Source organism: Dipodomys merriami, unplaced genomic scaffold, assembly GCF_024711535.1.
Source record: "Dipodomys merriami isolate MVZ:Mamm:240054 unplaced genomic scaffold, mDipMer1.0.p SCAF_5, whole genome shotgun sequence".
Taxonomy (NCBI): Eukaryota; Metazoa; Chordata; class Mammalia; order Rodentia; family Heteromyidae; genus Dipodomys; species Dipodomys merriami.
The window spans coordinates 74403598-74512956 of NW_027206068.1; the positions used below are offsets into that span (position 1 = coordinate 74403598).

The window sequence follows — 109359 nt, forward strand, 5'->3', positions numbered from 1 at the left end:
TCCTGGGGCCTGAGCTCTGTCCCTGAGCCTCTCTGTGCTCAAGGCTAGCACTCTACCACTGGAGTCTCATTGGTTTTTAAAAACTAGTTCCTTCATTCCAAATGGGATAAAAATCCCAATTTTGTGTTAGACTTCCATGGTAAGGCTGGGTACTCCTCTTCCTGTGTCTGTTTTGGGTTTTTTTTTTTTTTTTTTGGTCATGAGGCCTGAACTCTGGGCTTGGGCGCTGTCCCTGAGCTCTTCAGCTCAAGGCTAGCGCTCTACCACGCGAGTCATAGCTCCACTTCCGGCCTTTTCTGCTTATGTGGTGCTGAGGAATTGAACCCAGGGCCTCATGCATGCAGGGCAAGCACTCTACCACTGAGCCACCTTCCCAGCCCCTCTTCCTATGTCTGAACTTCTTAGAGAACAAAAAAAAATTTAGCAGCTGCCAGAGGCTTCTCGCTCAGTAGCAAGGAGTAAAAGTCCCCCCAGAGACTCACAGAGGAGGACCTCTGATGTCATCAGATACATATTTTGCTATTCTTCTGAGCATTTGGTAGAAACTTCTGGCCCTGTTCTCTTTGGGGTTTTTGGAGCAAAGGAGCATTTACTTTCCACACAGGTTGTATACACAAGCCATTTTGGGTTTTGACAAATTTCAGGTTCCTACAAACAAGATAAGTCAGGTGAGATGGGTGAGGATGGGTGGGTCGGGGAGTGCGCTCCGTCTTAACATGGACTCATCACACAAATTATACAGTATTAAAGGCTTGCAGCTAAGCCTCTGGAGTCAGACCTGGATTCTAACATCATCATGGGCAGTATGACACCTGTATTATTTAACCATCTTGAACCATATTTTCTTTTTTTTTGTCAGTCATGGGGCTTGAACTCAGGGCTTGGGTGCTGTCCCTGAGCCTCTTTGTGCTCAAGGATGGCACTCCACCACTTGAGCCACAGCTCCACTTCAGGTTTTTCAGTGGTTAATTGGAGATAAGAGTCTCACGGGGACATTTCTGCTTGGACTGGCTTCAAACCCCACAATCCTCGGATCTCATCCTCCTTAATAGCTAGGATTACAGGTGGGAGCCACCAGCACCTGGCCATATTTTCTTTATAAAACAAGGATAAACAATATCCATGTCCCCGAGGTGCTGGGGCCTGAGACCAGTTCAAGGGTTTTAGTGCAGAGCCACAGCACAAAGGAATGATTTGATAGGAACAAGCTGAGAGGAAGTCAAAGCCAGGCTGAACTGGAGGTGGCAGGTGTCCACAGTTAAGGCTGCTCACTTGAGGTGCAGGGTTGCTCACCTCCATATTTTGCTCCTAGTTAATCTTTCATCTCCCCCCTACCCCCATGTAGCTCCCTGTACCCATACATTTCTGGCTACAACCCCATTTAGCTCTGATTTTTTTTAAATTTAATTTTATTTTATTTGTGAACATACTGTACAGAGGAGTTACAATTACATGGGCAGGATAATGCGTACATTTCTTACCAAGCATTGCAGCCTCCTCCTTTGTTTACCCTTCACATCCCTTCCCAGCCTCCCCCCTCCCCCCCAATCCCAATCCTTCTCCACCCCCCCACCCCCCGCACCGACGGTGTAAAGCTTGTTTTGGACATGACAACTTGTACTTCTCATTGTTGCAACAGGTCCACCTGTATCCTTAAACAACTGGTTTTTCCCCATCTCCTCCACAAGCTATACTGACATCAAATATAGTGAAAGCAGGGGTTATACTGTGGGGGAGGGCTCTGATTTTTTTTAAACCCGTATTATGTGATTGGAAATCTTGCCCAGCACCTCGTTCTGTATTAGGCCCAAAAGGTTTCTAGCCAATTCTTGAGGCTATGAGCTCATCTTCAGTCAGCTGAAGTGAGTAGTAAAAGTCTTATTTATGGCTTCTGCTCCTGTGAATCTGGTAAACTCATTTAGGAAAGGCCAGCAGTGACGTAGTATGGAATTTTGGTGCGGCCACAGTAGAGAACATTTCTAACCTCCATCAAGGTTCCTTCAAACACTTCTCTTAAAGTACTATCACTGGCCAAAACAGATTGTTTTTTGCACAAAGGAGATCTGGTTGCTGGCAGATCAAGGCAGTCAAGGGAGGATGCTATTTAACTCTTTCTGACCCTTTAATATCTTGTTAAATGAGCATTGGCTGCAATCGTAAACACACACAACTTCATTAAATTGCCTTCCATCACCCTTAAACTATTAAAGCAGAACAATACAACCTCATTAGAACAGTCTCAAAAGCAGTGTCCTGTAAAGTTATCCAAGATAACTTTTGAATTTCAAATAAAGGATTTGACAAAACTTCACTGAACTATGTAGCTTTGTGTTTGTTCATAAGCAAAGCCGGTGTTTGCTATTAAATCTAGACATTGGCATAGAGGTTAAGCTGCCCAGGAGCAGACAGCATGTTTTTGTTTTTTTTTGTCAGTTGTGGGGCTTGAACTCTGGGCCTGGGCGCTGTCCCTGCACTCTTCAGCTCAAGGTCAGCACTCTACCTCTTGAGCCACAGCACCACTTCAGGTTTTCTAGTGGTTTATTGGAGATCAGAGTCTCACAGACTTTTCTGCCTGGGCTGGCTTTGAACCATGATCCTCAGATCTCAGCCTCCTGAGTAGGATTACAAGCATGAGCCACCCGCACCCAGCTTAGCATGTTTGTTCTTTATGGTGTTAGCATGTGGATGCCAAAAAAATTGTCTTATGAGAAAGCCAGCAGAGTAAGAGTTAAAAACTGAATTCTAGTCCTAGCTTAACATTTTCTACTTGATAAGGGGCAAATTAACTTATGAAGATCAAACTTTCCTAATGCTTGAAGATTGAACAAGATGGTAAATTTTGGTTTCTTCCAACTGTATAGAATTTTAAGTTTTACTTCTGTAAGTTTTGAATACTGAAGTATCTTATGTGTAGCTTTGGGTGCTTTTGTAAGGATGAAGAATCTAGTAAGGAAAATGGTCCTGGAAAGGAAATCTGGAGGCCAGACCTTTAGTCTTGCTTTCAGTTTCCTCTTTTGTCATGTGAAGATAATTCCTAGTTCCCAAATATTTTGGGGAAAATGAGGGAAGATTAAAAAGTACTTTGAAACATTTGGGTTAAGAAGAAAGTACAGGAGAATTGTCGATGAGTTAGACATCTTGGATGATGCTGATGCTTCATTGATTCAGAAGAGAAACAACTGTGCATGCAGACTGAAAACAAAGCTTCATGTAGAATATACCTGATTGACCCATATAATGTGGGTCCCCCAACAACTTTCATGAGAAAATCAGTTTTAAGCTAAGTGCTGGTATCTAGAATCCTCAGAGCTACTGAGGAGGCTGAGATCTGGAGGATTGTTTGAAGCCAGATCAGACAAATGTCTGCTAGACTCCATTTCTAAAACAGCAAAAACCCAGGCTAGAGTCCTGGCTCAAGTGGTATAGCACATATGAAACCCTGAATTTATTTGGGCTGGGAAGGTGGCTCAGTGGTAGAGCGCTTGCCTTGCATGCCTGAGGCCCTGGGTTTGATTCCTCAACACCACATAAGCAAAAAGAAAAAAGCCAGAAGTGGTGCTGTGGCTCAAGTGGTAGAGCACTAGCTTTGAGCTGAAGAGCTGAGGGACAGCGCCCAGGCCCAGAGTTCAGGCCCCACGACCGGACCCAAAAAAAAGAAAAAAGAAACCCTGAATTCAAACCTTTATACCAGAAAAAACAACAACAAAAAAAAACATTTTGTGTCCTTTGAAAAAAATTGGAAAAATGGCAAGCATGTTACTAGAGAGACTGGATTAAACATGCAGAGTTCAAAATTAAGGATGTTTGACAATATCAATTTTTGGTCTTGAGCTTTTCAGCTCAAGGTTAGTGCTCTAGCCACAGCACCACTTGCGGCTTTTTCTGCTTATGTGGTGCTAAGGAATGGAACCCAGGACCTCATGCATGCAAGGCAAGCACTCTACCACTGAGCTACCATCCCAGCCCCGGGTTTATAATTTTTTTAAAGTTCAAGTATCAATTCAGTAAGTAAACAGGATAAAAATGAACAAAAAATAATGAAACTGTCATATTTATGTTATTGAAACCAAGATGCTGGCAGGCCTGGACCAGCACAGATGAGAATGATGGTCTGTGCCCATGTTGGAGGCCATCTTCACGGGCACCGTCTAAGAACAGTTTGTTGAAGAAAAAAGGAGACTGGTGATTCCATTGCCAACCTGAATTTAACAATCACTTTAATATGGTTTTTAAACTGCTCTTTTTTTTTTTTTTTTTTTGGTCGGTGATGGGGCTTGAGCTCTGGGCCTGGGCGCTGTCCCTCAGCTCTTCAGCTCAAGGCGAGCGCTCTACCACTTGAGCTACAGCGCCACTTCCGGTTTTCTGGTGGTTTATTGGAGATAGGAGTCTCACGGTCTCTCCTGCCCGGGCTGGCTTTGAACCGCGATCCTCAGATCTCAGCTTCCTGAGTAGCTAGGATGACAGGTGTGAGCCACCAGCGCCCGGCTAAAACTGCTCATTTTTGCATTGTCCAAAAACACTGTTTTGGCATGAACACTAGACTGCACTTAAAAGTTGGATTGACCAATGAGTAGCTACAGAGACCATCCTATGATTACCGCCTCCACTCAAAAGGTTTCTAGGTCTCAGGTGCCTGTTGGAACTGTCTAGTAGCACTTACCTCTTTACTGGACTAAACGGAGTAGCTAGAGCTGAAGAAAGCCTGGTCATTGGCTCCAGCCTTGGTCCCAGCTTCTTAGGAGGCTGAGACCAGCAGGAAAGTTTTGTGAGATTCTCCTCTCCAGTCGACCACCAAAAAGCTAGACGTGCAGCTGTGACTCAAGTGGAAAAGCACCAGCCTGAGTGGAAAAGCAACGGGACAGCGCCCAGGCCCTGAGTTCAAGCACACACGCACATTCACGCGCACACACAGGAAGTTAGATACCGCGTTCCCTGTGTTCGGGTCATTACACGGACTCAGTGCCCACTCAGTGTCCGGCATTGTTCTCATCTCATTTAACGTCGTGACACGGGAGTGGACTTGGCGTTACTCGTCTGCGTGGTTGCGGGGGGGGGGGGGGGATGGCCTTGAACCGGTGATCCGGAGTCACCCCTCCATCCCTCCCTAAGCAGGAGGGCAGTGAACCCCTGGGAGGGGCGGGCCCCGTGTTCTCCAGGACACATCTGCAGGGTGAACGCCAGCCGAGGGCAGGGGACCCGAGGCCAGGCCAGGCCGGCCCGGGGCGGGCTGGGGCCGCGGCGAGCCCCGCGCGCGCCCCGGCGGGCGGGAGCGCCGAGGCCATTGGCTGGCGCGCGGCGGCGGAGGGCGGGAGCGCCGCCGACGGGGACTGTTCGCTCCTACGGGCTGTAGATGGAGCTGTCCGGCCCCGGCGAGGGGGAAGGCGCCCGGAGAACGTTCTTCCTCTCCCAGGCCGGCCCGAGCGGGGAAGCCGCGCTCCCAGGATGCAGTTTGTGTCAACACGGCCGCAGCCTCAGCAGCTGGGCATCCAGGGCCTGGGGCTGGACGGCGGCAGCTGGAGCTGGGCCCAGGCGCTGCCCCCCGACGAGGTCTGCCACCAGGAGCCGGCGCTGCGCGGGGAAATGGCCGAGGGAATGCCGCCCATGCAGGTGGGTGCAGCCCCCGCCGGCGCCATGGCCGCGGCGGCCGCCGCGGGGGGCGGGGCGGGGCCGCCCGGGGCCTGGGGACCCGGCCGCGCCCGGGGCGCCGTCGTGCGGGCGGCCGCGCCGGCCCCGGGCCCGAGCTCCGGGCCCAGCCCTGGCCCTGGGCGGGCGCGTGGAGCGGGGCCCCGACGCAGGCCCCGGGGCGGGCGGCAGGCCCCGCCGTGCGATCGCCCCGGGCCCGGTGCCCGCCAGGCTCTGACGCCGCCGCGAGCCCTTCCCGGAGCCGGGCCGGGGCTCCGCTGTGCGCCGGGCGGGCCGTGGGATGTGTGTGCGCGCGCGCGTGCGGGGTTGGGTAGCAGCAGGCCCGGCCTGGAGAAAGATTAGCACATCCATGTTTACACTGGAGCTACTTTGACACAAAGATTTTTTTTTTTACAACATTTCATTGGCGTCCTCCTGCAAGCCCACCGACGGAGGCCGTCCGCTCTGCCCCGGGGGGTGATCGGGGAAGGGACCCCCGGGAAGAGGGACTTGGTCATCTTGGGTTGCCAAACTTGGCTGCAGATGGAATTGCCTGATCAGCTTCTAAAACAACTGACGACGCCCAAGACGCGTCCCAGAGTCGTTACCTTGCAGTCCAGCCATCCTAGGGTAGCTGGAGAACCAGTGTCTCAGCTCTGGGCATACAGCCCAGGGAAGGGAGAGGCCTGAACACTTCCTCAGAGGGGAGTCTTAGAGCTGCCCCCTCCCCCCACCTGATTCTCTGGATTGTTCCAAATCAGCCAGGAGGGCTGTGAGCATTGTTTTTCAGGTTTTGATCTTCGAACCTGGGAAACCAAAGTGGCCCTTGACTTCCTAAACTTGGGTCAGCCCTATCCCCTTCTCTGAGCCTGGGCCCCGTTGTGGCCTCTATGAGAGCTCAGATGGCTCCACGGACATAGAGCTGCACCTTACCCAGCAGGGACTGGCTTTCCCAGGCACCTGCTCGCCTTTCTCGTTTCAGGCCAGGGATTCTTAGGACTGTGATGTAGTCCTCTGGCTGTCTCAGCTTCTCTGAGTTTGAGAAAATAGCTGTGTGATGTCCAAGGTCTGTCCCCAGACGGACTCCACTTTACCCAGGCTGAGGGTTTCTGCAGCAGCAGCATAAACAAAAAGGGACACTTCCTCCTGTCCTGTCTGGTAGGAAGTTCAGTTATCAGCCTGTGTTACTGTTCTGCCAGCCCTGGATGCTGGCACACTATGTCTCTCATCCCCAGATCACCAACAAACCATGGCAACTCCTCATTCTCCTCTGTTGGCCATAGGGCTCAGGGCTCAGCTACCAACTTGCACCTACCTGGACTCACCTTCTGGATAGGAGGTGGGCACAGGAAGATAAAGGGGAGGCCCCATGCCCTGAGATATCACTTCTTAGGAAGTAGGAAGGGACCCCAAGCTTTAAGTCTCGGCCCTTATGGAAGTGAAAGGTGTCCCTTCCTTCTCTCTAATGAGTGACTTTTTAGTAAATCCATTTTTGAAATTTTGCTTTGTTATTGTAAAGGTAATGTACAGAGGGATTACAATTACATGAGTCAGGTAATGAGTACATTTCCTTTCATACAATATCTTCTCTTTACTCATTCTCTCAGTCCCTCCCTCCCAGTAAATCCATTTGTATTTTGCAAAATAGTTCCAAAAAGATAGGGTTTTTTGTTTTGTTTTGTTTTGTTTCTAAAGGGGGGCTGGGAATGTGGCTTAGTGTCAGAGTGCTTGCCTAGCATGCGTGAAGCCCTGGGCTCGATTCCTCAGTACTACATAAACAGAAAAAGCTGGAAGTGGCACTGTGGCTCAAGAGGTAGAGTGCTAGCCTTGAACAAAAGAAGCTCAGGGATAGTGCCCAGGGCCTGAGTTCAAGCCTCAAGTCTGGCAAAAAAAACCAAAAAACAAAATAGCTGGGCACTGGTGGCTCGTGCCTATAAATCTAGCTACTCAAGAGGCTGAGATCTGAGATCACAGTTTGAAGCCAGGAAGCTCATCTCCAATTAACCAGCAAAAAGCTGGAAATGGAGCTGTGGTTTGTATGGTAGAGAACCAGCCTTGAGTGAAAAAGCTAAGGGACAGAGCCTAGGCCCTAAGTTCAAGCCCCAGCTATTCTCTCTCTCTCTCTCTCTCTCTCTCTCTCTCTCTCTCTCTCTCGCTCTCGCTCTCGCTCTCGCTCTCGCTCTCTCCCTCCTTCCATCCCTCCCTCTTTCCCTCCTTCTCTCTCCCTCTCCCTACTCTCTCTTCCCCTCCCTCTTTCTCCCTCTCTCTTCTTCTCTCTCCCTGTCTCTCCCTCTCCTTTACTCTCACTCTCTCAGTCAGTCTCTCTCTCTCTTCACACACACACACACACACACACACACACACACACACACACACACACACACACACTCATGCATACAATTTTCCTTGGAGTTAAAAAAAAAAAAAAAGCTGCTGAAGCTGGGCCCTGGTGCCTCACACTTGTAACCCTAGCAACTCGGGAAGCTGAGATCTGCGAATCACAGCTTAAAGCCAGCCCAGGCAGGAAAGTCCATGAGAGTCGGAATTCCAATTAACTACCCAAAAAAAAAGGCAGAAGGAGAGCTGTGGCTCAAGTGATAGAATGCTAGACTTGAACAAAAAAAAAAAAGCTCAGGGATAATGTCCAGACTCTGGAGATCAAGCCCAAGACTGGTGCGCGCGCGTGTGCGCGCACGCACGCACGCACGCACGCACGCGCACACACACACACACACACACACACACTACTGATCTGCCCCTTTAGCTTCGGTGTTTTGATCACTTCCTTGGTTTGCAAAATATCTGTTAGTTGTGGCACCTGGGTGGTGCTCTAGGATGGTCAGCTACTTTTACTATCCCTGAATGGCATCATTTTTCAGGCAGGAATGATTAACCTGCTGAGAGATTGTTGGGAAGATTATCCTGGGACAACTTACACAAAAATTCTTACCTTGAAACAAAAAACTTGAGGCAAAGTTTATTGTTAAGTCTAGTCAATGAAGAAAGCAGTTGTTCTAAGGCAGAATAAAAGTCTGTGACATTTTAGATGAGGGTCAAGGTAGGTCCAACAGCCTGACTCCCCAGGGCAGGAAATGGGAGAGTGGTTAGTTGGACAGATGGGTTGGCCGCTCTAGTTATCGCGAGGGGCATTAATGAGCACCATAGGTAAAGGCAAGGGCTTGGCAGGAGGAGAGTGTGACCTTTAATTATTCTTTACACATACGTGTGTATGTATATGAGTATGTGTGGGTATGTGTGTTATGTCCTAGGGCTTGAACGCAGGACCTCATGTTTGCTTGGCCTTCTTGCTCACAGTCAGCTTTTGCCAGGTAATTGGAGATAAGAGTCTTGAGGAGTTGTCTGCCCAGGCTGTCTTTGAATCATGAGCCTCAGATCTCAGTTTCTTGAGTAGCTGGGATTGTAGGTGTCAGCCACCTGCACCTGAATCCCTTCCATACATTCTTTTTTAAAAATGTTATTTTAATTGTGAAAATACTGTACCGAGGGCTTACAATCACATGACCTTACATGCATGCTTATCCCTGCCTGCCTCTGTTTCCTCTTCACGCAGGCTCAAGAATGGGACATGGATGCTCGGCGACCTATGCCTTTTCAGTTCCCACCCTTCCCGGATAGGGCTCCCGTCTTCCCTGACCGCATGATGCGGGAGCCCCAGTTACCCACAGCAGAGATCTCGCTCTGGACTGTGGTCGCCGCCATTCAGGCTGTGGAGAGGAAGGTGGACGCCCAGGCCAGCCAGCTGCTAAACCTGGAGGGACGCACGGGGACTGCCGAGAAGAAGCTGGCTGACTGCGAGAAGACCGCCGTGGAGTTCGGGAACCACATGGAGAGCAAGTGGGCCGTGCTGGGGACCCTGCTGCAGGAGTACGGGCTGCTGCAGCGGCGTCTAGAGAACCTGGAGAACCTGCTGCGGAACAGGAACTTCTGGGTCCTGCGGCTGCCCCCGGGCACCAAGGGCGAAGCCCCCAAGGTATGACAGTCCAGGGGCAGGGAGAGGTTAGGAACTGCATAGGTGAACAAGTGATTTCACCTTGTCAAGCCTGGCAGACTTCACTGATTCACTCTTTTACCAGGGGGTAAAAGAGACAAAATCGATGGGTTAAGTTTCAAAAGCAGGAGGAGAGATGAAGGTATATTTTTGTCAGGAGGGAAAGGGTGAGGTAGGAGCTTGCCAACATCCTCCTGAGATCAGAGAGAACCAGGAGTTTCAGGAAGGCCAGCGAAAGGTCTTGGGAGAGTGACATCTGCCACAAGCTTCCCAGGAAACATACCGAAGTGTCGGCAGGAAGCAGCCGTGGGCCAGGCAGTGTGAATTTAAGACAGATGTGACCAGAATTTTGTTGTTTGTTTTCTAACAACAATAAACAAAAGAGGGGGCATATTGGTCTTTCCCAGGCTGGAGCTTTGCCCAGCTCTGGCGGTCTACATTCTAGTTCTGATTCTAGAGATAGATGGGAAACACACAGGTGTGCAGATCACACCTGCACAGGACATCCTGGCAGTTTTGTACACCTGACTTGAGGAATGGGTCAGTCATGTCCTGGCCTGGGCCTTGCACTTAGGGCCTGCTCCTTAGCATTTTCACTCTACCACTGGGACCCATAGGTCCACTTCCAGCTCTTTGGTGGTTCATTGGAGATAAGAATCTCTTGGGCTTTCCTGCTCAGACTGGTTTGAACCACCATCCTCAAATCCCAGCCTCCTGACTAGCTAGGATTAGAGGCCTGAGCCATCCTGTCTGGTCTTACCGTCAGAGTTTTGTGCACCTGGTGTAATGGCAGATGTTGGTAGTTGTTGTAAAGCTTCTGATTGCCAATCAGGCTATGGGGCAAGATCTGTTTATCTGTTTATCTGCTGGCTCTTTCCAGTCTGTTCAGTACAGGCCAGCTCTGCCCTGGACATACACAAGGACTAATGGACAAGGACTAAGAGATAGGGAGAGTCAAGGGACTAGATTTCAGTGTGAGAGTGAGAAGCTAGTTCAGTGAGGATGTGAGAAGTGTAGGAAGGAAGACTGTGGTCACGGAGGAACCTCAGTGGTAAATCAGGGAAGCGAAACTATTTTGAACAATTTGATCCAAGCAGAAAGCCTGCTGGTAACAGAATGGATGTAGACCAACTCCTCGTAGCACATCAATACCTGCACCAAGTGACTGATGCCAGGCCATGACTCACGCCAGGGAGACACTTCCTCATAAAGACGGCCCGGCTGCGTCTCATCTGCCTTTGGATTTTATATGTAACAACAATGTCACTATGTACACACCAGTATCCAGACCTGAAATACAAGTTTTCTCACAGGCTTTTACTATACTCGGCTCTGTGATTCCCACTGTGAAAAACATTGCTCTTAGAAACCCAAGAAGGCAGATGGGAGGAGAGTTCTGGATTAATGTGGCCTAGGGTTCTGAGTTTGGGATGTGGGGATCAAAGGCCAGACTCTAGGCTGGGTTGATGCCCAGGAACCACAGATAAAGGAGGTAAGGAACAGCAGGAGATACGAGACTAAAATTCTTTTTTTTTTTTTGGTGGGTTGTGGGGCTTGAACTCTGGGCCTGGGTGCTGTCTCTCAGCTCTTCAGCTCAAGGCGAGCGCTCTACTACTTGAGCTACAGTGCCACTTCCAGTTTTTTAGTGGTTTTATTGGAGTTAGGAGTCTCACGGTCTTTCCTGCCCAGTATGGCTTTGAACCGTGATCCTCAGATCTCAGCCTCCTGAGTAGCTTGGATTACAGGCGTGAGCTGGCTTGAGACTAAAATTCTTGTTGGCCCAGGTCCCGGTGACTTTTGTGGACATAGCTGTCTACTTCTCTGAAGATGAGTGGAAGAACTTGGACGAGTGGCAGAAGGAGCTTTACAATAACCTTGTTAAGGAAAACTACAAAACCCTGATGTCCCTGGGTAAGAATCCCTTCATATAACTGCTGTCATAGTCATATAGAAGTGTGCAGGGAGAGGTGGGAAGGTGGATAGTGGAGAGCTCTCCCAGCGCCCTTGATCAGAATTTACTGGTCAAATTCACACAGTCCTTCTCTCCCTTCCCATCTTGCTTTTAGATGCCGAGGGCCCCGTGCCCAAGCCAGATGCTCCAGCCCAGGTGGAGCCCAGAGAAGAGCCTTGTGTGTGGGAGCAACGGCATCCTGAAGAGAGAGAAGTCCCAGTGGATGCAGATACAGGTAATGGCAGCTGAAGATAGGGCCAGGTCCCCGAAGGGCTGGGAGGAGAGCTAGTGCCCCATATACCATGCAAGGAGACACTATTGCCTGTACAGTCAACAAGGAAGGAGTGTGTCTTGAATTGCTTCCAGGGGCCAGCTCTGCTGTGATGGAGATTTGATAATCACTTGGCCTAAAACTGCAGTGTGATTATTAGTCTTCTGCTTTGTTAAAGCAATATAGTACTAGACTCACTGTTAAGCCCAATGGAGAGATCTGAACCTAGATGTATAAATCAGAACAGTTTCTTCTGAGACATCCGGTTGCCATGAGCAGCTACTTCCCAGTCCTCTTCTCCCCAACCTCTGGCAAATATGAGTCTGCTTTCTGTCTTTGGATTTGCTTGTGGTGGGTGTTTCCTTTCACTCATTCCTTCCTCCCTTCATCTGGCATTGCAGATGTTTGGTTCGGCAGCTACGGTTACCATACCAGTATGAAGCTTCCCACCCTTCATGCACTATAACCTCAACAGTATCACTGAGGAACGCTACCTTTATTTAATAAATGAAACAGGCAGATTGAAACCCCAAGAGGCAAAGTGACTCAGGTACTAAGTTGGTAGCAGAGTTGAAACCAGACCATCTTCAAGTTCCTCACCCAATGTTTTGTTCTGTTGCCTGAGCTATCTCCTGCCAGGAGCTAGTACAGAGAATACCAGAAAAAGAAAAGACCAAGAGGCTAAGATCTGAGGATCGCGGTTCAAAGCCAGCCCGGGCAGGAAAGTCCGTGAAACTCTTGTCTACAATAAACCACCAGGAAACTGGAAGTGGCGCTGTAGCTCAAGTGGTAGAGCACTAGTTTTGAGCTGAAGAGCTGAGGGACAGCGCCCAGGCCCAGAGTTCAAGCCCCACAAACAAAAAAAAAAAAAGAAAGAAAGAAAAAGAAAAGGCCATTTGACACGTCTCAGGATTTATTGTTGACTTTTAGGCTTACAGATGTTGTGTGCTTGATCAGGACTACCGTGCCTCTTTGCATGGTCATCTGCTTCATAGTCATATATGCATACATATGTGTTTTCTACTTGGGTAAAATAAAAAGGACAAATCACATTTTTTGTTGCTGGTAGTGGTGGTCATGAGGCTTGAACTCTAAGAGGGCCTGGGCGCTGTCCCTCAGCTCTTCAGCTCAAGACCAGTGCTCTACCACTTGCGGTTTTCTGGCAGTTAATTGGAGATAAGGGTCTCACGGAACTTTCCTGCCCAGGCTGGCTTTGCTCTTCAGATCTCAGCCTCCTGAGTAAGGATTACAGGGGTGAGCCACTGGTGCCTGGCAGGACAAATCTACAACGTCAAACATGTACATGTGGCTGAGTCCAGTTACAGAGTGCTATTTCAGTCTCTCTCTGGCCTTTCTCAAACTTCATTTTGTTGCCTTCTTTTCTTGGATGTTGGTTTTCTGCTCTTGGAGACTTCTGCTCTTCACGATCCTTCAGGGCTCCAACAGGAACCAGAGATCCCTGTCCTCACCCTACCTGCCCAGCAAATGCTGGCAGCCATGCCCCTGACCCCAGAACTTCCTGCTGACCAGCATCCAGAAAAAAAGTCTCTGTGTCCCCAGGAGCTGAGCCCCTGGTACCTGCACAGGACTTGCCCTCCCAGGTGAAGCGGGAGGAAGCTCTGTGTGTGCGGAGCCAGCGGAACCTGGAAGAAAGAGCTATCCCCACGGAATCCATCACTGGTGAGTGAGCCAAATAGCCATCTGCCCCAGGAGGGGAAAAGAGGGTAGTAAGTGTGGTCTGTGGCTCGGGAGGGTGTCCATCGCATGTACCAGGATAGAGAGCAATGCTTCCAGTGGCAGGGCTGCAGGTGCGTGGCTGTTTTGGATTTTTGTGGTTTGTTTTGTGCCAGCTTGAATTCAAGGCCTGGGCGCTGTCCCTCAGCTTCTTTTACCACTGGAGATATAGCACCACTCTGTCTTTTTTGGTAGGTTATTGGAGATGAGAATCTCAAAGGGGCTGGGAATGTGCCTAGGATGCATGAGGTCCTGGATTTGATTCCTTGGTTCCACATAATAAATAAACAAATAAAATAAATTAAAAAAACAAACAAACAGCCTCACAGACTTTGCTGCCCAGGCTAACTTTTAATCCTTATTCTCAGATCTCAGCCTCTTGAGTAGCTAGGGTTCCAGGTGTGAGCCACTGGTACCTAGCTGGAATTTTTCCTTTGAGTTGCTCCACATGTCTGCCCATCTCTGCCCACCCTCCCCCACCCCTCTTTGTGTTGCTACTAGGGCTTGAAATCAGGGCCTGGTGCTGTCCCATTGCTTTTTCCATCAAGACTGGTCCACAGCTCCGCTTCTGGCTTTTTGTTGGTTAATTGGAGATTAAAAAAAAAAAGTCTCAAGGACTTTTCCTGCCCAGTCTGGCTTGTAACTTCAATCCTCAGATCACACATACTAAGTAGCTTGGATTATAGACATGATCCACTGGTGCCCAGTGGTAAATTAGGTTTAACAGACTGCTGAAGAAAGATGTTTTATCTTAGAGAAGTCCTGTTCAAATGTTAATGCTACACAGCTTCCTGGAAGGGTTGTTTTCCTGCGAAAGTCCTTTATGAGGATCTTTTTTTTCAATTAATGTCTCAGCACTCCCATTAATGTCTCAGCACTCCAATGAGGATTTCATTCTGGGAGATTAAGTTCCTGAAGCACAGGGAAATTTTGTGTCGTGTGTATGTGCCTGTGTGTGTGTCTGTGTGTACACCGATACTGGAATTTGAACTTAAGGCCTGAGCGCCATCCCTTAGCTTTTTTGCTAAAAGTTGGTACTCTGACACTTGGGCCATAGCTCTACATGTAGCTTTTTGGTGATAAATTGGAGATAAGAATCGCATAGACTATCCTGCCAAGGCTGGCTTTAAACTGTGATCCTCAGGTCTTATCCTCCTGTGTAGCTAGGTAACAGGAGTGAGCCACTAGCACTGGACTCACTCTGTGCTCTAAAATCATTGTTAATTTACTACCTTTAACATCCATTGATCTATAGCCAGAGTGCCATTTGTTGTGGCTAGAGTGACTTGGACCTTTCGTTAATTATAATAAGTTAGTTCTACTTATGCCTGATTTTTAAAGGAAACAGAATTGAATAAAATCAGAGATTTGGTGTTGGGAATATGGCTCAATGGTAGAGTGCTTGCCTAGCATGCATGAAGCCCTAGGTTCCTCAGTGCCACATAAACAGAAAAAGCTGGAAGTAGAGCTGTGGTTCAAGTGGTAAAGCGCTAGCCTTGAGCAAAAGAAGCTCAGGGACAGCGCCCAGGCTCTGAGTGCAAGGCCCAGGACTGGCAAAAAAAAGGGATTTGCTCAAAACACATGCTAGCAATGATTACAAAATGATTACAAAATCTTCTGAAGCTTTTGCTGCTTTTGTTTCCACAAGTAGACTCCCCCATCTCTGCCCAGGACCTCTTGTCTCGGATTAAGCAGGAGGAGCAGCAGTGTGTATGGGACCAGCAGGATTTGGCAGAGAGAGATATTCCCACGGACCCCAATTCAGGTAAGAAAGTTATCAGATCAGGGCTGGGAAGGTGGCTCAGTGGTAGAGTGCTTGCCTTGCATGCATGAGGCCCTGGGTTCGATTCTTCAGCACCACATAAGCAGAAAAAGCCGGAAGTGGCGCTGTGGCTCAAGTGGTAGAGGGCTAACCTTGAGCTGAAGAACTGAGGAACAGTGCCCAGGCCCAGAGTTCAGGCCCACAACCGACCCCCCCCCCTTCAAAAAAAAGAAAGTTATCAGATCAACATCTCTAGGTTATAGGAATCATTACCTCCATCATTTATTGTGTCAATGGACACTAAAATTACCTTAACATTGATGATTTTGTTTTTGTGGGTTTTTTTTTTTTTTTTTTTTTTTAGCAATCAAAACAAATAGCCTTCAAAAAGCTATGTATATTTTGGGGGGGAAGTCATTTCTATTTTCTGGACTTTCTTTTGAGTGGGTGTTAGTTCGATGTCTCTCCAAAGATTTCTGGGGAGCTTCAGACATTCTGGAAAGCTCAGTGGCTCAGGCTGTGTATGGGTTCATAGGTATTTGCAGAGCTAAGTCCGTGTCATCCTTCTAGAAGTTCTGATACTAAAGTTCATCCCTATCCATGCCAGATAGAGAAAGTGAGCAGCAGAGTCTAGGAGTCCTTGTAGTTTGTTACCTTGACAAGGGAGGGATTGATGGGCTGGGCAGACATGGAAGCACAGAGCTCTGGCTGCTGCTTCTGTATGGCTGAGTTTGGAGTCAAGCCAGTCAGCCATGGCACTGTGGGCTCATTTCTGCAGGCCTGTCCTGGCTCCATGGTCCCACTGGGGCTCAGTGGACAGTGAGAAGACCTAGATTCTAGTCTGGTTCTGTCATTTCTAAGGCTTTGGCATGACCTTTCCCTTCTCCGGCCACTTCAAAATGTAGCATGGGAACCCATGTAGGCTGAGTGCTGATGGCTCGCACCTATAATCCTAGCCACTCAAGAGGCTGAGATCTGAAGACTGATATTCAAAGTCAGCCCAGAAGGAATGTGAGAGTCTTACCTCCAATTAACCATCAAACAGCTGGAAGTAGAGATGTGGCTCAAGAGGAAGAGTGCCAGAGTGAAAGGCTGAGAGTACACGTCCTGTGTTCAAGTCCCAGTACAAGAGTGCACATACACATACACAAAAGGGAGCGCAAGGAGTTCCATAAATATAAATGTGCTCATGAGTTGAGCCTTTGCATGCAATGTTTTTGGGTGTTTGTTTTATTTTTGTGCTGGCACTAGGGCTTAAACTCAGGGCCTGGGTGCTATCCCTGAGCTCTTTGGCTCAAGGCTAGTGCTCTACCTCTTGGGCCACAACTCCTCTTCCAGCATTTTGTGGTTAATTGGAAATAAAAGTCTCACAAACTTTTCCTGCCCAGGATGGCTGCAAACCACGATCCTCAGATCTTAGCTCTTGAGTAGCTAGCATTACTGGAATACTTTTTTAGCCTTCAGTGGGATGCTGGGCAGGAAATGACCAAATCTAAGACCACCTTCTTTCCTGCCGACAGAATCTCTGATCTCAGCACATGACATTTTGTCCTGGATCAAGCAGGAGGAGCAGCCGTACCCATGGGGCCCACGCGATTCAATGGAAGGAGAACTCGGACTAGACTCTGGCCCTAGTGAGTACTTTACACCCCTGCGGTGGACCCTGGGGTGTTGTGTGCAGTGCAATGAGGGTTGCCCGCTTCAGCCTCCTGAGGTGTAGGGAGGTCCAGTGGGTGGCAGCCTCTGCATCTGGAGGACCTGTCCTGACAGAGTAGGCCAAGGCGGGCCCTTGTTTGAAGCAGTCCCCCTAGGTGTTAATTGTTGACATGGTAAGTCTTGGTCAGACACCAACGACTCTGAGGTATGGGGTGGGAACATGCAGATGTGGTCAGAAAAGTAGTCTCCACTTAGGCCCTGGGCCTAGGTGAGAGCAGAGGAGAGAGAGAGGCAAGTCCTAAGAAGGGTGGCTACAAACTACCCTCTTCCCAGTTCCTCCAGCTGCCCCTAAGAAGGCCTAAGAAGATGCCTGGATTTAGAGAGCACTTCTTGGATGAGGCTGGTGGTCACTGTCCTGACATTGTGCAGAGCCTTGACTCCTCCCAGCTGTCTCCCAAGGCATGGGAGCTGGACCACCTAGATACCAGAGAAAGATGCATTGCTGAAACAGAAGCCGCTGCCTGGGGAGGCAGATTATGGAGAGCCAGGGGAACCTTGTCAGGGACCCGGCACCCTCAGACTGGGTGAGACTCGGGCCATCCCAGCTGCGCGGCTAGGGGGTCTCCTCTTGCAGGTGACTTCTGGCTAGCAGAAAGCTCCCGGAGCACTTTCTTTCTTTCTTTCTTTCTTTTTTTTTTTTGTCGGTCATGGGGCTTGAACTCTGGGCCTAGGCGATGTCCCTGTGCTCTTCAGCTCAAGGCAAGCGCTCTAACCTTGAGCCACAGCACCACTTCCAGTTTTCTAGTGGTTTATTGGAGATAAAGAGTCTCACGGATGCTCCTGCCCGTGCTGGCTTTGAACCGCGATCCTCAGATCTCAGCCTCCTGCGTAGCTAGGATTACAGGCGTGAGCCACCAGCGCCCGGCCCAGAGCACTTTCCTGTCTGACCGCTTCTAGTCCCGGCTTGACAGGACAGGCCGGACTACCGTATAGAGAACCTGTGGTCATGTGATCAATCTGACCAGGCCCCTCACTTTTAGCGAAACTGAGGCCCAGAGGGACTACCTATGACCAGGTCCCATTAGAGAGATCGCCATCAACATGTCGGTTTTCTGGTCTTTCCCCCCCTCCCTCCCAAGGTGACAGCCTGTTGATGGTGAAGAACGCAGCCCCTGCCCCTCCGCAGCCCCACCAGCAGAGCCTGCCCCCGCTGCCCGTGCCCGAGCACCCCGGCGGCCCGGGCAGCCGCGGGTTGCTGGACGATGGCGGCTTCCCCGCGCTCCCCGGGGAGCGCGGCGGCGGTGGGGGCAGCAGCAGCAGCGCGGCCGAGGCCCCGGCGGGCGGGGAGGGCGGCGGCGGCGGCGGGGGTGGGGGCGGCGCAGGGGGCAGCGGGGGCGGCCCCGGCGGGGGCAGCGGCCCGGGCGCCGGAGGGGGCTGCGGCAGCTGCTGCCCCAGCGGCCTGCGGCGGAGCCTGCTGGGGCACGGGGCGCGCAGCAAGCCCTACTCGTGCCCGGAGTGCGGCAAGAGCTTCGGCGTGCGCAAGAGCCTCATCATCCACCACCGCAGCCACACCAAGGAGCGGCCGTACGAGTGCGCCGAGTGCGAGAAGAGCTTCAACTGCCACTCGGGCCTCATCCGCCACCAGATGACGCACCGCGGCGAGCGGCCCTACAAGTGCTCGGAGTGCGAGAAGACCTACAGCCGCAAGGAGCACCTGCAGAACCACCAGCGGCTGCACACGGGCGAGCGGCCCTTCCAGTGCGCGCTCTGCGGCAAGAGCTTCATCCGCAAGCAGAACCTGCTCAAGCACCAGCGCATCCACACCGGCGAGCGGCCCTACGCCTGCGGCGAGTGCGGCAAGAGCTTCCGCTACAAGGAGTCGCTCAAGGACCACCTGCGGGTGCACGGCGGGGGCGGCGGGGGCGGCGGCGGGGGCCCCGGCCTGGGCGCCCCCAGGCCTCTCCAGGCCCCGCCCGAGAGGGACTAGGGCTGGGCTGGGGGGGAGGGGAGGGCTGGACTGGGGAGATCGGGGAGGGGGGCACCTTTTGGGGGACCTGCCATCCCGCCCTCCATCCTGTCCTCTGCGCACCTCCCCGCCCTCTCTGCACGTCCTGCTGGAAATCGGGCACGGGAATTGCACTCCAGACTGGGTCGCCCGAGGGTCGGATGACAAGGGGGCACAGCCTGAGTTGGACAGCTAGCCCGTCTCCGAAGGGGGACGGAATGGCCGGGGACGGTGCCGGAGGGACAGCGAGGAGGCCGGAGTCACTGGACGCGGCCCTCGGGGACCCCCCACGGTGTGCCCGCCGGCCGCAGACTCGGATGGGGGCCCTGCCTAGGGGGTGGTGGTGCGGGGGGGCCTCAGAACCCTTCTGAAAGAAGGGGACCCCACCCCGCGGGGCGGAGGCGCCCCCGGAAGAGGAAGCGGAGGCGAGCCGCGGCGCGCACCAAGGGTGCCATCACTGCCTCGCGCTCCCACGGCGCTTTATACTTTTGTAAAGTGTTTTCTATCCGTTATCTATCTTCACTCTTAGCCTATCCCTCCCAGAGAGGTGGGGTAGGATCTGCCCGGCGTGGTGACTGAGGAAAGGGAGACACAGGTGTGATCGTGTCCCCCAAGATCGGACGAGAAACAGGGGCGTGGCGGAGCCGCTCCCGGGCGCGGGCGCAGCGCAGTGTCCCGGCCACACACACACTGCCTACCTCCTTGGCCTGAGAGACCACCCTCGCCTGGCCTTCCCGGTCTCTCTCCTCCCCGTCCTCCCCTTGGATGTCCTCTGTGCCCCCCCTGCCCCCCTTTCAGAAGCCACAGGGGCCACCGCCTGGCGTTGGGATTGGGGAATGAATGGGCTACAGCCTGGTGCTTGGGCTGGCGCCGCCCGCTCCCCCACACTCCACTCCCCCCTTCTGCCCTTCCCACCAGTCCCTCCGTTGCGTGCAGCAATAGATTCTCACTGCACAGCAGAGCCCGCCCGGGCCTGGGTCAGGACTCGTCCCGACGTCGCGCCCTGTCGGCCGGGCTGAGGGTGAGGACCAGGCCTCTGCTGCCAGAGCGGCCGCCAAGGAATCAGTCAGCCCCGGTGGGCCGGGCGAGTGGGTGCTAAAGCCCGCCCTCGCCCTCTCCCCCGCCCTCGGGCCTCCCAACTGGTGCTATCTGTCACCCGGACGCGCGGACCCAGCCCCGCTCCCCGCCCCGCGGCCGCCCGCGGGGGACGCGCCCGCAGGACCCTCTCGTGCTGGAGCATCGCTCCATGGCTCCCACGGCCTCCATTTCCGCATTTTGCATGGCCAGGCACCGGGGTGGGGGTGGCATGCCCCACGACCCTTGTTTGTGTCCCCCCAAAAAAGCTTTTCTTGCGTCTCCTATGGATCCCGCTTCTCTCCCGGCTGGGGAGCACCCCGCCTCTGCGCTCGCCCGCCCGCTGCGCCTGCTCTCCTCAGACCCCCCCCCTTTTTTTTTTGCCGTGCAAAGGGAATTCTTGAAATTAAATAAAAGATAACCAGATTGCCGACTGCATGTGCGCCACGCTGGAGGCTTCTCCAATGTGGCTTCCTACAGTAAAGCCTCAACTCACTGGGATTCCCCCCCCCTTTTCTTCATTTGGCTCTTTGAAGGGGTTCAGTCTTAGGAAGGCGAGTCAGACACGGTTTGGTGGAGTGGAAGGGGCCTCTGGCCATGAGGATGGTTGCAAGGAGACTGCACCTTCTCCAAAGCATAGGCAATCTAAATGGTGAAAAGCAAGATCCACATTGTTTTAGCTGTTGGAAGTGTGAGGAAGAGGGAGAAATAACTATTGGGAGTGAAGATTTAAGCCTGGAGCTCATGCTTGTAATCCTAGCTACTCAGGAGGCTGAGATCTGAGGATCGCGGTTCAAAACCAACCAGAGCAGGAGATAGATCTTCAATTACCCACCAAAAAGCTGGAGGGAAGGTGTGTTCCAAGTAGGAAAAGCTATGGGATAGCACCCAGGCCCCGAGTTCAAACCCTACTACTGGGAGAGGGGGGAGGGAGGAAGGAATAGGGGTTCAAAATACTTGAGCACTGTAGCTGGAGTCTAACCCTTTTATTTTACTTTCAGGAAGCTGATTCCCAAAGAGGTTTAGCTAGTGAGAGCCAAGACTACCATTCCCTGGAGCCTTGTCTAGTGGGTCCCACCTTACCAAGTGCCCTCAGCTACACTATGTATGATCCTCCTGCCTCTGCCTCCCTCCCAAGTGATGGGATTACAGGCAAGCTCTACCATACCTGCTCAGAAAAAAGTGTTGATTTTTGTTTTGTTTTTAAAGTGGCTGTTTTACAAATGGTTGCATGGAGTAAAAAAAAAAAAAAATAGTGCAAAAAGAAAAAAAAAAGACGTACAAGAGTAAAACTTGTTTCCTCCTAGACTCTCAGTACCCGCTGCTCAGAGCTTCTGTGTGTAGTTTGCCAAATGATTTGCTTCCTCAGCTCATTGTATCCTTTCTGGACTTTCTGACCCTAGCATCCTACAGAGTTCCAACAGAGGAGTCTGATCACTTCCCTTTTCTACAACTGCCACCAGGCTACTAGATACAGGCAGAGGCCTCAAAAGATGCTGCTCGGGGGCTGGGAAGGTGGCTCAGTGGTAGAGCGCTTGCCTTGCATGCCTGAGGCCCTGGGTTCCATTCCTCAGCACCACATAAGCAAAAAGAAAAAAGCCAGAAGTGGCACTGTGACTCAAGTGGTAGAGCACTAGCCTTGAGCTGAAGAGCTGAGGGACAGTGCCCAGGCCCGGAGTTCAGGCCCCACGACTGGACCCAAAAAAAAAAAAAAAAAAAAAAGATGCTGCTCTTCAGAAGTGCAGGGAAAGGTTCAGGGAAGTGGAAGAGGATTTCAACTCAGTCCTTGAGTTCCTTACTTAATTTGTGAGGAGGCAGAATTCCTAGAGGATGAGATGGGAAAAGGGTGGGGTCTAGAATCATTTTTCATATTTCATAAACATTTAGTGAGTAAACAAGTATAAGACTCAGTCCTTGTCCTCTTCAGGCCTGAAATCTAATAGGAGAGAAAGGTATTTATGAGAACAAATCCATTAGAAAGGTTATGTGTATCTAAGGATTGCCACAATAACATTAGACAGAAAGCTGAGGAGCCACGTTCAAAGAATCAATCCAGGAGGCTGGGGATGTGGCTCAGTGGTAGAGTGCTTGCCTAGCATGCTTGAAGCCCTGGGTTCGATTCCTCAGTACTGCATACAAAGAAAAAGCTAGAAGCGGCACTGTGGCTCAAGTGGTAGAATGCTAGCTTTGAGCAAAAGAATCTCAGGGACAGTGCCCAGGCCCTGAATTCAGGCATCAGGATTAGCCAAAAGAAAAGAAAAGATGGGCTCAAAGTCATCCTGGAGAGAAGAATCTTTGAGACTTACCTTCAGTTAACTAACAAAATGCTAGGAGTGGAGGTATGGCTTGAGCAAAAAACAAAACAAAAAACCTAGTGAGTGCAAGGTCCTGAGTTCAAATCCTAATACTGGCACACAGAAAAAGAAATCAAGTTTTTCAAGAAGTGGCTGTCAACATTTGAAATCCAATGGGGAAGGGAAAGGATAAATGCAAACTGACATTTAGGTTGGTGAATTCATTGTAGCATTAGACTTGGATCTTGGAAATGCCAAAGCAAAGCAGAAACAAGAAACTTCCTGTTTGTGAATACTTAACTATATCCCACTAACGCATCAACAGAAGCACTTACCATAAATTATTTATTCTAGTTCTGTCAACACCCCTACAATGAAGGTTTCATGTCTCAGTGGGAAGGTAGCAGCACTAAGATAGCAAAAGACGCATCACTGCATGAAGGAGCCGGACTAGAAGAGTACTAATAATCATGAGCACTCCTTGAGATCTTACTCTGTGACATCCTAAATTTGACTTGAATTCACTCATTTAATCCACACAAATCAATGAGATTAACCATTATTATCATCTAATAATGATGGGATGGCAGTAGCAAGAACTTAATGCCTCAGCTGGGTGCCAGCAGCATACTTATAATCCTAGCTATTCAGAAGGTTGAATCTCAGGATGGCCGTTTGAAGCCAGCCCAAGCAGGAAAGTCCATGAGACTCCCTAATTATCCACCCCAAAACCAGAAATGGAGCTGGGGCTCAAGTGGTAGAGTGCCAACCTTGAGCAAAAAAGCTAAGGGACAGCACCCAGGCCCTGAGTTCAAGCCCAAGTACCACAACAACAAAAGTTAAAGCCTCCCTTAAGTACACATTTAGCAGGCAGCATTGCTGGCCCAGGCCCCCGATGGTGCCACATTCTGACTTTCTAGCCTACACCATCTCTGCAAAGCCTTCAGTGCTTGGTGCTGCCGCCCTGGCAGGCTTCAATTTTTTGTTCTTTTGGTCAATTGTGGGGCTTGAACTCTGGGCTTGGGCGCTGTCCCTGAGCTCTTCAGCTCAAGGTGAGTACTCTACCACTTGAGCCACAGCGCCACTTCCAAGGTAGGAAATGTGATCTAACCCCTCTTCCAGAGGTCAGGCACAGCCTTCAGGGATGCTGAATCATGCTGACTCTAAAGAGCCCAATGTGTAAGCCAGAGTGTCAATTTAACAATTTTGGGATAAACTTGACAGTCATATCAGACTAACGTACATGTTTTCTCTCCAAAGCTACATGGAAGCCTGCTCAGAAATGCAATAAAGGAATCAGATCTCTGACAGAATTGTTTAGCAGCCTTGATATTTAGCAGTGTCTTGATATGTCTTTTTCCATAATCATGATCCTTCCCTCCCTCCCTCCCTCCCTCCTTCCTTCCTTCCTTCCTTCCTTCCTTCCTTCCTTCCTTCCTTCCTTCCATCTTTTGCCAGTCCTGGGGCTTGAACTCAAGGCCTGGACATTTTGTTGTTGTTGTTGTTGGTCATGGGGCTTGAACTCTGGGCCTGGGCACTGTCCCTCAGCTCTTCAGCTCAAGGTGAGCACTGTACCACTTGAGTCACAGTGCCACTTCAGGTTTTCTGGTAGTTCATTGGAGGTAAGAGTCTCACGGACTTTCCTGCCCGGGCTGGCTTTGAACTGCAATCCTCAGATCTCAGCCTTCTGCATAGCTAGGATTACAGGTACGAGCCACTGGCACCCAGTGAAGCCATGCTTTTCAAATCAGAACTCAGAACAGAATCTAACAGCACCAGGACTGGATTAATTATTTGCAATCAATGATACTTTGGATTTTCCAAGGCATGTAATTATCATAAATAATAGGTAACTTGGATTGGCCCTGGCCTTTGACATAACAACATTCGTACTGAAAGTATGTTTCTAATTTCCAAAAAGCCAAACAAGAGGCAAGCGTTGGGAAGAAAACCACTTCCCATTTGGAAGACTCTTTTCTCAAAGGAGGTTACATGTTTTTTCTTTAGCGCAAAGTCAGAGTTTTATATATTGTTGAATCCCTGATAGCATTTATCAACAGAGAAGACACAAGAAAGGTCCCTGGGTCTGCCTGTCACTCAGAAAGCGCGCTTGACTTTGAGAACTGAGCACTCAGATTGCCCCAGACTCCAACTTGGAATTCCAAGCTGCTGTTCACCCTCCCGCCGCACGGGGGCGCGAGGCAAATACCGCGTGACGAGACTTGGGAGCGGCGGCCGCTCTTGCCCGGGGGCTGAAGGTTGGGGGGGGGGCAAGGACCGCTCCCAGAATGCACTTTGTATCAACACGGCGGCGACGGCGGCTTTCCTCCGGGTCCGGCGATCTAGCGGACCGGCGCGAGACTCGCGGGCCGGCGGGAGGAAGCGGGCGTTGAGAGGCGGCTGGAGCCATGGCGGAGTCGGCGCCTGCCCGGGTAAGCCGGGGACTCGCGCGGCCTGGAGGACGGCCGCGCCGCGGGCCGGGGCGGGGCTCCGCGCGGGGACCGGCCGGGCGTCCGGGCTCAGCTGACGCGGGCGCTCGCCGGGCGCCGGCTCCAGAAACTTCCGTGAGGCTCGCTCCGAGTGTTGTCCCTGCGTCCGTGCGCGTTCTCCCTCGCGCCTCGGAGACCGCAGCGGCCGGCTGGGAAGCCCGCGGCCCGTCCCCGTCGTGCCGGGCCCCTCGGGCCCCCGCGGCCTCCCCGCGGCGGCGACCTCAGCCTCCCGCGTGGCCCGCGGCGCCGGCGCCCCCGGCGTCCCTCCGGGTGTTGTGTGGTTGTGTTTTCATTTGCTTGCTCTTGTGGGGTTTGAATGCGAGGGCCTGGCACTTGCTGTGTAGTAGGTGCTCTACCACCGGAACCGCGCCTCTCGTCATCCTGTACTTTTTAGTTTTTCAGAGAGTCAGGTTTCTTCCCCCCACTGGCCCGAGTCTGTGGTCTCATCCGCCTGCTCCTCCTCCTACATAGAGAGGATCACGGATGCCTGCCACCCTGCCTATGTCATTGGTTGAGATGGGGTTCTTGCGTACTCTGGGCTGGGCTGAGGGTCACCCTCCTCCCGATATCCGTCTGTTTACTAGCTGGGATGGCAGGCATGGGTCACCGGTGCCCGGCCAGGAAAACATCATCATTGTTATTATTGTTATCATTAGTCGGTCGTGGGGCTTGAAATCTGAGCTTGGGCGCTGCTCCTGACCTCTGCTGCTCAAGGCCAGCGCTCTACCACTTGAACCACAGCGCCACTTCCGGTTTTCTGGTGGGTTTTTATTGGAGATGAGAGTCTCACGGACTCTCCTGCCCGGGCTGGGTTTGAACCGTGAACCTCAGATCTCGCCCTCGGCCTCCTGAGTGGCTGGGATGACAGGCGTGAGCCACCGGCGCCTGGTTGAGAACATTTTTGTTAAAAAAAAATAAATTCATCCCACCCCTTGACAAAGACTCCACTGAACACTTCATAGCAGAACATTCCGTTTTGTGTGTTTCCTCAGCCCTTCCACTCTCTCTGTATCTTCATTCTCAGTTCCTAGGCACTCGCAGGTGGGTTCTATATTGCCAGGCTTTTCTCACGAAGGCCATGTGTCATCAGTCATGCAAACCCAACAAATAAATGCATCTGACATGCTGAAAGCCCAAAGCAGTGGGGGAGGAGGACAGGGAGGGGGACAGAGTGGAGGGCATTTCACCCCCCAGATTGTGCAGATTTCCCTCCTTTACTAAGGGTGAAAGGTCTAGAACAGGAGGCGAAGGGAGTAGTTGCATGAATAAACGGAACTTGTGTACTGCTTTGTGGCCGTTTCCATTTACCTGTGATTATGTTCTTTTTCTGTTATCCTTTTTAAAATTGTTATTATAAAGGTGATATACAGAGGGGTTACAGTTACATAAGCTAGGTAATGGGTACATTTCTTTTGGAGAAGGTGACCTTTTCCCTTGCTTTCCCAGTTTTTCCTTCTGATCCCCACCCACAAGTTGTATCATTCATTTTCAGCATAGTACCTAGTGAGTTCCATTGCTGTATTTATTCTCCCTTTGTCCCTCCATTTCTGTGCCCTCCCCTTACCCTTCTAAAGACAGATAAACTAACAAACAAGACAGAAAGAAAAGGAAGCATAGCCAGGCCCTGGTGGCTCATGCTTGTAATTCTAGCTACTCAGGAGGCTGAGATCTGAGAATTGGGGTTCAAAGCCAGCCTGGGCAGGAAAGTCTGTGAGACTCTCATCTCCAATAAAAAGCACCGGAAAACCGGAAGTGACGATTAGCACAAGTGGTAGAACACTAGCTTTGAGCCCAAAGAGGCTCAGGGACAGCACCCAGACCCTGAATTCAAGCCCAGGACCAGCAAAAAAGGAAAGAAAGAAAACAAAACAGCAACAAAGAAAAAGCCTCTTGTTTCCATTTCCATCCGATAAATATTTTATATGATCAGAAGCACATGGACATTGATTGCCCCTTTATGATCCTTCCCTAAGAGTGTCCTCCTTTGGTCTCACTGTGTGTGAATGTCTAAAGCCTTATATAATTTACCATGTTCCAATGTACATTAGATCTAGCTTCTGCATATGAGAGAAAACATGAACATTTGTCTCTCTGAGCTCAACATGATTTGCTGTAGGTCCATCCATTTCTCTGCAAATGACATACTATTGATTATGATTTGAAAACTTTTACTAGGAAATTCTTCTAATCATTTCCCAGATAGCTTTTGGATATTTGAGGGGAGGCTTATCACTGGAGACTTATCCACAGGCTTTTTCCCATGGAGAGCACTGCCTGGATTTGGTCATGTTTATTTGGTGGCAGCTCATTTTGGCTACAGGTGGTTTATCTGCTGGGGAAAGGATTCCAACATGAATTGGGGTGGAAAGAAGTGACAGAGATAGCTGGCCAGCGGAAAACGATGACCAGGCAGCAGCTGTCATTAAGACAATTTCTCCCCAAAGCAGTGTTTTAATGCCAGGCTGGCAGGTCATTGTAATCTGAGTAGACTCCAGAAGCGAAGGGCTGCCACTCATCTCTGCTATTGTGATCCTGCTCTTGGGCATTTCTCACAGAAGTTAGTGGGGTATAAGGTGGAAGTCAGGTGTGCCAGGCCAGTGGTTTCTCCCAAGTCATAACTTTTGGAGAAGGATAAGTAATCATCCAGCAAGTTAACACCTAACTATTGCTAGATCTATCACTCAGGCACCTTAGACTAGGAGACCATGTCCTGAGGCTTCTGACTTCTTCATTCAGTTGTGGACAATCTTGTGTCATAAACATTTCATGTCTGGTTCAGGTCTCAGCAGGCTGTTGTCCTTCTCTAAGCTGATGCTGCTCTCTTTTCCAGATCAGGGTACTGTATACTATTAAGTCCTGGCAGAGGTCCAACCAGAATCTAGATGCTTTCAGATCAGGATAGTTAAGAGCAGCTTGGTTCCTCCCAGCATGCCAGCAGTGTGCTAATAGTCTGAGAACTTTTCTCAACCTTATATAAGGGGGAGGTTTTAACTGAAATGAACATTGAAAAGAATCTTTGGAAATACAGATGTTGTATTTCTTCTTGTAGTTTTCATGGATTCTAAGTTTCTCAAGGTGGACTGATTAATAGTGTTCCTCAGTTCTCCTGCCTTTATCCTGCATGATGAGCAGAGAGTATGTGATCTCCAAGTTGGTTTTTTTTTTTTTTTTTTTTTTTTGGGGGGGTCCAGTCATGGGGCCTGAACTCTGGGCCTGGGCGCTGTCCCTCAGCTCTAGGCTAGCGCTCTACCACTTGAGCCACAGCGCTACTTCCGGCTTTTTTTTTCCTTTTGCTTATGTGGTGCTGAGGAATCGAACCCAGGGCCTCTGGCATGCAAGGCATGCGCTCTACCACCGAGCTACCTTCCCAGCCCCTCCAAGTTGGTTTTTAATGCTGTCTTTTTTCTTTTTTTTTTTTTATGGTTCAGAAACATGGAGAATTATATGAGGTTTTTGTGGGGAAAGAAAATATTTTAGTGGCCGGGCACTGGTGGCTCACGCCTATAATCCTAGCTACTCAAGAGGCTGAGAGCTGAGGATTGAGGTTAGAAGCAAGCCTGGGCAGAAAATTCCCTAGGAGACTCTTACCTCCAATTAACTATTAAAAAACCAGAAGTGGCACACTGCGGCTCAGTGGTAGAGTGCTAGCCTTGAACACAAAGAGGCTCAGGGACAGCTCCCAGGCCCTGTGTTCAAGACCCACAACCAACCAAAAAAAAAAATCCTGTGGTGAAAATTCATCATGAGAAGATGTACTGTATTTCTGGAGACTTTATGTCCAATTAACCAGCAAAAAACCACTACCACCAACAACAAGTGTCAGAGTAGAAAAAGCCTCTCCTTGAGGCCCTGGTTCAAGCCCCAGTACTGATATCCTCCTGAAAAAAAAGAAGAAAGAAAAAAGATGGACAATGACCTGAGAAGATAAGTGATATGGAACTAGAGAACATCTAACCTTCATCTAGTTTGAAACCCAGAAGGCCATCACTTCCCCTCCGGCCCCCATGGGCCAGCTTCTCAAGAGCAACAGTGGGAGCCTGACAGCCGTCACAACAATGCCGTTCATAAACTGAAGGAAAATCAGTGTGACTCCAGAGTTCTGTGCCAAACAAAAGCATCTCATTGACTAAAACAGTAATTAAATTTCCAAAGGAGGATAAAATTACACAATTATATTGATGTAGAAGTTAGGAAAAGGTCAGGTACTGGCAGCTCACACCTGTAATCCTAGTTATTCAGGAATCAGAGCAGAGGATTAAGATTCAAAGCCAGCCCAGGCTAAAAAGAAGTATGCAAAACTCCATCTCCAATTAACTTGCATAAAGTTGAGCTGGGGAGTGGCTCAAGTGGTTGGTAGAGCCAAGGGACAGCAGTCAAGGGAGAACAAGCAAGCCAAGAGAGAGTTAATGTTGCCCCAGAAGCAGCAAAGTAAAATTTAAAGAAAAAGAAGATGGCATTGATGAGTAGCATTTGGGTATTTAATCTGCTGTGTAAACTATGCTACCCACAGTTTTGAGGATAATTGCTAAAAGACTAGAAATTATTGTGCAGCTTAAAAATTTAAAAAGAGAAGAAAAATACCATTTAATTTAATACAAAAATAATCATTTGGAAGTGGCACGGTGGCTCAAGTTGTAGAATGCTAGCCTTGAGCACAAAGAGGCTCAGGGAAAGTACCCAAACCCTGAGTTCAAGCCTCCCCACTGACAAAAAAAAAAAAAAATCAACGAAAATAATCATTTTATCTGGGCACCAGTGGCTTATGCCTGTAATCGTAGCTACTTAGGAGGCTGAGATATGAGTTCAAAGCCAGCCTGGGCAGGAACATCTGTGAGCCTCATCTCCAATTAACCACCAGAAGGCCGAAAATGGCACTGTGGCTCATGTGGGAAAGTGCTTGCCTTGAACTGAAGAGCTCAGGGACAGTGCCCAGGCCCAGAGTTCAAGACCCATGACTGACAAAAAAAAAGAAAGATAAAGAAAATAATCATTTAATGGGAGATATGAAAGAAGATCAAAAGGAAGATGAGGTAAATAGCACAAAAAGTAAAAGTAAATTAACAACTACAATAAATATAAATGGCCTAAATATTGTAGCTAAATGACAAAACCTGTCAGGATGGGAACATTTCCTACTGTAACTTTTTTTTTTCTTTTTTGTCTGTCATGGGGCTTGAGCTCTGGGCTTGGGCTCTGTCCCTGAGCTCTTCAGCTCAAGGCGAGTGCTCTACTGTTTGAGCCACAGCTCCACTTCTGGTTTTCTGGTGGTTCATTGGCGATAAGAGTCTCACAGACCTTTCCGCCTGGGTTGGCTTTGAACCGAAATCCTCATATCTCAGCCTCCTGAGTAGCTAAGATTATAGCCATGAGCCACTGATGCCCAGCTTCCTACTGTAATTTTTTTTTTGGGGGGGGGGTCCGGTCGTGGGGCCTGAACTCTGGACCTGTGTGCTGTCCCTTAGCTCTTCAGCTCAAGGCTAGCGCTCTACCACTTGAGCCATAGTGCCACTTCCGGCTTTTTCTTTTTGCTTATGTGGTGCTGAGGAATCAAACCCAGGGCCTCAGACATGCAAGGCAAGCACTCTACCACTGAGCCACCTTCCCAGCCCATCCTACTGTAATTTTTTTTTAATTTTTTTATTGTAAAGATACCATACAGAGGGTTACAGTTACATGAGTGAGGCAATGAGTACACTTCCTCTTGAACATTGTTACCCCCTCCATTGTTTTCCCCCTACCATCCCCTCCCTCCCTCCCTTCCCCAAGGTTCTTTTTTTTTTATTGTGATTAAGTGATTACTTAATTTCCGGAAATTCACAGTATTGTGGAATAATGATGCTCATTTAAAGTCACAAGTTCATTCTAACTTTCCTGGAGCAAATTGTCTATCACAGTCTGTAATATATAACGGTGCTCACATGTTATTACCATATATGTGATCAGCAGCATGGGGATATTTGGTAGTGGTTCAACCAGATGAGTGGGAGTTCTTTGTTTCTTAAGTCCTGTTAGTTTTGTCATATCACCTAACATTTTGGATTTATCATCCACTTATCAGGGAGACCATGTACTGTTTGTCTCTTCGTTCTTGGCTTACCTCGCTCAACATGATTCCTTCTAGCTCCATCCATTTCCCTGCAAATGCCATTATTTTGTCATTTCTAATGGCTGCATAATATTCCATTGTGTATAGATACCACAATTTTTGGATCCATTCATCTGTGGTGGGACATCTGGGTTGTTTCCATATCCTAGCTATTGCGAACAGTGCTGCAATAAACATGGAGGTGCATGTGTCCTTGTATATTGGTTCCTGTTGTTCAGGGTAGATGCCTAGAAGTGGTATGACTGGGTCGTAAGGGAGGTCAATCTTTAGCTTTCTAAGGACCCTCCAGACTGCTTTCCAAAGTGGTTGTATGAGTGTACATTCCCACCAGCAGTGTAATAGCATTCCTCGTTCTCCACATCCCCTCCAGCATTTGTCGTTGGCTGATTTGTGGATGTGGGACATTCTGACTGGGGTAAGGTGGTATCTCAGGGTTGTCTTTATTTGCATTTCCTTCACCACCAGGGATGATGAACATTTCCTCATGTATTTCTTTCCTACTGTAATTTTTAAAAGATAAAATTAAAAGGTCGCTCTGTGGAAATGGCTAAATATAAAAAGAATTTGAATACAGTATCCAGTGTAATAATTAAAATACAGTTGATATATGTATATTATTGTTAGAGATAGAAAGTGGCCTACATTTATAATAATTTTAAGAAACACTCCATGTTCTATCTTGATATGACATCTCTATCAAGTTCTTTTTCTTTGTGTGTGTGTACCTCTGTAGAGTAAACCCAGGGTTTTGTGGAGGCTAGACAAATGCTCTATTACTTGAGCCACTTCACATCACCTTCCTTTACATTTTGTTTTTCAGATATGGTCTGGCCTTCAGGATCCATCTGCCTCTACCTTTTACCTCTACCTCCTATCTCTGCTTCCACAATAGCTGAAATTATAGGCATGTACCACCATGCCTGGCTGACATCTCTAAAATTATATACACCTAATAATGTAGCCTCAAAATCTTATTTTTAAAAAAATTGACAGAACTACAAGGAAAACATCATCATTAGTGAAGAGTCTAACCCACCCTCAATATTTTTATCTAACAAGATTAAAAATTCTGGGCGCTGGTGGCTTACACTTGTAATCCTTGCTACTCAGGAGGCTGAGATCTGAGGATCATGGTTCAAAGCCAGCCCAAGCAACAAAGTCTATGAGACTTTTATCTCCAGTTAACTACCAGAAAACCAGAAGTGGAGCTGAGCCTCAAAAGTGGTAGAGCCACTAGCCTTGAGCAAAAGAGGTCAGGGACACTGCCCAGACTTTGAATTCAAGCCCTGCAACCAACAACAATAAAGGATAAAAAATTAAAAAGAGAGCCGGGCACTGGTGGCTCATGCCTGTAATCCTAGCTACTCAAGAGGCTGAGATCTGAGGATCACGGTTCAAAGCCAGCCCGGGCAGGAAAGTTCGTGAGACTCTTATCTCCAATAAACAACTAGAAAACCGTAAGTGGTGCTGTGGCTCAAGCGGTAGAGTGCTTGCCTTGAGATGAAGAGCACGTGGACAGCACCCAGGCCCAGAGTTCAAGCCTCATGACCAACAAAAAAAAATTAAACAGAAAGGGTTGGAGGTGTGGCTCAGGTGGTAGAGCACCAGCCAATGAGTGAAAGTGTCAGATACTGAGTGTGAGTCCCAGTCATGGACCAAAAAATAAAAGTACATTATAAGCCGGGCACTGGTGGCTCATACCTGTAATCTAGCTACTCAGGATGCTGAGATCTGAGGATTACAGTTCAAAGACAAGCCAGGGCAGGAAAGTCCTTGAGACTCTCATAATCCCATTAACTCCTAGACAACTGGAAGTGGAGCTGTGTCTCAAAGTGATAGAATGCTAGCTTTAATCAAAAGAGCTCAGGGACAGTGCCAGCCTGGAGTTTAAGCCCCCAAAACAAAAAAATATAGTACATCCAATAGGACTTTTCAAGATAAGGAAAAATTTGAAATCTGACTATTCAGTGCTATAGACCTTAGGTACATGGAACTATTGAATATTTGAAATGTGGCTAGTATGACCAAGCAGCAGTTTTAAACTTTATTTCATTTGAATTACATTAAGTTTAAAAAGTCAGACCAATGCCAATTAGCACAAATATAGGAGATATGGTTAATATATTTTCCCATATATCTACCTGTAATACCATATGTAGAGATAAAATAAACTCAGAAACACAAGGCCAAAAAAAGAGGCCCATCCCCTCTGGTTTACAAGTGCTTGTGCACAAGTCTGAGGATTAGTCTGGATTAAAAATATGGTTGTCCACAAGTCTGTGGGTTGGTGTTGGTTGTGGTTTGGGACCTTTGGTGGGGCTGTTGAGTTTTGGGATTTTCAAGTGACTGCAGCAGTACTTGTTGGCCTGGGACTTGTGGCACTGGACAGAGTGGAGCAAAGGCAAGGTTTGTCCATACAAAACTTCCTCTAACTGCAGGTTGCTGTGCAAAATGGATGTTGTCTTAAGTCACCAAGTTTCACAGCAGAAGACTAGAATGTGTAACTAGGGAATTTGCTAATGTATTGAAAGATAATACAAACACCTTAAAATGTAGAAGCACACTGTACACTATGTATATGGATTGAAACATGTTATCATAAAGATAATTATCAAATTTATCTGTGGAATTTGATTCATTCCCAACAAAATCGCTAACAATATTTTTCTGAAATTAGACAAGTTAATAAAGTATTACTAGACCAAAATAAATAAATGAAAGTATAGTACAGGCTGGGCACTGGTGGCTCATATCTGACATTCTAGCTACTCAGGAGACAGATCTGAGGATCACAGTTCAAAGACATCCAGGGCAAGAAAGTCCTTGAGACTCTTATCTCCAATTAACTACCAAAAGTTGGAAGTGGAGCTGTGGTTCAAGTGGTAAAGTGCTAACCTTGAGCAAAAAAACAACTCAGGGGCAGAGTCCAGGCCATGAGTTTAAGCCTCAGGACTTACACAAGAAAAAAAAATATATATATATCTGAGTTGAATGTTACCAAATTAAATTGAAGTATCACTTTAGACTGTCAGTTGTTTTGTCTTTGAGTCTAATTGTAGTTTTCTTTTTTTTTTTGCCGGTCATGGGGCCTGAACTCTGGGTCTGGGCACTGTCCCTCAGCTCTTCAGCTCAAGGCTAGCGCTCTACCACTGGAGCCACAGCGCCACTTCCAGCTTTTTCTGTTTATGTGGTGCTGAGGAATCGAACCCAGGGCCTCATGCTTGCAAGGCATGCACTCTACCGCTGAGCTAACTTCCCAGCCCCTAATTGTAGTTTTCTTAATAGGTACTGTATCTTGTACTTACTTAATGGTAATGGCATTTGGGACCATAATGGCACATGTATTGTCAAAAAATTGTGATATTCCAGGGCTGGGAAGGTGGCTTAGTGGTAGAGTACTTGCCTTGCATGCATGAGGCTGTGGGTTCGATTCCTCAGCACCACATAAGCAAAAAGAAGCCGGAAATGGCTCAAGTGGTAGAGCGTGAGCCTTGTGCTGAAGAGCTGAGGGACAGTGCCCAGGCTCAGAGTTCAGGCCCCATGACTGGACCCCCCCAAAACAAACAAACAAACAAAAATTGTGATATTCCTTCGATAGCAGTTTTTAAAAGTTAAGCTACTGGGCTGGGAAGGTGGCTCAGTGGTAGAGTGCTTGCCTTGCATGCATGAGGCCCTGGATTCAATTCCTCAGCACCACATACACAGAAAAAGCCAGGAGTGGCGCTGTGGCTCAGGCGGTAGGGCACTAGCCTTGAGCTGAAGCGCTGAGGGACAGCGCCCAGGCCTAGAGTTCAGGCCCACAACTGACAAAAAATTAAATAAATAATAAAAGTTAAGCTACTGTAGTAAATTACTGGACATTCTCAATACTTGAATATGTGCACAGGGAAAAATATAAACGTTGCACTTTATAAAGCACTGTATTATAAGTGGAAAATGCAATGTCTTAAATATATTTAAAATTGGCAAAAAAAATTGTCATATTCAAAGGCAGGATTATGTCTGAATGTCCAGAAGTTAAATTTTAGTTTTAGTTTTAAGTTTTTGTCGGTTGTGAGGCTTGAACTCAGGGCCTGGGCACTGTCCCTAAGTGCTTTTGCTCTAGGCTAGCACTTGGCCTTTTTTGCCACATTGCTAATTTGGGCTTACATTTCGGAGTAGTTTGTTGGAGAGTCTCACAGTCTTTCCTGCCAGGCTGGCTTTAATGAACTGTGATCCTCAGGTCTCAGCTTCCTGAGTAACTAAGATTACAGACATGAATCACTAGCACCTGATTTATAATAGTGTTTTTAGTTGTTATTATAAAGATGATGTACATATGGGTTATAGTGACGTAAGTCGGGTAATGAATACTTTTTTTTTTTTGCCAGTCCTGGGGCTTGGGCCTGGGCACTGTCCCTGAGCTTCTTTTGCTCAAGGCTAGCATTCTACCACTTGAGCCACAGTGCCACTTCCAGCTTTTTCTGTTTATGTGGCACTGAGGAATGGAACCCAAGGCTTCATGCATATTGGGCAAGTACTCTACCACTAAGCCAATTCCCTGCCCATGAGTATATCTTTTTGGATATTGTTGCCTCTTCCCTCACTCCCAGTTTTCCCTCCAGTCCCCACCCACAAATTGTATATTTCATTTTCAACATAGTGTCTAGTGAGTACCACTGCTGCATTTGTTCACCCTTTTTTTCTCCATTTCTGTGCCCATCCTTACCCTTCCAAAGACAGGTAAACAAACGGATAAGACAAAAAAAAATAAGCAAAAGTATTTTTTTTCTATTTCTTGGGTTTCACTGTGCTAAATATTATTTTATATGATCGGGGTACATAGGCATTGTGTCTTTGTATTCCTCCCCTAAGAGTGTCCTCCTTTGGTCTCACTGTGTGTGAATGCCTAGAGTCCTGTATAATTTATCATGTCCCAGTTAGATCTATTGACCTAACTCCTTATACATTTATCATCATTATCATCGTCATCACCATCATAATCATCATTTTGATTGTGGGGCGTGAACTCAGGGCCTGGGCACTGTCCCTTATCTCTGTGGCTCAAAGTAGCACTCTACCACTTTGAGCCACAGCTCCACTTCAGGTTTCTGAGTAGCTAATTGGAGATAAGAGTCTCATAGGCACGTTTATGCCTGGTCTGGCTTTGAACCGAGAACCACAGACCTCAGCCTCCCGAGTAGCTAGGATTACAGCCACCAGTGCCCAGCTCCTTGTACAATTAATATATGCTAGAATAATTAAAATGGAGGGCAAAGCGCTTGCCTAGCAAGTGCAATGTCCTGGGTTCGATCCCCAATACAAAAAAAAAAAAAAAAAAAAGCATGCTTTTATGTCATCTGCAGGGCAATAGATGGACCTAGAGCAAATCATGTTAGGTGAGTTATGCTGAACCAAAAACCAGTGGTGCATGTTTTCTCACATGCAGAAGCTAGACCTAGAATGGGGACATGAGCCACTAACACCCAGTGTTTAATGATTTTTGACAAATGAGTCAATATCATTACCAAGCCTGAGTGTTTTCAACATCAAGAAAGTTCCCTGGAACTCCTTTGTAGTCAGTCCTTCTCTTCCTGTCCCTCCTCTTTGCCAGCCACTGATCTCTGTCCAGATAGTTAGTCCTTTTCCTGAATGTCATCCTAATGGAATATAGTAGCATGTAGCCTTTTGTGTCTGGCTTCTTTAACCCAGCATATTGTTTACATGTGGCTGCAGCTTGATCGGTTTTTGGTTTTTTGGTTGTTTTTTTTTTTGGGTCCGGTCGTGGGGCCTGAACTCTGGGCCTGGGTGCTGTCCCTCAGCTCTTCAGCTCAAGGCTAGCGCTCTATCACTTGAGCCACAGCCCCACTTCTGGGTTTTTTCTTTTTGCTTATGTGGTGCTGAGGAATCGAATCCAGGGCCTCATGCATGCAAGGCAAGCACTCTACCTCTGAGCTACCTTCCCAGCCCCAGCTTGATCGTTTTTATTGCTGAGTAGTGCCTTGTAAAGCACTAGTGTCCAAGAGCTGCTGTAGCTCAGTATTATACCACACTGGCTTGAACAACAGAAATTTGTCATCTGATATAGAGGCTAGAAGTCTGAAGCGAGTATCTACAGGGTTGGTCCTTGTGAGGTTCATACCTTTGCTGACTTTTGGAGACCCCATATAAAGATACTGCAAGTTTCTGAGTTAGAGCCCTCAATAATGGTCTCATAACTTGATTACCTTTGGAATGGACCCTGTTTCTACACTTAGCTATGGGAATTAAGGCCACAGAATGTCATTGTCAGCAAGTCACAATTCAATGTATAATCTATGTGGATGATAACAATTTGTTTGATGGACATTTGAATTGTTCTCATCATTCTAAATAATACAAAGATAAAATTTGGTTTAATCATTTTTTCCAGCCTATTATCATGTGGAAGAGAAGGAGTTATTCCTCTGCTTAAATTGGTACCTTCTAACTTGTCCATAAAAAGTGCTAGCAAGACACGGAATGGAAAGGAGAGACTCAAAAAAAACAAAACAAAGCAAAACAAAACCAAAAAACCACCAAAGCAAAGCAAATGTGATGAAATGAGTTTATCTAATGTAATATTTTCTCTTGATTCACTTATATTTAGCATTTCCTATAATGGGGATGGGGCATGTAAATTTTGTCTTGTGTGTTGCATAATGAACTACTGGAATAGGTCAAGACTAATTAAATGTTGGGTTCTGTATCACTCAGTCTAAGCTTGTCCCTCCTTTGTCTAGACCACTCCCTCTAGCTGCTGTGATGATTTCCTCAGTGTCTTGGTCATTGTTCTGCAGACCTTGTGAGAGAAGCAGTCCTAGGGCTTTAGGACTGAAGTGAATGTGAGGTGAGATGTTTGTGAGGTAGCTTCAGAGACATGGCCTGCTGGCTCAACTGCACAGAATTTCCTCTTGTCAGGAACAGATCAGAAATATGGGGAATACAAAGAAAATGTCAGGCCGGGCACTGGTAGCTGACACCTGTAATCCTAGCTACTCAGGCTGAGATCTGAGGATCATGGTTCAAAGACAGCCCAGGCGGGAAAGTCCGTGAGACAATAAACCACCAGAAAACCAGAAGTGATGCTGTGGCTCAAGTCATAGAGTACTTTTCCTTGAGCTACAGACCTGAGCGACAGTGCCTAGGCCCAGAGTTCAAGCCCCACAACTGACAGAAAAGAAAAAAAAAGTCAGTAGACTTTCAATTGTTTTAGTAAAGGTTAATTAAGCATTTAGTATGTGTTGTTTACTATGTACCAGCGAAGAGGAGTGATTTAATTGTGTGTTTTTTTTTTTTTAATCAACTTTTTCCTACTTGTTCTTTTAGACTCAACAATAACATCTACTTTGCCTCCATGCCCTGCCAGAGGTCATGGCTGATCATATAAACCTTAATGAAAAGGTCTCAGTGGTCTCCTACATAGAAAAAACTTCTTAACAGGACTTAACTCACTCCTCTACAACAATTAAAATGAACAGCTGGGCTGGGAAGGTGGCTCAGCGGTAGAGCGCTTGCCTTGCATGCCTGAGGCCCTGGGTTCGATTCCTCAGCACCACATAAGCAAAAAGAAAAAAGCCGAAAGTGCCGCTGTGGCTCAAGTGGTAGAGTGCTAGCCTTGAGCTGAAGAGCTGAGGGATAGCGCCCAGGCCCAGAGTTCAGGCCCCACGACCGCCCCCCCCCCCAAAAGAAAAATGAACAGCTGGGTGCCTGTGGCTCATAAACCTGTCATCCTAGCTACTCAGGAGACTGAGATCTGAGAATCATGGTTCAAAGCCAATCCCATGCAGGAAAGTCTGTGAGACTCTTATCTCCAATAAACCACCAGAAAAGTGAAAGTGGGGTTGTGGCTCAAGTGTAGAGTGCTAGCCTTGAGCTGATATGCTGAGGGACAGTGCCAAAGCAAAAAAAAGACATTGCCCAAGGCTGGGAATCTGGCTTAACAATAGAGTGTTTACCTAGCATACAGAAGCCCTGGGTTTGATTCCTCGGTACCACATACAGAAAGTGGCTCCAAGTGGTGCTGTGGCTCCAAGCATTATCCTTGAGCAAAAGAAGCTTAGGGACAGTGCCCAGGCCCTGAGTTCAAGCCCCAGGACTGGCAAAAAAAAAATAAAAATAAAAGACATTGCCCAGTGCCAGTGGCCTATAATCCTAACTACTCAAGATGCTGAGAAAGGATTGAGGTTCAAAGTCAGCCTGGGAGGGGAAGTCTGTAAGACTCTTGTTTCCAATTAAGCACCAAAGCCAGAAGTAGAGATAGGGCTCAAGTGGTATAGTGCTAACCTTGCTTTAAAAAAACAAAAAAAATGGGTGCCAGTGGCTTATGCCTGTAATCCTAGCTACTCAGGAGGCTGAGATCGAGGATCATGGTTCAAAGCCAGCCTGGGCAGGAAAGTCTGGGAGACTCTTTTTTTTTTTTTTTTTTTGGTCAGTCTGGTGGCTTGAACTCTGGGCCTGGGCACTGTCCCTGCGCTCTTCAGCTCAAGGCGAGTGCTCTACTGCTTGGGCCACAGCGCAACTTCTGGTTTTCTAGTGGTTTATTGGAGATAAGAGTCTCTCGGACTTTCCTGCCCAGGTTGGCTTTGAACCGTGATCCTCAGATCTCAGCCTCCTGAGTAGCTAGGATTACAGGCGTGAGCCACTGGCTTCGGGGAGACTCTTTATCTCCAATAAACCACTAGAAAACCGGAAGTGGTGCTGTGGCTCAAGTGGTGGAGTGTTCACCTTGAGCTGAAGAGCTGAAGGACAGCACCCAGGTGCAGAGTTCAAGCCCCAGGACAGACAAAAAAAAAAAGATTAAAAAGATAAGACATTGCTTTTTTTGCTTGGTTTTGGAAGGAGCCTGGTCTGACTGACTGTGTTCTTACTCCTTCAGCACAGGAGAAAACGGCGCTCCACACCTTTGGCTACCTCCATGACTTCTTCACAAATGGGAGAGAAAAGCCCTTATTTTCAGACTGCAGAGATCTCGCTGTGGACCGTGGTGGCTGCTCTTCAGGCTGTGGAGAAGAAGATGGAGTCCCAGGCTGCTCGGCTACAGAACCTGGAGGGACGCACGGGGACCGCCGAGAAGAAACTGGCCGACTGCGAGAAGACCGCTGTGGAGTTCGGGAACCAGCTGGAGGGCAAGTGGGCCGTGCTGGGGACCCTGCTGCAGGAGTACGGGCTGCTGCAGCGGCGCCTGGAGAATGTGGAGAACCTGCTGCGGAACAGGAACTTCTGGGTCCTCCGGCTGCCCCCAGGCAGCAAGGGTGAAGCCCCCAAGGTAGCTCCACTAAGGGTGAAAAGTTACTAGCCAAGATTGCAAATTGAGGGGCTAGGAATGTGGCTTAGTGGGAGAGTGCTTGCCTAACATGCATGAAGCCCTGGGTTCGATTCCTCTGTAACACATAAACAGAAAAGGCAAGAAATGGTGCTGTGACTCAAGTGGTAGAGCACTAGCCTTAAGCAAAAGCAGCTCAGGGACAGTGCTCAGGCCCTGAGTGCAAGCCCCAGGACTGGCAAAAAAAAAAAAAAAAAAAAAGATTGCAAATCGAGGTGAGTTGAGATGCTCATGTGTGTCATTTGTGATTGTAGGTGTCCAAGTCCCTTGAGAACGATGGTGTCTGCTTCTCTGAGCAGGAGTGGGAGAACCTGGAGGAATGGCAGAAGGAGCTCTACAGAAACGTCATGCAGAGCAACTACGAGACGCTGGTTTCTCTCAGTGAGTTCAGTTCTCACCCTGGGATTCCTGGCTAGTAGCTAGTGCCTGAAACTACATCTGTGACTCTGGCTGGCCCTGGATCCTCTGCTGGCCTGTGCTAGGAGGAGAAAGGGAGTGTCCAGGAGGTCTGCTCCCTCACAGGGCTTTGGGAAGGGTCAATGTTATATCACTTCTTGACACTATTTGCTAATTTACATAGGATCACACTACATCAGAATCCCTGGCTAGGTTCCTCACATTGTTTTTACTATTTTAAGATAATTTGAGAAGAGATTCTGTTAGCCTGGTGCCAGTGGCTTTCACTTGTAATCCTAGCTGCTCAGTAAGCTGAGATCTGAGGATCCCACTTTGAAGCAGGCAAGCCAATGAGACTTGTTCCACTTAACCACCAAAAAGCTGAAAATGGAATTATGACTCAAGTGGTACAGCACTACACTTAAGCACAAAAGCTCAGGTACAGCACCCAGACTCTGAGTTCAAGCCCAAGAATGGCAACCAAAAGAAAAAAAAAGAGATGCCAGGCACCGGTGGCTCATGCCTGTAATGCAAGCTACTTAGGAGGCTGTAATCTGAGGATCATGGTTCAAAGCCAGCCTAGGCAGGAAAGGCCATGAAGCTCTTATCTCTAATTAACCATCAGAAAACTGGAAATAGCGCTATTGCTCAAAGTGGTAGAACGCTTACCTTGAGCAAAAGAGCTCAGGGACAGAACCCAGGCCCCAAGTTCAAGCCCCTCGACCAATAACAACAAAAAAGAAAAGAATCCTGTGTTACCTGGGTTGGAGGCATGCAGCACAAGCTGGCCCTTTTTGTGGAACTTGGCTAGTTTTAGAGTTGTTTATTTTATGTAGGTTAGAAGTGCTGCTTATCTATATAAATATTAGTGAGTATAACAATACTACACAATTTATTTGGTAGACAAGATCTTTTAAATTATAGATCCATGGAGAAGTATCAAGGAGGCCAGTGTAGCTAGACCTGAGTGAGGAGAGGAAAGTAATGGGACTAGAGAGGTGACCAGATGACCTTAGCTGGATCTCCTTCCTTACCTGTCACAGGCCTACCTTACCTGGAAGGGCCTCAGCAGGGATGAAATTAGATATCCAAGGGGCCTTGGCAAGACTTGAGCTACGTGCATGTGTGTGGGGAGGTAGAGCAGCAGGGCCTGAGCCTGGAGCAGTAAATACAGCTGGAGCAATGGTCAAGATTAGTTTTAGCACCGCTTCCCTGCCAGGGTCTCTTTCATCAGCAACAGACCAGTGAGTGGTGAGCTCTAACTCTGCTGGGTTCTCACTATGCTCTTCCCAACCCAGAGGTCCTTGGCCAGCCAGAAGAAGAAGAAGCAGAATTGGGTACCGAGATGCTGGGTGACTTGGAGGAAGAAGGCCCTCATGGAACCCACCTGGGTGAGTGGCTTCAGAATATTCTATTCTACTAGCCCTCACCCCTATGCTGCAGGTCCTGTAGCTTACAAGGAGCTTTCCCACTGCTGAACTGCCAAACCTGGACCCACCCTATCTGTAACCTCTATCAGTGACTCCTTTTTGACTATCATTAGTTCACCGGTTATGGGTGTTTCTTAACTCTTCCCCCTCCAGAGAGCTGTGAAGACTGTACAGCCCCCTTTTCATGGGCAGATCAGAGCATCTTGAGAGAAGGAGATGCTGGAAAGGGATTTGTAAACAGATGGACACAAATTTTTAAGCTGGGGGTTTAGTGTACTTTTCTTAAAATTGATAAACACTCCTAAATTTGGTATGGTTGTTCAGTGTATTGTCATTTTTCATAGAGATTAAATATCATTGGTAGACAGCTTTGGAGAACTCCCACAACCATCTTCTCTAAGAGTAGTATATCCATATTTCTAGTCAAGTTAGGAATCCTTGTCAGTTTCACCCTCTTCCATATTGTCTCAGTCCATTTTTTTGCTGAGGAGCTTTGATTTGACCCCTCCTTTTTTTTGGGGGGGGGGGTCCAGTCGTGGGCCTGAACTCTGGGCCTGGGCACTGTCTTTCAGCTCTTCAGCTCAAGGCTAGCGCTCTACCACTTGAGCCACAGCGCCACTTCCAGCTTTTTTTTCCCCTGCTTATGTGGTATTGAGGAATCGAACCCAGGGCCTCATGCATGCAAGGCAAGCACTTTACCACTGAGCCACCTTCCCTGCCCCTGATTTGACCCCTTCTGAAGTCAGAGATGCCAAAGGTGCTGGAATGTGATCTTTTTGTGTGTCTTGTTTCTTGCAGTGGATGGGGCCATGGGCAAGCAGGAGGGCCTGGCAGGTCTTCCTAGCAGATTCGTTGGCACTGCTGAAGATCAGGCATTCCTGGGTTCGGAGCAGGCCGAGCTCTGGGATGGTCAGGATGGTTCTGTCCTCTTAGAATCAGGCCCTGGGGTCTCCAACTTGGAAGAACCCACGGAGGACAACAGAGACCCCGCCAGTGCCAGAACTCTGGACTGCCCCCAGAAGCAGAAATCCCGTAGGCAGGTACTCTTGGGTCAGGAATGTGAACCGGGCCCAAAGCTGAAAAGAGACGCTTCTGGCCCCTATGAGTGTTCTGAGTGTGAGATCAGCTTCCGCTCTAAGCATCAGCTAGTCACACATCTGCAGAGCCACTCAGGATGGGAGCCTCGCCCTGCCACAGAGCCAGAGGAGAGCCATAGGCCCCGGCCACGGCTGAAACCACAGGCCAGGAAGACAAAGCTGCATCAGTGTGATGCGTGCCAGCGGAGCTTCAGCTGTAAACTGAGCCTCATGACCCACCAGCGCTGCCACCTGCAGGAGGGGCCCAGCGCCAGCCCGCGTGTCCAGGAGAGGTTCTCACCTAACAGCCTTGTTGCGCTACCTGGCCACATCCCCTGGAGGAAAAGCCGGAGCTCCCTCATCTGTGGGTACTGTGGCAAGAGCTTCAGCCACCCGTCTGACCTGGTCCGGCACCAACGCATCCACACAGGCGAGCGGCCCTACAGCTGCTCTGAGTGTGAGAAGAGCTTTGTGCAGAAGCAGCACCTCCTGCAGCATCAGAAAATCCACCAGCGGGAGCGGGGCAGGCCGGCCCCAGAGCCGGGAAGGCCTAATGGCTTACTTTAGGGGCGCAGCCCCTCGCCGTCGGGGGCGGAGAGGGGTAGCATTGATCTCCCCGAAAAGACACTGTGTGGAGTCAGAGACTGACTGCGTCCTGAGGGGAACTTCTGGGTTGCCTTCCCTTGACCAAGTATGAGGCCGAGCCCCGATGCTGTCCTGAGACATGTGGGGCTGGGCTGGGGTCTCAGCCCATTCTCCCTGCCAGCTGGGTTTGCTATCTCTGGCCCCTTCAGATGTCTACTTTTCTCATCTTTCTGATATTTAGGGGCTGGGGTATACATTCTCACCCCTCAGGGACTGGTGGCCAGTTCTAGGGCTTCTCCCAGAATTTTCCATCTTCCCGTGGCTGAGGAAGGGCACAGGAGTTAGCTGGTGTGTGGAAAAGTTGTGGGTGGTGTGACTCTCCATTTCCCCTATTGTAGTCTCTTTGTTAATAACAGGTAGGAATAATTTAAATTAACTGCTTTATCCTGCTTTATCTTGCTTTTGTAGTTAGATTCTTACTGATTTGAAAAATATATAGCCCAATACTTTTTTTCCCTTTTTTAATTTCAAGAGTTGAAGTTGTTCCTAATACAGGAATTGGGCCTACCCTCTAGGAGGGAATCATTCATGGGGCTCTTTTAGCCCACCCACACTTCAGCTGGAGAACTGGGCTTCCCCTGGATGGTGGTCATTGCTCAGAAGGACCAAGAGGAAAAGGCGGAGGGAGACCCTGAACCCCCTGCCAGAATGAAAACTACAAGGGAGCGGGAGCCAGTGGTGGGGGTTGCAGGGTCTCACCTCGGCCTCTCCTGCCCTGCCCTGACTTTCTGTGCCTGCTGGGTTAGAAGACTGCTGTTTGAGTTTGTTCCTCTTACCTGAGCTGTCACTGGAGGTTGTTCAGAGTACACTTTCCCATTCTGTCTCAGAGGTGATGGACAGAAGTGCAGTGCTCCCTCACAAGTGTTGAGACTGGCCCGATGGGCGTGGTTCCTAGGGCTTACGTGAATGTCTTTTTGGATGATTTACAGTTGCCTAGAATAAAACTGCTTTCAGAAAAAAAAAAAAAAAGCTGGTATCAGATTTGTCAAGACATTTGTCTCCATTTGTGAAGGACACGAACATTCCTGGGACCAAAGGGGAGGAGGTTCCTGACCTGTATTTTTTTCTTTAGTGTAGGACAGAGAACCCAGAAGACCTACCCCAGGGCAGTGGAGGGTTGACCATCTGGGTGGAGGTTATTGGGAGGTAGACAGAGTACCAAGTAAAGTAAGGCAAGTACCACAAGAGAACTAGGCAGCTGTGAGGAAAGCCAACATAGATTCCTGTGTGGACTGCACCACAGATGCCTGCGCTGTGTCCCCTCATCATGATTATTCTGCCTACCCCTTGGGGAGTAGTTTAATGTAGCCAGTTTCCTGACTTGCATTGCGTGTGTGAGGTGGAAAACAAAATAATAAAATGTAGTCTTGGCTCTCCAGCAAAGTGAAGTCTCTGTGAAGCAGTGAGCAAGTTTCCCTTGAACAAGTGAACCACTGGTAACATTTATTGAGCACTTACATGCTAGATAACTTTTAATTTCTTTACATTAAAGTAGTCTTGGCACTGGTGGCTCATACCTGTAATCCTAGCTACCCAGGAGGCTGGAGTTTGAGGATCAAGAGTCAAAGCCATCCTGGCAGGAAAGCCCTTGAGATTATTATCTCCAATTAACTACCAAAAAAGAAAAAAGAAAGAAAGTAGAGCTGTGGCTCAAGTGATAGAGCACTAGCTTTGAGGAAAAAAAAAAAAAAAAAGCAACCAAAACCCAGAAAACAGTAATCATGCCCTGAGTTAAAGCCCCGAGACTGGCACCAAAACAGTAAGGGCTGGGAAGCTGGCTCAGTGGTAGAGCGCTTGCCTTGCATGCATGAGGCCCTGGGTTTGATGCCTCAGCACCACATAAGCAGAAAAAGCTGGAAGTGGTGCTGTGGCTCAAGTGGTAGAGAGCCTTGAGCTGAAGAGCTTAAGGGACAGCGCCCAGGCCCAGAATTCAGAGACCACTACCGACCAAAAAAAATAAATAAAAATTAAAATGTCTTGAGCACCAAGGTGCTGGTGGTTTATGCCTGTAATCCTAAATTTTCAGGAGGCTGAGACCTAGAGGATGATGGTTCAAAGCCAATGTGGGCAGAAAAGTCTTTAAAACTCCATCTCCAACTATCCAGCAAAAAGCTGGGCTGGAGGCATGGCTCACATGACAGTATCAATCATGAGCAAGTAAAGTTGGTGAGTGTCAGGTTCCTGAGTTCAAGTCCTGTTCTGGCTAAGAATAAAGTAGTTCTCTCCAGGCGCCAGTGCTCACGCCTGTAATCCTAGCTACTCAGGAGGTTGAGATCTGAGGATCGTGGTTCAAAGCCAGCACAAGCAAGAAAGTCCATGAGACTCTTACCTCCAATAAACCACTAGAAAACGAAGTGGCACTGTGGCTCAAGTGGTAGAGCACTCACCTTGAGCTGAAGAGCTGAGGGACAGCACAGAAGCCCAGAGTTCAAGCCCCACGACAGACCAAAAACAAAAAGAATAAAGTAGTTCTCAAACAACCCTGTCTTGATTCACCTTTGTTTACGTATGTCTGGAGGCACTGTGGCCTCCATATGCTTGAAAACTCATATAACCACAGGGTGCTATTGCTTCTGGAGGTAAGAATCTGTTGCCCAGAGGGTCTCTGTGGTAGCAGCACCCGGGGGCTGCACGTGCAGATTTAGGCTCCATCTTAAACCAAGTGGGATGACCATCTTGACAAGAGCATTCCCTGAATGATGCAACAGATGAACCTCCTGTCTGCTTCAACTGTCCCACACTGCCAGTCTGTGCTGAGAGGTGCTGAGAAGAAAACAACAGGAAGTGGGCTGTGGGAAGCACAGGAGGAACCAACTTACATGAGCAGATGTGACTCCACTTTTGTCCTTCCAGTTCCCAGGGTTGAGACTCAGCTACATACTCAGGAGTTCCTCAGGAACCTAACTATCCTACTCCTCACTTTCTACTACCAGGCTTGTCCTGGAACAGTTGCACATGAGCTTTTCTGAGTCCTCCAAAAGAATTCACCAGCTACCAATCAGGATCAAACTCTGGTACAGAGCCAAAGGCTTCCACAGCCTACCCCACCTCTTCACCTGCTGCTCGCAGCTGCCTTGCTGCTGCGTTAGGTTTCCTGCACTACTGACTGCAGAAGCCCTGAGCTCTTCCCAGAGAGGCCCAGCTCAGTGTACCGGCTTCTGGGAGAGTTCCTCACCTTTTTTCTTTCTTCCTTTCCCTCCCTCCTTCCCTACTGCCTCCCTCCCTCCCTCCCCCCCCCTTTTTCTTTTTCTTTGTCATGGGGCTTGAACTCTGGGCCTGGGTGCTGTCCCTCAGCTCTTCAGCTCAAGGCCAGTGCTCTGCTACTTGAGCCACTGCAACACTTCTGGTTTTCTGAGTGGTTTATTGGATGGAGATAAGAGTCTCACGGACTTTCCTACCCAGGCTGGCTTTGAACCCAGATCCTCAGATCTCAGTTTCCTGAGTAGCTAGGATTACAGGCATGAGCCACCGGTGCCCGGCTCCTTTCCTTCCTCTCTCCCTCCCTCCTTCCCTCCCTCCCTCCCTCCCTCTTTTCCTCCCTTCTTTCCTTCCTTCCTTTTTCTTTCCTTTCTTTCCCTCCCTCCCTCCACCTCTCCCTCTCTTCTTTCTGCCACTGCTGGGGCTAGAACTCAAGGCCTGGACACTGTTCCTGACCTGTTTTCTTCTCTCCCCCCCCCCCCATCCCCTGGTGTGGGGCTTGAACTCAGGCCTGGGTGCTATCCCTGAACCCTTCCAGCTCAAGGCAAGAGTTCTACCACTTGAGCCACAACACCACTTCTGGTATTGAAGATAAGAGTCTCACAGACTTTCCTGCTTGGGCTGGCTTTGAACTGCAATCCTCAGGTCTCAGCCTCCTAAGTAGCTAGGATTGCAGGCATGAGCCAGGCATTTATTGCTCAAGGCTAGCATTCTACCACTTGGCCATAGCACCACTTCCGGCTTTATCCTGTTCATGTGGTAGTGAGGATTTAAATCCAGGGCTTCATGCGTGCTAGGCAAGCACTGCCTGGGCCGTCTTTGAACTGTACCCACAGATCTCAGCCCCTTGAGTAGCCAGGATTACAGGCATGAGCCACCAGCACCAGCTTTTTTTTTTTTTTTTTTTTTTGCCAGTTCTGGGGCTTAAACTCAGGGTCTGGGCAATGCCCCTGAGCTTCTTTTGCTCAAGGCTAGCCCTCTACCACTTGAGCCACAGCTCTTTCTGTGTATGTGGTATTGAGGAATCAAACCTAAGGCTTCATGCATGTTAGGCAAGCACACTACCACTAAGCCACATTCCCAGTTCCCAGCTTTCTAGTTTCTTTTTCTACAGGTGTTTTGCACAGCCCCTTGCTAGTCTAGCTCAGTATTCCATTCTGGTAGTCCTCATATATTTTTTTTAAAGTAGGGTCTCACTATGTAACTCTGGCTGGCCTTGAATTTTACAGGTATGTACCATGTTGCCCAGCTCAATACGAAGTGTTTTTTTTCTTTTGTGGGCAGATTACCCATAGCCATCCACGCATTAGGGCAGTGCTCTACTGAGTTACATCTGCAGCCTCCTGCAAAGCTCTCCAGGGGGGGCAAGGATAAGTCAGATGGAGATCTTAGGACTGGGAAGGTGGCTCAGTGGTAGAGTGCTTGCCTTGTATGCATGAGGCCCTGGGTTCGATTCCTTAGCACCACATAAGCAAAAAGAAGAAAGCTAGAAGTGGCACTGTGGCTCAAGTGGTAGAGCGCTAGTCTTGAACTGAAGAGCTCAGGTACAGCACCTAGGCCCTGAGTTAAAAAAAAAAGGGGGGGGCTGGGTAGGTGACTCAGTGGTAGAGCGCTTGCCTTGCATGCCTGAGGCCCTGGGTTCGATTCCTTAGCACCACATAGGCAAAAAGAAAAAAGCCGGAATTGGCGCTGTGGCTCAAGTGGTAGAGCGCTAGTCTTGAGCTGAAGATGAGGGACAGCGCCCAGGCCCAGAGTTCAAGCTCCACTACTGGACCAAAAAAAAAAGTCTTATTGACAGATGGAGATCTTGCTCTGGGTTTACAGGCTGCTAAAGCAATTCAAGTCCTGGGGCTTGAACTCAGGGGCCTGGGCATTGTCCCTGAGCTGCTTTTGCTACAGGCTACTGCTCTACAACTTGAGCCACAGCTCTACTTCCGGCTTTTTTTGGAGATGTGTGTGATTTATTGGAGATAAGAGTCTCATGGACTTTCCTGCCCAGGCTGTCTTTGAACTATGACTGTCAGATCTCAGCCTCCTGAATAGTTAGGATTATAGGAGTGACCCACACTGGTGCCTGGCAGGGATGTCTTTTTTTTTTTTTTCTTGTCAGTCGTGGGGCTTGAACTCTGGGCCTGGGTGCTGTCCCTGAGCCCAGCTCAGGGACAAAAGCTCTACCACTTAAGTCACAGCACCACTTCTGGTTTTGGTTTATTGGAAATAAAGAGTCTCATGGACTTTCCTGCCCAGTCTGGCTCTGAACCATGATCCTCAGACCTCAGCCTCCTGAGTAGCTAGGATTGTAGGTGTGAGCCACTGGTGCCCAGCAGGGATATCTTTTGAAGAACATCGTTAAGTAGCTGTACAAAAGAACTGCCACTCAATAAAAGTTTATGAATATAACACATCTTGATTATTGGGGGGAAAAAGGGTAAAGTGAGGCTAATGGGGTGTAGGAATTCAGAAAATTAAACACATTTCTCTCTCTCTCTTTTTTTTTTTTTTTGGTCAGTCATGGGGCTTGAACTCTGGGCTTGGGCGCTGTCCCTGAGCTCTTCAGCTCAAGGCGAGCGCTCTACCACTTGAGCCATAGCGCCACCTCCAGTTTTCTGGTGGTTTTATTGGAGATAGAAGTCTCACAGTCTCTCCTGCCCAGGCTGGCTTTGAACCGCGATCCTCAGATCTCAGCCTCCTGAGTAGCTAGGATTACAGGCGTGAGCCACCAGCGCCCGGCTAACACATTTCTCTTCTTCAATCCATCTCCACATTCTTTGTTTTGGATATTAACATTTATTTATGTAAGATGTTGGACTTGAACTCAGGAAGGGTCTGGGCACTGTCCCCGAGCTTTTGTGTTCAAGGCTGGCACTCTGCCACTTAAGCCTCAGTCCACTTCTAGCATTTTGTTGCCAGTCCTGGGGCTTGAATTCAGGGCCTGGGTGCTGTCCCTGAGCTTCTTTTGCTCAAGGCTAGCACTCTACCACTTGAGCCACAGCATCACGTCCATTTTTTTTTCCTGTTTATGTGGTACTAAGGAATGGAATGTTAGGCAAGCACTCTACCATTAGACCACATTCCTAGCCCCTACTTCTAGCTTTTTGATGGTTAATTGGAGATATCTCCTGGGTTTTTCTGCTCAAGCTGTCTTTGAACCTTGGTCCTCAGGTCTCAGCCTCCGGAGTAGCTAGGATTATATAGGTGTGAGCCATTGTGCCTGGCTTCCCTTAGCTTTTTTCTCAAGGCTGGCACTCTACCACTTGAGTCAGAGTTCCACTTCTGGCTCCTTGCTAGTTAATTAGAGATGAGCCTTGTGGACTTTCCTGCCCTAGATTTTTTTTTAACCATGTAGACAGCCCACCCCTGATGGTTTTGAACTTCAAGCCTCAGATTTCAGTTTGTAAGTAGGATTAAAGGCATGAGCCACTGATGCCCAAATAACTTTTTTTTTTTTTTTTTTTGGTAGTGGGGCCTGAACTCGGGTCCTGGGTGCTGTCCCTCATCTCTTCAGCTGAAACAAACCCAAATACAGAAACAAAAACTACAGATTAATTTCTTTTTTTTTGGGGGGGGGGTCCAGTCGTGGGGCCTGAACTCTGGGCCTGGGCTCTGTCCCTCAGCTCTTTAGCTCAAGACTAGCACTCTAGCTCTTGAGCCACAGCACCACTTCCGGCTTTTTTCTTTTTGCTTATGTGGTGCTGAGGAATCGAACCCAGGGCCTCATGCATGCAAGGCAAGCGCTCTACCACTGAGCCACCTTCCCAGCCCCCAGATAGGAAGAATTTACTGGATTGTTGGACAAAGACCATAAGATGAGAAATGCAGAAAAAGAAAACCTGAACTACACAGAACATATTTTACAGTCTGTCCAAGAGCTGATTCTGGTTTTCCAGAGTCTTCTCTGGTTTCAGAGTAGGGAAATCTGGCCTTGAGGAAGTGGTTTATTCAACGTCCTCAGGGCTTCTTAGAGATGGGATTCTGCAAGGGAAAACAGTAGCTGTGTCCTGTCTTTAGTTTTGAGGCTCCATTTGCAAGGAAGGAGGGCAGCAATGGCCAGCCTGGGTCGGCAGCACAGGCAGAAGCTCAGGCTGCCTAGGAATGGCTTGGCTGTCATCCCAGCTGGTGCCAAGCGGGCATTCCAACCAAGTCTGGGTACCGCAGAGGGGATGTCAGGGACTGCAGGGTAGGGAGAGAGATCTGGAATCACAGAGATTAAGATTCCCAAACTCAGGTATTGGAGGGAGAGCCTCCCCACAGCCAGGTGTGTGGATTGAATCCCAGTTCTTGCTCCTGTGAGCCAAGTGCTCTACCACTGAGCCACACCCCAGCCACTAACTAGGCTGGTTCCTTTTTCTCGTGTGTGTGTGTGTGTGTGTGTGTGTGTGTGTGTGTGTGTGTGTGTGTGTGTGTGTCTGTGTGTGTGTCTGTGTCTCCTAGGGCTTGCACTCAGGCCAGGGCCTGGATGCTGTCTCTGAGCTTTTGCTCTCCAGGCTAGTGTTACACACGGAGCTATTTTTTTTTTTTCTTTCTGGTTTTCTGGTAGTTTGTTGGAGATGAAGAGTCTCAGGGACTTCCCTGCTTTCCTTCCCAGGCTGGCCTTGAACCGCGATCCTCGGATCTCAGCCTCCTGAGTAGGATGACAGGCGTGAGCCACCGGCGCGCCCAGCTCCTCCCTGTTACTGAAAATAAACTTCTCAGTTCTTTCCATCTGTTCTGGAAAATTAAAAAGCAAGTTTAAAAACCTTTCTATTGCCTTTTGGGGGGGTTTCCTGGCTTTCCCTGTACCTCGGGTCGGTCAGACCCTGGAACGGCGGGGCGGCCCTGAAAGCCCCATGCTTCCCGCGCGGCGTCCACTCCTCAGGCTCCGCAGTCTCCGGCCCGTCTCCCTCCCGGGCGCCTTCGCCGGGTTCCCGCGCGGTCAGCTCCCGGCCGGGGCCGCAGGGGTGGCGGGCGGGCGTCGCCGGGCCGTCCGCGGCCGCGGGGTGGAGCGCGGCGCGGCGGGCGTGCGGTCCTACGGACTGCAGGGGGCGCTGTGCGCGCCCCGGGGCGCGGCCGCCCGGCGCAGCTCCTTTTAAAGGGCCAGCGAGGCACGTGGCTCGGGGACTCAGCTCGCGGCCGCCCGGCAGTTGCTCCGAGGCTGAGCTGCTCCCGCCCACAACCGCCACCGCCGCCCGCGTCAGGCCCGACCAGCCGGCCCGGGACCGCAGACCAGCGGGGACGCGGGAAGCCATGGCCGAAGCGGCGTCCGCCCGGGTAAGCGCCCCGGCCCGTGGACGCGGCGCGGACAGGGCCGCCGCAGACGCGTGGGCCCGCGAGGGCGTGGGTCCCCGCCCGGCCGCGGGAGCGCCCGCCGCGGCCTCCCGCCCTCCGCCCGTCCGGCCCGCCGCGGCCTCCCGTCCGGCCCTCCGCTCGCCCGGAACTCCGCGGCCGCCCGGCCGGCCCGCCGCGGCCTTCCGCCCTCCGCCCTCCCGGAACTCGGCGGCCTGGCCCTCCAGCCCGCCGCGGCCTCTCGCCCTCCGCCCGCCCGGCCCCCGCGGCCCTGCCCGAAGCCGCCCAGTGAGCGAGGGCGCGCGCGGCCCAAACCCCGGGCGCCCCGACGGCGGGCCCTGCGGTCCACCCCTCCGCGGCCCCGGCCGGGGCCCGGACGACGTCGCGCTGCAGACCCACACTGCGGCCGCGGCCCCGGCCTTCGGTGCACTGGAAGCCCCGAGGGGCGAGCGGGCTGTGGGCCTGGGGGCCCAAGGCCGCTCCCCAAGTGGATGGGGCCCGGGCCGGACCGGGCCAGGGCTGCAAGGCCGCCACCTTGGAGATTGCCTACGACAGGGCTTCGGGGTTTGGGCTTGGGTTTTGTTTAAATCATTTTTGCAGTTTTATCGTGCTAGGTAGATCAGGCACAGCATGGCTGATCCAGAGAAAGTAGTCCTCGGGTCCTTTGGACACATTAAAAGAACTTGTGAAGAGTTCCTCCATCAGTATCCGCTGTAATGTTTCCCGGCAAAGTTTCGGAAAGGTGTTTCCTGGCTGCTTTTTGAGGGGAGCTTCCACTCCTTCCCTCCAGTTAGTGAGTGTGCTGTGCATCTCATGTTGGCTCCCTGAGTGCCAGGGAGAGAAAAAGAGGGGAGAGTCTGCAAGTTCTGACCCTGTTGGGGGTGTGTGGACTGGAAGGCCTTTAGGATCTGTCCAGTTTCCTGTCACCCCGACCGGATGAAGCCTGCTTCTTCTCTTGGTTCTGAGATCTTTTGGTCCCCTCACTGGTTATTACACCTCAGTACCTTCCTGAACATTCCTTCCTGCATTTCTGCTCCTTTTCCTCACATACCTTATCCCAAGAAACTCCCAACAGGACTGATTTGCCCTGACTCTTGTTATCCTGATTTGTGGCATTATTATAACTACAGTCATCCCTAGCTTGGAGGCTGAGGGAGCCCTAGTGTTTACCTCTCCAGAATTTTTTTTTTTTTTTTTTTTTTTTTTTGGTTGGTCATGGTGCTTGAACTCTGGGCCTGGGCGCTGTCCCTCAGCTCTTCAGCTCAAGGCTAGCGCTATTAACACTTGAGCCACAATGCCACATCTGGTTTTCTGGTGGTGAATTGGAGATGAGAGTCTCATGGAGTTTTTTGACTGGCGGGCTTTGAACCATGATCTTCAGATCTCAGCCTCCTGAGTAGCTAGGATTACTGGCGCAAGCCACCGGCACCTGGTTTCCTTCTGAATATTTTATTCATTTTTGTACTTGACTTGAGGGTTGTTTCTGAGCTTTTCCCACTCAAGGCTGGTGCTCAACTACTTGAGCCACAGCTTTTCACTGGTTAATTGGAGATAAGTCTCATGGACTTCTCTGCCATACCTGGCTTCAAACTGTGATCTTAAGATCTCAACTTCCTGAATAGCTAGGATTACAGGCATGAGCCACTGGTGCCAAGCACAATGTTTGTTTTTTTTTTTGTTGTTGTTTTAAAAAAAAGTTTTTCCCTATGGCCTGTTGAATCTTTGGAGCTAGAGCCTTTGGATAGGGAGGGCAAACATTTCTATACAGAATTTTTCTTCTAGAGAAGGATCACATCAGCTTTTAAAAATATCTCTATTGTCCCTTTTACAATGATAGGTGTTCAATAATTTTTGCTGAATGAACACATTCCTTCATTGTTGAATAAGTAGCTACTGCACACCAGCTGTGAGACACTCTTCAAAGCTGGGTTAGCTGGATATAGGGACTCATGGGAGGCCACGCTGGCTAGGGTACAGCAAATAACAGGGCAGATGGGAGGTCAGAGGTTCGCTGTGGCATGAAGTTTCGATGGTATCCTGCCTACCACGGGGAGCTTTTGAAGCGTTTTTACTTGGCCATGGAAGTGGTGTTTGTGTTTTAAAAGCGTACTGACCACTATAGAAAGGGTGCTGGGGCAAAGATGAGAAGAGGAGAAATCAGATGAGTGGAATTGCAGTAGCCGGGACAAGGTAATGGCTGAGGGAAGGGAGAAACAGGGCAGATTTGAGATAATTTCAGAAGTCAGATAGATTCGACTCGATGGTGTGACCTAACTGTGAAGGATGAGGGCAATAGAGAGATGAGATGTTACTTTGTCTTTCCAACAATGCTCTCAGCAACATGAGCCAGGACTGGGCATTGAACGTGTTCTGGAAGGGTCCCATATCTGACACCCTTCTAATGATGGATGATGGAGAGAGAATGTGACATGACTAGTTCGTAGGGTTCCTACATCATCAGTGTCTTAGCTGGGCTGCTGCAACAAAATGCCATAGTCTGGATGACAGCAGAAATTCAGTTCTGGGGCTGGAAAGTGAAGACCAAAGCTGCTGATGTGGCTCCTGGTGAGGGCTTTCTCCCTGGCCTGTAGGTAGCTGCCTTGTGAAGGTGGAGAGAAGCTTAATGCTTCTCCTGTTTTACCCTCCTGACCATATTGCCTCTTCAAAACCCTATCTCTAAGTATTGTCACATTGATGATGCAGATTTGAGGGAGACACAACCTTTCAGCCCATAGCTGTCATCATTATAACCTATGCCCCGTTGCATAGGGTTCACCTTGGCCATTGGCCTGGGCTCCTGACTGGTTGGTGTCCCAGCCTCCCATGCCCTTAGCACACTGCTTTGTGCCCAGGAGGATTTCCCATGGAGCTGCACAGGGGCAGCAGACGTTCTTGTTTGCATTTGCATTATTTTGAGACAAGGTTTCATTATGCAGACCCAGCTGGTCTCCAGCTCCATGTCCTTTGGGTTTGAACTCAGTGATCCTCTTGCCTCATAATGGGTGAATAGCATGGCTGGCCCTGAAGTAGAGTTTGGTACATTTTAATCCCCTTTAGGAGCAGGTTCCCAGGAAGGACAAGCAGATGAGTGAAGAGCAGCCTCCCAGTCCTCCTTCGCCCCAGCCAGTGGCAGAGCAGAGCTCGTACCTCTACTCCACGGAGATCACCCTGTGGACCGTGGTGGCCGCCATTCAGGCCTTGGAGAAGAAGGTAGACTCCTGTCTTGCTCGCTTGCTGACTCTGGAGGGACGCACAGGGACCGCCGAGAAGAAATTGGCCGACTGCGAGAAGACCGCCGTGGAGTTTGGGAACCAGCTGGAGGGCAAGTGGACCGTGTTGGGGACCCCGCTGCAGGAGTACGGGCTGCTGCAGCGGCGCCTGGAGAACGTAGAGAACCTGCTGCGGAACAGGAACTTCTGGATCCTGCGGCTGCCCCCAGGTGGCAAGGGCGAAGCCCCCAAGGTAGCCTCTGGATGCCCTGGAGTGGGGAGCCCAAGGGCCCGTGTCTGTGAGCGTGTGAGTGAGCGAGGTGACCCTTGTGGTTCCAGGTGCCCCTGACCTTTGATGATGTGGCCGTGTATTTCTCTGAGTGGGAGTGGGGCAAGCTGGAGGACTGGCAGAAGGAGCTCTACAAGCACGTGATGCGGGGCAACTACGAGACGCTGGTGTCCCTGGGTAAGGCCGCCTGGGAGTGTCTAGGCCTTCGTGCGTAGCTGGTCTCTGCAGTCTCTGCTTTGCACAGCACACCTCTTCCCATTTCCCCTCCCTGCTCTGTGTGCAGATTATGCCATCTCCAAACCTGACATCCTCACCAGGATAGAAAGGGGAGAGGAGCCTTGTCCTGAAGACTGGTGGGGCCAGGAAAAGGGGAGTGAGGAGTCTGCATGCTCAAAGAAGTCAGGCACTGGTGAGTGTGGGCAAGGATGGGAGGCGCCTGTCTTTCTGGGTATCCTGAACCATTTGGGAGCTGGGAAGAAAGCTGAGGTCCTTAATCCAGAGTAGTCCACACTGCCAGCCAGGGAGAGGGCTTTCCCTGAGAGCCCCATGGTTCTGCCTTTTCCACGTGGCATGGGTAGGTTGTGAGGGCTCTGGCTGACGCAGAGCCTGGAGTCAGTGGGTGCTTCATGACTAGCTGATTGTCAGTAATGGTGTCAGCACAGCAGTACCACTGTCACCACTAGGCACCTTCAGGGGTGTCCATATCTACCTGCCCCCGGCTCAGCCTGCCGCAGGAAGCCACTGCCATACAGGTGAACTTCCAAAGGATGGGTTCTTGGGGCGGGCTAGGCCTGGGGCCTGTTCTTCCCATGGCTCTTTGGTAATTTCCCGCCAGAATTTAAAGAGAAAAAAAATATTTAATTTAAATAAAACAATTTGAGCTGGGCCCTGGTGGCTCATGCCTGTAATCCTAGCTACTCAGGAAGCTGAGGATCAAAGTTAAAAGTGAGCCCAGGCAGGAAAGTCCATGAAACTTTTTTTTTTCTTTTTTTTTGTCAGTCGTGGGGCCTGAACTATGGGTTTGGGTGCTGTCCCTCAGCTCTTCAGCTATCGACTAGCCCTCGACCACTTGAGCCTCAGCCACACTTCCAGCTTTTTCTGCTTATGTGGTGCTGAGGAATCGAACCCAGGACCTCATGCATGCAAGGCAAGCACTCTACCACTGAGCCACCTTCCCAGCCCCCATGAAACTCTTATGTTCAATAAACCACCAGAAAACTGGAAGTGGTGCTGTGGCTCAAATGGTAAAGTGCTCTCCTTGAGCTGAAGAGCTGAGGGACAGCACCAAGGCCCATAGTTCAAGCCCCACAACCCACAAGAAAAAATAAATTTGAAAGTAAGTAGAAGCCAGGTGCTGGTGGCTCACTCCTATAAAACCAGTTACTCAGGAGGCTGAGGTCTGAAGATCACAATTCCAAGCCAGCTGGAGCAGAAAAGGCATTGAGACTTTTTTTGGGGGGTCCGGTCGTGGAGCCTGAACTCTGGGCCTGGACACTGTCCCTCAGCTCTTCAGCTCAAGGCTAGTGCTCTACCACTTGAGCCACGGCATCACTTCTGGCTTTTTTCTTTTTGCTTATGTGGTGCTGAGGAATCGAACCCAGGGCCTCACGCTTGCAAGGCAAGCGCTCTACCAATGAGCCACCTTCCCAGCCCCGTTGAGACTCTTATTTTCAATGAACCACCAAAATGCCAGGAGTGGAGCTGTGGCTCAAGTGGTAGAGTGCTAACTTTGGGCAAAAACAGACTCCAGGCCCTGAGTTCAAGTCCCAGGATCAATATAAAAAAAAAACAAAACGAGAAAGTAGCAGGACAGTGAACCTCCCAGCAATGATCATCTAGACTTAACAATCATCCAGCTTTTTGTGTTTCATGTCCTTTTCTAAATGTAACTACACAGCACTGCCATCTCCTGTTCTATGCACCCCCCACCTCCTGCAGATATTTGCTGATTCTAATAGCTCAAAGTCCACATGCTGCATTTGGTTTATATAAATCAAAGTACAAGAAAGTCCTCCCCTCTCCCTGCCCACTAGCATCCAAAGAGTCAGGTGGGTCCTGTGACTGAAGCGTGTCTCAGGAGGATTCCTTCTGCAGGCTCAGACTGGGAATGCCATGTTTGCAGTGTGACTTTGGCTCTAGGGCATTGCTGCTCTTTCTGTGCTGTCAGTGTCCCCCATATCCAGCCGTACCAGGCCTCAGTTTTTCTTTCCATGGTTAAAAACTTGGTTTTGAAGCCGGGTACCAGTGGCTCACGCCTGTCATCCTAGCTATTCAGGAGGCTGAGATCTGAGGGTCAAGTTCAAAGCCAGCCCTGGCAGGAAAGTCCGGGAGACTCTTATCTCCAGAAGTGGCGCTGTGGCTCAAGTGGCAGGGCACTCGCCTTGAGCTGAAGAGCTCAGGGACAGTGCCCAGGCCCAGAGTTCAGGTCCTATGACCAACAACAACAAAAAATTGTTTTTGATCCTTGGCCCTTGAATTGTCAGGGTTTCATATTTTGATGTAGTTTTTCCCCCTGTCAGTGTTTCGTTGTGCTCAGGGTCAGCATCTTGTGCTTTGGACAGTATAGTAAGATAAATGCTGTATTTGTTCCATGAAGAATTGAAAGACGAGGCTATAGAAGATGGTAGGCTAACATTTCTAGGGTCTACTGAGCTTGCAGCTGTCTTTGGGTTTATCCTGGAAGTGCTGGTTTGGGGATCTGGTGTCATTTCTGTAGATAATGCGTGTGGAGCAGCACTGCCGCTGTCCACTGTTGCTCTCCTGTACATGAAGGGAAGTCAGCAGGGACGCTAGCCAGCACACGTCTAGCCTGGACATCATTCTCACCTCCTCTAACATGCCAGCTTATGTCACCAGTGCCCTGGGAGAGAAATGCCACTGAAGGCAGAGTAGACAGGTACCACCTGTGTTGAGTACTCTGTGGACCCTGCAGTTCAGGAAAAGCCAGCGTGGACAGTTCCAGCTAGATGTGTCAGCAGGACCACTTTCATCAGTGATTCAGGACTTCCTGTGGGAACATTTTCTGCTCATTGATTTCAAACCGTTCTCAGTGCTTGGAGACCAGGACTGTGGACCTTCGGCCCTTTCCTGTCACATGATAGATCCCTTCAGCTCTTTTGCCATTAAGCTTTTGCTGATATTTCTTTCCTTTCTTTTTTCTTTTTTTGTCAGTCATGGGGCTTGAACTCTGGGCCTGAGCACTGTCCCTGAGCTCTTGAGCTCAAGCTGAGTGCTCTACCACTCTACCACTTGAGCCACAGCGCCACTTCTATTTTCCTGGTGATTAATTGGGAATCTCAGATTTTCCTGCCCCAGCTGGGAATCTCAGATTTTCCTGCCCCAGCTGGCTTTGAACCGCAAACCTTAGATCTCACCCTCCTGAGTAGCTAAGATTACAGGCGTGAGCCACCAGGCACCCAGGTGATATTTCTTTTATCTCTCTTCCCAAGTTGCTTCCTTAAAGCAACACAAACACTCGTATGAGTTCCTTTGCTTGTGGAGGGAGGGCACATGTGATCATTTGGGGGCTGTATCACTTAAAGTTTGTAAATGGTGACAACTGGGTGGTTGCCCAGTGCAGCCGGCACCCGAACAGCTGGTGGCATATGCATAGCTGTTTCTCCTCTCTGCCTTAAATAGCCAGATTCTAGACTCTGCTGCCCTGCCCTGCCCTGCCCTGCAGGGTCCTCTCAAAGACCTGCCAGGGCTGTGCACAGCGCTGTTCCCTGACCTGGAGGCTTTGGTGGGGATCCTGGCTGCTGCTCCTCATCACACCCTGTCCTGATATCGCAGGACCCTGGGGACTCTGCAAGTAGTCACTCCTCACGGTCCAGCCACGAGGCAGGGCAGCCTCGGTGTGGAGCTCAGTGTCATCGATTTGCATTCCCCAGGCCTCCCTCCACAGCCACAGTGGGTCCCTCGCTCTGACAATCCTACCCAAGAGGAGCCAAAAGATCAGACCCCTGTGCAGCAGCGAGATGAAGTAAGAAGACCCCCTCCTGGGCCAGGCACTGGTGAGTGAGGAGAGCTGGGGCAGTAGCACGCATGGCACCAAACCATGGCACCAAGAAGCCACACTTCTCCCCTAGTCAGGGGAGAGCAGGGGCTGGGGATGCAGTTGGGCTGAGCTTGACAGGGTCCTAGGCTCCTGGGAAAGGTGCTGACATGGGCCTCAAGGAAGGTTCAGGAAGAGGTCTAGTAGAGCTTTGGGGGATCTGGGCATAACTGTCTGGCTGGAGCAAGAGTTGGGCCCAGGTTGGGCCTCCTGAGATTTTTTTTTTTTTTGGGGGGGGTCCAGTCCTGGGGCCTGAACTCGGCCTGGGCGCTGTCCCTCAGCTCTTCAGCTCAAGGCTAGCACTCTACCACATGAGCCGCAGCGCCACTTCCGGCTTTTTTCTTTTTTGCTTATGTGGTGCTGAGGAATTGAACCCAGGGCCTCAGGCATGCAAGGCAAGCGCTCTACCACTGAGCCACCTTCCCAGCCCCTCCTGGGATTTCTTACGGTGGTCACATCCACATGCACGGTGCTGGGGCTGCTGGTGGGGTGAGGGGCAGTTTCCCAGGGTTCTTTTGAGAGTCCTGCTGGGAACCCTAGCTTTAGTCACTGCTCTAGCGTTCCCTCTCCCTGTCCTGCTACTGTTCTCAGGCTGTTGCTGTCTTTCTTCCTCTGAAACAGACACAGAGGGCCCTGGACATGAAATGTGGCAGGGGACCGACCCCCAAGGCCTACTTTCCTTCTGTTTCAGTGTTCACTGGGCTAGTCTGACTTCTTCCCCTGTCCTTCCTTCTTGCTGTTGGCCTGACTTCCAGTTCCTGTTGCCTTCTTCCCAGTGGTTTTACCTTGTTCCCTTGGAACGTGACTCTTACCGGTGTGCAGGGGGGGGGGGGGGGGGACAGCCCCTCCCTTTCCTGCGCTCCTCTTCCCTGGCCCGCGGGTAGTTGTGGGCTCTGCTCAGGACTTGGAGGGGTGGGACCTTCTCAAGGCCGTGTCCGTCCCAGCCCATGGCAGTCCTAGGTTACCCTGGGGCCTCCACAAGCCCTCTGTCTGGCCGCCCTCAGATGCAGAGGCACAGGTGGAAGACTGGGCCTGCAGGGAGCTTGGTGGTGTGACCTGGCCAGTGCTTGTTACCTCGGAAGCCCTCCACATGGACGCATAGTCTCCTTGTCCAGACAGGCCCTTGTGCACATCCAGGGCCTGTAGGAACTGCTGTGGGGAAGGCCCTCATGGGTGCTCTCTCCAGCAGATTTCTCAGCAAGCTCCAGCATTCTGTCTTCAGTTAAACAAGAGGCAGAATCTTCCGAGGAGGAGTCACCAACCTCCCCTCCCAGGGGTGTCCTGCCTGGTGTGGGGCCAGGTGAGTGAAGCCGGTGAGAGTGGAGGTCTGCCCCCCGCCCCCCATGGGGCCAGGTGCACCTGTGGTCCTGGTTTTCTCCGTAGGGCTCTGGCCTGGCTGGAAAGGTGCTGTGGCTCACTGCCTCTGTCTTGCACTTTGCTGGTGTTTAAGTGTACAGTGAGCCTTCAGGTGTTTGGGATGTGGACAGGCCCCTCCCCTCTGAACTGTAGGGTGAAAGCATTGGGGAGCTGCTCATACTCAGCTGTAACTCTTGGCACTGTGCTAGCACCTCTGCCACAGCTGGACTCTTTCAGAGCTCTGCTTCCCATGTCTCCCCTCCACCTCTCCATCCAGCTGTCTCCCTAGACTGACCCCTGACCCTGCAGGCCTCTGGCTCTGCAGCTTTCTCTCCCCTCCCATGGAGTTCTAGGAATGAAGCTAAGGTGGCAAACAAGGCTGGGTGGCAGGAGGTGGGGGGGGGGTCTTTCTGGTGTTGTACATGTGTGGACCTGTGCCCTGCTCTGTGGGTGCCCAGAGATGGTGGGAGCAGGCTGGGCCTGGTGGGAGCCCGTGGTCCATGTGGAGCCGACATCGATTCCTCTGCCAGGTGGTGCGGTGACCATCAAGACAGAAGCCCAGTCTGAAGATGAGACGGAGCCCGAGCAGCTCTTCCTGGAGGCCGCTAGCCGGCCTACGTGTAGAATCCCCAAAGGGCCCAGAAACAGGACTCGAGGCTCCCGGCGGCGGCACCATGCCCAGGGCATGTCCAGGGGGTCGGTAGGTGAGCCCCAGGCGGCCGGAGCTGCGGGGGAGTCGCCCCGGGTCCTCCCCCGACGGCGGGAGCGGACTTTCCCCTGCCCTGACTGCGGGCAGAGCTTCCGCCTGAAGATCAACCTGACCATCCACCAGCGGACCCACGTGGAGGAGGCCAGGGAGGCATGGGACGGCGCCTCTTCCAGCTGGGGGCAGGACCCCTCCACCCTGGAGCCCGGGGAGGTGGTGGTGCCCGGGCCTGTCATCGGCTGGCTGCCCGAGGAGCCCACCAGCCGCCGCTCCCTGGCTGGCCGGGCCTGCCTGGGGCGCAGGCCTGCGGCCACCAAGGTGTACCACTGCAGCGAGTGCCTGCGCTTCTTCCAGCAGCGCAAGAGCCTCCTGCTGCACCAGCGCCTGCACACCGGCAACAGCCAGGGCTGTCCCGCCTGCCCCTACTGCGGCAAGGCCTTCCGCCGGCCCTCGGACCTCTTCCGCCACCAGCGCATCCACACAGGCGAGCGGCCCTACGGGTGCCCCCAGTGTGGCCGGGCCTTCAACCGCAACCACCACCTGATTGTCCACATGCAGACCCACTCGAGAGGCCAGGCAGGCCTGCACTTTCCCATGTCCTCTGGCCAAGGGAGCCCGCCCTATGGGGAGGAGGGCTGACCAGGCAGGAGCCCTACCTTCCGCCCCCCAGCTACCCTGGCAGGACCTGTGCTGTGTATCGGGCCTTCCCTTGTGCCTGATGCTGGTTCCAGGACTGTTCCAGAGAATCTTTTTTCTTCATTGAAATGGGAAGCAGCAACTCATGGTGACCATGTGTGTATGACAAGGTGCCCCCTTTTCTAGTTCCTGTTTGTCACTCTTTGCTTCCTTTCCTACATTCCTGGCTTGTAAAGATTCTTTAAGGCTTTAGGGGACACCAGTTCTCAATGGAGTCTTTGGACAGCACCATGGTTGGGGGACCAGATTGAGGCCCTTCCAGGATGGGGTGAATCGGACCTTGGGCACTGGCATGGCTCTGGCTCCTTGGAGGTCTGCCTGTAGTCCATGTGAAACAACGGCGAGGACAGACCCCCGAGGAAAGGCACTGGAGATCTTTTCTTCTCACTTTGAGACTTCTCTGTATGAAGCGTTCCTCAGACTTTTATTGTTTGTATTTGCATTGGGGACCAGGATCTCCATGTGGGGCAGATGGGATCAGAGAGGAGCTCAGACCAGACCTGCTCTGGGCTTTGGCCTCTGTACTGGCAGCTGTGTCTCCCGCTGTTTCCCAGCGGTGGGTGGCCCCCTGTCTTCCTAGTTCCTCTGCTGCTGGGCTGTCTTCCATTCTATACCTCAGCTGTCTGTTCCTTTGGGAGTGGATGACCTTCCCTTCCGTTCTCAGGCTCCTTCGGATTGAGTGACTCATTGAAGGGACTCCCAAAGATGCCTTGAGGAGGCAGAGAAAGCCTAGGTAGATCCTGAGATTAAACTTGGCCTGGGAGGGGCTGTTAGCTTACCTGGACTCGGGCCTCCAGGCCTGTTTAGTCATGGTAATCAGTTCAGGCTGTGGGTTAAGTTGGGCTGGGAGTTCTGGAGCAAACCTTCAGCCACATCTTATTAGGTGCATCCCACCTCAGAGTTGCCCATGTCAAATTAAGAGGCACTGGCAAAGAAGAAGCTTTTTTTTGGGGGGGAGCGTCGGTTGTGGGGCTTGAACTCTGGGCCTGGGCCCCATCCCTGAGCTCTTCAGCTAGCCACAGTGACACTTCCAGTTTCCTTGTGGTTAATTGGAGATGAGAGTCTCAGATTTTCCTGCCCCAGCTGGCTTTGAACCGCAATCCTTGGATCTCAGCCTCCTGAGTAGCTAGGATTATAGGAATGAGCCACTGGTGCCCAGCAAGAAGCTTGCTTTTTGTTCTGTTCTGCCTGAAGGCCTCCTTTTTAAAAGTTTCACATTGAAGTTTATCGCTTTTAACCCCAGACAGAATTCCCCAGGAAGGACTTTTCTCTTCCTGGTTCAGTGAAGTAAGACTTTCTCCCTGGGCTGGTGCCCCAGGGGCTCTTTCACCAAAGAACAGGTTCAGATTGAGTAAAGTCAGGCTAGTGTCCACCTCATGAAGAATTCTTGAGGATGGCTGATTTCTTGTGCCTCATAGTCATAGTACCTTGTTTGCTGCCTGTAGACCAGCCTGGTATGTATGGGTGCTTCTGAAACTGGGGTAATGGGTCCCCAGCTTTCCTGATAGTTTGCTGATCTATTTGGCACAGCATTTTCAGGCCTGCTTCAGGTTGTTTGGGTGCCTAGGACTGTGTCACTTCCTGTTGCCCTTTCGGCACTGGCCAGTCTCCCAAAACCCTGAGTAGACTTGAGGTCTGATGGCAACGTTGTCATCTCTTGGATGCAGGAGTATGTGCAGGTCCAAGACTGGTCACCCATGGTCATCTGTGTTGGGGGTTTTGCTCATCTTCTCTCCCAAATCTTGCCTGGGTCCCCACAAGTTTGAGCTGTCAGCAAGTGCCAGTGGGAGGAGGCACAAAAGGAACCTCTTGCCGCTTAACCCTCAGCTTAAAAGCCAGTCTCAAGGTTGTTTTGGGAGTGCTTCCAGGCTATGAGTTCTGCCCATTTCCTAGGCCTGCTTCTCTAACGGTAAGGCTCTCTGTAAATACGAGTACTCAAAGCACAAGGCTTTTCCTGCTTTTGTTTTTCAGGGCATGCAATGTGCTCAGCTCCAGCTCGGCCTATTGATTAGGACGCACTCTGTTGGCTGGGGGGGGGGAGGGTCGGAACCCCGGTTAGGTCCCAGGCTCTCCTGGTGCTGTAAAACAAAAATGACTGGGTCATTAAGGACTGAAGTTGGCGGTCTCTGGCCCCAATTGGTGCTCAATAAACGTGTTGGCAGAAATGCATGCAAATGGCCTGGTTGCTAAGTGGGAGTGGCTGGCACCCGCGCTCGCCGGCTAGGAAGAGGAGTTGCTAGGCAAGAGTCAGCTGTGGTCCCCCCACCCTCCGGCGTTAAAGCGCCTGAAATCTTAGGTGTTCACCTGCTGGACTCGCATCAAGCCTCGGCTCACGCCTTGGGGGCGGGGTTTCCAGGAGTAGCCAATAGGGAGCTGGTTCTGGGCTGCAGGGTCCTGTCGTGCACAGGGTGTGGGCGGGGCTTCTGGGCCGGCCAATGGGGAGCCGGCTCCGGGAGGGGAGGGCCGAGGAGCAGGGCCGTCAGCCTCCGGGCTCTGCGGCGTCTTCGTGCTCGGTGCGGCGGCTCCGCGTTGGTGCGGTGTGTGGCGGCCGCGCGCGAACCCCGCGGGCGCCGTGAGGAGAGGCCGCCTGCGGAGAGGGCCGGGCCGGGCCGGACAGCGCAGAGCCATGGCCGAGGCGGCTGCGGTTCCGGTAAGCGCGGCCCTCCGCGGGGACGTGGGGCCGAGTCTCGAAGCCCGGCGGGGCGTCCTGCGGCGGCCCGGGAGGGAGGCGCACGAGCGCGCCCTCGGCCCCCGGGGGTCTGGGGCTCCCCTCCGCCCCGCGCCGTGGGCCGTGTCAGACGAGAGCCACGGCATTTTGGTCCTCTTTTCTGAGCTGAGGCGGGAGCCGGGTCCGGGGCAGAGTCCCGCGTTCCCTCCCTCGTTCCCCGCCTCTGGGTGAGGGTTTGCAGATCTGAGCCCTGGTGCAGTCGGGATGGATGCCCCCCCCCCCCCCCCCGTGCTCCCGAGCAACCCCTCCTGCCGCCGAGAGGATCTGCACTCCAGGGGACTTTTGGTTAAGGGTACTTTAGGTTTGACCTAGACAGCCCCTGGCCGGTGTGGCTGAGCTCAGTGTGGAGGCTTTCTGTGTCTGCTTGCAATAGCTTTGCCATGCATGGTTTTATTAGTTTCCGTTTTTGTGCTGGTACTGAGACTTGAACTCGGGGCCAGGACACGGTCCCTTTGCTTTTTTTGTGCAAGACTAGCACTCTGCGATTCGACCCACAGCTCCACTTTCAGCTTTTTGGTGGTTAATTGGAGGTAAGAGTCTTACAGACTTAACTACCTAGGCTGGCCTTGAATCCCCATCCTCAGATCTGAGCCTCCTGAGTAGTACTATAAGCAAGATCCGCCAGTGCTCAGCTTTTGCAGTGGTTTTGGAGACATTTCTGAGTGCCAGTTTATAGCAAGAACATGAAGATGTCTGCCTCTAATCTGTGAAGACTGAATTTGTCTCCTTTCAGCAACTCTTTGTTGTGTGTGTCAGAGGCCAGACTCCTGAATGGAGCCATTGAACTCCAATGGAAGAAAGGACAGGTGTCAGCTGACTAGTACATAATAGATGGTGGGAACTTTGCTGAGTCCTTTTTTTGGGGGTGGGGGTGGGGGAGGTCCTGGGGCTTGAACTCAGTGCCTGGGTGTTATCACTGAGCCTCTTTGTGCTCAAGGCTAGCACTCTATCACCTGAGCCACAGTGCCATTTCCAACTTTTTGAGTAGTTTATTGAAGAGTCACAGCTGGGCGCTGGTGGCTCACACCTCTAATCCTAGCTACTCAGGAGACTGAGAATCTGAGAATCATAGTTCAAAGCCAGCCTGGGTAGGAAAGTCCATGAGACTCTTATCTCCAGTTCACCACCAGAAAGCTGGTAGTGGCGCTGTGGCTCAACTGGTAGAGTGCTTGCCTTGAGCTGTAAGAGCTCAGGGACAGCGCCCAGGCCCAGAGTTCAACCAACCTAAATAAATAAATACATACATAAATAAAGTGTCTCATGGACTTTCCTCCCAGGGCTGGCTTTGAACTGCGATTCTCAGATCTCAGCTTCCTTAGTAGCTAGGATTACAGGAGTGAGCCACCAGCACCTGGCTTGGGAGAAGTCTTTGGAGAAACTTAATTGCATTAAATTAGATTAATCACAATCTTTGGCCAGACATTCTGGCCATTGATGGACCTTATCTCCCCCAGTCCTCCTTGATTGTTGTACTGTATGCTTTTCTGTGCCGTTAGGGAATTTTGTTCATACCATCACCTTAGGAAATAGGAAAGCCATGATGTATAGAAGTGTGGATTAATGTCACATTGCACAGGATTCAGTGATAGGAAAGGCATTGAGTCACTGTCTGGTAAAAATTGAAATGGGAGTACTACCATTCTATCTCAGTACTTTCATTATATCTCTGAGGCTTCCTAGACACTTTTTCTTTCCTTTTTTTTTTTTTTTTTTTTTTTTGCTGGTCTTGGGGCTTGAACTCAGGACACCTGGGTGCTGTCTGTGAGCTTCTTTTGTTCAAAGCTAGCACTCTACCACTTGATCCACAGCTCCACTTCCTTGTTTATTTGGTAGTTTATTGGAGATAAACTCACTGGCTTTTCTGCACAGGCAGGAAAGTAATCCTCATATCTCAGCTTCCTGAGTAGCTAGGATTACAGGTGTGAGCCACTGGCGCCTTGCTGGACTTTCTAATTTTATCATTTCTACTAGTATGCCAGTATACCATATATACACTGTCCACCTCCTGTTGGCAAGGTCTTCTTTGGAGTATTTCCTAGTTCTGCCTACTCTAGGGTTTTGGTTATCTATCTCTGGCCTCTGCTTCTTGGCTGCTAGGGCCTGACTTTCCAGTGTGTTGACTTCTCTGTGGGCTGTTTGATGTGGCCCCTGGGTAACAGGTAGGTGAGGAATTCACACACCAGGAGGTGACAAAGTGGAAAAACCTTAGAGATCAACCAAAACCAGAACCATAGGGCTTCACTCACCCATCTCAGCCTTGTACTGTAGGGGAGGTTATACTCTCAGGAAGCCCAAGTATGGACTGGATCCCTGGCAGACTTTCTGGACTCAGGTTTCTCACTTCCTGGTGGCGGCGGCAGCTGCTGCCAGGCTATGTTCCCAGAGGAAGAAAAGTCAAATATCCGACTAACCTAATACAAATAGGAGAGCTGGTATTCAAGTCCATTACACTCCACCTGTTTATGACGGAAGTGATTGCTTTTTCATTTTCTGTTACCTGGATCAGGGTTACAGGATTTAAAAAAAATTATTTATTTTTTTGTCATGGGGCTTGAACTCTGGGCCTGGGTGTTGTCCCTCAGCTTGTCAGCTCATCAGCTCAAGGTGAGTGCTCTACACTTGAGCTACAGTGCCAGTTCTGGTTTTCTGGTAGTTTATTGGAGATAAGAGTCTCATAGACTTTCCTGCCCAGGCTTGCTTTGAACTGGGGTCCCCAGATCTCAGCCTCCTGAGTAGCTAGGATTATAGGTATGAGCCACCAGTGCCTGGCTAAGGTTACAGATTTTCTTTACCTGAAGGATCCATGGAGTCTAGTGTTTGATGTCTTTGTCCATCAGGACATTTGGAGCCTGATCAGTGAAGGATTTGGCATCTGAAAGAAGTCTCCCCCATTCCAGGGGAACCCTGATTTCCTGTGTCTGGGAATGGCTCTGGGCCCTCTCCTGGGATGACTTGTCTCATGTCTGATTGCAGGAATGGCACGTGGGGACTGACCTCCACCGGGAGGCCCAGATCCAGTCTGCAGAGATCTCCCTTTTGGCCATCTTGGCTACTGTTCAGGCAGTGGAGAAGAAGATGGAGTCTCAGGCTGTCCACCTTCAAAGCCTGGAAGTACGAACAGGGGCAGCTGAGAAGAAGCTGGCCGACTGCGAGAAGACCGCCGTGGAATTTGGGAACCAGCTGGAGGGCAAGTGGGCCGTGCTGGGGACCCTGCTGCAGGAGTACGGGCTGCTGCAGCGGCGCCTGGAGAATGTGGAGAACCTGCTGCGGAACAGAAACTTCTGGGTCCTGCGGCTGCCCCCGGGCAGCAAGGGCGAGGCCCCCAGGGTATTGAACTGACTCTAAGACCCTCTCAGGAAGAACGGTGGGAGGCCCTTTGCCTGTTGAAGCCTGACCTTGGTCCCTAATACTAGTCATCAGTGGCCTTGAAGGGCTTTAGAAATGTCAGGAGGATGCTGTGTCTGGCAAAGTATCTGCTTTGGCAAGTGGAGCGGGGTTGTTGGGAGGGAAACGGTTGTATGGCATATCTTGTTCTAGAATGATCTCTGAGAGTGAGGACTAGTACAAATATAGCTCACATGTAGAACAGAAGGTATGCGTGTACCTAGGAGAGTGGTGGGAACTCCAAGAGCTGTGGTCCTGTGTCCCCAGCCACTGGCTCTTGCCTGGCATTTGAAGCACATGTGGTAGACGGGAGCTGTCATATGCCCAGAGGTTGGGCCAGAGGTGTCCTCTGGTTTGGGAGAGGGGAGAGGAGACTGAGTTGATTCTGGCTTGTTCGCTGAAGTTGTAGTGACTTACGGAGGGTGCTGGGACCTGTACTTCCAGGTTCCCGTGAGTACTGAAGACATGGCTGGGTGCTTCTCCGAGCAGGAAGGCTGTCCAGAAGACTGGCAGAAGGAACTCTGCAAGCACGCGAAGGGGTGCCAGGATACGCTGGGATCCCTGGGTAAGAGGCCACCCTCCGGGACTTCTGGGCCTGATTTTATCCTTTTATCCACTTTGCTGGGATTTGGATCGGAAAGTACAACCACATTGAGATCGGTCCCCTGCCTTTGGACAGAGTGTCTGATAACCAATTTCAGGTCTTCCATAGTGAATGCAAAAAGGTTAAATGGCCCCTGCAGAATGAACACAGACTAGGATCTGCTCATGCCTAGTCCTTCGTGTTTACTTCTCAGGCACAGGGCTCCCCAGTTTTATATTTTCACCCCAGGACTCTCAATCTCTTTACTGTGCACCCTGGAGATTCTCAACTCCTGCTGCATGCGAGCATGCATTTAATGTTTAGGACCAAGTGTAAACATTAGATTTCTCAGGCAGGTGAGTGCAGGCATGTGTGAGACTTGAGAGCTAGGGACTTGTAGCTGCACCCACACCCTGCTAACCTGTGTGTATACCTGAAGTCCCTCGCTGCTCTGGGCAGTTGGCTGTTTGCCTGTTCTTTCGTCTTATTGGGGGAAGAGAGGACCTCCAGTGAGGCTTGGGTGTCTCCCTTTTCCTCCAGGAGAATTCTTTTTTGAAGAAGAGAGTGCGGACATGCTACAGGGATGCGGGGTAAGGGAGGCTGTCCAGCTTGGGGGCAGGAGTGAGCATGAGGAGGGAAGGCAGCAAGAGGTCCAAGAGCTGAGTGCCATGTATCACTGAGTCCTCTCCTGGGCCTTAGTTTTCCTCAGTGTCACACGAGATGGCTAGGCTAGGTGAGTTTGGACTTCTGTTTATGTGGGTGGCAGGACGGATGCCCTTCTTCCTATCCTTGTCTCTTGCTGTATTGGCTTGGCTAGGGAGAGGTTTCACTTCACTAGATGTCCTCTACCGTTTGCCACACACTGCCGGAATGGCAGTGAGGGGTGGGTGGGTCCTGTGCTAGGCCTGCAGAGGAGAGCCCTGTCACCGTTCCCTTCCTCCGCACAGACCACGCCACTGCCAAGCTGGAGTGTCCAAGTGCACTGGACAGGGGAGATGAGGTGGGCAGCCTTGGCCTGCCTGGGGCAAAAGGGGAGAAAGCGTGGGCATGCAGAGTCCCCCGTGCCTGTGGCCCTGGGCCTCCCAGCTTCACCTGATAGGTCACCTGGTGTCAGGAATCCTGCCTGGAGACACGGGCAGAGGTAGGGGATGTACACTGCTGGACATTACGGCCAGCTGATCACCTGGACAGACCAGGTGCTGTGCTGCTGTCCTGAGTGTCTCCTGCCTGGGGTGCAGAACATCCAGCCCACATGCTCTACAAGGCCCTGAAAATCATTTGACATGACAGGGTAGACTTCAGTGCTTCTCATCAGCTGCCTCAGCCTATCTGCTTGTATCAGCAATTTCATATAACTGGTAATGATGTGAAACATACCAGATGGAGCTGGGCGCCAGTAGCTTACACCTATAATCCTAGTTATTCAGGGGACTGAGATCTGAGGATTGCAGTTCAGAGCTAGCCTGGGAAAGAAAATCTGTGAGAGTCTTTATATCCAGTTAACTATCAAAGAACTGGAAGTGGAGCTGCGGCTCAATTGCTAGAGCATTCTCTTTGAGCAAAAAAGCTCAGGGAGGGGTGCAGGGGAGGAATGGGAAGGGATGGGAAAGGGAAACAAAGGAGGAGGCAACAATGCTTGATAAGAAATGTACTCATTATCTTTCCCTCTGTACGGTATTTTCACAAAAAAAAAAAAAAAAAAAAAAAAAAAAAAGCTCAGGGACAGTGCCCAGGCTCTGAGTTACAGCCCGGGACCAGCACTAAACAAACACAAGAAAAGCTGGAAGTGGAGGAGGGGCTCAAGTGATAGAGCGCTTGTTTGGAGGCTGCACCGCTCCCAGGCAGATGCAGAATGGGCTGAGCCAGTGTACCCCTTAGGTTCCCACAGCTCCCCTCGGGGCTGGGGCATACCTGGGGGTGTCCTGGGTTTTCTACCTTCATCCACAGGGCTTCCCCCTGCCTCCCATCCCAGGCCTAGTCCTTGCTCCAAGGAGCTGCCTCCATACTCTGCCACAAACCAGCAGACTAGATTGTGTGTGCAAGCCTGCTTTATTTACTAGAAGTTTCCCCAATGGAGCACCAACTGCCAAAAGTCTGGGAAAGGCATGAGCGGGTCCTCATTCAGTCTGAGCATTGCAGTCCACAGGTTCAGAAGTTTTGCATGCCATCACACTGACCAGCGGCTAACCTTTGAGAGCATTTGTCACTGTAGGAATATGTGTGTGTGTGTGTGTGTGTGTGTGTGTGTGTGTGTGTGTGTGTGTGTGTATCTATCTATCTATCTATCTATCTATCTATCTATCTATGTTGTATGGTGCTGAGGACTGTACTCAGGGCCTTATACTTGCTAAGTAAGGCAAGCATTCTTCCATTGAGCAAAATCCCCAACCCCTAGAAGTATATTTTTTAATGAATTATACAAATGCATTCATACATAAATACTTTGTCACTAAGCAGTGCAGAGGTTGTATGAAGTGAGTTTCAACTGACCACCTGCCCAGGCCAAACTGCCCCTCCCCCTCCTACCCCCCTCACAGTCTAGCTGCTATGATCATTCTAGCAGTAACCTATTAGAGTCCCCCCCCTGCATTTACATAAATATGCACTGTAGAAAAATACAAGGTTTTGGGCTGAGAAGGTGGCTCAGTGGTAGAGCGCTTGCCTTGCATGCATGAGGCCCTGGATTCGATTCCTCAGCACCACATAAGAAAAAAGAAAAAAGCCGGAAGTGGCATTGTGGCTCAAGTGGTAGAGCACTATCCTTGAGCTGAAGTGCTGAGGGACAGCGCCCAAGCCCAGAGTTCAGGCCCCAGGAATGGACCCAAAAAAACAAAACAAAAGAAAAATACAATGTTTTAAAATACTATGCTGGGCACTGCTGGCTCATGCCTGTAATCCTAGCTACTTAGGAGGCTGAATTTTTTTTGGTCAGCTGTGGAACTTGGTGCTGGGCGCTGTCCCCCAGCTCTTTAGCACAAGGCAAGCACTCTACTACTTGAGCCACAGTGCCACTTCTAGTTTTCTGGTGGTTAATTGGAGATAAGAGTCTCACAGACTTTCTTGCCCCTGTTGGCTTTGAACCATGATTCTCAGATCTCAGCCTCCTGAGTAGCTAGGATTCCAGCACCTGGCATATCTCCAGTTTACCACCAAGAAAGCCAGAGGTGGACCTGTGGTTCAAGTAGTAGAGTAGTAGGTTATAGTAGTAGAGTAGTAGGTTAGTAGTAGTAAGTAGCCTTGAGCAAAAAGCTAAGAGACAGTGTCTAGTCTCTGAGTTTAAGCCTCAGTACTGAAATACACTCACACACACACATACACAAGATGAGAAAATATAAAAACCCAGTCCTGTACTATGTACTGTCTGTAGCTTGTTTTCTCTCAACAGTGTGTCTTAAAGATCTTTTAGTAAATTTCTGTTGACATCTTTGTCTGAAACTTGAACTGTCAAAATCTAAGAGCTTGACTTTCAGGACTCTGGTTACTAGTGGAGCCAGCCAGCCTCGTGTGTGGCAGGCAGTCCATTGTGTTCTCCACGTGACTGGATCAGTACCTTGGGAAGTTCTCCATTCACTCACTCACCTATTCGTTCAACAAAAAGTGTGCCTATCCTGTGTCAAGTCAGGTCAGGAAGGTGGAGCAATTGTAATAATAATATCAATTACTAATAATAATTTTTATTATTATTTTGGTTGTAGTGGGAATTGAACTGAGAGCGTAACCCAGCCCCTTTTGCCTTCCTTTATTTGTTTATTTATGCATACCTATTTAAACTGAAGACCTCACACTTACTCTGTCAGTTTACTTGCTTAGCTTGTATACTTCACCATTTGAGCCTGGTTTTTTGCTAGTTACTTTGGAGATGAGGTCTAATGGACCGTTCTGCCCAGAGTGAGCTTTGTACTGAGATCCTGAGTAGGATTACAAGTGTGAGCCACCATATCTGGCAGCCACTCCTTTCGTAATAGGGGCCTTAGAGACTGGCACAGATTGGTGAGGTAACTTGGCTCTTGGAAAACCACTACCTCAGGGTCCTGTGTTACACAGGCTGCTGAATGAGATCAAACAGTAGAGCAGTAGCTTAGTGGAGAGTTTCAGTTTCTCTAACAGGGCTTGTCGGGCAGGGTGCTCCGGACCTGGTCCTTCTGACTTGTTGCTCTGCTTTTGTAGGCTCTGGCATTGCTGCCACAGTTCAAGGTGACTCACTCCCATGTCAGAACCATGGAGGAAGAAGCAGGAGGGGAGAGAAGGAATACTCTTCTCTAAGGCAACACATTTTGTTCTAGTTAGTAAACACATGTTTAGTATCTAGGTGCTTTGTAAATACTGATCCGTCTGACTTTATCATAGCCTTTTTGTCTCCTCATGTTATAGATGAAGAAACTCAGGTACAGAGAGACTAGGTAAATTGTCAGCCATGCAGCCAGCATTCTTCATGTGCCATTGATCATCTGCTGGCCAGGAGGTCTGGAGATCTGCTTTTTTGTTTTGTTTTGTTTTTGTTGGTCGTGGGGGCTGAACTCTGGGCCTGGGTGCCGTTCCTCAGCTCTTCAGCTCAAAGCTAGCATTCTACCATTTGAGCCACAGTCCCACTTCTGGATGTTTCTGCTTAGGTGGTACTGAGGAATCGAACCCAGGCCCTCGTGCATGCCAGGCAAGCACTCTACCACTGAGCCACCTTCCTAGCCCCAAAACCTGGTTTTTGTTTTGGGGCTAGGGGTTCCACAGACTGTCAAACACTAGGTGCTCCAGTACTGCAAAAGGGAGGCGGGGAAGGCTCTTGGTTCCTGATCACCGCCCCCTACCATGCTACATGGGGTCTACTCTGCCTTTGCTGGGACACGGTTCTTGCTGGGAGTGCTTTGTGGTTGATGCCCTGAGGGCTTCCTTGTCTCTCCCTTAGAAACTGGTCAGCTGGGGCCCCCTGCAGTGGTGTTACCCTGGATCAAGCAAGAACAAGAGGCAGGTGGGAGGGACTTGCAGGCGATGGCTACTACACCCTTGAGCTCAGGTAAGCCTCTGTGGGCAGGGCTGCGGTCCTGTGTCTTGGGAACATTAAACAACCTCCTCCCCCAGGGGTCTCTGAGACCCTTAGCAGGGCTTTCTCCTGTATGAGTTTCCCAGAGGGAGCAGCAACAGGGAGGCGACCTGTTACCTTTGTTCTCTGTGGCCTCATGAGTTTGCTGGGGGGGAGGATGGGCGCTTCCCATACAGTTGCATGAAACTATTGTCTTCTTATTCTTGATATGGTTTGCTGGCTTTATTTTATGAACGTTAGCCAGCATGGTGCTAGGCACTACAGGCCTCATATAGGGTATGGGGTCTCCTACCCTCCTAAGGAGTTTACAGTTTGGCGGGAACACAGGCAGACAGTGTCACATTAGAAGAGGAAAGATCTAAGTCTATGGCCAGAGAAGCTGATGGAAGTTTTGACAGGGCCCGAGGAAAAAGTGTGTGTACTTTCAGTGTAGATAAGGGGATGGCCTGAAGGTAAGCTGTGTGTGCCACAGACAGTTGGGGGGAAGGGAGGATTGGAAAAGCACTGTCTTGCTGGTCTTGGGCAGGCCCCAGGGGGGCTTTGGAGCAGGGGCAGAGAGGTCAGGGGATGCTTGCAGGGAGGCTCATCGCAGGGTATCAGGGTGTTTGGATGGCATTACATAGACAGGACAAGACCTTGGCAGAGGCCAGGGGAGACCAAGTAGGCCGGGTCAGAGCAGGTCGGCCCTTGGTGACGAGCTCCCCCGAGTCCCATACTGCAGATACCAGGAGAGCAAAGGGCCTGGTGGCCTGGCCCGGGGGCCTGGGACACGGGACACGCGACTCACTGGATGTGTCCCCTCCAAGCAGAGACCTGGCTGGCCAGCAAAGAGAAGAGGAGCCTGGAGGGAGAGTCTGAGGGGCTGGAGTCTGCCTGGGCAGCGGAAGGGGGGCTGGACCAGGAGGACTTGGAAGGCAGCGCCTTTAGAGATCCATTTCCCAGCCCCGGGGAGAAGGAGACGGCCTCCCTCCCTCCAGGCAGCCAGATGCAGGCCTTGCCGGCAGCCCAGGGCCCGGAGCGGCGTCCGTCCTGCACCGAGAGCGGTGCGAACTCAAGGGGCCGGGAGCTCAGTGGGCCTCACGGTGGGCCGCACAGTGGGCCGCACGGGCGCGCGGCCTGCGCCCAGCCTCCCGAGGGCGTGGCCGGCGAGCTGCGCCCGCGCCAGGCGCCGCGGGCCTACACCTGCACCCAGTGCGGCAAGAGCTTCGTCCACCAGTCCACGCTCACCACGCACTACCGCACGCACACCGGGGAGAAGCCCTACGAGTGCTCTGAGTGCGGGAAGCGCTTCGGCCGCCTGTCCACGCTGCTGGAGCACCGGCGCACGCACACGGGCGAGCGGCCCTTCCCGTGCGCGCAGTGCGGCCGGCGCTTCGGCCGCCTGTCCACGCTCGTGGAGCACCGGCGCACGCACACGGGCGAGAAGCCCTTCCCGTGCGCGCAGTGCGACAAGCGCTTCACACGCCTGGCCAACCTGACGGTGCACCAGAGCGTGCACGCCGGCGAGCGCGCCTTCCAGTGCGCGCAGTGCGGCGCCTGCTTCGCGCACAAGCCCAGCTTCCTGCGGCACCTGCGCGGCCACTCGCAGGAGAAGCGCTTCGCCTGCGGCCAGTGCGGCAAGAGCTTCACCTGCCGCTCGTGGCTCGCGCGCCATCAGGGCAGCCATGCCGGCCGCGCGGCCGCTGCCTGCGTGGCTTGCGAGAAGGGCGCCCCCGGCCCCGAGCCCGCGGGCCTCCTCACCGACGCCGCGTGGGGACGACCCCCCGGCGGCCCTCCCGCCCCACCCGGGGGTGGGACCCAGGCCACCAGGGCGCAGGACCACCGCACGCCCCCCGGCGACGGGCAGCCCGGAGGCCCGGACCAGCCAGGCCCTGGGCGGTCACTGTACTGTTTTCTCTCTCGGGTGAAGATGGAGAACGCGGGGTAGCACCCCGAGAGCGCTCGAAAGGGGTGAGGACCCAGGGCCACTGGTTCCCCTTGAATTCAAGCCGCCCCTCCTGCGAGGACTGCCTCAGGCAAGTCAGAGTGCCCGGCCCCGCCCGGCCCGGCCCGGCCCTCTGCGCCTCCTAGGGGAGGGCTGTTCTCATGAAGGACAAAATGCCCAGGGCCGCCTGGAGGAAGGGGAAGAAATAAGAAGGGGGGGGACTTGATTCTGTCTCTGTCCATCAAGAGACACCTCTGAAGATGTCCGGAGTGTTTTTGTTTTTGCCAGTCATGGGGCTTGAACTCAGGGCTGAGTTCTGAGAACTGAGCACTGTCCCTGAGCCCTTTTGCTCAAGGCTAGTGCTCTGCCATTTTGAGCCACAGCACCACTTTTTTTTTTGGTCTGGTTGTGGGGCCTGAACTCTGGGCCTGGGCACTGTCCCTCAGCTCTTCAGCTCAAGGCTAGTGCCCTACCACTTGAGCCACAGCACCACTTCCAGTTTTTTTTTTTTTTTTTGCTTATGTGGTTGCTGAGGAATCGAACCCAGGGCCTCAGGCATGCAAGGCAAGCGCTCTACCACTGAGCCACCTTCCAAGGCCCCACAGCACCACTTCTGGTTTTCTGATCGTTAATTGGAGCTGAATCTCAGACTTTATTCCCCAGGTTGGCTTCTAACTGCAATCATCAGATCTCAGCTTCCTAAGTAGCTAGGATTACAGGTGTGAGCCACTAGCATCTGGCTTGGAGTTGATTTTGATTAGCAGACTCAGTGCTTTGAGAGCAAACTTGCTCACCTCTAGCTATGCCTGTGGCTTCCAGCATGCTAATACGTAGAATCTGACGTGGCCTCTGATCGTGCCTCCCTGTAATCGCCAAGTCCATGTGCCCCTTAGGTACACAGCCTTAGTGACTTGTGACAGCGTCATGGAAACTCCGATTCCCCCCTTCCCATTTCATCAGGAGCCGGGAAAGAGTTTTGTGGGCACTTGGTCCTAGAGTCTGGCCTGACTGTGACCCAGCATGCAAGAGCAGCCACCATGTTTCCTATGAGCCACTGTCTCGTTAGCGAAACACTTGCTTTGAGTTGTGGGTGGGGGAGGCAGGCAAAGAGTCCACCCTGAGGCCTCAGCCAAAGCTGGCCATTGGAGGCAGAGACAAAACCAGAGCCTGCAAGAGGTGATCTCCCTCCAGCAGTGGCACCTGGGGACACTCAGAAACATGGGTCGGGGTGTGAGCACAGTGTCACAGGCATGCTGAACATGGAGGGGAAGGAAGTGTGTGTTGCACCCCAGCAGTTGGAGAGTCCCCTTGGATCCTTAGTGGCCCGTCACCCTCTCAGTAGTTGAAGCTAGCTGGGCTGTTGATTTGAAACAGCTGGGTTGGTCAGTTTGCAATCCTGCTGTTTTGATAAACTCAGGCGCTCCTTTAGCTACCAGATGCGTTCCAAGATCCTGTAGGTTTCACAGCCCCAGATGTTGTCTTCTCATGTCTTACACCAGTACTCGGAGCGGATGCCTGTGTGCTCAGCGGCCCGCTGCAGTGCCTGGCGCTGTTCCTGCCATTTCCTCCACTTTGGAGGGCGCGGGTGCAGATGTGGTGAGCTGGGCTGTGCTCAGGGCAAGTGAGATGGCTCCTCACAGCACCACCTGGGCTTCCAGATCTGCTACCTAGAGTTAATTTTCTTGAACTCTGTAATTTGCCATAGTTGCTTGAAACTTGTAAATAAGAAAGTATTTGTGAAGAATTGTAAACTCTTTCCTCCCTGTTGCAGACTGTCCTTGTTTCAGTGCATTTGATCTGGATTCTGAATTACAGTCATTTTCAGCTGAGCTTGCAGCCCAGGACAGGACCCAAAGGAAAGTGGGGTCTGGCTGTGCATGGGGCGGGGCTGCCGGTGCTGGCAGGCCTCGGCCTCCACCTCTGCACTGTGAGCAACCTCGAGAAATCACCTGTGTTTAGGGACTGAGTGAATAAAAAGGTTTTCATGAGTGGTGCCTTGCCCAGTTTCAGTGTCGTTGATATAATCATGCCAGTTTCACCAGTGCTTCTCTACCACTTCTCATTTTGAATACTAATTTTTCATAGATTAACTATCTCACCAAGTCTAGGATCCACTGATTGTAAGATGCCTTTGTTATCTGCTTTCATCATAGCCATTTCATCAGGACTCTGTTTTCAATGCTGGGTGTGAAATGCTTCCCAATTGAAGACATGGTCCCCATCGGGAAAAGTACACAAGTGGCAGGTGTCCTTTTAATAAATGACAATTGCATAGGTGACCTACATGTAGCTAATTGCTACTTGTTCTTGACAGTTCAAATGGTTCATTTTTAGGGAAAAGGTGTGTGTGTGTGAGAATTGTGGGCCTTGAACTCAGGGCCTAGGTGCTGCCCCTCATCTTTTTCTCTTAAGGCTTACACTCTACCACTTTAGCTTCATTTCTGGCTTCTTGCTGGTTAGAGATAAGAGTCTCAGCCTCCTGAGTAGTGAGGATTATAGGCATGAGCCACTGGTACCCAGCCAAGGAAGGTCTAAGAGGTGAAGCCAGAACAGCATTGGGTCTTGTCAAGATGGGGTAGCAACAATTGAGCCCCAGGATGCTCTTAAATGCGCCCTGGCTTCAGTTACTTGGAATCTGGTTATTTCTGGGCACCAAGCGGTTCAGCTCTAGCAGCAGCTCCGGCCATCACTCCCAGGCCACGGTGGCCCTCATCCAGGGTGCCTGTTCCTCAGGCGCACAGAGTCCCCTTGGGCCTCCAGGAATAAAGATGACTGGCTCTCTGGCCTCTTAGTAAATGTATTCTAACATTTTGTTGAGGACTGGCCTGTTTTCAAGTTGAGAATAAAGCGGTAACAGCTAATGTGCTAGTTGAGATGGGGCATCTGGAGGAGGTAAGCAGGCTTTGTGAGGACCTTAGCGTAGAGTGGGGTGGTGACCACCCCCCTCCCCACACCCCCCCCCATGCTCTAGAAGGCCTTGAACTCAGTGCCTGGGTGCTGTCTTGGAGCTTTTTCACTCAAAGCTGGTGTTCTACCACTTGAGCACAAGTACACTTCCAGCTTTTTGGAGGTTCATTGGAGCTGAGAGTCTCGGAGTTTCCTGCCCAGGCTGGCTTCGATTGCGATCCTCAGATCTCAGCCTCCTGAGTAGCCAGGAGTACAGGCGTGAGTTGCTGGTGTCTGGCTTCCTACGGTGCCCCTAGGAAGAGGCAGCACAGCTCTACCCCACGAGGGCCTGGCAAGGTGCTGGCAGCATGCAGGGCGGGAAGAGCGCTCACGAGGATCCAGCTGTGCTGGCGCCTTGGGCTCAGACTTCAGCCTCCCGAACTGTGAGTGTGAAGCCACAGCTGATGTCGCATGAAAACCTGTGCAGGCGACACCGTCCTCAAAAGGCTTCTGATCTTAAGTTCTTCCTTGTTCCTGCCTTGCTAGAATGTGTGTGTGTGTCTGTGTCTATACTGGGGCTTCAAGGTCTGCAGGTTGTTTCTCAGCTTTTTTGCTCAAAGCTGGCACTCTACCACTTGAGCCATCCCTCTGCTTCAGGGTTGTTTTTTTTTTGGTGTTTTATTGGAAATGAGTCCCACAGGGCTGGGAATGTGGCTCAGTGGTAGAGTGCTTGCCTAGCATACATAAAACCCTGGGTTTGACTCCTCAGTATCATAGAAAAAGCCAGAAATGGCTCATGGAGGAGTGCTAGCCTTGAGCAAAAGAAGCTCAGGGACAGCGCCCAGGCCTTGAGTTCAAGCCCCAGGACTGGCAAAAAAAAAAGTCAAACTTTGTTGCCCAGGCTGGCTTTGACTTGCGATCCTAGCTAGGATACCCCCGTGCTCGCCCCCCCCCCCCCAGCCAGATGAGACCTCACTGTGTTGCCCAGGCTGGTCTGAAATTCCTGGGCTCAACGGTCCACCCACCTCTGCCTCCTGAGTGCGGGTACTTCACACCCGCCACAGCTTAAATGTTTATTTCTTGGAAATGGAGTCCCAGATGTAGCGTGACTGAGTCAGTGTGGTAAAGACAGATTGTCAAATTGCTTTCCAGAGGGGTGTACAGGACTGAGGTTATGGGGAGCGCACAGCCTTGCTGTCTTGCAACGTCAGTGCTAGATAACGAGCGAAAACGACAACACGGAAAGCCGTGACACACGCAGTAACTCTCCATCTGAAGAGGGGTCCAAAGTGGGGCCCTACGTTTTAGTAACAGCCTCTCTCTCTCTCTCTCTCTCTCTCTCTCTCTCTCCTTTCTCCTTCTCTTCCTCCCTCTTTCTTTCTCCCCCCTCCCCTTCTCCTCTTTCCCCCTCCCTTTCTCTCCCTCTCTCACCCTCTCTCCCTCTTTCTGTGGTCTTACTGTGTTGTCCTGGCTGGTCTTGAACTCCTGGGCTCAACTAAATTCCCCACCTAAGGCTCCCAAGGAGCTGGGAGCACAGGCATGTGCCTCATGACTGGCTCAGCACCTGACAGGAGAGAATTCTGATCGCGTTGGCGCTCCTGGCAGCCAGCTGCTTCTCTGCTATTTCTATTACTGTAGCCTAAAAAGATACATTTATTTTGCATGAGATGAAATTAAATGTCTGCTGCTCACAGCCAAAGTCAGCAGAAGCTGATTCTAAAGGTAAACGGGTATTAGGGAAAAGCCCAGTGGCAACTGGAGAAACCGCTCAGCGGCGGTGGAGTCTGTCTTTGGGGAGACAGCAGTATTTGAGGGCAAAGGTGATAACAATAAGGAAACAATGGGAAAGTGTAGGAGCTTGAGAAATGGATGCTGAGTAAACAGAATCCACAGCTGTCCACAAGAGGGAGCGAGATGACCGGATGGGAACAAAGCTTCGGTCCAGTGATTTGTGAGTTGGAGGATGCAACAGGAAAAAGAGATGAGGAGTGTTTCCATCATCATGTGATGCCAAACCTGGGCTGAGCATGCGCCTTCCTCATAATCCACCCCACCTGCAGGCCAGTGTTTCCCTGCCCCTGCAGCTCTGCGGACTTCTGTTCCCCATGCTGCTGGAAGATGCATCAGGAAAATAGTTTCTGGCTGGGCGCCAGTGGCTCATGCCTGCAACCCTCGCTATCCAGGAGGCTGAGATCTGGGGATTGCACTTGGAGGTGGACAACTGCATGAAACTCTTATTGCCAATTAACCAGATAAAAGGCCCAACTCTAAGGTGTGGCTCAAGTTTAGTGTACTAGCATTGAACAATAAAGCCAAGCATAAGCAAGAGACCCTGAGCCCTGCATACACACACACACACACACACACACACACACACACACACACACACACACACACACACACACACACACACACACACACACACACACACACACACACACACACACACACACACACACACACACACACACACACACACACACACACCTGCCGTAGATTTTGGATTTTGTCTCCACCTGGAATCCTGGACAGCAGAACTGTTGCTACCAATGCCCTCAGAGAAGGCCCTGGGGTGGCACTGGTTTTCTCCAGTGTTCCAGGCACTGAACCACAAGGGTGGTGGTCAGTAGCCAGCCAGCATCCTCCTGGAGGGGACTAGACAATGTCTCTAAGCGAGTAAAAGTTGATTCATCATCAACTCAGCTGAAGGAGGAAAAGATGTCCTCCAAAGGGGGCACCTGGATTTGAACCAGGGACCTCTTGATCTGCAGTCAAATGCTCTACCCCTGAGCTATACCCCCTTTTACTAAGGAAAATAGGTAATTAATACTGTATGTCTGCTCTCATATATACAGCTGCTCATTCTGACTCTGCAGAAAGCAGCTGGTCCTGTTTAACTAGGTGTCACAACCAGCCTCATTTAACGAGATGCCACTGCATCCACCAGCATGGAAGGTCAGCCTTTGAGACAACAAAATCTGTTCCTGCACACACGCTGAAGATGAGACTCCGGAGACGCTGCTCTGCATTCCTTTTCTTTTCTTTTCTTTTTTTTTTGGTCGGTTGTGGGGCTTGAACTCTGGGCCTGGGCGCTGTCCCTCAGCTCTTCAGCTCAAGGCTAGCGCTCTACCACTTGAGCCACAGCACCACTTCCGGCTTTTTTTTCTTATGTGGTGCTGAGGAATCGAACCCAGGGCCTCGAGCATGCAAGGCAAGTGCTCTACCACTGAGCCAACTTCCCAGCCCCTCTGCGTTCCTCTTCCACTTCCTCCTTTTTTGAGACAGGGTCTTGCTAATGCAGTCCAGGTTAGCCTGCACTATGAACTGTTACTACGCAACCCAAGCTGCCTGGGTCTCACAATAATCCTGCCTCTGCCTCTTGAGTGCAGGGACTACAGGCATATACACAGCACTCTCTCTGAGTAAGGACTAGACCTCTTGTTGCCAGCTTGGCAGCTGAGGTCATGTGACCTCCCACCTCTCCTTCAAATTCCACATCTACTTAAGACACTTGGACTTTCCCATTTCATTTTGTCTCTGTGTTACGTACCCTGATGATCAGTGTAACTCATGCATCTTAGGCTGCATCTCAACAACTTTCCTAAGTCCAATGAGAAAGAACACAAGCTGTACAAAGTGGACTGGTTATTTACGCACATGCGGCGAGGGGCAGCAGAAGTCTCGAATTGTGATGAGCAGGTTCCCCGAGACTCAGGAAGGCTGCTCAGGAGTCTCCCCTGTGCATGTTCCATTTGCCCCCAGCTGAGCTGTGTACCCCAGGGGTCATGTGAGCTGCCAAGCTAAAGAACTGAAACATATGCCAGGCACTGGTGGCTCACACCTGTAATCCTCACTACTCAGGTGGCTCAGATCTGAGGATTGTAGTTCTAAGCCAACTCAGGCAGGGAAGCCCTCGAAATTATCTGCCATTAACCACCAGAAAACCAGAAGTCGAGCCATGGCTTAAAGTGGTAGAGTGTGTTAGCCTTGATCAGAAGAAGCTCAGGTCAGTGCCCATAACCTACAGGGGGGGGGGGAGTGTGCCATGTGTCCTTAGACATGACCTTGTGACTGGGAGTGTATGATCCAGAGCATGAGGCAGAGGTGGTGGATTCTATGACCCCGTCTCAGAAACAGATACAATAGTCTGTTCATTAGAAGCGTGTTCCTAAGTCCGGCACACATTCAAAGGAATGTGCGCTTCACATCTTTAAAGGAGAAATATCAAAGATTTGTAGATATATTTTTAAATCACCATGGTCAGATCACAGTTGAAGGAATGTAAAGTGAACTGGGCTGAACTTACTGACATGGACTCACTAAGCGAGATTTCCAGGCCCTGCCTGGAATGCAAACTGAATCTGCTCCTGCGTGCATGGCCAACTGAAATGCAGACCAAAGGTAAACCACAGCTGGACACTAGTAGCTCATATCTGTAATCCCAGCTACGCAGGAGGCTGAGATCTGAGGATCACAGATTAAAGCTAGCCTGGGTAAGAAAATATGGAAGACTCATCTCCAATTAACTACCAAAAGAGGCAGAGATGGAGGTGTGGCTCAAGTGGCAGAATGCCAGCCTTAACCCTACAGAGCAAGTGACAGTGAGGAGGGAGGCCCTGGGTTTGAGCCCTAGAACTGAGTCATGTTCAATGATGTTGAAATAGCAGAGCTTCCTTTGCACATGGACGCAACCCAAAGGATGCTCGGCTGACTCAGCACCACAATCCTGTGTCCACACCGCCGTGCTGTCTTCTCCCCTTGGGCATAGACATGATGAGTAATTTCTGTCTTTTGTCTTTTTCTTTTGTTGTGTGTGCCAGTGCTGGGGCTGAACTCAGGGCATGAGCAGTGTTGCTTAGCTTTTTCAATCAAGGTTAGCACTCTATCAAATGATAGCTTTGTGTGTGCATGTGTGCACATGTGTGTTTGATTGGAACTAGGAACCTTATGGGGCTGGGAATGTGGCTTAGTGGTAGAGTGCTTGCTTAGCATGCATGAAGCCCTGGGTTCAATTCCTCAGAACTATATAAACAGAAAAGGCCAGAAGTGGCGCTGTGGTTCAAGTGGTAGAGTGCAAAAGAAACTCAGGGACAGTGCCCAGGCCCTAAGTTCAAACCCCAGGACTGGCGAAGAAAAAAACGTCTCATAGACTTTCCTGCCAAGGATAGCTTTGAACTAAGATCCTCAGATCTCAGCCTCCTGAGTAGCTAGGGTTACAGGGGTGAGCCACTGGTGCCTACCTGAGTAATTTATTTCTTTTTTTTTTGTTGTTGGTCATGGGGCTTGAACTCTGGGCCTGGGCGCTGTCCCTCAGCTCTTCAGCTCAAGGCGAGCGCTCTACCACTTGAGCTACAGCGCCACTTCCGGTTTTCTAGTGGTTTATTGGAAATAGAAATCTCACGGTCTTTCCTGACTGGGCTGGCTTTGAACCGCAATCCTCAGATTTCAGCCTCCTGAAATCTAGGATTATAGGCGTGAGCCACCGACACCTGGCTTTCTTTATATATATATATAAATATGCTTTATTGTAAACGAAAATTAAGAGACTATAAAAATATTATGAAGCAGAAGGCACCCATTGTAGGTTAAACTGACTCACTCTGTAGGGGGCACAAGGACCACACCCACAAAGGTCATCAATATGAGATTACTGACAGCATATTATCTACCAGCTGAAATTTCACTTTAAAAACAAATTTAAGGGGACACTGGCTACTGTTGACCTCTTAGCCAGGGAATATAGAAGAGAAATCATCTACAGGTGCCTCAAGTCTCCACAAACACAGAGTTTTACAGAACTAAGCCTAAATTAAGCAAGAATGTCCGGTGATGTTGAAGCCTGCTCTTGAGAAGCAAGCTGCATTTTAGGATGTTTCATCACTCTCTTTCTCCTGCTGGATAGTTTCCTTTGAAGGAAGAGTGTTTTTCCTCAGTATTAGTTTTCTTCAGTTTTGATCTGTCAAACTTCTCCACTTCAGACATGTCTGGCTTATCACTCATCTTGACTGGAGTCTGGTGCTCCCACGAGGACGCTGCCAGGGGAAGAATGCTGGCTGGCTCCGAGCCGGTTGGGTCTGAGTAATTTATTTCTAATCAATAGAATATGGCATAGGTAATGGGATTTCTACCAGTGATAATAAAGGATATCTTGTCAATTGAATGTAGCTGATCAGTTGACTACACATTAATCATGAATAACAGATTCCAACTAACCACCACATATCAAAAGGTACAAGTGGAGCTGTGGCTTCAGTGGTAGAGCTCCAGCCTTGAGAAAAAAAAAAAAAGCTTAGGGACAGCACCCAGGACCTGAGTTCAAGCCCCAGTACCAGCACCAAAAGCACAAAAATGAAAAGAAACTACACGTTTTCTACTTTACATAGCAGCTTCTCCATCCCAAATTCTCTAAAATAATTGAAATAATTGTATCTCATCGTTTCTGGACATTCAACTGGCCCCCTTCTATCAGTTGGCCCGCTAGAGTTTTACTGTGTGTTTTACTGCAGCCTGACTCATCCTATTTCTTTTGAGTACAAGCTTGGTATAAAAAAATAAAGTCAGCCGGGCGCTGGTGGCTCACGCCTGTAATCCTAGCTACTCAGGAGGCTGAGATCTGAGGATCGCGGTTCAAAGCCAGCCCGGGCAGGAGAGACCGTGAGACTCCTATCTCCAATAAACCACCAGAAAACCGGAAGTGGCACTGTAGCTCAAGTGGTAGAGCGCTCGCCTTGAGCTGAAGAGCTGAGGGACAGCGCCCAGGCCCAGAGTTCAAGCCCCACGACCGACAAAAAAAAAAAAAAAAAAAAAAAAAAAGTCAGGAAACAGGAGGAACGAGGGCAGACTTCTTCAGTCCCTCATGGAAATGACAGGGCTGAGGAAATAAAAACGAACATGAATGATGCCACAGTAGGAACAGGCCATCTTTACTTTTGGTTGGAAATTTGACTGTCGAGCTTAGGGCTAACATCCTCAGATCATAAGGGGCCATAATTCACCTAGAGGAAAAGGATAATGACCTAGGTGGCACTTGGATTCGAACCAGGGACCTCTTGATCTGCAGTCAATGATCTACCCCTGAGCTATACCCCCAAGTACATGCTTAGCCTTAAAGATACTTTGATACTGTGTCTTCTAGGAGTTACCTGAGCTGTTCTTCCACACACCCACCTGTCCACCTGTGAGAACTACTCCCTTCCAGGGTCCCCTCTGCTCACGTGGCCACCCATCTTCCAGAGGGCTTGCCACCCTCCCTCTATTAAGACAACCACTATGGTAGTCCAAGAGGATCTCTACCCATGCTATTTACATCTAAGCTGCTCCCTTCCTCCCTTGGTTTTCCTTTGTCCCTGTCTCTCCTAGTTTCTTTCCAGGGATTCACATCTGGGTGTAAAGGAGGCTCTCAGCAGCCCAGCTAACCCCAGGGAAGGCATCTAGCCAAGGAGGTTGTAGCTTTTCTTGTTTTTTGGCTCAATAGGCAGTAGGAGCAACCCTAGGTGTCAGCACAGTGGTAGAACGGGGCCTGGGCGCAGGGTTTGCTTGCTTGAGAACTGAGGCGCTGCTGCTTGGCAGTCACAGATGTGCATTACTATGATGCAGTACATGACTGGATAAGCTCTCCTACTTTGTTTAAATTATTGTGGAATCATTTTCCCATATATGCTCTTTTAATTATTTTTTAAAATCAGCATTGTGTACATTTTCTAGAATGACTTGGACAGATTTTTCACTGTTTTCTATAAGCTGAGCACTAAATGTAGCAGATGATTCTGCTTATTCTTAAAGAAATGTCAGCAAAACCCCACCTATATGCCAGTCCTGTGGCTCACGCCTGTAATCCTAGCTACTCCAGAAGCAGAGGTCTGTAATGCTAGCTACTCCAGAAACTGAGGTCTGAGGGTCAAGATTTGACCCTCAGCCAAAGCAGATAAATCATAGGCTTTCTCAAGACATTTTCCTTCCTTCCTCAGAGCTGGGCAGGCACAGCGGGTGGGTGGTCCACTCTGTTTTTATCCTAACTCAAGGGGTGACAGTGTCCCTTCTCCTTGTTGCAAAAGAGTTAGACTCACAATTGTTTTAAAATTGATTACTATGGTGATGAGGTAATACAAAGAAGTAGAGATACTCTTACATCCAAGTAAACAGCAAAAAGCCAGAAGTAGAGCTGTGGCTCAAGTGGTAGAGCGCTAGCCTTGAGCAAAAGAACCTCAGAGACAGTGCCCAGGCCCTGAGTTCAAGCTCCAGGACTGGCAAAAAACAAAAAAGAGAGAGAAAAGGAAAGAGGGGGGGAGAAAGGAAAGAGGGGCTGGGAAAGTGGCTCAGTGGTAGAGCGCTTGCCTTGCATGCCTGAGGCCCTGGGTTCGATTCCTCAGCACCACATAAGCAAAAAGAAAAAAAGCCGGAAGTGGCACTGTGGCTCAAGTGGTAGAGCGCTAGCCTTGAGCTGAAGAGCTGAGGGAAAGCACCTAGGCCCAGAGTTCAGGCCCCACGACCGGACAAGGAAGAAAGAAAGAAAGAAAGAGAGAGAGAGAAAGGAGAGAAAGAAAGAAAGGAGAGAAAAAGAAAGAGGAAAAAAAGAAAGAAAGAAAGGAGAGAAAAAGAAAGAGAAAAAAAGAAAGAAAAAAAGAAAGAGAAAAAGAAAGGAAGGAAGAAAGGAAGAAAAAGAAAAGCTAAGTGAGAACTCAAGGCCCTACGTAGCCGCATACAACTACAGACACATGCCTGTACACACACACACACAGAAGACATATTTGAGTTCATATTTGAGTCAGCTTTTTGGTTGCAGTGATGACAAAACTAACACACCTGGGCGGCTAATTGGTTTCAGGCTAGCATTTATCTTTTGTTGGTCTTTATTCTGATGCTAATTTAGTTTCATGGCTGTTATCATTTAGGTCTAGACTCTCCTCCAAAGATGCACTGAAGGCTTGGTTCTAGTTTGGTGCCATGAGAAGGTGGCAGAACTTTAGGCAATAGGGCCTGGCGGGAGGCCTTCGGGCCTGGAGAAGGCCTCTTCCAGGCAGACAGTGCGACTCCGCCCGTCCTATTTCTCTTCTTGCGTCACCTCACAGCCAAGGTTTACTCCATGATGAGTTCTCACCGCGATGTGCTATCGCAAAGACAATGGACCGGAACCGCTAATGGTGAGCCAAAATAAAACTCTCCTCCGTTTAAGTTGATTGTCTCAGGCATCTGGGACAGAAACAGAAACCTAACGCAAGGGATCCTGCTGAGAGCTTCATTCAGTACTTCATATAAAATGCCTCTTCTCTCTGATTAAAACACCAATTGGGACAGTCCTCTAGAAAGTATCGGCTCTGCTAGCTGCTGGAGCGTTTTATTTTCTTTTACCTTCGTGTTCATTTTCCTCCTGAACTTGGGAATCTTGTTTTGAGACGCTCGCTGTTCATCTCTAACTCCTCGTCCTTGTGCTTCGCTCTTCCAAGAATTCCAGGTGTGTATGACCATTCCCAGCCTCTTGGGGAAGTTTTGGAATAACCTGAAATTCCCACCCCTGATGTGTATGCCCTACCTGAATAATCTTCCTAAGAATGAGACTTGTGAACATGGTACAATTTCATTCTCACAATTAGCTTCAATCACATGGGAAAGGTAGAGGGGTATCATAATTAACTACTGACTCTAGATGGTTGAATTTAATTCATCAAAAGAGAAATTATCACCAAGTAGAGTAGCTTATGCCTCTGGCCCAGCTACTCAGGAGGTGGAGATGGAGAAGACAGTTAAAGTCCAATCCAGGAAAAAGACCTCATCCCATCCAAAGCCAGACATGGGGTTCACATCTGTAGTCCCAGCGAGGCAGGAGGCATAAGTAGGTTGTGGTCCTACACCAACTTGGGCAAAAACTCAAGACTCTCTTAAAAAATAACCCAAGTGAAAAGGCTTAAGGATGTGGTTCACATGGCAGAAGGCTGGACTAGGAAGTGCTACGCCCTGAGTCAAAATCCAGGCACAGCCAGAAAACAAAAGAAAACAGACTGGTCTGGTCCGGCACTAATCAAAGACGCCTTTCCCAAGAGGGCCCAAGCCGGGTGAGGCCCAGCATCCCACCAATTAGCCCAGGGGACTGCTTTAAACAAGGGCCCGCCTTGGCCTACTCTGTCAGGACAGGTCCTCCAGATGCGGAGGCTGCGGCCCACTGGACCTCCCTACACCTCAGGCGGCTGAAGTGGGCAACCCTCATTTTCAGCGCTGCACACAACACCCCAGGGTCCACCGCAGGGGTGTAAAGTACTCACTAGGGCCAGAGTCCAGTCCGAGTTCTCCTTCCCTTGCTTGATCCAGGACAAAATGTGCTGGATCAGGGATTCTGTGGACAGAAGGCGGTCTTAGACTTGGGCCATTTCCACGCCCCCAGCAACCCAGTGAAGGTTGGAGAGCCCCTGCATGCAGAGCTTCTGGCTCGCTGGCGGGTGGGTCGCACATCTGTATGCGAGGAAATCCTCCTTGCCTTCTGTGTGTGTACCAGGACTTGAACTCAAGGTTTCACCCCCTCATTCGTCTTTTTTGCACAAGGCTGGTGCTCTACCTCTTGAGCCACACCTCCACCTCCACATCCAGCTTTTCTGACATTATTCCCTTTTGAAATGCATGCACTCTGGCATTGTACCTTGGAAGTATGATACTTTCCTTTTTATTTTTCCAGGGGCTTGGAGCAAGAATATGCCTTGGATCTCAGAAGAGACTCTTGAATACTGTTCGAACTTGGAGATGAACTAAACACATCTGACCTGCTGATGCGGCCACGAGCCTCTGGGGGCCCAGAGAGGAATGTTATCATTTGAGTATGAAATCGTCCTCACAGGCTGTGGTGACTGCTTGACCCTGAACTGGTGACGCTCTGTGGGGCGGTGGGGAAACTTTGGGGTCACTGCAAGTGTCTCGGAAGCACACATTTTGACCCGGTCCACTTCCTGTTTGCAGGAAATGAAGAGCTTCCTCTACCACACGCTTCTGACTGCCATGATTTTCTGTCCAAAAGCATGGGGCCAAGCAAGAGGGGCCGAGGCCTCAGGAGCCATGAGTCAAATTAATGATTCCTTCACGGAGTCGTTCGCTCAGGTTATTTTGGCCACAGCTCTGCCACCGTTATGGCCATGAGAAACCAGTGACGGACCATCTCTCCACAGAGACTGACTGGCCAATGTTCAGAAGGCTGGAAGAGAAAGCTCCAGGGCCCGTCCATGGTATTCCTTTCTGCCTTGGGGATGGAGGGCGGTGGGAGGCGATCTGGATGTGTCTGGTGGCGGTGGCAGAAGGTGCAGGCGTCTGACCCGGTACCTGGTCCCCTCGGGTCAGGGAGGCAGATGGGGAGGGAGGCTCTGTGGAGAAAATCTGTAGGGTATGTGCAGGGACAGCAAGATCTGTACTTGTACACCACAGTATTGCACGCACACACTGTCCACTGTCTACAAACAGAAGTGGCAGTAATGAAGGTTTACCCATGGGACTTGTGCCATCCAGCACTGGGCATGACAGGTGGAAGCGAGCTGAGGACCCCACGTTCCCTTGCTCAGACGGTTGAGGCCTCAGAGCTCAGTTCTACAATATATGGCCTTGTCCTCTCTGAGACGCAAGGACTCGCTAGCAGTCACAGAGGCAGATCCAGGGTTCAGTTCACTCCAGAGATCAGCAGTTCTGGAGACGGGTCTGTTCCCTCCAAGAACAGCCCAAGGAGACATGAGAACCAAACATGGTACCCTGAACGAAGCATGGACTGCAGCTACCACTGACATGTCCATACTGCTTCATTAGCTGTGACTAATGTACTATATCCTAGCAGAAAACATGGAAGACTAATGCAGGAAGACACTCCCCTGCCATCCTTACCATTTTCTCCTAGATCTAAATTGTCTTCAGTGCTTATTTAAAATTCAATGGCAGGAAGGGGTGATACTGTCCAAAAAGAAACCTACTCTTTACCTGACATATGCTACTGTAACTCCATTGTACATCACCTTTATAATAGCAATAAAAATTCAAATAATTCAACTGTACAGATTATAAAATCACATTTAAAATGTTTTAAAGCAAGGGGCTGCAGGCCTGGCTCAAGTGATAGAGGAATGGCCTAGTAAGCACAAGGCTCTAGGTTCAAACCACAGTCCTGCCATAACAAAGGCAAGTCAGATTTGAAAATGAGACAAACAGAAGTTCTAAAAACAAGTAAGCTAGGCACAGGTGGCTCACACCTGTAATCCTAGCTACTCAGGAGTCAGATCTGAGGATCACAGTTCTAAGCCAGCTTGGGTAGGAAAGTCCATGAGACTCTTATCTCTTCATTAATCACCAAAAAGCTAAAAGTGGAGCTGTGGGTCAGGTGGTAGAGCACTTACCTTGAGCAATAAAGCTAAGAACAGTGCCTAGGCTCTGAGTTCAAGTCCCAGGACATTCTCTCTCTCTCTCTCCCCCCTCTATCCCCATCTCTCTCTCGCTCTCTCTATCACACACACACACACTAATTGGAATTTAGTTGGTAGATGAATGAAACATCAGAAAATGAGCTAAAGAAGCCATTAGGAAGTTAAGAAATTACTGAGAATGAAGCATAGAGAAATAAAGCGATAGATCTGTGAGAGCGAAGGTACAGGGTATGGGAAGGAAGAAGTCTGTGTGAAGCAGGTCTGGGCTGGGAATGTAGTGCAGAGTGCCTGCCTGGCACGCTCAAAGCCCTAGCTTTGTCCCCATCACCACTAGGAAGTAAACAAAAATGCATTTGTGTTTCTAAAATACTCCTAACAGAAGTTCTAGAAGAAGAGACCAGAGAAAGCCAGGCGCCGGTGGCTCATGCCTGTAATCCTAGCTACTGAGGAGGCTGAGATCTGAGGATCACGGTTCAAAGCCAGCCTGGGCAGAAAAGTCTGAGACTCTTATTTCCAATAAACCACTAGAAAACCGGAAGTGGTGCTGTAGCTCAAGCAATAGAGTGCTTGCCTGGTGCTGAAGAGCGCAGGGACAGGACCCAAGCCCAGAGTTCAAGCTCCCTGACTAAAAAAAAAAAAAAAAAAGAAAAGAAGAAAGAAAAAAAGAGAAGAGACCAGAGAAATGAGAAGTGATACTTGGAAGTTGTGTTAGAGACACAAATCTTTTTTTTTTTTTGAGGGGGGGAGGGGTCCAGTCATGGGCCTGAACTCTGGGCCTGGGCACTGTCCCTCAGCTCTTCAGCTCAAGGTGAGCGCTTTACCACTTGAGCCACAGTGCCATTTCTGGTCTTCTAGTGGTTTATTGGAGATAAGAGTCTCATGGACTTTCCTTCCCGGGCTGGCTTTGAACCTTAATCCTCAGATCTCAGCCTCCCGAGTAGCTAGGATGACAGGCATGAGCCACCAATGCCCAGCACAAAGACAATCTTTTTTTTTTTAATTGTGAAAATACTGTACAGAGGGGTTACAATTACATGGGCAAGATAGTGAGTACATTTCTTATCAAGCATTGTAGCCTCCTCCTTTGTTTAGCCTTCCCATCCCTTCCCAGCCTCCCCGCCACCCCCCTACCCCACAAAGACAATCTTAAGATCAACCAGAAGATGTGGTATAGTATAGTGGTACATACTTATAATCCCAGTACTTGGGAGGCAGAGAAAGCTCATGAATTCAAGGACAGCCTGAGCTACATAGTGAGACCTAGTCTCAAAACAAGGGAACAAAAACAAAACAATGAGGAAGAAAAACAGGGTATCAAACATGGGATCCTGAGCAACCTCACAGGAATATGTTAGACTGACATCGGATTTCTGAAACCAACAATGGAGACCAGAAAACAGTGGAGTATTTATTATCTTTGATATCTGTGGTTAACAACCATAACACCTCTGTCAACGTAGACTAGCATACCCAGCTGTGATGGTTACTTTTTGTGTCAATGTGAATGGGCCGCAGATCGTCCAGCTATTTGGCTAAACATTATTCTTGTTATATCTCAGTGCATTTTTGGATCAAAGTAGTGGTTAAATGGGTTTCTTGAATATGGGTCTCCCTAATGGGAATGCCTCATCTAATCAGCTGAAGGCCTAAATAAGACAAAGCTGGTTCTCTAATGCAAGTAACAAAAATTTCTCCTGTCTAACTGCTCTTAGTGTGGGATATTGGTTTCCTCCTCATCTCCTTTTTGGACATAAATTGAAATATTGGATTTTCCTGGATCTCACATTTGCTGGCCCTTGGACTTAGAACTGAAATGAATCATTGGCCAAGTTACCTCACAGATCATGGAACCTGCCAACCTCCAAAATCTAACAAACCACTTCCTCAAAATAAATCTTCATACACAGACAGATATTAGAGACAAATGAGTAAATGGCCAGATACATGCTAGACAGACAGCTAGACAAACAGAGATAGATAGATAGATAGATAGATAGATAGATAGATAGATAGATAGATAGATAGATAGATAGATTGGTAGATAGACCCATTCATATCCCACTGGCTCTGTTTCTCTGTAAATCCCTTTTTTGTTTGTCAGTTTTTTTTAGGGGGGGGGGGGTGTTGAAGTCAGGACTAGTGCTCTACCACTTTCAGCCACAGCTTCACTTCCAGATATCTGGTTTAATTAGAGAGTCTCATAGACTTTCCTGCTTGGGCTGGCTTTGAAAGGTGATCCTCAGATCTCAGCCTCCAGAGTAGCTAGGATTGCAGGCGTGAGCCACCAGTGTCCAGCTCTGTGAGACTCTTATCTCCAACTAATCACCAGAAAACAGGAAGTGGCGCTGTGGCTCAAGTGGTAGAGCGCTCACCTTGAGCTGAAGAGCTGAGGGACAGCGCCCAGGCCCAGAGTTCAAGCCCCAGGACCGACAAAAATAAAAAACACTACAGCTTACCAGGCGCTCGGGGCTGAATTACGTCTCCCGAAGTTCATTAGCACGAGGCCTCCAGCCGTGCCTGTGTGTGGGCTCGCAGGGAATGGAGTGAGGTTTCCGGCCGCCCTCATCCACTAGGCCTGAGGTTGTTTTGTTTTTTGCAGAGCATGAGACGGAAGCCGGCCCGGCCGCCAGGCAAGTGCTCTTCGCTAACCCCCGAGCCCGGGGCTGGGGTTCGTAAAGGAAGAGCGGAGCGGACAGGGCACGGAGGCCGGCATGCCGACACCAAGGCCGGGAAGGTGGCCATGCGCGCCAGCGGGGCCCGCGCTGCCCGCGGCCTGCGCTCTGCCCGCGGCCGGCGCTCTGCCCGCGCTCTACCCACGGCCTGTGCTCTGCCCGCGGCCTGCGCTCTGCCCGCGCTCTGCCCGCGGCCTGCGCTCTGCCCACGGCCTGCGCTCTGCCCACGGCCTGCGCTCTGCCCGCGCTCTGCCCACGGCCTGCGCTCTGCCCGCGCTCTGCCCGCGGCCTGCGCTCTGCCCACGGCCTGCGCTCTACCCACGGCCTGCGCTCTGCCTACGGCCTGCGCTCTGCCCACGGCCTGCGCTCTGCCCGCGCTCTGCCCACGGCCTGCGCTCTGCCCGCGCTCTGCCCGCGCTCTGCCCACGGCCTGCGCTCTGCCCGCGGCCTGCGCTCTGCCCGTGGCCTGCGCTCTGCCCGCGGCCTGCGCTCTGCCCGCGCTCTACCCACGGCCTGCGCTCTGCCCGCGGCCTGCGCTCTGCCCGCGCTCTACCCACGGCCTGCGCTCTGCCCGCGGCCTGCGCTCTGCCCGCGCTCTGCCCGCGCTCTACCCACGGCCTGCGCTCTGCCTACGGCCTGCGCTCTGCCCACGGCCTGCGCTCTGCCCGCGCTCTGCCCGCGGCCTGCACCGCCGTCCAGAATCGCTTCGTTATTTACTTACTTACTGCACCTGCTTAGCTTCCAGAACTGGAAGAAAGTAAGTTCCGGCTGGTGGAGCCTCCCCGGCTGTGTTTTCTGGCTCCGGGGGTTCACGGTGGTCCCCGGGGGTCCTGGCGGGTGAGTACGTGGCTCGTGTTTCTCTGCTTAGTCTCCAGCCACGCGCATGCGCTTGAGTTTTCTCCTAAAGTTGAGTGTGTTATTGGGTTGGTCACAAATGGAGCGTTGTCCAACAAGGACCAGGAGAAAGAGCGAGTGAAGGAAGTGATGGGAGAGCGTGGCGAGCCGGTGGCCCTTCCGGGATTATAAACAGCGTTCCCCAGCCAGGCTTCTCCAGGCTGACTCCTACAGGGAAAACATCTGGGTCCAGGCTCTCGCTCACAAATGTGGCTCACAGCGGAAGTAGCTCGTCCCCAGGTGGGCACTCCCTCCCCTCCCTCGCTGGAGTGACTTCCGCTCTGCTCTCCACCCTCTCCGGAGGGCCCGCAGCCTCGGATGGCGCGCGCACACCCTGCACTGCGGGCCGCACTGCGGTGACCCGGGTGTGAGTGGGGGCCTCAGGCCCCTCCGTCTGTGCGTGCGACCGCATTTGACCTGGCTTTCAAGAACTCCCTAATTAGCCTCCAAAGACGGATGCAGACGAAGCAATTATGCCCTTCCTGTTACCTGGGAAACCAAATTAGCCAACAGAAGTTTGCTTAGTGAGGCTGCAATCACAGCAAATACAATTGGATGCTCTTGAGACTATTTTCTCAGGCTGTGGGAAATTATTATGAATCATTCTTGTTCCAAAATATTGTCCCCTCTCCAGAGGCCAAAATCAACCCCCCTCCTCCAAACTAGGAACTTCAGTAGCAGCTCTCTTCACCCCCAGCAGAACAGGGCTAGCATCTTGGTTCTGACCTGTGATGTATGTCCAAATAGAGGGAGAAATAATTTTTCTTTTTTTGTCAGTAATGGGACTTGAACTCTGGGCCTGGGCACTGCCCCTGAGCTCTTCAGCTCAAGGCTAGTGCTCTACCACTTAAGCCACAGCTCCATTTCCAGTTTTCTGGTGGTTTATTGGAGATAAGAGTCTCATGGATGGGCTGGGAAGGTGGCTCAGTGGTAGAGCGCTTGCCTTGCATGCCTGAGGCCCTGGGTTCGATTCCTCAGCACCACATAAGAAAAAAGAAAAAAGCCGGAAGTGGTGCTGTGGCTCAAGTGGTAGAGCGCTAGCCTTGAGCTGAAGAGCTGAGTGACAGCGCCCAGGCCCAGAGTTCAGGCTCCACGACCGGACCCCCTCTCTCCCCCCCCCAAAAAAAAAAGTCTCATGGACTTTCCTGCCTGGGCTGGCTTTGAATCATGAGCCTCAGATCTCAGCCTCCTGAGTAGCTAGGATTTACAGGTATGAGCCACCGACTCCTGGCTGAAATATTTTTTTCTGTATGTGCAAGTATCGGATTTGAACTCATATCCTTTAGCTTTTTCACTCAAGGCTGGTACTCTCACTTGAGCCACATATATCTCCACTTGCAACGTTTTGCTGGTCAAATAGAGATGAGAGTCTCAGTTTTCTTCCCAGGCTGGCTTGGCATAGCGATCCTCAGATCTCAGCCTCCTGAGTAACTAGGATTACAGGCAGGAGCCTCCAGTGCGCTGTGGACAGCAGCCCACCAGGCTGAACAGAAGATTAGCAGTGAGCACTGCCATCTTGGTATTTGTTCCCAGCCCTTTGTTCCCAGTGGATCAAGTCAGCAACCATGGCTAAAAGAAATAAGGAAAGCAATTTCCTTACATACTAAGTTTATCCTCGTGTGATCCAAGACTCTGTCAGATCCTCAAATGAATTAGCATTTTTTTTTTTTTTTTGGTCCAGTCGTGGGGCCTGAACTCTGGGCCTGGGCGCTGTCACTCAGCTCTTCAGCTCAAGGCTAGCGCTCTACCACTTGAGCCAGAGCACCACTTCCGGCTTTTTTCTTTTTTTACTTATGTGGTGCTGAGGAATCGAACCCAGGGCCTCGAGCATGCAAGGCAAGCGCTCTACCACTGAGCCACCTTCCCAGCCCTGGAATTAGCATTTTTAAGAGCATAGTTCCCGTCTGTTATTTAAGTGTATCTATCTATGAGGAAGGGACTTAAACAGCTTTTTTTCTTTCTTCCTCTGAGCCTGCACCGGGGCTTGAACTCAGGGCTTCCCACTCTAAGCTTTTGCCTTTTTTTTTTGCACTACTTGAGCCACTTCTGGCTTGGAGAGAAGAGTCTCAGATTTGTCTACTCAGCTGGTTTTGAACCCTGATCCTTAGATGTCAGCCTTCAGAGTAGCTAGGATTGCAGGCATGGGCCACGAGCACCAGGCAAGCTTATTCTTATGGAAAACTTCATATGCACAAAAGGATACTCTTCAGGTGAATTTAACTGCCTTGGTTACGAGGCCTAATTCAGATTTATTTCTAAAATTTAAATTGTTTCGTTTAAACATGGATGCCAAATTCACGAAGCTCACATGTGACTGCAGACAGTGAAAATTCTTCCCAGAATTTATCAAACTCCCAAAACCCATGTGATCAGTTTCCTTTGCTGACTCCCCCAGATAAACTATACACTTGAGTTAGAATGCATATTCTTTCCTCCTTCTCCATAGATGACAGGTCACACCATACCTGCTGTACTTGCTTTTTCTACCTGTTTTACATGTGATGAAATTTGCTGGCAATTCTGCTTGTGAAAAGGACCTCCCGATCTGCAGTTAGATGCTCTACCCATGAACTACACTCAAGACTAGAGGAAACCAGCTCCTTACTTCCGGTGCCACACCCAAAATGCCTGGAGCAATCACAATGACCAGTGCCACTACAACACTTCTAATACACCAGAGAAACTGGTTTTTGGTTGTTGGTTTTTGTTTTTGTTTTTTTTTTTCCTTTTTTCCCCTCCTTCCTGGGGCTTGAACTCAGGGCCTGGGCACTGTCCCTAAACTTCTTTTGGTCAAGGCTTGCTACCACTTGAGCCACAGCACCACTTCTGCCTTTTTCTGAGTGTGTGGTACTGAGGAATCAAACCCGGGGCCTCATGCATGCAAGGCAAGCACTCTACCACTGAGCCACCTTCCCAGCCGCAAATAAACTGTTTTAATTTATATATATGTAATATCTAAGACACACATATACATATGTATATATACAACTTAAAAAATTGTGGTAGTATAGTGAAACAGGGGAATGAAACCACTTACTCAAAATCACAGCAAATTAATGGACAGAATCAAGAGATTAACAGCCACCTAGTCATTCGGTCTGGACTCCGCTGATCTTTGGGATGAACTCAAGAGCTTTGTGCTTTGATATCATACCCTGGCAGCCTCAGGCTCCTCCTACACATGACAGGGTGGCCCAGAGAAGTAGGAAGGACTCCTCTAGCCCCGCGCCTTGAGAGGACTCAACCGTGGCTGCTGGAAGCTAGAATTGAGATTTTCTAAATGTGTGAATTAACCGGCATTGAATCAAGACTTTCACTTGGCTCAGAATGGAAAATGCACAAAACGGCACACAGAAAACTTAACTGCATCTAATCTCTACCACCCAGCTCATCTTGCAGAGGTAATTTTATTTTAATCTACAATGGTGCTTGCATTGATACACAGTGTACACACAGACTGCAATAGGAATGATGTATACTGATAGAAGCTGGTGGCTCGCTCTTGTAACCACTTGAGAGGCTGAAAGTCTGTGCAGAAAAGTGTGAGAGACTCTACTTCCAGTTATCCGGCAAAAAAGCTGGACTGGAAACATGGCTCAGGTGGTGGAGGACCAGTCATGAGACCCTGAATTCAAGCCCTGGTAGACAGAAAGAATGAAGCCTTATATAATAATAATAATAATAATAATAATAATAATAATAATAATAATAATATAGTAATAATATATAATGAAGCCTTCATATAATACAAAGGCAAATAATTTTTAGAATTCAACACAAATGAAATCACAAATCTATTGACATTCAATGAGTAGCCATTTGGATGAAACTTCTGCTGCTTGTCTATGACAACCCTATGGCTCCAACGCCATTGCCCCACGGTCCTCCTCCCTCCCACTGTGCGCTTCTCTGGGTTCAACCCGCTTCTGTCCCTGAGTTAAAGCACTGCGTGGGGACAGTCACAGCACAGGGAAAGCCTCCAGGACAGTGGCGGCAGCAGCTCTTGATTATGGCGGCCATGCCAGCCACAGGACTGCATTAGCAACATCAAGATTGGTTTTGAAATATGAATAGAAAATCTCTAGGACAGAGGGGACCATGCAGGCTACTCTGGCCTCCTTCTGAAAGAGTCTCTGTGCTGCCTGGGCACTAGGGGCGCGGTCAGGGCTCAGGGCAGGGACCCAAGGGCTCGTTTCTGCTGCAGAGTTTAACCTCCTGGCCGCAGGAGCGGAAGCAGCCGGTCGTCCTCTGTGAGATTTCTCCTTCTGGTCATTCTGTAGCAAAGGTCAACGTGGGGAATACTGAGCTGTACGGTGGGAACTACAAACCCCTGCTTTCAGGCCTATCATCCTGCAATCTAATTCATGGGATCAAAGCAAAGCCTTTAGAAGCTCATTTTATTGAAAGTGCAACACTTGACATTAACGTGAATGTGGCTGCACTTAGATTTATTTAAAGTTTAACACTGGCCAGGTGCCGGTGGCTCACGCCTGTAATCCTAGCTACTCGGGAGGCTTGAGATCTGAGGATTGTGGTTCAAAGCCAGCCCCAGCAGGAAAGTCTATGAGACTCTTATGTCCAGTAAACCACCAGAAAACCAGAAATGGTGTTGTGGCTCAAGTGGTAGAGTGCTCGCCTTGAGCTGAAGAGCTGAGGGACAGTGCCCAGGGACAGTGACGAAAGAAAAAGAAAGAAAGAAAGAAAAGAAAGAAAGAAAGTTTAACATGGAAGGCAGAACTCTGCTTGGGTAGCAGTAATATAATTAATTTAAACTTTTTACTTAAATTTATTGTTTTGGTTTTTTTTTTGGGGGGGGGTCGGTCGTAGGGCTTGAACTCTGGGCCTGAGCACTGCCCCTGTGCTCTTCAGCTCAAGGTGAGTGCTCTACCACTTGAGCCACAGGGCCACTTCCATTATTTAAATTTAAATTTAAATTTAAATTTTATTTATTTATTGCCAGTCCTGGGGACTGAACTCAGGGCCTGGGCACTGTCCCCAAGCTTCTTTTGCTCAAGGCTAGCTAGCACTCTACCTCTAGCCACAGCACCACTTCTGGCTTTTCCTGTTTATGTAGTACTGAGGAATCAAACCCAGGGCCTCATGCATGCTAGGCAAGCACTCTACCACTGAGCCACCTTCTCAGCCCCATGCTCTGTGTCTTCTTTCCAAGTAGGTGCTCTACCTCTTGAGCCACACCTCCACTTCTAGCTTTTTTCTTGTGGTTAATGGAGGTAAGACTCAGACTTGTCTGACAGGGCTGGCTTCAAACCCCAATCTTCAGATCTCCTAATCTGCTCAGCATCCTGAGAAGCTAGGATCACAGGCATGAGCCACCTGCATCCCACAAAACCGTATGGAGTTGAAAACTTCCCATCAGTCATAATGTCTCCCTGTCTTTGAAAACAGAGTAGAGCTTTTTCATAGGTCCACAAATATGGCATAATAAATAAACTGGAAAATAAACATCTTCAAAACGTGTAAATGAAAGAAAACACAAACAGGGGGCACCTAGATTTGAACCGGGGACCTCTTGATCTGCAGCCAAATGCTCTACCCCTGAGCTATACCCCCACTGCATTTACAGGGGGGCTCTCATCTCTTTATCTCTAAGCGCTCACCTTCGCGGCCCGAGGGCTCCCCCGCCCCAGGGCCCCGCGGCCCCGGAAGCCGGAAGCCGGGCGCTGATAACCCGCCGCCATCTTCTGCTCGCAGCCCGAGGGCCGCCGGCCTAGCAGGGCCTCCCCGGCCTTCCGGGGGAGCCTGAAGCGCCGTCTCGGGTGCCCCGGCCCCCCAAGCCGCAGGGCAGTGAGTGCAGGCCAGGCCAGTGGTCTCAACGCAGAAGGCAAGGCGCAAGACCCACAGAGGAGCCTCGGCCGCGGTTCAAGGCCACTAGGGGCCTGGGAGCGCAATGTCTGCCTGTGTGTGTGTGTGTGTGTGTGTGTGTGTGTGTGTGTGTGTGTGTGTGTGTGTGTGTGTGTGTGTGTGTGTGTGTGTGTGTGTTAAGGCAAAGGTCATCGAGGGACAACTCAGCTGATAGATAAGGCAAAGGTCATCGAGGGACAACTCAGCTGATAGACAAGGAAGCTGATAGACTTTCGGGAAGTCAAGGTGAAGTTCAGTAACACCACACAATACACATTAAAACAAACGGGCTGGAGGGGTGGCTCAAGCGGTAGAGCACCTGCCTAACAAGCACGGGGCTGACCTCTAACCCCAGTGCCACAAATCAGTCAATCAACGCCTAGTAAAACAAAAACAATTGGAATATATATTGGTAAAAGTCTATCTTGTGACGGACAAAACCAAAACCAAAACCAGCAGATAGCTTATTTTTTTGTGCCAGAACTGGGGCTTGAACTCATTTTGCTCAAAACTGGCACTCTACCACTTGAGCCACAGCTTCACTTCTGGCTTTTTGCTGTTAGGTGGGGGTCAGAGTCTTTTGGGTTTGTTGCCCTTGGATGGCTTCGATTCTCAGATTTCAGCATCCTGAGTAGCTAGGATGTCAATTATGAACCATCAGCTCTGGGCTGCAGTGTTACTGTAAATGGGCTGTAGTTCAGTGGCAGAGCACTTGCATAATTCGTGTTATAAGGCCCTGGGTTTTATCCCCAACTCACCTGTAATCCCAACACTCAAGAAGGCTGAGAATTCTAGGTCAGCCTGTGCTAGAGTGAAATCCAATCTCAAATAACCTATCTAAACAGGGCTGCAGACTTGCTCAATGGTGAGTGCTTGCGTAGGACACACAGATCCCTGACTTCCATCCCGCCACTGTGAAATTAAAACCTTGAGATGCCTAATCTTCAAGATTAATGGCTAAGTAATGTAAAACGACCTACTACATACCTAAAAACTACACAGCGACCTAAACGCTTTAATATGATTCATAAGAAATTATGAATTGCATTTCAAGTTCTCAACTCTGACCATGAGAATTACTTGGGAGGGTAAGGGGTGTGTGTGAAAAGCAGGCTAATTAGCTCAGGAAATCTGGGACTGATATCCTATTTTTTTTTGTGTAGCAATGATTGGAAATCATGTTAAATGATCGAGTGCTATCTTAAATGTAAAGACACATAAAACCAAACAAAAAGCTAAAAGGAAAAATTTGGAATCTAACAAGCTCCTATCTCCATGGTATGATGATGAGTGATGACTTCTTTATGTGTTTCTGTATTTTCGTTTCGTTATTACTTGCATCCATCAGTGAGATTAAAAATTACTTTTTGCGGTGATACTAGGTAATTACTACAGGAATGCGAGGCTTGTGGAAATACTCAGAGACCCATGCTTGCTAAAAACTAACTCTCACTTCAGCCACACCCTTAGCCTTCTTTTTTTTTTTCATGCTACATTTCACACTTGCACACTCGTAATCCTACTCAGGAGGCTGAGACCTGAGGATCGCAGTTCGAAGCCAGCCCAGACAGGCAAGGCCGTGAGCCTCATCTCCGATGAACCACCAAAAAGTCGGCAGTGGAGCCGCGGCTCCAGCGCTCCAGCGCCGGCCTTGAACAAAAGCTCAGGGCAGCGCGCCAGCGCCGCAGGGTGGACTTGAACTCACAACTGCGCGGGAAGGCGCCTGCCACCCACGGGGCCCCCAGGCCGGGCTGCGTTCTCCCCGGGGCGCGGGGCGCCGTCGTGGCAGGCGTGGAGCCCTCAGTGAGGAGTCCTGGCCTCCCGACGGCGTTTGCCCTGGCTGTACGCAAAGAGGGGGACCCCGGCCTGGCCGAGCACAAAGAGGGGGACCCCAGCCTGGCCGCGGGCTGTGCACAAAGAGGGGGACCCCGGCCTGGCCGAGCACAAAGAGGGGGACCCCGACCTGGCCGCGGGCTGTGCACAAAGAGGGGGACCCGGCCTGGCCGCGGGCTGTGCATAGAGGGGGACCCCAGCCTGGCCGCGGGCTGTGCATAGAGGGGGACCCCGGCCTGGCCGCGGGCTGTGCACAACGAGTGGAACCCTGGCCTGGCCGCAGGACGAGCACAAGAAGGGGGACCCCCGGCCTGGGCCCGGGCTGTGCGCAAAGAAGGGGACCCCCGGCCTGGGCCCGGACTGTGCGCAAAGAGGGGGACCCCGGCCTGGCCGAGGGACAAGCACAAAGAGGGGGACCCCGGCCTGGCCGCGGGCTGTGCACAAAGCGTGGGACCCCGGCCTGGGCGCCGGGCCCGGGGATGCGGGCGCTGCTTGGGCCGGAGGCCGGGCCTGGAGCGAGGCCGGCGGGCGGGCCGCTCCACGCGGCCTACGGCGCGGTTGGCGGTTGGGCTGCGTTTGGGGGGAGCCCTCCCCCCTCCCCGGCCCGCGGCGTGGCTGGGCGCGGGTCGAGGCGCGCGGAAAGGCCCCGCGCCACCACCGAGAGGCCCCCGCGCCTTCCTAGAGCGGCCGGCGGCGACCAGGTGCCGGCGCGGGGGGCCTGCGGGGCCGGCCGCCAGGGGGCAGCAGCGAGGCCGCCGGGCCGGGAGCCGCTGGGGGACACGGGCTGGGTGGGCACGGGCCGCCTGCGCAGGGAGTGTGTGTGTGTGTGAGCACGGTCTGCCTGCGCAGGGAGTGTGTGTGTGTGTGCACGGGCCGCCTGCGCAGGGAGTGTGTGTGTGTGTGTGTGTGAGCACAGGCCGCCTGCGCAGGGAGTGTGTGTGTGTGTGAGCACGGTCTGCCTGCGCAGGGAGTGTGTGTGTGTGTGTGTGTGTGTGTGAGCACGGTCTGCCTGAGCAGGGAGTGTGTGTGCACGCGCGCGCGCACAGGCCGCCTGCGCAGGGAGTGTGTGTGTGCACGGGCCGCCTGCGCAGGGAGTGTGTGTGTGTGTGCATGGGCCGCCTGCGCAGGGAGTGTGTGTGTGTGTGTGTGAGCACAGGCCGCCTGCGCAGGGAGTGTGTGTGAGTGTGCACGGGCCGCCTGCGCAGGGAGTGTGTGTGTGTGTGTGTGTGTGAGCACAGGCCGCCTGCGCAGGGAGTGTGTGAGTGTGCACGGGCCGCCTGCGCAGGGAGTGTGTGTGTGTGTGAGCACGGGCCGCCTGCGCAGGGAGTGTGTGTGTGTGTGTGGGCACGGGCCGCCTGCGCAGGGAGTGTGTGTGTGTGTGTGCACAGGCCGCCTGTGCGGGGAGTGTGTGTGTGTGTGCACGGGCCGCCTGCGCGGGGAGTGTGTGTGTGTGTGTGTGTGCACAGGCCGCCTGCGCAGGGTGTGTGTGTGTGTGTGTGCACAGGCCGCCTGCGCGGGGAGTGTGTGTGTGTGTGTGTGCAGGGGCCGCCTGCGCAGGGTGTGTGTGTGTGTGTGCACAGGGGCCGCCTGCGCAGGGAGTGTGTGTGTGTGTGTGCAGGGGCCGCCTGCACAGGGAGAGTGTGTGTGTGTGTGCAGGGGCCGCCTACGCAGGGAGTGTGTGTGTGTGCACGGGCCACCTGCACAGGGAGTGTGTGTGTGTGTGTGTGTGTGCACAGGCCGCCTGCGCAGTGTGTGTCTCACGTGTGCGCACACCAGTCCTGAGTTGAAACTCAGCCCCTGAGCTTTGGTGCTCCAGGCCAAGACTCCGCTGGACCGCAGCCCCCTGCCAGCTTTCCTGCTGGTTCATTGGAGATCTGAGTCTCACGGACTTTCCTGCCCGGGCTGGCTCTGAACCAGATCCTCACATCTCAGCCTCCTGACTAGCTTAGGATGACGGGCGTGAGCCAGGGGTGCCCTGCAGAATTAGTCTCGATGTGGAGACCGTTTGCCTTGCCTTTTGCAAAACAGATCTAACTGCAGGACCGTTACAAGTAGGAATGCAGAAGCTGGCAGGAATGCATTTTAGACATTAGGGAATAAAAGAGCTGTCAGTGCTGGCTCCAGCGTCTTGTAGCCACGGCTTTGGCACAGGTGGATCTAGTGATGCAGCGTTTTGCAGGGGCTGTAAAAAGACCCAGGATGTGGGGGGTTTCTATAAAGTCCGCTGGGTGGGGTGGCCAGCCGGGGAGACCCAGGACACGACGGCTGAGCCGGCTGGCAGCTGTTGGAGGCCTGGTGTTCGGGGCAGGTGGTGTTTATTGTTTCATTTGCTTTATCAAAACCCCTTCCCCAAGCTGCTTCTCTGTGAACAGCAGAACAGCAAGCAGGCAACGCGCAAGCCTTGTACGCTCACATCAGGACCACAATGGAGGCTCCTCTGGTTTGATCAGAACTTTGTCACACTATTACATTCATCCTTCTGATGAACAGACAGCCATACAGCTCTGTACTTAAGAGTTCTTAGGAAGAAAGGGACCCAGTTGCAAAGGGGGGTTCATTAGCAGGGTGCCCCAACCGCCAATCAGCAGTCAACCCAGCTGGGAGACCTAAGGTCCCAGGACTGGGCTGGACAGCCAGAAATGTCTGATCTCAGCCACGTTCAGACATCCACAGAGTCCATGGGGTCATCAGAGCCCCAAATCAGAAAGAAATCATGTTGTTTGGCCTTTTAAAAAAAGTTTTATTAAGGATCCAGGTTCAAGTCGGATGCAGTATTTAACAGCAGGGAACAGCAAAGCACTTTGGTTTCACACACTTAGGTTTAAATTCTGGCCATGTGACCTTGGGCTAATTGCTTAAACCTCTGGAAACTTCTGCTGAAGCGGACAAAGACACCAGTTTTGTCGCAGAATAAAATGGAAACATGAAATTTGCTCAATGCCTGGAACATGGTAAGACTTGAAGGATCATAATGCTTACTGTCATTATCCTTAGTAAAATTCAAAGCCCAATGCTAGTAGCTCACGACTGTAATCCTAGCTACTCAGGAGGCTGACTACTCAGGAGGCTGAAAGCTGAGGATCAGGAGTTGAAGCCTTGGGATTCTTATCTCCAATTAACTTGCAGAGAGCTGGAAGTAGAGAGGGGTATGGCTCAAGCGACAGAGTGCCAACCTTGAGTGAAAAAGCTCAGGGACACTGCCCAGGCCCTGAGTTCAAGCCCCAGTACTGGCACATAAATAAATAAGATAAAATAAAATTCAGAGGTCTGATTTCCAACCAGAAGTTTGCTTGAAAGATTACTATCAATAATACTAGGTTCAAGTTTTTTCTGTCTCTCTCCTTCCTTCCTTCCTTCCTTCCTTCCTTCCTTCCTTCCTTCCTTCCTTCCTTCCTTCCTTCCTGTTCTTCCATTCTTCATGTTTAAGAATTCTTTTGGCTTGGAGTTATCCTTTTTGCAAATAAAAGATCTAGGTTCTAGTTCTTATCTGAAAATACTCATTTGAAGGAACCCAACTAGAAATGATCCGTGCAAAACTAAAATCAGTTAAAAATCTTTAAGAAATTTCAATCCAGAAGTTCCCACTGAATCTGGGAAGCGAAGAGAACCTTTTCCAGCCAAATTGCTTCCCAGAAGGCTGCGGAGGCCCTGGCCTGACTCAACGTTGCCCTGGCAACAGGAGAGAGCCCGCAGGGCCTCAGTCCCTGAGCCCTTCATCTAAGGAGCTGCCATACAGGGCGTTAGTTAAGGTCCCCCTCAGCCACCTGGCTGCTTCAAACTGCTCTGACTCACAGAGGGTACAGGAAAGATGAAGACAAGGATCCTTCTGTCAGAGAACTGCCGCAAGCTCCCCCAGGGGCTTCAGCTTTTCCAGGTCCCCAAAGGCTCGGTTAAGAGAAGGCCCAAAGTCATCAATAGATTCTAGGGACTGTCAAGGCAGCAGGAACGCTTTCTAACCCTCTTGTATTTCTCCATGGAGCCCAGTCCAGTGCTTTGCACACAAGTGATAAATACTAGAGGGAAGTGCTGTCTGTGAACTTCCTGGAGGGGGCCAAACCCGCAACCTGCTCTCTTTGCTGCCTTTTGTGTCTGGCCCAAGCAGATCACACACTTAGTGTTGACAGCCCAGGATGACAGGGCTTGCCTGGTACAGTAACACTTGAGCAAGGCCTCTAGTTTGGCATTTTGTTGGTTAATTGGAGATGGATTCCATCTTGCTTTGAACCAGGATCCTCAGGTCTCAGCCTCCTCAGCAGGTAGGATTACAAGTATGAGCCACTGCAGCCTGGCACACTTATTGTTTAAAAAGCATACAGAGCACGTTCTGCTTGATATATTCCCTTTCTCCCATGTCCTAAGTTAAAAAAAAATCTGGGTTAAAATGGAATCATTTAGAAGAGGAAATGACTGTTCTCTTCCCAACCACCACACAGGTCCCAGGGAGAGAAGTCTGAGCCAGGCACATGTGCTGTGGGGTTGAAGACTTGAGTCCAAACACTGGCTCTGCCACTAGGATCTGTGATTTGAGACTACTTCGCCCACTCAAAGGGTGTAACTAACGATGCTCTCCCTATGTAGAATTATGGAGAAGCACATGTAAGGTCTTCAAAAATAAGAAATGTCCAACAAATGGCAACGATTCTTTCTGGGGCCAATGGTAATCAGCAAATCAGGAGTTTGAAAGTCTGCCTAATTAAGAGCATTCAAGAAAATCACTTTGGGGCTGAGAATGTGGCTCAGTGGTAGAGTACTTGCCTAGCATGTCTGAAGCCCTGGATTCGATTCCTCAGTACCACATACACAGAAAAAGCCAGAAGTGGCGCTGTGGCTCAAGCGCTAGCCTTGAGCAAAAGAAGCTCAGGGACAGTGCCTAGGCCCTGTGTTCAAGCCCCAGGACTGGCAATTAAAAAAAGAAAAGAAAATCACTTTGAACGAAAACCCAGAGAGGTAGGCTACTACCCGCACAAACTCTTATGTGGGGCCGAGAGCTGGGCTTAAAACAGATTGCTCTGGCATCAGGATCAAATGTAGTTGCTTGGTCCGATCTGAACTTTCTCACACTACAGTAATTTTTCTGCTTCAGCCTGAAGAAATTTCCCTCTTAGAGATTCTTTTTAATTTTTGAGTTTTTGGTTGTACCAGGGTTTGAACTCAGGGCTTTGAGCTTGTTCAGCTGGTATGCTTAATTGGTGCTCTGCCATTTGGGCCATAGCTCCAGTCTGGAACTCTGCTGGTTATTTGGAAATGGTATTTGACTTTTCCTGATCCTCAACCTTCTAAGTAGCTTGGATTATAGGCATAGCCGGTGGTACCAGGGAGATTCATTCTTTTAGGATATAATAGTATCTGTTTTATTAAGTTTAATTGGCCATAAGGTAATAACAAAATTAGTAAACTTTTGAGATCTTAGTACATGATAATGTCTTTTTTTTCCCCCTTCTGACATTGAGGCTTGAACTCAGGGCCTAGGAGACATCCCTTAGCTTTTTTGCTCAAGGCTAGCACTTTAGTACTTGAGCCACAGCTCCACTTCTGGCCCTTTGGTGGTTGAGATAAGTTTCATGGATTTTCCTCCCCCAGCTGGCTAGATCCTCAAATCTCAGTCTCTTGAGGAGCTAGTGTTACAAGCATGAACCACTGGTACTCAGCCTCCAATGTCTTGAGATGTGTGTGTGTGTGTGTGTGTGTGTGTGTGTATTCTTTATTTAAGTCTCAGAATAGTTGAACCTTTACCAATGTCACTTAAAAGATGAGAAAACTAAGCTGGGTGCCAGTGGCTCATGTCTGTAAGCCTAGCTACTCAGGAGACTGAGATCTGAGGATCATGATTTGAAGCTAGCCCTGGCAGAAAAGTCCCCATGAGACTCTTATCTCCAATTAACCACTCAAAAACTAGAAGTGGTGCTGTGGCTCAAGTGGTAGAGCACTAGCCTTGAGCACAGAGGCTCAGGGACAGTGCCCAGACCCTGAGATCAAGTCATACAACCAACAAGAACAACAGCAACAAAAAGATGAGAAAACTATTAACTCATTCAAGGCCAAAGTCACACAAGTACTGAAATCATCTTGGACTGGAGTCTGCACACATGCTAGTGACCATCTTCTATTTGTCATCGGCCTCTGATTGCTGGCAGAGATTACAGTGGGAAGCGTGGTGGTAGGTACCCCTGTGGGGTACAGGGAGGGAGGGATAATTTGTAGCACAGGGCACTGGCCTGGAGAAGAGGTGGCATGGAGAAGAGTTAGGGCCAAGGGTGAGGACACAGAAGCACAGAGAAGCCCTAGCAGCTCAGCTACACAGAAGGAGAACCAGTCTTTTGCTATATTTGGCTTAATTCCTTTGAAGCCCAGATTTCCTAGGAAAAGCAAGGTTCTTAGGCACCACTCCACCTGACCTCAGGGTCCCGGCCAGATCACATAACAAGTCACTCTGGTCTCCGACTCGGATTCCACCACAAACCACAGGGTCTCCACTGAAGTCTGAGTCCTTGGACTCCAAACGAGTCAAGACTTTGAGCAACAACAGCCTTCAGCCAAAAAGACACAAATGCCTTCACTGCTATCTC

At 50.4% G+C, this 109359-nt stretch overlaps 4 protein-coding genes, 2 non-coding genes and 1 pseudogene across 7 annotated transcripts; 4 read left to right on the forward strand and 3 right to left on the reverse strand.

The window, feature by feature from the left end:
* Positions 1-5424: 5424 nt before the first annotated feature.
* Positions 5425-18992, forward strand: Znf282 (zinc finger protein 282). Its single transcript, XM_069997355.1, has 8 exons — positions 5425-5607; positions 9194-9613; positions 11416-11542; positions 11698-11817; positions 13414-13533; positions 15239-15352; positions 16870-16983; positions 18145-18992. The coding sequence occupies exons 1-8, from the start codon at positions 5443-5445 to the stop codon at positions 18990-18992; spliced, it is 2028 nt and encodes a 675-aa protein (XP_069853456.1). The 5' UTR covers positions 5425-5442.
* A 5666-nt stretch (positions 18993-24658) lies between these two features.
* Znf212 (zinc finger protein 212) lies at positions 24659-46282 on the forward strand. The gene is made up of 5 exons (XM_069996998.1): positions 24659-24810; positions 39849-40238; positions 40550-40676; positions 41990-42082; positions 42920-46282. Exons 1-5 carry the CDS (start codon positions 24787-24789, stop codon positions 43762-43764), a joined length of 1479 nt encoding a protein of 492 aa, XP_069853099.1. The 5' UTR covers positions 24659-24786; the 3' UTR covers positions 43765-46282.
* A 5871-nt stretch (positions 46283-52153) lies between these two features.
* Positions 52154-64768, forward strand: LOC138809905 (zinc finger protein 783-like). 2 transcript variants are annotated; one of them, XM_069996999.1, is made up of 7 exons: positions 52154-52287; positions 55360-55764; positions 55851-55977; positions 56084-56209; positions 59691-59813; positions 61041-61154; positions 61741-64768. In XM_069996999.1, the coding sequence occupies exons 1-7, from the start codon at positions 52264-52266 to the stop codon at positions 62553-62555; spliced, it is 1734 nt and encodes a 577-aa protein (XP_069853100.1). In that variant the 5' UTR covers positions 52154-52263; the 3' UTR covers positions 62556-64768. The 2 variants fall into 2 exon arrangements, with proteins under 2 accessions (XP_069853100.1, XP_069853101.1); XM_069997000.1 differs by having other exon boundaries at positions 61044-61154.
* A 328-nt stretch (positions 64769-65096) lies between these two features.
* LOC138809906 (zinc finger protein 398-like) lies at positions 65097-78258 on the forward strand. The gene is made up of 5 exons (XM_069997001.1): positions 65097-65262; positions 68314-68667; positions 69169-69289; positions 74208-74315; positions 75152-78258. Exons 1-5 carry the CDS (start codon positions 65239-65241, stop codon positions 76267-76269), a joined length of 1725 nt encoding a protein of 574 aa, XP_069853102.1. The 5' UTR covers positions 65097-65238; the 3' UTR covers positions 76270-78258.
* Positions 78259-81881: 3623 nt separating this feature from the next.
* Positions 81882-81953, reverse strand: Trnac-gca (transfer RNA cysteine (anticodon GCA)). Its single transcript has one exon. It is a non-coding gene; the product is annotated as a tRNA-Cys (tRNA).
* A 3063-nt stretch (positions 81954-85016) lies between these two features.
* On the reverse strand, positions 85017-85208 carry LOC138810181 (thymosin beta-15A pseudogene; annotated as a pseudogene).
* A 15389-nt stretch (positions 85209-100597) lies between these two features.
* Trnac-gca (transfer RNA cysteine (anticodon GCA)) lies at positions 100598-100669 on the reverse strand. Its single transcript has one exon. It is a non-coding gene; the product is annotated as a tRNA-Cys (tRNA).
* Between the last annotated feature and the right edge of the window lie 8690 nt (positions 100670-109359).

Coding starts and splice junctions, on each gene's coding strand:
- Znf282 (XM_069997355.1), top strand. CDS start 5,443: ATGCAGTTTGTGTCAACACGGCCGCAGCCTCAGCAGCTGGGCATCCAG. Junction 11,543..11,697: donor CAAAACCCTGATGTCCCTGG/GTAAGAATCCCT, acceptor TCTTGCTTTTAG/ATGCCGAGGGCCCCGTGCCC. Junction 13,534..15,238: donor CCCCACGGAATCCATCACTG/GTGAGTGAGCCA, acceptor TTCCACAAGTAG/ACTCCCCCATCTCTGCCCAG.
- Znf212 (XM_069996998.1), top strand. CDS start 24,787: ATGGCGGAGTCGGCGCCTGCCCGG. Junction 24,811..39,848: donor CGGAGTCGGCGCCTGCCCGG/GTAAGCCGGGGA, acceptor TTACTCCTTCAG/CACAGGAGAAAACGGCGCTC. Junction 40,677..41,989: donor CGAGACGCTGGTTTCTCTCA/GTGAGTTCAGTT, acceptor TTCCCAACCCAG/AGGTCCTTGGCCAGCCAGAA.
- LOC138809905 (XM_069996999.1), top strand. CDS start 52,264: ATGGCCGAAGCGGCGTCCGCCCGG. Junction 52,288..55,359: donor CCGAAGCGGCGTCCGCCCGG/GTAAGCGCCCCG, acceptor AATCCCCTTTAG/GAGCAGGTTCCCAGGAAGGA. Junction 55,978..56,083: donor CGAGACGCTGGTGTCCCTGG/GTAAGGCCGCCT, acceptor CTCTGTGTGCAG/ATTATGCCATCTCCAAACCT.
- LOC138809906 (XM_069997001.1), top strand. CDS start 65,239: ATGGCCGAGGCGGCTGCGGTTCCG. Junction 65,263..68,313: donor CCGAGGCGGCTGCGGTTCCG/GTAAGCGCGGCC, acceptor GTCTGATTGCAG/GAATGGCACGTGGGGACTGA. Junction 68,668..69,168: donor GCAAGGGCGAGGCCCCCAGG/GTATTGAACTGA, acceptor CTGTACTTCCAG/GTTCCCGTGAGTACTGAAGA.